This window comes from Corvus cornix, chromosome Z (assembly GCF_000738735.6).
Source record: "Corvus cornix cornix isolate S_Up_H32 chromosome Z, ASM73873v5, whole genome shotgun sequence".
In the NCBI taxonomy this organism is placed as follows: Eukaryota; Metazoa; Chordata; class Aves; order Passeriformes; family Corvidae; genus Corvus; species Corvus cornix.
Genome location: NC_046357.1, coordinates 59,866,932 through 60,011,110, shown reverse-complemented (window position 1 = coordinate 60,011,110; position 144,179 = coordinate 59,866,932). Strand labels below are relative to the sequence as shown.

General features: G+C 38.2%; 2 protein-coding genes and 1 long non-coding RNA gene across 4 annotated transcripts; 2 read left to right on the top strand and 1 right to left on the bottom strand.

Moving 5' to 3' along the window:
* Positions 1-36,732: 36,732 nt before the first annotated feature.
* Positions 36,733-47,350, top strand: TYRP1 (tyrosinase related protein 1). Its single transcript, XM_010392933.4, has 8 exons — positions 36,733-36,921; positions 37,382-37,849; positions 40,621-40,943; positions 42,227-42,431; positions 43,284-43,451; positions 44,833-45,012; positions 46,353-46,499; positions 47,041-47,350. Exons 2-8 carry the CDS (start codon positions 37,468-37,470, stop codon positions 47,244-47,246), a joined length of 1,611 nt encoding a protein of 536 aa, XP_010391235.1. The 5' UTR covers positions 36,733-36,921; positions 37,382-37,467; the 3' UTR covers positions 47,247-47,350.
* A 28,542-nt stretch (positions 47,351-75,892) lies between these two features.
* On the top strand, positions 75,893-96,811 carry LURAP1L (leucine rich adaptor protein 1 like). Its single transcript, XM_039567492.1, has 2 exons — positions 75,893-76,436; positions 95,883-96,811. The coding sequence occupies exons 1-2, from the start codon at positions 76,245-76,247 to the stop codon at positions 96,255-96,257; spliced, it is 567 nt and encodes a 188-aa protein (XP_039423426.1). The 5' UTR covers positions 75,893-76,244; the 3' UTR covers positions 96,258-96,811.
* On the bottom strand, positions 94,973-138,257 carry LOC109143676. 2 transcript variants are annotated; one of them, XR_005603916.1, is made up of 5 exons: positions 137,147-138,257; positions 136,416-136,511; positions 98,823-98,924; positions 98,180-98,261; positions 94,973-95,054 (listed from the first exon to the last, which is right to left on the bottom strand). It is a non-coding gene; the product is annotated as an uncharacterized LOC109143676 (long non-coding RNA). The 2 variants fall into 2 exon arrangements; XR_005603915.1 differs by having other exon boundaries at positions 136,416-136,489.
* Positions 138,258-144,179: the final 5,922 nt, after the last annotated feature.

Sequence of the window (144,179 nt, the reverse complement as noted above, 5' to 3'; positions counted from 1 at the left end):
AGAAAAGCATATATATGGAAGACATTCTGGTAGGTGCCAGAAAGTCGTTGGATAGAATAGATAAGTATAAAAAGTTCATAAAAGTAAAATCATGCAAATTTAAATCTTTTACTTGAAAAAAAATTTTGCATACCCTTTATTTTATTTCTTTCTCCACTATCTGTTAGTGGTTGCTTTAGAAGTAGTGTTCCATTGAAAACACAGTTTTTCTCTTTGAAATTATAACACATTCTTTGTGATCAGGAAAATGTGGTTAGTATTTGTCACCTCTTAAATTCTAACTCATTGTAAGTGAAACATATGCAATTCCTTGAACCTCCGCAAGGTGTATACTTATGTGACACTCCAGAAAACTCCATTTGACAAGAAGAAATGGACATTAACAGCTTTTTTAGTGTTTTTTTATCAAAAATCTTAAAACAAAGTTGAAGTTACATTAAACATTTATCCGTTTCATGTTCTGGCTCACCTTAAACTATTACAACAAATCTGTACTAAGTATTACATTTGCATTTTTTTGTACCCTTTGTGTTGGAGCAATTTTCTGGTACTCCTGCACAATTTTAATTTATTGATAAGTATTTTAACTCTAGGAAACAGTTGCAGCTCTACACTGATATATAATCAAAGATGCATTATTTTCTTATTGGTGATGTATTTCACTTGGTACTGAATATCATGATAGTGGAATCATTTCAATGAGAGTGTGTTCAACATACACTAGGCTGATTTACATACTGAAATTTCAAATGCTTCCTATACATGTGCTTCCTATTGCTATTTTTTCTTCTGTGGCATTTTTTATTGATGTTATTTACTTAAAATCCCATACCTTTAACAATAGCCTGAATTCTTATTTTAGATGAATTTGTTCTGAATTCAATGGTTCTATGCCTTTTGGTAATAATTGTACTTTAAGAGTGCACAAGGTAGCCCTTATAAATCATAAATCATATTAAAATCCCTTCATAAAGTGACTAGCAAGAGTCATATAAATAAATTTTTTTCTGTTCCAGACTCTACATCCTCAGTTCAAGAAAATGTTTAATTATAAGATTAGAGAAGAATAAAATGTTAGGGTACTTATATTTTCAGATACAAGGAAAGCATTTTGATACCTTGTAGATTCTGGTGATAGATGAATTCCATGTCTTAATTATCTCAAATCAGAATCTGAATCTGAAAATTATTGTGTCCCATCCCAATATTAACCAGAGTTAGCAAAGTTATGGCTACTTGTGAATTAGTCTGACTGCAATATAAATGCCAGCACAGCATGACTAAAACCTTTAACAAAATTCTTGCTCTGGACAGTAAAAATCGCAACTAAAAATAAAGACAAGAGGTCTGAGCAAGTTTTGGGTAGGTATTGAAACTCTTAGCCCATGCCCAATGTGGTGGATTGTAGAGTCCTGTTATGCTTATTTGCATATGGTCAGGCACTCATTCTTCTGCAGTCTTACTCTGAACAGTAAGGTGCTTTGGTTAATAACACGAACAGCAAAAGCAGCTCTTGCAGAAGCATAGTTTTCCTTCTGTGTAAATAGTAGGCAGATCACAGAGGTATGGTGGGCTGAGGAGAGGCCTGAGTCAAGAATCTCCCTCTCACACCTGGTCAGGAATCAAAATGCAGACTACTTCAGGAGCAAAAGCTATCCAAGACTACTATAAGCTATCCAATGCTACTCTTGCATTATTCTACTTATGCGGCTTACTGTAAAGCCACAGTTTACCTTTTATTTGGAAAGAATTGTTTTACTGCATATCTCACTCAAACAATAAAATCCCTCCTAGGACAGAATATTTTTATATCCTTTTTATCAAATGAGCGTGTGTTATGAATGGATGATTTAAATAATGGGTTTAAATAAGCCCGTGCCTTTTGCCCAGGCCTCTGGCAGCAGGCAGTCGTGTTATTGAGATGGCCAGCACCCCAAGACTAACTCTCATTCAAGTCTTTAATAAAGGCTGATTCAGTCTATTATATAATGAATTATTTATTTAATAGACACAAAACTAACAGACATAAGACTTAAAACAGACTATTTTACTATGTAGTAACAGACTACACAGGAATAAGACAAAAAAGAGGACAACTAGTATTATACACACAGGGTTAAAGGTACCTATTAATTTTACAGCTAGCAAAGAAATAATATAACTCAGGATCCAATGTTTCTTACCATCCAATTCCTGATGGAGCACACATTGAAATTCTTTCTCTCAATTCTCAGGAAAGTAACCACAGCATTGTGTCCAGGCTCCAGGTAGAAGTCTCACATGCTTTCAGGGTGTGTGGGTAGAAGGCTTCTCAGGGTGTGTGTAGGAGACTTCTGCCTCCATGATAATTGTGTGGGTTTGTATAGACGTAAGAACTGTGTCTTTTGGTCAATAATACTTATTTTTCTTTCATCTCTTCCCACATTTTTTCTCCAGACTAAGATGTTGATTCTTAGCTGGGGGCCTGAGCCCTTTGCCACCAGAGATGACCCCATGTGACCCAGTGACCCGCCTGGGTTATCTTTTGCATATGCACCAACCATCGGTGGTAGAGAGCAGGTACACACGTCCTGCCACAGTTTTATTTAGTAAAATACAGAATAAACTTTGGGAACGAGCAATCATTTTCTTAGAACTAGCAAGCTGTGGTTCAGTTAGCTGAATGTTATATTTCAAAATAAAAGTCCCGAGTATTATAAAATAATATAATGCTAAACTGCCCAATAAAAAATCTGCAGTAGAAGGACATCTTGATTCTTTTTTTTTTTCTGCTAGAGCTGTCTTCATTGAAAGCCAGAGAATCAAAGAAAATAATATAGTATGAAATTGAATGTAATTCAGTGTAACTCTGAATACAACATATGTTTATTTAATTATTGTGATGTAGATGGGCTTATCTATTGTAAAATACATTCTTGTTTCACAGCAATAAGAAATCATACAGATAATAAAAATTCTACAGGGTAAACTTCCATGGTACATAAAATTCTAACTAATTTTAAAATAGTAGTTTTTATTTCTGTGGCATCTTCTTGCTACAAGTCTTTAATAGAATTTATAGGCAGTAACTAATAAAACATTGTAACATCCCCATGAACAATATAAGGTATCTTAGATAACTATCAACCCACAGAGTGCTAAAATAATTCTAGATAACTTATTCTGTACTGCACAGCTTTCAAGATGGGCAATGTACCACAGTGTCAAGAGCTGAGGGGTTTTTTTGTGTAATTTTTAACATTCATTACATGTTTTTTTGAAGAGCAAATATGTTTCATTCTAAACTGCTATTCTAGGGCCTTCAATTATCTGACAGACATATTTTCTTGGTATCAATGACACTAATTTTCATACCCTATTGTGTTTACTCACATCACAAATGGATGTTTGTGGCATTTAGGTTCCTAACGAGAGTATTGTCATCATGTATTTGGCTTATTGCAATTCATGATCATATTAAGTCCTCTTCATTCCATTTATCTATCCATCTATTCTGTTATACTGGGTCTTTTAGATTATAGGTCTGGGACATAAATTCCACGTGTGCATTTAATTTTTTTTTTGTAATTAAGTGTAGTTGCTTCAACCTGTGACTTCATTTCTCCTGATCCTGCTGGGGAGAGGAGGAGTGGGTGAGCAGCTCTGTGGTGCTTAGTTGTTGGCCAGGTGTAAACTGCAGTTATTTTGGTGGCCAACATAGGGCATGAAGGGTTTGAGATAATAACAGATTTGACTAGAGTGAATGAGAAGGGATTTATATCTGTAAATGGTTGCTTGTATTCATTCATCTGTTCTTGATATTAGCTTATGTGATGCTCTTTCTTTTTTTTTTTGTCTATTATAAAGATTGGCTTTTGCAGTTCCTGTGCTCTGTGGAGCTTAGTGATGCTTTGCCTGGGAGATTTATTGCTAAAACTCTGGTTTTATCTGGTATTTTGGCTCTATACTGAAGTCACTATTGTACTTCAATGATCATCTGATGGATACAATTAGCAACTACATAATTATCATTCTTTCTTTGAGAGGTGGTTTTCATTTGGGTTTTTTAGGAAATACAGAATGGCACCTTAGCCACATTTTGTGATGTTTTCTCCCACATTACAATAAATTCTCAGCATCCTGGCAATCCTTGACTAGTCAAAATACTTCTATTGGTGTTTCTTAGGAATATTGGTTTGGATTTCTAAAGCTCAACACACTATTTAGGAATATGACCTAGGCCCCTTGGCAGTGTGGGTATGGGTGGGAGGACATGTCAGAGAATATGGGCATCTATCTGGAAAGCTCCTCCCCTTATTTGGATCTTCCTTCCTGAACAAGTGCAGAATGCTGACAATAATATGTTTGAAAAGAGATGCCCTGGCTATTTCAAAGAAGCACATTTTACTGCACTGTGCTGAGGCCTGACCAGTACCTACCAAACACTGATCAATACTGTAAACACCTCCAAGAATGAAGGTCTCTGAAGCTGAAAAATATCAACAGACACTATGGCTAAACCAGAGACTCAGCCCTCCGCTATATCAGTTGCCCCAATAATTAAAAAGAAACAATACAAATGAGGTCAGCTTGTTTAATAAGGAATGAAGAGGCTTCTTTGAAGACAGAGCAGGAGATATAAAGAGAAGACACAGTCTGTTCTGCAGCAAAGAAGTCACAAAAACAGGAGGAGGAAGAAACTGAAATATTAAGTGAGAAACCACTCAATCCCTGTTCTTAAGTGAGCTTTGAGACATGTGAAAATATTTCAGCTGTCAACTAGGCAAGAAATGCTGAGTTGACTAATCCAAAGCTGTGATATTGGTGTCAATAGTCAAGAATTAAAGGGTAAGAAAGCCTGGCAGCTGGGATTCCTTGCGAGGGATAAAGCCATTGATGAAGAGATTGGGAAAAGAGCATGAGTCCTCAGCTACTTTTCAAGTGTGAAGGACAGGTATCCCTTCAAGGAAGATCCTGCAAATTCCTAAACTAAATGAACTAATACTGAGGAAGGTATCCAGTACTTGAGGGAATTACTTGAGGTGGAGATGCTCTACAATAGTCTCGATAACCACCAGGTATCCAAAAGCCTGGATGAAGTCTGGGCCATGCAGTCCATGTGGCAAAAGTTTAAAAGAACTTCAGTGGTATCATATGCCAACAGACTGGTAATAATGAGCTGGATAGACACAGAATCTATGGGTAGATTGCCCAAACAACGCCAAGAATATGAGGATAATCTCACTGCCTTCTGATGACCTTGTACCTTGACTGTAGAGAAACTGAACCAAATATTGTCTGAGCAGTTCAAGGATAGGCCTTCTTCATGCACACCAGCCAAGGTCTCAACTATTAAGTCAGCCTTCCTCTGCCCAATGGAGAGGGTACTGATGACATACACTGTGTGTAACTGTGATTCCTCCTGTGTGACTGGAGCCAACATTAAGAAGTGGGATGGTCAACCTAGCTGGACACCAAAAGCTTGGATACAGGAACTGCATGCTGAAAGTACAGCTAAGAGGCATCCATCAAGGAAAATTGCTGCTCCAGTATTAGTTGACCAGGGTAGAAGGCATATTTGATGCTGATGAAGGTACTTCTGGTTTGAAGTTAAAAAATTCAGGTAATAAATACTCCAACCTGGAACAGAGGGGTCCTGCCTTTTGCCAGGAGGAGGAAAGGGAGAACTGGATTTGCTGAAAAATGCAAACATCATGTAAACACTTATCAAAGATAGGAAACACCTCATAAAAAACACATTGTACAGCATGATCTGTCTAGGTCAGACCCTGTTGCAAGCTTTTCATCCTCAGATTCTGTATGATAAAACCATACAAGCAGGGACTTGTAGAGCCTCATCAAGAGGCCCAATTATTTGTTACACATTTTAAAGTATGATATGCCCCCATCAACAAAGCAAGCCGTCCTCACTTTCTGTCTGATGACAAGGCAGATCCTTTAAGACAATGAAACAACGTAAGAGTAAGGCTAAGAACCTGGAATATAGTTAAACCATGATGATCACAGAACAAAAAAGGAGGAAAAAGAGCCTGCATTGCATGAAGGTCATGCACTAAAGGGACAGTCTACCAAGCTTCTCATATTCTCTTTATTGACAGATCCTCTTCCTTCTCCAGTGTATCTCTCTAAATCAGAGACATACATGTTTGGTGGGTGGACTGTTAGGTTCATGAGGGATTGGTTGGGCGGTTGCATCCAGAGCTCAATGGCTCAATGCATAGATGTGGATCAGTGACAAGTGATGTCCCTCACAGGTCTGTATTGAAACCAGTATTATTCAGTATCTTCATCAGTGACATAGACAAAGGGGTTGAGTGCACCCACAGCAAGCCTGTAGTGGATACCAAGCTGAGTGGTGCAGTTGAGAAGCCTCAAGGACAGGATGCCAGACAAAGGGACCTTGACAAGCTCCAGAAGCAGGCCCATGGGAATCTTATGAAGTTCCAAGCCAAGTCAAGTGCAAGGTACTGCACCTGGGTCAGGGCAATCCCCAGTATTAACACAGGCTGCAGGATGAATGGATTAAGAGCAGCCCTGCCCAGAAGGACTTGGGGGTGCTGGTGGGTGAGAGGCTGCACATGACCCAGCCATGGACACTCACAGCCCAGAAAGCCAAATGTGTCCTGGGCTGCATTCAAAGCAGCGTGGGTCAGGGAGGGGATTCTGCCCCTCTGCTCTGCCCTGGTGAGACCCCACCTGCAGTGGGGTCTCCCCAGAGACACCTCCATCTCTGGGGTCCCAGCATAAGAAGTACCTGTGTTGAAGCCCTATGAAGACAGGCTGAGAGAGATAGAGAGCTAGATCCTAGAGAAGAGAAGGCTCCAAGGAGATTGTGGATAACCCAGAAAGAAAGGGGATATCCTGTTCCTAAGTTATTATATGACAACTGGGAATTTTACAACTTTGGGAATTTTCAGGATTGTGTTAAATTCCTGCAACCTGACCATGAAAGACTATTTATATTATTGTTTTTCCTCAACACTGAGCCCTTTCTTTTGCATTGTCTCAAACATGTTTTCCAAGATGATCATGTTCTTGGTGAAAGAGATAATTTATTTTCAGGAACACCTCTCCTGGTTGATCTGTTGATCTGTTTTTCCACTAAATGAAAGAACTATTCAACACCTGGTATTTTTGTTTCCTGGGAAATTTCAGTCGTAATTAGATGCTACTGAAGTGGAGAAAGGTTGCCTGTTTTTCATTTAGATATGGTAAGTGAGTTAAACTCTTCAGTTTTTATCCTGTTAGGTTTTTTACTATTCCTGAAATAACTTTTATCTCTTGCAGAGCTGAATTGGAGTATGGCTCAACACATAAACTTCTTTTCCTGACAGAACTTCAGATGGAAATGAATTTTGTATCTGTAGTACCACATAGAGGCTAGTGACAGAATTCAAGTAGAAAAACACTAATTATGAGACAAAATTATCATGTGTGCATTCCAGTGTCAACATTGATTACATCCATATTTTTTCTCTGTTCAAGTATCATGAGACAAAAATATGTATTCCGCTTCTGAATAAATGTAAATAAAGGGGCATACTGAATACAGTGACAAAATAAAGCAGACCCTGAAATATTTAGACAATGTACAATCTGGTTTTAGTTGTCTTTAGTCTGTCTTTACTTGTCTTTACTTGTCAAGTGAAATTGTCATGAGGATGAAAAAACACTCTGTGGCACACGTATAAATTGCTGATTTGTTTCCAAAATTCTGCATATTCGACAGATAAAATCTGGTAATATCTAAAGGGAAAGTAACTAATTCTTTAACAGAAGGCAGAGATAAATATAAAAAAAAAAGGTTATGATATACAGATAGAAGAAGGGTTTTTGTATTTGTGAAAAGGTTAACAAGCCCCTTCTTTTTAGGTGGCTATGCAGTCCTTAAGAAAAAGCCTCTCTTCATATTCTCTATCACTTGGATCAGGAAGTTGTCATCAGTTCTCTCCAGGAGCCTTCCAGATTGCTTATGGTCTGTGCTGTCCATCCAGCAGATATTGAGCTGGTTCAATCCCCAAAGAGGATCAGGGCCTGTGAATGTGAGACTGCTTCCAGCTGTCTGAAGAAGGTCTCCTCTATTTTAGTTCCTAACCAAGCAGTCCATGGCAGACATCCACTATGATGTCCCCCATACTCTTCAACTCTATACCCTTACCCAAAAGCTCTCATTGACTCATCATCCATCCCCAGACAGTACTCCTTGCACTCCAGCTGCTCTCACACATAAAGGAAAATTGTCCATCCTTGTGTTTCTAGCAAGTTCTTTCTAAAAACCCTGTATCCATATATTGTAGTACTCCAGTAATTTGTGTAATCCCATCACATTTCTGTGATCCCAACAGAGTAACGCATAGCGCTGCAACTCCACACAGATCTCTAATTCCTCATGTTTATTCTAAATGTTTCAACCATGTAGAGGCACTTCAAAAAGGCATCTCAGCGTGATGATTTACAGAGAAGCTCTGTGGGTTTACCCGATAATGATGCCATGAGTCACTTGCTTACATGTAAATGTTTGAGATGACTCTGCTTAAGCCCTGCTTTGCTGATTATGTATTCCTTTTTTCACACAAGCCCAGGCCCTTTGCTTGCTTACCTTGTTCATCGCTCCCTCACATGGCTGCTGCTCCTTTCCTTCCACATGTTTTAATTCCTTTCTATCTAGACAGAAAATTTGACTATGTTCAGTAGCAGAGCAGCAGGATTCTGCCAGTGGTGACTTCTCCAGTAGATGTCACCCTCTTTCTGTACTGCCTGAAACTTGCTGTCACCAGCATCCTGTCCCTGCAGCTGGTGGAAACCAGGTGACACCCCCTCACCTAAGAGTTGCCAGTACTGAATAGAGCAAAGAGAGAGAAACAATCAACAGACACCAGGTTTTAGCACATACTCAGAATCTTCATGTCATCCTCCCTTTTTCACAAGAGGCAGGAGGTAGGGGGAATATTTGCTTTGCTTTTGTTTCCATGTTTGGTCATCTCACAGTGGAAGCAAAGAGGCCTGGCATTCCAAATACCACATACAGGAGATTTTGTGCTTTAGCTCGGTGCAATTCAAATACCCTTATGTAATGAAAAGGAAGATCTTTAAAGGTATGTATAGGGAAAAGAAGAATATGGGAAGATGGGCCAGTAATTTATGGTGTTTGCTGCATTATTTTCTGCTTCTGTTTCAAGAAGGCTCTAGAAGTCATGGCAGTCACTGCTGCTGTGTCCAGGGACAATCCATAACTTCCTGAGACCCTTTCCCATTTCAAAGCCACTGGACTAAGTCATCTATAAAAGGTTTTTCTGTGCAGTAGCCATTTTCTGAACGCCATGGTTTGCTATTAAGTAACCCATAGAGAGTCACTGCCTTGACTGTGCAAGTTTCAGTCGTGTTGGCACTGCATGGATGGCAAAATCTGGACACCTTATCATATGTGGCTCTCTGCTTCAGATATCTGCTGTGCATAAAACTCCTATGACGGGGTAAGACATAACATCTTCACTGCTCCTTTCATCCACTGAGTACTCCTTACTGAATGATGAATGACTAATCTATGCAACTTACCTTCAGTACGACTTGTAGAACTGGGACTTGCAAGTTTATTAACGGCTTGAAAGATTACTCCTATATGGAGGGACCTCAGCTCATAGTTTATTGTTACATGGATTCTTCCATTCTAATTCTACTCCAGAAGATGACTTGGACACAAATGCCTCACTCCTTTTAATTTCCAAGCATTGATTAACAAATGACCTGTGTTCAGAGCTAAGTCCCTAGTCTTTATTATTCTGTTCATGAAATGAAAAGGAACAACCAACAGAGAAAATTTCATGATCATATTTGAAGATTACTTCTTTTACATTCTTTCAATCTATAGATGCCAGAAAACAAAGTACCAATTCAAACTGCAAATCTCTTGTAAATTTGCAAAGCCATAAGGAGCTTAGTCTCCCTTGCAGACTTCTTTGCATACAATGCGTTCTCACTTAGAAGAGAATAGGAACATTGTTAGCTATTAAAAAAAAAAAAAAGAAGAAGAAAAAAGCAATACCCATACTAAAAATAATTCTAAAAAACACATGCAAAGACACCAAATATTAAGCACTGGTCAAGATACTGTGTAGTGGTTTGGTTCAAAATATCCATTACTTACTTTTTTCCTTCTGTGAGATAAGAATTAGGAGAAAGCAAAGCAGGCACAAAACTTAAAAGAATATAAAGAAGTTCATTAACAGACCTAAAAGAAAGGAAAAAAATGTCAAACTAAACCTTCAGAACACTTCTCCTCCCCCCACCTTTCTCCCTTCTCCCACTGACAATGTAAAAGGACAACCCTTGAGATTTTCCTTCAGTTTACCACCTCTATAGTAACCTTTTTCAGTTCACTTAGGGAGAGGAGTCTCTCTTGCTCATGCTATGGAGACATCTCCACAAGAAACAGTTCTCTCATGGCTTCAATGTCACAGCCAGACAGCCGCCTGGGTTGGTTCTCTGCTCACATGGGAAAGTCCCTTCCCCTGACTTACAGCTTTCCCCACAACTGCTTCCAAGGGTTCAATCTTTAATTGGTGTTTCTGCCCAATTATACGAACTGAACCCGCTACATACTGAAACCATATTTGTGGTATATGGTCCTAGAAATATATTTTAATTGCAATAAAGATCAGAAGAGCACTGGAAAAATAAATTAACCTCCTTCCTTCCTCCCTTCCTTTTTCCTTCCCTTCCCTTCCTTTTTCCTTCCCTTCCTTTTTCCTTCCCTTCCCTTCCCTTCCCTTCCCTTCCCTTCCCTTCCCTTCCCTTCCCTTCCCTTCCCTTCCCTTCCCTTCCCTTCCCTTCCTTTCCTCCTGTAGTATAACAGCTTCCACAGCCAACAAATCCTGTTGTTGGATTCCTGATTAGAATATCTAATTCTTGATTAGAATATCAATAATCAATAGATGATAAATTTCTCTAAATTAGCAGCACAGAAAAAAGAACTGAAAGAAGCAAACACAACTCAGTAGCACTAACCCATACATAAGAACCTTTCAAAAGGAAGCAAAACTTCAGAAAAAAGTGATGGAATAACATTTCACATCATTTCCCAATATCTATTGGCAACTATTTCACCTGTGCCCTTGCACTTAAGGACAATAGGTATACATATAATCCAAGATTTTGCTTAACTTTTAATTTAGTTGTCAATATTTGACTTTAAAAATCCAAATACTTTCGGGTTAGACTTTATTTCTTACAGCCTGTTTTTATGTACTAACAACCTACTGATTTTTCACTTCTTTTCTCATAAATTTCTATTAAAATAATAATTGAAATAAATTATATTTATATCAAGGTTTGAACTTAGCCAAAATATAAGATAAATTATTTTCATTATATAAAATTATATCTACATATAAATATTTAAAAATACTTTATGCATAAGCAACAGTCATAAAATGTTAATCTTTGTGATGCCATAGTAGACCTAGTAAAGAAGGCTATTTGGCTCTCCTTTTAATTTTCTCAAATAATTGCTTTTATTTTTCATTGCAGAATATCTTTATTGTGTGAAGTTTTATTCACTTACAGTTGTATAAAAGTAGAACTTTATTATCTTAAACTGATGATCTCCACATGACATGAAAAACACAGTATGCCCTTTATTCACATAGTAACTCATTATATAACTTCACAGTGTGGTTCTGAATTACTTTGTGTCACTTGATCAGTCACTCAGCAAACTGGTCTGCTAATGTCATCATCAGAGACCTTTCACAGCTGTTTACCAGCTTCAGCTTATGTATTTAATTCCATGGTTCATTATTGGTCTTTCTTTCTTTCTTTCTTTCTTTCTTTTTCTTTCTTTCTTTCTTTCTTTCTTTCTTTCTTTCTTTCTTTCTTTCTTTCTTTTTTTTTCTTTCTTTCTTTCTTTCTTTTTCTTTCTTTCTTTCTTTCTTTCTTTCTTTCTCTTTCTTCTTTCTTTCTTTCTTTCTCTCTTTCTTTCTTTTTTCTTTTATTTTTTTTCCTTTCTTTCTTTCTTTCTCTTTCTTTTTCTTTCTTCCTTTCTTTCTCTCACTTTTCTTTCCCTTTCTCCCTTTTTTCTCTTTTAATTTGTCCTTTAATTTCTCTTTTCCCTTCCCTTCCCTTCCCTTTCCCTTTCCCTTTCCCTTTCCCTTTCCCTTTCCCTTTCCCTTTCTCTTTCCCTTTCCATTTTATTGCAACTGAAAATTGAAACAGTTTCTCTAAGCTGGTGAGAATCATGTTTAAAGACAACAGATCTGCTTTCTATCGGACATTTTTTATTTGGCATGTGTCTGTTAAGATCAATCTCTTCTTTTTGTCTTTAACCCATGCTTCAGCACAGGATCTTTTGATCCTGTTATCCAAAGACGTGTGTCTATGACTACATCTACTTTGGAATACTTTTATAATAGATATTTTTACTGGAAAATTAGTGTCTTGTGGAGGTGGAAGCCCTTCACACAAGACACTTCAACTTTGAAGGAGTTTTTTGACTGGATGTTTTCCTGACCAATCAGAAAGAGACAAAGGGAAACCTGAATTGAGAAATTGACTGCTTTATCTGATAAGAGACTTTAAAATTTTTCAGCTTCTCAAAAGCAGCCAGTAATTCTGGTACCTCACAGAATCATACCTGTAACAATCTCAGAATGAGCTGTATATTTGAATCAGTGTCTTCCATCATCAGTTGCAGGCAAAGCAGTCTAGAGCTGGAGGATTTATTTTACTTACTGACAGCCAATGCAAACCTCCAGTCACTGACTCAGTAACTGTGGAAAGTAAACCATGATCATAAACATTTATATGAACACTTACATAAACACTTGTCCCTTCCCCATTTATAAAACTTTCTGCAATTTGTCTGCAGGTTATGCCTGCAGCTTAGGCAGCAGGCAGAGTAGGCAGTAAGGCTGTTTGTCTGAAGACTACTTTTACTCTCAGTCAGGCTCTCATGCTGCTTTGATCCATTAGGGATGTCCTTCCCCCAGCATGGATCATTCACAAGCCCACTGGGGATATCTTGCCCTGGCATGGGTCACACATGGACATGGTCCCTCAGAGGGGATGTATTGGAGGGTTAATGCTGATGCTGCCTGAGCTTTTTTTTCCTATTCAAACTTAATCTTCAAATTTTGGCCATAGGACCATGATATGTCTTCATGTTCTAAATTACAGAACCTTTGTAGCTAATTTTACATGGATTCACTTTCCAATTAAACAGTCCCATGAAAAAAAATTCCAATAAAATTTGTTTAATTTACAATTAAAAGACATTCTTGCTTTAACAGTGTATTCTAGGTTTTTCTGCTTCTTTTCTTCATAAAAACTGGCAATACTAAGGAAAATATGGTTAGAAAGGAAGAGGGCTTGTGTTTAGTTAAAAAACTGTTTTCAGCCCATATTATCTACTCCCTAAATTCCTCTCATTTCTTCTGTGATTCACCAACAGGACTTTTTCGCCCAAAGATGTACTCCCAGAAAATTACATAGTTAAGATATCCTTAATGCCACTTTCGTCCATGACATAATCTGGATTATAACAACTTCATTAAAATGCAATTTTTCCTAGCATCATAATTATGTATCAGTGATCTGCTTCTATTGAAGAGCTTTTCCTTGATCATTAGAACATCCATGTTGCCAGGGAGTCGTTTTCTTCCAGATATGTGGGTGTGGGTGATAAATACTTACATCAGCTTGGAAGATGTACTCAAATAACAGACTTGGAGGAGAAGAACAAAAGCTGGTGTATCTAATAATTTGGTCAATTTTAAGCCTAGGTATTTCGCCCTCAACTTTTATCCACAGATCTTATATTTTTAAATAAGACTGTGTGACATAAAGGTGTTTTCCTTCATATTAATGTTTCATATAGTCTATGTCATCATTTGGTAAGAATTGTCAAACTATTAGATTGCACTGTTATAAAATATATTTCTTCAATCAAATATAGTTTTCAATCTTGGTAGACAAGCTAGGTAGAATTTTTAGGAATATTTGTGTGACTTTGGTAACTTTCTGTCTGCTGAAACTATTGGAAATGCCTCTGCCAACACATAATGTGCAGCAGAACAGAAGGCTTACCTCCTTTCATTTACAGTAGTACTCTATTGCTAATTTAAACTGGTTTTGATTTCAGCTCATTTCAGTTTAGGGTTGAAAGCAGAATTTTCCAGGAGAACAATGGAGAACATTACGGGAAATACCATTTCAGGCAATTCAAAAATAATTGTCAGAATGCTGCATTAGTAGACCTTATTCTCATCTACAGGTATGTTCAACCCATTTTGAGATTCTGCTTCTTTTTAAAGAAAATACATATTAAAAATTAATGTCATTTTTCCATAGGAACAAAACCAGCCTGGAAAACCATCAACGGAATCACAAATATCCCAGATCCAAGTCCTCAGGAAGCAGTAAAACTCCCTAGTGAATAATTCAGATCAGAAGACCAGGTACTTTTTCCCCAGCTAAATGAGGACTCCCAGTACCATCACACATATTCCTCTTGGTGCTGTTGAAGGGTTTGTTCTCAGCTAGATCTGATGTGCCTCCAGGCTAAGCCTTCTGTCACTCAGCTCCTACTAGGTTCAGTGTCCTGACAGCAGCTGAAGGGAATACATAATTCTTATCAGTGTATGATTGTCATCCACCAGTGTTGTTATCAAAGCTGGTGTAAACATCAAGGTCTTGGCTTTTATGATCACACAACCTTTGAGAATCAAGGACTGTCACAGAGAGATGTAATAGCTCTGGCAAAGTGGGGAAAGAGCACTTTTTTCAAGAGGCAGGCCAGCCTGGTTGGAAGAGTTTTACACTAGGAAAATGGAGGAAGGACACTGCAGACCACAGCTAAGAGGTAAACAGTAGAAAGGGGTGGAAAACAGAGGGTGAAGAGCAATGGCAACAAGAAAGACCCAAAGAATGATAAAACAGGATAGAAAGGAACCAGCCTCAAATACATGCCCACAAATATATGAACCTGGGAAAAAAAGCAGACGTGACTAGAACTCCAGCCACAAAACTGGGATGTTTTTTGAAAAACCAAGGTATGGCAGAACAGCTAGCACAACTGCTCTGAGTTATGTACAGGCACAAGTTCTTCAAGAGAGACAGAATAAGGAAAGAAACTGTCTTACTGTTAAGAAGCGTCTTGAATGCATGGCACTCCTCTCTGACATACACAAAAGGCAGTGTGAGAGCTCATGTGGTCAGGTCAGTAAGGATGGCACCATCACAGGACTGTGTCCACCCAACCAGGGTATGGAGGGGGACAAGCTTCTTCAAACCATAGCAGGAAGTGACTGTGTCACAAATCTCAGTTCTCCCTGACATCTGCAGGCAATGTAGAGCAGTGAGATTCAAACATTCAAGATTTCCAGAAGCTGTTGAGGGTCACATCATTATGTGGAATGACATGCAGTTGACTCTACTGCTCAGTAAACAAAGAGACAAGGTGGTGGATGTGATAATCAGTAGCTGGTTTCTCTGTAGTGAGCATGACATAGCAGAATGGTTATGAAACCCGATCCAAACTAATTTAATCTTCCAGAAAACCATGATAGTGCCAGAACAAATAGCACAAAGGTATGTGTTAGTCTGTGAAGGCAGCTGACCTTTTTACCATGAAAAATTGCCAAGCGATCACATAATTAGAATGATGTGCTGAGATCATGGTTTCCAAGATGTCCTAGAAGTCATGTAGGATTTAAAAGAGTGAAATAATTAAGAAAATATGCAAATAAAATAAAATAAAATTTCATCTTGGAAGAAGGATTTCTTTCATGTACCAATCAAATGAAAATTCTGACATCCATTAGGTACTGAAATAGCAGGCGTCCTTTCTTTCTCTTTTTGTGCACACAGTGTGTGTTGTATTTTTAATAACTGTTATTTTGACAGCAAGGATTATTCCCTTGAGACCACATCAGAATCACATGATATGGTTAGTACATTTAAACCTTTTTCTAAGTGAAATGAACTCTGTTGACTGCTATGTATGAGATGTAAATCATCCATCTTACTTTTTGCAACAGAAATAGGACATTTGATTTTGAGACAAAGAGACTGTGGAAGTGGATAAGGTGCAACATAGAAAAAATGAAAAAAAACCCACAACTAAATATGTATATACCTCATACAATGTTAATTCATTGTCAGTAACCAAAATGTTTAGTAACTGCATCAAAACAAGTAAGCAAACTATTGATCCCTCACTCGACTCAGCAAGTTGCTTGCCAACAGAGAAAGTACTATCTACTGTTACTGAATAAGAAGGGCCACATATAATTACAGTGCCTTCGAAGGAAATATTAAAATACTAACTCATAAAACATATAAAATAGTAAAAAACCTGAAATGCAATTATTTATGCTTACATACCAACACATTATATCCCTATATGAAATGTTTAACTGTTTGTGGTAAAGTCTCAAAAGTGTTAAAAATCTAAAGAATTGTAGAATGCTTTGGTTTAGAAGGGATCTTTAATGATCATACAGTCCAAACACTCTGACATAGGCATTGACATCTTTCACCAAAACAGGTTTTTAAAAGCCCTATTACTCTGACTTTGAACACTTCCAATTGTGAGACATCCACTTCTGTGGGCAAGCTGTTCGAGTGTTTCAACACCTTCATCATAAAAAACTCTTCCTTTTATCCAGTCTAAATCTACTCACAGTTTAAAACCATTACTGCTTGTCTTGTCACTACAAGTTCTAGTAAAACTTCTCTCTCAATATTTCTTATAAGCCCCTCTTTAAATAATGAAATGTTAGAATGAGGTCTACCTAGAGCCCTTTCTTTTCCAGTCTGAACTCTCTTAGCCTTTTTTCACAGCAGAGGAGTTCCAGCCCTCTGATAATTTTTATGGCCCTTCTCTAGACCCTCTAAAAGGTCCATGTGATTATTATATTGAGCTGGATGCAGCACTCCAAGTGGGGTGTCACAAGAGCAAAGTAGAGGCAGAGAATCACCTCTTTCAATCTGCTGGCCATGCTGCTTTTGATGAAGCCCAGAATACAGATGGCTTTCTGAGCTGCAAGCAGACATTGCCATCTCATGTCCAATTTTTCATCTACCTGTACCTCCAAGTCCTCCTCAGCCAGTTGCTCTGAAGCAATACATCACTATGTCTGTACTGATAAAGGAAATTGACTCATTCAGGTGCAGGACCTTGCACCTTGCCTTGCTGAACTTCATGACATTCTTGTGGGCCCACTTCCCAAGCCTGTCAAAGTCCCTCTGCATGGCATCTCTTTCCCTAAGCATATCAATGGCACCACTCAGCTTGGTGTGGTGCAGTTGTTGAGGGTGCACTCAATTCCACTATCTCTGCCTTTAATGGAGATACTGAATAGTACTAGTCCTAATATGTACTTTTGAGGGACACAAATTGTCACTGGTTTCCACTTGGAGTTTGATATGTTTACTGTACTCTTTTGATGTAACCACAAAGCCAATTCCTTTTCCATGTAACTGTCCAATTATCAACTCCATATCTCTCCAGTTTAGGTGTAAGAATTGTGAGGACCATATCAAAGGTCCTGCAGAAGCCCATGTAGATTTCATGTGTTGCTCTCCCTTGCCCCTGTCGGATGAAGTCACTTCATTGTACATAGTCACAAGATTAGTCAGGCAGTATTTGCTTTTGTGAAGTAATGTTGGCTGTCTCTGATCACTGCCCTATCTTCCATATGCTTCAACATAAATTCCAGGAAGATCTGTTCCATGATCTCATTGGGAGCAGACGTGAAGCTGATTGGTTAGTAATTCCCACAGTCCTCCTTTCTTTCTTTTCAAAAAATGGGTGTGACGTTTCCCTTTTATTTCCAGTTGCTGGGGACTTAGCCTGACTACCATAACTTTTTCAAACACATTGGAGAGCAGCTTGGCAATTACAGCAGCCAGGTCCCTCAACATCCTGGGCTGCATCTTGTCAGGTCCCTTGGACTTGTGTATGAATATTCATGTTCCTCATCTGGTCTTGAACCCAATCTTCTCTTCCAATCTTCTTTCCCCCAGTCCCTGTCTTAAGGTTCAGGGCCTTGAAGAAGAGGTGATTACCAATGAAAACCAAGGAAAAGAAGTTGTTGAGTATCGCAGTCTTCTTCATGTCATTTTCACTTGTTTTCCTGTGAACAAGAAGACTAATTTCATTAGTAAAGTCTAAATATTTACTCGTGTTGACACCCAAACAGAACTCCATGATAGAATTTAAACTGTTGGACACAACGTTATTCTCCATATTCTCTAAGAGAATACATTTAGCTTCACTGGGTTGACACAGCTTCAGGTGCAGGGAAGGTTTGAGTAGGAAGCTGCTGCAACCTAAGTACAAAATAGGGTATGTTCATTGATAACTGCAGCTGTTTTGGCAAATTCCTTCCTCTACAATGAATTCAACTAAATGAGCTCAAGAATGAAAAAACGGTTTCTATTTTCTAAGCGTCCTTACTAGGAAAAGAATAAATTCCACACAGTATTTCACAATTCCTATAACTTTTAGATGCAGTTATATTATAATTTCTAAAAACTTATTTTCCATCTGATTTGGAAGATGTATTTCAGTTATGTTTCTCTCTGTCAACAATATACTCAGAGTCTTTTTGTTCTGACTCTCCATGTTCATAGTCAAGTAAGTATGATTTGTTGATACAAGAAATATATAGAGTTACTTATCATGCAAGAATTGTTGATTTGCATAAACATTTTAGTTTTGGTCTCTTCTGATGTCTTTTTTTTTCAGGCCATTATCAAACCCCTTTTGTCTTTCTTTTTCATAGTAAATCCCATAAGAAATTAAATGCACTTTTTCCTTTTGGTATTCTCAACAAGAAATCCATTTGCTGTTTTTTTTGTGAGATGATGTCCTTGAGTGGAATGAGCACAGTTCATCATTCTGCTCCCCATTGAACTCATGATCTTGAAGTATTCTTCGGCACAATGACAAATCCCACATGGTAAGATTAGAAGACAATATATTGATAGTAATCTGTTGTACATACTCAGTTTTGATGAAGACTAATCTAATTATACCTCCACTGAAAAGCAAAGTTTTTATTGTTGTTTTTCTTGTTGTATTATTATTAGAATTATTATAATATTCCAGGTATTTTTTCAATATGATTACTACACTGGAAACAACAATGGAATTATTATTGTCTTCATTTGTCTTACTTTTTTGGGCAGAGTGTGTTTGAAATATCTTTATACCATTCATATACTTGACATCTTCTAAGGCTAACATATGAGATCTGAATACATTATAAAAATAGGCCCAAGCACCTCCATTTCACAAAGAAGCAGAATCTGTTTTTACTTAATAGTTGGCTTAAGACATTACTTTGATTCTTGTCTAAAATATACTCAGCTCCTTTGTAATGTATTTTATTATACATTACATCTTTAATTAAATGCTGCTTTGGAATGATAGAGCAAAAAAAAAGCTGCTAATTGAAAAAAAGTTTGAGGTTTGAATGCTCAATATCTCTAAAAATCATACCTTCAGTGTTGTTCAGGGAAAAGGGTAAAACAACTTACTGATTGAAATTAAAGCAGTCTCAGATAAGAAGCAATCATAGTTTAGCCAGGCTCGGTTCTATCACTCAGAAAACAGTGCTCATCTTCCACCCTTGAGATGACCTCAGTGTGGATAATCATTACTGCAGAGACCTCTTCTGCAGAAAATAAGTCAGATATTAGGCATAAAACAAGGATCTTTGTTACAAATGCCCTTTCATAAAAATAATAAAAAAAAAATTCTTAACTTGCTTTCCAATGAAAAACTCTATTTCACATGTTTTTTTTCAATATTCTGCAATAAACCTTTTCCATGAGATAAACTCATGACTGGTGTCAATGCCTGCCCATATCTGTCTTAATACCTGCAAGAATTCCAATCTCCTACTCCAGCCATCACATGACCCCAAAAAAACTCTTAATGTTTAATTTCTACAGTGAACATGTATAATTTCTGCCAGTATTCAGGAGTTTAAGACCTAATGTGACATTTACACAAAATACTGTAATAAAAAAAAGTAGTAGGGCAATCAGCAGTTTTAATCAGCAGTTTTAATCAGTTCTAATTTTAAGACTCTTTCAAGTATTTCATGATGGAAAATGAGACATAGCTTAAACAAGCTCCAATATCTTTTCTCCAAATCAAATAGGTTCTAAAAGTTTTAAACCAAGATGATGTGTATTTACCAGAACTTTTATCTGGCATTGGATTCTGCCGCTCTTTAACTTTGCATGAATGAATTTATACAAAATCCCAAAATGCTAGAGAAAAAAACCCTCTATTTTCCTGCCTTAGTTTACATCAGGGAATATTCCTACTTAGTTTCAAACTTTATTCTTCACCATTGGTTTTATCCTCTATATTCTTATCATTTGCAGTTTAATAGTTGGGTATTTTAATGCTTATAAATTCTGGTGGTTTGCCTAAATAAGCTCCGTTTTTCAGGTCTCGTGTCTGGGAGATGGGAATGCCGAGGAGAAGATACCACACATATTGTGGATAGGAGAGCTGTTTGCAGGGAAGACTGTGCTGATGACAGGTGCTAAACTGACACCCTTGTAATAAATAACATACCTGAGTTTTTTGCTTACACCTGGATTTGAAAATAAATATGGCTTCACTGTCTTCTTTCTTTGTTTCCTGATCATTTGCATGAAAACCTGTTTGTGAAAGAGGGTTTGCATACATTAATTTGTTACTCAGATTAGGGCTCCTGCTACACAGGCCTTGAGCAACATGCCTGCTGGAGAACACAGAACATTATGGGGGGACTGAATAGAAACAGTTACTTTTCTCTTCTTGCTCATGTTTGGACCTGCAGAGGACCAGTTTGGTCTCTCACTCAAACTAGATTTGCCTCAAGGATCTCTGACCGCACCACCATTAACCTCTCAGTGTTGACTTTATTGTGATGGTTTGATAAAGAACCTATTACCCAATTACATTCTTTATGGTAATATGCTTGTAAGACTTTGCTATCTTAACAGCATTTTTTTTTTATTTGCACATATAGCTTGACATCAATCACTATTTCTATTTTTAAAGAATATATATATTCAGACTACTCCTTGACTTTATATTATTTTTCTTCATTTTAATCTTTCCACTACTACAACATGGTTTAGGTGCAAATCCGGTAGTTGTACGTATTTCATTCCCTTAAGATGTATAGCCATAATGCCTACACTTAATTTTAAAAAATTATAATGAATTACATTAAAGAAAATCCTTTCTGGAACTATTTTTTAACTTATGAATAATTTGATCAGAAACATGAACCTAATCTTAGTGGATCTAGAATAAAACAGAAATAACTTTCCTAAAATTTCACAGCTGTGTAACATATGAATTTGTAGTATCATTGCTGCCCAAAGGGACTCAGACATGCTGAAAGGAACAGTGTAAAGAATTCTTTAATGATTTAAGTCCAATGAATGACACTGCTTTTTTCCTAGTCATTGCTTTTGTATCATGAGCAGAATATGATAAAAGTGGTGTTTACATCAAAAGTGTGGGAAAAAGACGCAGTAGTCATTCTTTTTCCTTTATATTCAAACATTCCTCATTTTCAATATGTTTCATGTGACTTTAAATAAAACTGCTGAATGTTCAAAGGACTTCCTTCAGACTAGAACTATGCATATGATCTTTTTTTTTTGAGTAAAGCACCTCTATATTAACATTTCTAAGTCAATACAGAAATTCATTATAGAAAATTGTGTGTGTTCTCCAAAAGGAAGCCTCTTTCAGAGTGCCTATTCCCAGATAAAAGCTTGGCCCATTCACTGCTGAGAGACACACACAGACGAGAGCAGTCCTTGGTGTACTAGGTGAGCAACTGTAGCAGTGGGGACTCATCCTACAAACCTGACACTTGCCTGCTTTTCGAAAACTGTAGTACCACTTTCTCTGTGAGTAACATGTGGAGCTTGGGCCAACAAGTGATTGAGAAGACCCCTGCAGAGAAGAACTTGGGTTTGAGGGTTGACAAAATGCTCAACATGAGTTGGCAACGAGTAATCACAGCCCAGAAAGCCAATTGTATGCTGGGCTACATCCAAAGCAGCGTGGCCAGCAGGGTAAGGGAAGGGATTCTGCCCCTCTGCTCTGCTCTGGTGAGACCCCACCTGGAGTGCCACATACAGGCCTGGTGCTCCCAACATCAGAAAGACAAGGAACCATTGGACCAAGTTCAGAGGAGACCACGAGGCTAAGAAGGGGATGAAGAACCTCCCCTGTGAAGACAGGCTGAAAAATTTGGGCCTGTTCTGCCTGGAAAAGAGAAGGTTACGTGGAGACCTCACAACTAGCTTCCAGAATGTGACAGGAGCCTACAGGAATGCTGGAGAGGGACTGTGATAGGTTAGCAAGCATAGTCCCAGAAGGGATGTCCTTGCTAAGGGGTGCTTACAGCTTCCTCTGGGACCTGCTAGAACCTATCAGCTGGCCAGTTTGAATATGGACAATTCTTTAAGCCACTTAAAGTTGTGACCACCTCTGTGATCCACACTTAAGAATAGACAAACCCCCCACAGCTCACTCTCTCTTGTTTCCGATGCTGGCACAGGTGGCTGCGGGCCCCGTGTGGGGGCCAGTGGGCCCAGCCCAGGCCCTGCTCGGGCCAGGCCGGGCCGGGCCACGGCCACCCTGGAGCCGATGGACCTGTTCCACCCATGGAACCCCCCCCACAGTGCTGCTGTGGGCAGCCAGAGCAGCTCAGCTCTCCCCCCTCTCCACTGTGATAAGCCACATTCCAGCTGCAAGGCCTAGGTGAGATTAACCCTTTTATTGCTGTGAAGAGCTGAAAACCTGAGGGAAGAGAGAGAGGAGATGCTTAAAGCTGAAATTCTGTTGTGAAGCTATGATATATCAGAGTATCCCGTTGTAATTCCATGAAGATATGGGGGGTGGAGTGTTCAACTCGTGAGCAAAAGCACCTGTGCTGAGATAGGCAGATGCTGACGCAGCTGTAATGTCATGAGAAGTTTGGACAGGGAGAGATGGACCAGATGAGGACTTTTGCTCCAAATGGGAAAGGAGAAAACCTCAGTTCCTAGAGATGCTCCCAGAGATAGTCCTAACGATGAAGATGAGGAAGACCCTTTGCTCTCCTTCTCAGGGAAGGAGAAGGGCCTCTATTTTTTGTTTCTGAATGGCTCAACCTTAAAATTGTACCCCAAAAAACTTCAAGAGTGGACCCTCAAAAGCAGTTGTGGGAAAAGCTGCAAGTCGGGGGAAGGGACTCACATACGAGCAGAGAGACTCCTCTTCCTAAATGGACTGAACAAGGTTATTATGGAAGTGATAAACAGACTGAACATCTCAAGGGTTGTCTTTTTACATTGTCAGTGGGAGAAGGGAGGAAGGTGGGGGGAGGAGGAGAGTTCTGAAGGTGTGGTATGATTTTTTTTCCCCTCTTTTAGGTCTGTTAATAAACTTCTTTATATTCTTTCAAGTTTGGTGCCTGCTTTGCATTTCTCCTAATTCTTATCTCACAGAAGATAAATAGTAATGAGTATCTTGGACCAAACCACTACAGGGACTCTTCATCAGGAACTGTAGTGATCGGACAAGTTGGAATTGCTTCAAACTGAAAGGGAGTAGGTGTAGATTAGATATAAGGAAGAAATTATTTTCTATGAAGGTGGTGAGTAACTGGAACAGATTGTCCAGGGAAGTTGTGGATGCCCCATTCCTGGCAGTAGTTAAAGCCAGGTTGGATGGGGCCTTGAGTAACTTGGTTTAGTGAGAAGTGTCCCTGCCCTTGGCAGGGTGGGTTGATCTGGATGATCTTTAAGGTCCCTTCCAACGCAAACCATTTCAAATAAATAAATAAATAAATAAATAAAATAAAATAAAAGGACTGTCATCCTCAAGCACTCAAGACAAGAGAACCTTTCTGGGACCTACAACACATTGTTTTTGCTGTTCAGCAGCAGTTGGAAAAGCTTAGAAAAACCTCTAAAATTATTAACCTGTTTTGGAATTCATGAGTTGAAATATCAGTGTCTTTTCTGGCAGAAGACTGCTCCATGTGTTGAAAATAAGGCAGTTTTATGTATTATAACAGGAAAATAAGGCAGGATTATGTATTACTTATGATCACTTCCTTCTGTGTGTTTGATGTTTCAAAGCCTGTCTTTTCAATTTAAATTGTGGTATTACCAGGCATTATCATTGCAATAAATAAGAAAAAATAATAAAATTAAATTGTTCTCATCTATTTATATTATTAGTTGTTAAAAAATACTTTTTCAGGACCTTTTAAAATATATTTCAAAGAATCTCAGCAAGACTGAGATTGGAAGGGACTCTGCAGTTTTCTGATCCAACCCTCTGGTCATGCTGAGTCACCTGAAGCCAATTCCCCAAGACCATGTCCGGGTGGCTCTAATCTAGCACTCTGTCACTCTCACTGTGGCAAAGTGATATTCAGAGGGAACCTCCTGTGTTGATGCTTGTGCCCATTACCTCTTGTTCTGACACTGACCACACCGAAAACGGCCTGACTCTGTCTTTACTCATTCTCTTCTATTCCTAAACTACATATATACATTGATAAGACACCCACCACAGAGGCCTTCATTTCTTCAGGGTGAACTACCCCATCTCTCTTAGCCTTTTGTTTTAGGAGAGATGCTTCAGTCCCTTCAGCAGCTTAAGGCTTTTTGTTGGACTCTCTCCACTATGTTCATGCCTACTGTATATTGAGGAGCCCAAAACTGGACATAGGATTCGTGTGGCCTCCCCAGTGATGAATAAAAGGGTAGAATCACCTTTCTTAGTCAGTGTCAATACTGTGAGTAATGTATACCAGAATCCCACTTACCTTCCTTATGCCAAGGGCACATTGCTGACTTATATTCAACGTGGTGTCCATCAGGACAAGCTGCTTTCCAGCTGGATGTCACATTGTCTAGCAAACATTGTTTAATCATTGATTTGCCAATGAGAGCACAGACCATCACACTGTGGTTATGAAACAAACCTTGGATGTACCACAATACTGACTGTTAATAAAAGGGCCCATATATTTTGACTTTTGCAAACATGCTGAGAATACATCTAGGTTTACAATCTGCCAAAGTACATTATAACTGTGGTATGGCTTAACTAAGAGACTAATTGATTTCATTAATAATTGCTTTTGTTGAGGAGAAATTTACTATATCTAATGTTAAAGACATACATAATTTGATAGAAGAAAAACACTTTAAATGTCTTAAAGAATCACTTTTCATGATGATTTTAGGGTTTAATTGAAATTTTAAAAAATTTTACGCATGCAAATGGTTGTCAAATATACACTGGAAATAAATATCAGTAAGATTTTTTGAGTAAACTTTTTAGTCAGAAGCTCAAGGTTCAGTTCATGTCAGCTAACTTTGATCTTCTACACCTGTGCATGTGAATTAGCTGTGCATGCCTCTCATTGCAGGAAATGGTGGGAAAAAGGTGCTGTTAGAATACAAAATCATCCTCTGTGTTTAATATCTTTATTTTGGAATGAGACGCATCGCATTCTGAAAGTACATGTTTCTTTCTATAGACTGTAAAATGAGCCTGCCATGACTAGTTCACATGCTTATATCACAGGTAGACATTGTAAATCCTGGCCCTGATGCCTAACATAAATTGGCCATCATGTTGAGCCTTAACTGTTATTTCTGTTCTCATATGTATAGTGTATCATTTTCGCTCAATTCAACACTTAAAAGTCAAAAAGAGACTGAAGAAATAGATAACCTTTGAAAAGCACACAAAATCAAAAGACTTGGATGCTTTCAAACGGAAAATTTCCTTTCTGACTTATAATGCAGTGACTCAAAATTCAGGCATGCTAGTGACTCTCAATTTCCAGAGCTTTCTTGCAGAAATTGCTGATCACTGATACACAGCTACAGGCTATTGTTGAAATACAGCTATGAGAGCTCATTGCAATTTGAAGGGATCAGGGCAATGAGGGAGCGCTTCTCTGAATGAAATTTGCACCACTTCAACAATCCAATTTCCAGGACATTTCACTGAAAAGGCCGTCATGTAGTGGAAGAGTATGAATGCATTCATACATCTGACATCTTTCACTTCCCTCAAGCCCACTCCCTAGACACTCAATGCCATGGCTTTGGACAGGTGGGTAACAGGCCCTATTCTCTATCTCATTGTTTAAATTGTTTGCGACATCATCTCTAAATTCCTGTTCTTTCAATAAATATATTTTCTGAAAGATGATAAAAAATGTGGCTATCAATCCTTTTGCTGTCTCTCCAGTAACAGTAAAAAAGTACATATGTAACCTGTATTTACCCAGTTTCACCTTTTCTAACCATGTTTACTTATAAAAGCAGATGTCAATGTAATGCATTTGGGGAAATATTGTGAAAAAGCCTCACCGAAGTCTACCTGATCATCCAGTCCTTTCATTTGTAGAACTAACCACCTAGATTCATTACATTACTCCTGCAAGTGAGCAATCTATTGTACAGACTTTTGCTGCCAAAATGGCATCACTTCAATTAGAGCCCACACAAGTCCATGACAACTCCCTCTCTTGGAAATGTCCATTGAGCACAACAACAAAGCACATCACTTTTTACTTACAAAAAGTTCTACCTTCTTTTTTCCTCTGACATGTCTTGCTATAGCAAGTATTGCATATGTATACAAAATTAAATGTGCTATATTTACCCTTAAAACAAACAGATATTTTAAAAAACTTGGCATCAAGAATGATTTACAGTCTCTTCTACAGGCCTCTCTTTCCTAGTGAGCATAGACACTCTTGCATACATGAAACACACACACAGATATGGAGCAAGAGATGTTAGTTATTTTTAAATAATAAATTTTATTTCTCTTCATAGAAAAAGCAAACAGTGTTTAAATACTTGTCCCTGTATGGCTTTATACTGCTACTTTAAAAGCACTTTTTTTCATTTGCATATGTAGCTTGACATCAATCACCATTTCTATTTTGAAAGAATATATATATTCAGACTACTACTTGAATTTATATTCTTTTTCTTCATTTTAATCTTTCCACTAATATAACATGATTTAGGTGAAAATCAGGTAGTTGTACATATTTCATTCCCTTAAGATGCACAGTTATAATTCCTACACTTTATTATTGAGAATTAAGTAGATTTTTAAAAAAGATAACGAATTGTGTTTGGTATAGCAATAAATTTGTAGGACAGTACAATTTTTTCTGTAGGAGAAAAAAAAATCTGACTTTTGTCAAGCTCAACAAGCAATTTTCCTCCTGCAAATCATTTATATATTTAATATATCTGCAGTAGATGATAAGAGACAGGTTTGAGTCTTACTTAAACTCTACTTCAGGTTTTACATCACTGAAAAAATTTTAAAATACTTGAATATTAAGTCTGACATATATTCTCAAACATTTAGGTATTTTTAAGATGAATACTACCTTCTCTACATTTGGCATAATGTAGGGAAGTATTCCAGTGGTACACTTCCTTATAAATATTGAGTTTCTCTATGACTAGGACACAATGAAATATATTCATCTAAATTAACTCAGTAGTGAATACGACGTATTCTGGGGACATCAGTGAATAATACCTACAGCAGGCTGAGAACCATACCCCCCTGTACTGCACATAGACATTTTCTATATTGTTTCCAATACTTTACAATTAACCATTTCACAGGGTGATGGTTATAGAGATCTTTCTTTTTAATACGAACACATGAAGTCCTCAGATTGAAATGATATTCAAATGCTATGTGGTTTTTGCTATTAATAATTTTTCATCCTTTGCATTGACTTCTCTATCAAACAAAAGCTAATTTTGTTAGCTTGAAAGAGACTTCCATGCCTATTTCCCTCCCTACTGACCATGTTTCACTCAGTACTATGAATAACCATGTCACCTATTTTTATCTCCCACAGGATCAGACATAATTATTCCCTTTTTGAATGCATTCTGCTTCTTTTTAGGCCACCATTCAGACTTGGCAGGATCACCTATGTGCACATACAATACTTTTTCACAGATAATCCTTCAAATTTTCATAGCTGTAATGTCGACTAAAAGGACTAGTAATAGCTAGTCTGCTATTCTGCTGAAGCTACACCCTTTTAACACCACAAGCATTGTCCTGTGTGGGTTTTTTTCTGTTTCTGTACATCTGTAGTTTCTTATGTCAGGTTTAATTTTGTTCTGTGTTTTTTACCATATTTGACACCATTGATTCCTAGACAAGGGTTCTAAATGCAGTGACAATAACAATTAATTGATGACTTTATCTATGAACCCACTGCCACCCACACCCTGCTTTAAAAATATAATTTGACTTGTGATTGATGCACTTGCAGTCTTACGGGAGGAAGAAGCACAGGTTAAAAAAAGAGGAAACAAAAGAGGAATTTTTATCTGGAAAATGAAGGGCACTACCTTTGAAGAGCTACAATGCATTCAAAAAGCTTTGGAAAGTGCAAAGAAACTGCAACATTTGAAAGGGATTTCATTCTTTCATTTTTCAAGAAGAAATTTTTTTTTTGTTTACTATATAAATTTGTGCAAAAAGCTGTCTTACTTTTCTTAAATTTAACAGTATTTGTTAGAGATTAGGTCCTTGTTTTTCCTGCATTCAAGTCTATCCTTAGATGAAGAATAAATATTATTTACATACTCTGAAAAGTGTGTGGAATGCATGTAAACAGCTCAACTCTTTGAAACAAGATGTAGCTGGTGGTAAGAGCTTTGTAAGATTCAACAAAAAATTGTTATTGCTACTAAAAACAAGACTGAAAATTTTTTGAGGGATCATTTCTGTCTGAGATGCTAGCAGGCTGGAAGTGTGCTGATGGTAAAATACCGTACAAAACCAAATATGATGGTAACTAGTCTGGTCAACCTAACATCAATCCCCCCCTTTAAAAAATATGGAAAACTTAATGGACTATCTATTTAAAAAAAGGTGTGATAGAATTAATAGGAGTCTCCATCAACAGAGTAGTCTTTAAAAGAGTGATTTTTTTCTTCCAAAAGCTATCACAAGCATATCAACAAGTTCATTCAAAAAATGCAGAAAGATATAAGCAACCATGGCTAAATGTTCTGTCACTTATATCTGACAAAAAACAGTGAAAGAAATATTATTACCTAAAAAGATCCTCTTACACTGAAAAAGCTTCATTTAGAGTAATCACCCATTTCATGAGTACTTCATTCACCAAATAGCTCAACATTTACTATAGTTATATATGTCTGCCATCATTAGACATATTTCTCTTACATGCTTGTTTGATCCTCTTGAGTTCTTTGTTCAGTAATTTTCTTGAGAAGTTATCGCAGGGATATCTAGTCAATGGAAAATATTATGAAGTCTTAAAGGATATCTATGATATACCTGTAAATCTTTCTGCACATTGGAGCCATTAGTTCTCATGGCATTTAGAAGTAGCCCATGATCCTTGCCTGAAATGCACACCTGCAGTTTTAACTTCCATTACTTCAAGAATACTTGGATCAGATTTCATAGCTGATCTTTTTTATTGTGATATGAGATCACCTAGGGCTTAGCATTAGTGTATCTACTCTCACTGTTAAATTTTCATTCAATTAAGGATTTCTGAGCAGGTGATGGTAGTTTCATCATCAAAAAGATTTCATCATTTTGCCTTTTATTAACTGCTCACAGAAGGGAAGGTTAGACAGAATTTCTTTTTTGGTTTGTTCAGGGAGATTTTCCTCTGAAATATAACCAAAGGAGAACCCTAAATCCATCTAGACAACACTGAAAAATTGGTGTGTACAGGAGATGTGACTGTATTCCTTGCTTGTTAGATTTCAATGTACAGATTTCCTACTATGTTGCAGGGTCTAATAGGGTTGGTTTTTCTTGAAGACAAAATTTTTTTGCAGGCTAATGAGCTAGCTCATAATACACAGTAAGGGATAATGTAAATATCATTTACACATTATCAGGTACATCAAGGATTTTGATTTGATCTGTGACATTGAAGATCAAGTATTAATGAGATTTACCAGGACTACTCAAAAATGAAATTCCCAAGGGTTATGTTCTACTTACAGGACTTAGTACTCCTTAACATCAATTCTTATACATATATCAACTTCAGTTAAAACTGGAATAAAACATTGTTCCTTTTTCAGAATAAATGGCTCAGTAACCACGTGATACAACACTCTGCATCATGGAATGAATGGAACTATCCTATTTGACTTAAAATACTGTGACATATTAAATGGCTTTAATGCAGTTGTTTAGACTAATGCTGATAAAGGACTCCATAATTTTGTTGCAAAAGAAGTGTCATGAGAACTTTCATATTAATAAATAATAAATATGAACTTCAGTTTCAAAATGGATCTGCAGATATTCATTCCGGTAAGTAAAAGGACAGCACTGTGTTTTGGCAAAGGATAGCTTTTAAAGGACAGATTGCCACTGTTGTGATATTAACATCATCACTCACGGCAGCCTCCCTTGTTTTTCCTCATAGCTTTTGACAATTGTGAGACCTTATCTAAAGTGGTGGAAAAAATGCAAAATAGAGCTTTGTATCATGATATCTAGATTATAAAAATAATAAAAAGCACCTCTTTTTTCTCTAATCAGAAGCATTTCAGTTGTGTCCTTTAGTCTTGGTTTCCAATGCACCAGCATCAGGTTCTACTGCAGCAAATGAAAACATTTCCCAAGCTATTGACATGATAAAAATGTCACAAATTTTCCATAAGACCAAAAAATCTTCATCCATTTAACCCATAAATGTTACCTAATTTTCATGAAAGTTTTTAAGCTAAAAATAAAAGCTTTGAGAAAGCTTGTGAGGGGGATTTAACATTCTCTTTCTTAGAGCAAGCCATTTGTGGTTGCATATTAGAAATCTGTTGTGATGGACATGGTCTACAGTCCAGTAAGGTCAAAAGAAAGAATACTATTAATTTCAGTGGGCTCTGAGAAAAACATTGACACTGGAGACAGTAGCTATTATTATGTCAATAAATAGCTAAGAGGCTTTCCTTGCACAGAACTATTTGCTATTTACTTTGCAAATACATCAGTGACTACTCTTTAAAGATAACTTACAAAACAATCATATATTAGCTTGGTAGGATAATTCCCTATGAAGTATTTTCATCTGTGAAACACAAGGTATTAATCTATATTACCCAGTGCACAATTTATTGACTTCAGTCAAAAGGTTTTGTGTCTATCAATGGAACAACATGAATTTAAGAAAAAAAATAATCTTGTGCCAGTATTTTTTTCATTTTCCAGGCCTGGAACAAAATGCCATATGATAGCATGTATAATCCAGCGGGTCTTTCAATTCATAACACTGGAAGATAATTTTTCAAGGAAAACACTTCAGCAAAGAGAAAAATACAGATTCAGTTTCTTAAAACACAGAGGACTTGACTCTTACTAAATGTAAATTACTGTAACTTCTTGGACATCAATGGGCACTTCCTGAACAGTATAATTTATTGGAGCTATGACAGTTTACTCCAAACAATAACCTGACCTCTCATGCCTTCAATTTCATGGTGTTTTATAATGGATAAAATGTGTTAGACAAACACCATCTTCACCCTTGAAGATGATTTGATCTGAAAAGGCAGGAGAGTAGATAATACAAATTGACAGAATCATCTACCTTGATTTGGGGTTTGTTTTACTTCAGGTTTGTTTGGGCAATGACTTTTACATTGCTAACTTTTAAATCAGTAAGAAGTAAATTTCCATTTACTTCAGTAGCTTGTAGTCTTGCCCAAAATGCATCTACAATAAGAACAAAACATATAATACTACTTGATTAGCAGCTTCCCAGAGTGGAATCAGATGAGGATAAATTTCCCAAACATTACACTGGCAGGTGGATAGATGGGAGCATGGGCAGGTGGATAGACAAGAGCATGGGGTAGCATGGCAGGTGCACAGCACTGCCAGTGATGAACACCTTAATTTCTGTAAACTCTGCCTGTGTGCATAGACACCCCCTGCCTCCAGGCCTCACTGACAGCCATTCTGGGTTCAATGACCATGTGACACTACGTTAGACAATCTCCTGTTCTGTAGTTCAGAGTTTTCAGCGGCCCAGCTGCAACTGCATTGTGGCATTCAAAGCAGTGTTCACAGTATTTGCTCACAACACAAAGCTAAGTTTATACCATGGTTGTTCCTAGGATTAGAGCATGCCATAGTTCCTTCACCTTTGGCTGCTAAGAAACTCAGATTTCACCAAGAGTCACTCATATGTAAAACTCATGATTCCAGGCTCAACAACATGTTTTCCACTTTCTGGAAGCTCTACCCGGTCTTGTACCTTTGTCAGTCAACTGTTTCTCTGAAATACTGCTTTCAAACCTTACATACATTTTCAAGAGGCAAAAGTGATGTGTGCAATTTTGCAGCTATTTCAAACTCTTAGAAAAGTGCTACTTATTTTCATTTTATGCCTATCTGCAACACTCTTTTAGGTCTCACTCATTTTTCTGTAGGCAGTCATTTGTCATCTCTATTGCATCATTTTGCAACTGCAGATCTCTCTCTAGGCACTAGACTGTGTTTGGTGAAAGCAATAAAGACTCCAATTACCTATATGTTTCCCTGCTGAAGGTGAACTTTTGAACTACAAAGATAGACTAAATTTTCTGCACTTTACTTTGCAGAAGCAACTGCAGGCCAATTTCATTTCTCAGACATACTGTAGCTCATTGATATCATTCCATAATAACAAAAACATAGAGGAAACGTTCAGAAATTTTTAGCATTATTATAACACACATTCAAGTACATGGCTAAAACTTTAGATGAATAGAACATATTATGGAGTAGGTATGACCGAAATTATTTTTTATGCTTAAACTGTTTATAGCATGTGTAAGATTTACTGTGAAAATTTGATACTTTAAAGAAAAGCAGTATCAATTAGTCTAAAATATTATTTGACTTAATATTTTTTTCTTTAATCAGGTTATCAAAACTTCAGATAAAAATCTTGTCCTTTTCTTCACTTATCTTTCTTATACATGGATTTATAGTTGGTCCAGCTTTCAAGAAAAGTAATACATATTTTCTCAAGATAAAAGTAGAATTTACCTTATTTACCAGAAAAAATAAGTACTTAATAAAAATCTGAGAGTAAAACTCTCAGAGAGTACTTTAAGTACTTAGTAAGAATCACGCAGTCTGCTGGATGAAGATGAGAAAGTTGTTGCCAGTAAGAAAGGTTAGTAATTATTACTCCTTTAATTAAAATTAATCCAGAATTCAATCTTACAGTAGAGTACAGTGCACGATGTGCATGATTTCCTAGAAAAATGAATAATATTGCTTCATGTATGAGATATGTCTTAGCTGCTGTGGGACTTCCCATATCTGACACAACATAAGACACAAGGAGGAGACTAAACAATTTAATGAATGTGTAAAAGCCTTATGCTCACTCCAAACAATGGAAAAAAGAAATCTTTTTATTTCTATTATTTGGAATGGTATTTCTGATTTTGTAAGGTTTCACTAAGTGAAGTTTCATATTCACCACTGGTTTGGTTTTCAATTGTCTAACAAAAAGGGAGATAATATAGACTAGGACAATACATTGTAGAATTAACTGGCAAGTACTTAACAGTCAGCATTATTTTTGTATTGTTCTTGTTTGCAAAGAAGCCTGCTGAAGGTTAACCTACACAAACGAGCGAAACTCCCTCCGGCTGACCGTAATTCTATGTGTTACTAAAACCAATGGGTCTGTGTTGATTTCCATTATCTGAGGCTGGTCCACGGTCTTTCTACTACAGCAAATTAGTTATTTAATAAAGCACTGAGGTTTAGATGTCCGTAGCTGCACTCATTAACTCTAGCTCGAAGTAATTTGCTGAGACCTAAGGTTTGTGGGAAAAATGAAATTATGTGCTCCCTGTGATTATGTGCTTCTAAAGTTTGCATCATAAATATCAATAAGACCACCTTGTCTCAATTTCACTGCAAGAGTTAAACTAAATAAAAGATTTTCAGCAATAAGTTTCTCATTGTTTGTTTTTCCGATTAGAAACAGAAAATTAAATGCTGCAGATCAATTAACATCACTTTTGTTGCAGTCACTTCACAATTTATTTATAAATTAATACTTTTTTGGATCCACATGTTCTGTTCATGAAACCCCAGTACTATTTCCTGAAATCTGGATGATTGATGTAAAGTCTGCAGCTGTGTACTGATGCCTTGAGACAGTAGTTTTAACTGATTATTGCTTATTGTATGCTAGAAAAACATTAAAATGGTTGGCTCTTTTTTTTTTTCCACTCTTCAGGAAACAAAAAAAAAGTAGGTAAATTTTGCTCTCTTTTACGTTCATCTTCGTTAGTACTGCTAGAACATACCAGCTAAAATAGAAGAAATAGATCAAAACTCAAAATGTAAAGTACTTATTCAAATGTGTAGAACTGAAGAAGCCTATGACAACTGAAGAACTACAAAGAGACAGTTTACCTGAATAGGCAATCTTGTTCTGCTGTATATGCTCCATGAGTGCCAGTGTTTCCTGGCACTGACCTTTAATGTTTCTTAAAGGTACTGTTTCACAGGAATAAAAATGCACGTAGCAGTATCACTGCAATCATGTGTCTTTTCACGTGTTAAAGAATGGAGCTTCTGAATGAATACTGTGCTCTTATACTTCAAACAAACAGATGCCTGTATTCCAGCTCTTAGTAAAGACCATAGGGTATCTTGCAGAGAGCTGATGTTTGACTGGATGGCTGATGGCATGGAGTAGGTCAGAATTGGTACCTTGGCTTCCATCAAGCACAAATTGAACTGGCTAGGTTTTTATAACCTTCTCCAGTAGTTTAGGGCATTGACCACAGCTAAACCTTGTGTGTCTGCATAGAGATCTGTTCCCAGCATCAGGAACTATTGTTAAAAAAAAAGGAGAATAGTGCAAGGTATATGCAAATATATAGCATATTAACTAACTCTCTTTTCAGGTCTTTCAGTCCACACAGGCAATTAGTGAGCTAGGAGTTCACACACTGACTTCTTCCTCATTGCCTTGCTTTTGTAGACAAGCCCTTTCTGAACTGAGCCACAGAAACACAAATGTGCATTTGGATAATCTCCAAGATCAAATCATTCCAGGCACAATAGGGGAGCAGGAGTTTCTAAAGGTAAGAATATCTCTAAAGGCAAGAATATCAAAATAAAGACTATAAAAAGAATTGCATTCCACCAAATGGTTCAGCAAGATTTCTAACAGGAAACCCATGGGAACATCTGGGGGCAAAGAAGGGACATGATCCTCAGCAGTGCATCTCTGTTGTAAAACGTTCATAGGTGTTTTTTATGCAGGAGGTTTACAAAAGGTCTAAATCATGCACACCAATATATGGGGAAGTTTTATGATGCCAGGAAACCCCAGTCAGTACATCTGTTTGCTCTGTTTTACTGGGGCTTTTTCTAAGGTAGCGGGATTTATTCCTTTTAAGCTTATTACGAATTTGCTGTATTTGCAAAATATTCATAGCTAAAACCTGTATGCTTCTTCTGTGAACTTCAAGAGGTCTTTTACCAGCTCTGGTTTACCTTCTGATGTGAAAACAGCGCATTTGTGTCATATGTGTCCCAAAAGAGATGTTCAAAGAGAAAAGGTTTAAGCTGGGAAAGAAGCAGGATAAGCTAGTAAAGAAGAGAATGTAGGCTAAAATGGAGAATGAAGTGGAAGTAAGAATAGAAAAGAGGTCCATTTGAGGATTAGCAAATATTCCTGTCTGTGAATGGAGAATGAATTAAAGAGACAGAGAAGTGTACTAAAAATCTAGGTCCTACCCTGAAGCAAGCATGTTGGGTTATACAAGGCACAGAGGGCAAGGTTCACTGCTCTGGTGCTTGGCTGGTTGGCAAGAATAAACGCACAAAAAACCTGTTTCTTTGTTCTGCCAGAATTGGGTGCACTCTCGCATTATGACTTGCATATAGGGAAGCAGAAAGAGTAGGTAATCCATTTTCTGCTTGATGTCAGCTACAGTGAGATTGAACCTTTTCCCAGAAAACTTGTTAATGTTTTGTCTTGATGCCAGTTAAGATGTTTCTTGACATATCTTCACCTCACTTGACATATCTCCACCTCACTGAAATCCATCCTTATTGAAAGCTAAGAGAGACAGTAATAGCTCAAATAAGGCTATTTTTGCACAGCAGAAATCATCCTTGCAAAGATTAAAGAAGCATTTTTTTCATTCAAGAGAGGGTTTCGTCAATTTCTTTGTTTCATTACCCTTCATAGCACCTGCTCCGAACTTAGTATTTAAGGAAATTCCAATATGATGATTGTCTTTTTTTTTTTTTTTTGGTATCAAATGAATTGTTAAACTGAAAAATGTAAGTTTAAGGTCGGAGTTTTTCATTTTATAAGTAACGTATCTTAGTCACTTACTTCAGCCTGATCTTGAAAATGCCATCTTAAGAATTTTTCCCAAGTGTCTGTTAAATGTGATTTTCCCCAGTGTTCTTTGTCTGTTTTCAAGTGAGCCTTTCTTTGCAAGTAATTAAAAAAAAAACCAAAACAAAAACCCGACTTCACATTTGATCTGTTTTGAATTCAAGTATTTGTCTCTGACCTTTGCTAAAACTTCTAAAATCACAAGGAGATAAGCATGAAAGAAATCATGTGCTGTTCAAGTACTTAAAGTCTAGAGAAATGCACTGAAGTAGAAAGGGGATTAAGAGAGGAAGGAGGGTGAGGCCAAGCCATACTGTGTTGGTACAAGAAGGATTAGCAAGCAGACTGAACCAGGAGAGAAATTAGCTGTGCTTATTTCAGGTTAGACAGTCATAGGACGTGCAGAGATAGAACCAGATCTCAGCAGTGGAGAGGTACCAGGAAGAGAAAACAGGTACAATGCATGAAGTATTGCTTCACTTTATGTTGGAGCTGGCATTGGAGAACAGCAAGAAAACAGCGGGGAGAACAAGACACACTAGTTAAATGCAGAAAAAGCATGAACTGGGGGAGGGAAGGAGGGGTGGAAAAAAAAGTTTCAGAAAACTGGTGCCTTAGACAGGTTTTAGAATTTTGTGGTAGTGAAGTAAATGTGTCTAGCAAGCATAAAATGTGAATGAATATTTTGGAAGAATTTATAAGTTAATGAGCAAATATAGGTCTACTTACTTACTATCTTTTGTGCAGATAATGAGAAGAATATTAGTGTCTGTGATCAGAGTTGTTTGCCTTCTCAGAGTATTGAAATGTAGAGTTAGAAGGAATTTTCTAGGGTGAAAGGGGTAGCCCAGAGATTTGTATCACTTGTTTTTATTTTGCTTTCTCTCTTTCTCTCTTTCTCTGTCTCTCCACAGGGGGAGCTAGGTGTCCCATCACAGGAAAGTCAGCGTGTGTGGACAGCCAGCTCTGGGAACAAGCCGGCTCTGCTTGACCCGCTGTCATGCGGATCCCCACGCTGCTCTACCTTTCCCTGCTCCTGCTGCTTAGCACATTGGGTCGAGCTGGAGCTCAGTTCCCTCGGCAGTGCGCAACTGTTGAGTCCCTGAGGAGCGGCATGTGTTGCCCAGACTATTTCCCTGTGTTTGGGCCAGGTACTGACCGGTGTGGTGTGTCCACGGGAAGGGGCCGGTGCGTACAGGTGACGGTCGACTCGCGACCCCACGGCCCACAGTACATCCACGACGGGCGGGATGACCGTGAGCAGTGGCCCATCCGCTTCTTCAACCAAACCTGCCGCTGCAACGGGAACTTCTCTGGCTACAACTGCGGCTCTTGCCGACCCGGCTGGACTGGACCTACCTGTAGCCAACAGATCAGTATAGGTAAGAGCATCAGAAATATGACATGAAAGTTGCTCGTTGTCAGTGCTTGTTTCTAAATGTACCTAGTCTATTTCTTCTCTTTAAGACACAAAATGTCCATTATATTTATTTAGCAAAGGTATGCTGTTAGAGGTTATTAAGGCAAGTGCTAGGTGAGCTGTTCAGCACATGCATCAATTACTTGTATTTACTCGCCAGTAAAAGGAAGAAAAGAAACCTGTAGTCAATTTAGGAAAGTCCATTAAAGGACAGAATGTATAAATTAAAAAAAAAAAAAAAGTATTATTTGGAATTATTTAAGAGTAAAACAATATATATAGACATGTATATGTGTTTGTGAGTGTGTCTGGGAATAATATGTACCTCAACATATTTAACACCTCGTGACTATTTTGTGAGGCAGTGGTTCTTTTCATTCAAAACCCCTTATTATAATTCTAAACTATGTACCTGTTCCACTAAATATTTACTCTCCTTGTCGCTATCAATATCTTTAAAAACGTTAAGTCATGACCATGGACTGTTCAAATGAATCAGTCCAGGGCATAGTAAGTCTTTCTGAGAGTTCTCCAGCTTCAGTTTAGTCTAGCATACCACTAAACAGATCTTTAAATTTTTTTAAAAATGTATATTAAATCTTTGCAGGACTAGAAAAATGTTGAATATTATAGGTAAATTTAAAAAGACAAACAATCTTGGGGACAGATCCTTGTTCTCATCTGAAAACCATCTGAATGAACAAGATTTCAATCTTTATTTTTAACCTTAAACACTTCTAACTTTAAAGATGTCATTGAAATCCTGTAAAATCCATAATTCCCCCCAAATGAACAATGGGTTCTGCTGATATGTGAAACAAGAGGTTTCTAGCACAAATGTACAGTGCCTCTTGCAGAAACAGAAATCAGCACGGACGTTTTCACCACATAAGGGAATATTCCATGAATGTAAGAGCATGTTCCAACAAGGGTTAACAAAGCACCACTTACCAAATCAAAATTTTAACAATTCCTTAATAATAATTTATTGATGGCTATGAAAAATATATTTGAATTGGTTATTTTCAGCCTTCGAGCTCCAAGAACTAAACTAGAAAGCAGAAAGTATTACATCTGAATTGGGTCTGCTAAGCCAGATTGCACTCTCTGGTGTTCAGGCCTATTCTATTTTATAATGATAATACCTCTGAAGAATAACCAAGAGATAAATATTAACACACACAAATTTAACAAGGTAAAACTAGAGATAGGCAAACAGCAGTTTTAGCTAATTTTCTAGAATGTACAAGAGCACTTCTTACTCTTCTCTCATTAAATCTTTTACAATGCATTAAAATGCCAAGTAAATCAGATATATTATACATGATAACATGAGTTTAAAAAGAGTAAATTAGTTTCTTATTATGCTTTAAGTTTCCACATTGAGCTCATCTTTTTTGCCCATTTATAGACCTGGCCCCATCTGCTCAGATTTTAGAAATAATTACTGGATTACTGTTGGCATATCCATACTAAATTGCTGTAAAATGCAGTTTGGTGTCTTCATATCTTCTCAGTTCATGACTAACTCCATTAATAGTCACAATTTTTTGCTGTGGCTCAGGCATATACTTTGAAAATGAAAATGTTAAGATGCCTATGTAAATAGTTCTCTACTTGAAACACTACAAAAAACACCACAAACCAACCAACCAACTAACCAAACAAAAAAACAAAAACAAAAAATGCAACACTTCAGTGATGAGGGCTAGCCTGTCAGTTCAGTTCTGCAAAACAGAAAAGCATGTTTCAGGATACGCAGTCCTTGGATGACATTCCTGTTTCATGAAAGCATTTCTTCAAACTTCCCAAAAGCTAAAATATCCCTCACTGAATCAACGTTTTTTAGTGAAATGTAATTCACTTTTCTTCTTCATATAGATTCATGTTGAATATCTGTTGCTACTTGTATCAACATAATCTATCCCTTGGACAATTACAGATTTTAACTGTATTTTTTATAATGACAATAAGTAAATATTGACTAACAACTGTGAGGATTTCTATCCTCATCTTAGTCTAAACTTAGCCTGAAATCTTCTCAGACCAGGTGAAAGAAGGACTGGGGTGATCTGAACTCTGTACTTCTTGCTGAAATACTGGTATTTCAACAGGCCAGTTTTCTTCCTTGTTTCACTCTCTATATGTGGACAATGGTTTTTTTATTATTTTGAGATATACCTCTAAAAAGGATTAATATATGGCAATTGTTAATGATGTCAGGTAATGACATTAAAGAGATCTGTACTATGTGAAATTCACAATAATTCACTGGTGAATCTGCCCTTTTTCCTACAAAGGTTCAAGAATAAAAAAATTAATTCTTCATTAAATTGCCAAACAGACAGTTTCTGATTATTATAAATTGGTTTATAGTATTCATTTCTTGTACATTATTACCACCGGAAACCTTAAGTATATTGGATGAAGTTCTGAAATATTTGTATGACCAAGAACTTTTCTCTGGCAGGATGGAAAGATGATCTGTAACAGTACTTCTAAAAGCACTAAAATTGCAAGGACTGGGGCTTTATTTTAATTTACCTCAGCTTTTCTCAAAATAAATAACATCTTCTATTTATTCTCAGTGAGATTCCCCAATTAAAAAAAAGGGTGAATTCTTCAAGAAAAAGGGACTTACCCAGAATTATTAGGAATGCAATAAGTAAGTTCTGTGAGATCAGACTTGAGTGTTTATTACTTTGGTAACTTGCTTCTTCTGTATTACCACAGTCAGAAGGAATCTTTTGGATCTAAGTGCAGAAGAAAGGAATCGCTTTGTGAATGCCTTACACCAGGCCAAGATGACAGTCCATCCTGACATCGTTATTGCCACACGAAGACGTGAAGAAATTTTTGGACCTGATGGCAACACACCTCAGTTCGAGAATATCTCCATTTATAACTACTTTGTGTGGTCTCATTATTATTCTGTCAGGAAGACTTTCCTTGGTGCGGGGCAGCAGAGTTTTGGAGGAGTTGATTTCTCTCATGAGGGACCAGCTTTTGTCACATGGCATAGGTACCATCTATTGCAGCTTGAAAGAGACATGCAGGTGAAGTTCGTGTTAATGTTGGCTGGTATTCATGCTATGTTTTGTACAGTTAAAGAACTTCTCTCCATATACAGAGGCAAAAAATGATAGCACCATTTCCTACGTGTTGAAATAATTCTGCTTCAACTTCAGTAACTAATTTAGTACACTAAATTTAATAGAGTGCATTTATGCTTCAGACTGTCATTTTTATAGAGATGTTAAAAATAGTATTTTAATTAGAGCAATAGAAAATGTAAAATTTCCATAAAAATCTCTTGGAAAAAAATATAACATATTCTAGATATAAGACATTTTATTGGACCAACAATATTATTTCCAGTGGTGTTTTTAATCTCAAGGCCATGATTCTTGAATGACATTAATCAAAGCAGAAGAAATTCTGAAGTGATAACAGGGATGGCTTAGGGATTCAGAATCACATTTTATTTGTGTAACTGGTTAGAGAAATCAGTGTTTTGTTATAAGCTGCTCCATAAATTAGTGCTTCTCTTTTTTCTCTTCTCTCATTCCGACCTATTCATAAAAAGGGTATAGAATTTTATGGACAATCACCCTTCTTAAAAAAGCAAGAATTAAGTTTTCAAGGTCAGGACTAAATAGTGTCTGAAATCACTTCAGTGTTTTCACTAGCTTTAATTGCTTTACATCAAGCTGAGGCACAAAGTCCTTTCCAAGACACACATTTGTCATCAGTGGCACTTCTCCATGTGGAAGCCTTGAGAAGTTCTATTTCTCTGTGATTTAATATATATTCCTATTTATGTCAGTTGACTTGATCATTAGTCAAAGTAATTTTGCCTCACTAACTCCAGAACTGTTCAACTCCAACCCACACCTGAACCAAACAATTGCAATTGGAAAAGCTGGTATCCCTATTCTTTACATTTCCTTCAGTTGTTCCACAGTCCACCTAGTTATTATGTGCACTACAAACACTGCTCTTGCTGACAGGCCGTTAAAAATATTTGGAAAATGGGGGCTTAGTGTTAATTTATGTTTCTTACAACTCACAGTATGGTTTCACGGAAAAGGTACTGTCTTATTAGTGAAGGAGACCATGACTCATTTCAGTAGTCCAGCTCTCTGTTCTGAACAAAGGTATCAATGTGAAAAACTACCAAAAGCTTCCACATGAATTTTCCATAGAGTTCTTCTCCTCTATGAGGCAGGATTCTGACTTTTACTAAGATGTATTTAGCTGGTTTTTAGCATTTTTCTAGCAGTAAATATTATAGCTGTCTGTGTCACACACATAGTAACACCATATTTATGTGGTTTAGAACATGCTACAGGACCCCACTTTTGGACTGCCCTACTGGAACTTTGCAACAGGACAAAATACATGTGATATCTGCTCAGATGACTTGATGGGAGCTAGAAGCAATTTTGATGTCTCTCTTATAAGCCAGAACTCAATCTTCTCTCAGTGGCGAGTGCTATGTGAAAATGTAGAAGATTATGAAACTTTGGGAACCATCTGTAACAGTAAGTATGAATGATGGAAGATATCAGGAGAGAAAATTCTCTTAATAATAAATAAATATAATACTTTACATTGCAGTGTTTTTTCCCAGACAAAAAGTCTTAAAGTGGTTTTTGAATATTCTTGATCCATGTTTCATCAGTCTGTTAAAACAATACATACTATCGGGAGCTTGTAGCACAAGAAAATGTAAATGCTTTGCTCTCCCGTCTTATGCAGTACCTATCATCTCCTGCACCATAAATCATTAAGTTTGGCAGTGTTATTTCTTAACTGAAGCTTAAGTTTTCTTCTGACTACTCCACTTATCACCTTTATGCCATTCTGCTCCTAAAATGAGAACATCTAACAACTCCCTATATTATGTGGACCATGATTTGAATGTAATACCAGATTCTAACACACCCAACCAAATTACAGGAGTTTGAAAAATTCCAGTAAGTTTCTTATATAAGCATTGTCATGGAAATAGGGGAAAAAATAGGAACCCCCCAATATTGGGTTAGTCATTTACATAATCTTTTCCCCAGATACCCTATCAGGACATCCTCATAAATCTTGGCCTAGGTCTCATCAGGAAATCACATTGAAAATCTGTAGAAAATTTTCCTAAATCACTTAGAGAACAACAAACCTCAGTAAGAAGCTTGTAGATGACTTGTTACATCCTGGAGCAGAGAATCCAGAACACAGGACCCCAGGGAAATTCTTTGCCTGACATAAGGAACTGACTGGTTCATTCAGTTGTGTGTCACTTGTGAGGGACTTTTTTTCTCCATGGTTCAGTCCTGAGAAGTATTCATTCTGTGGCCTACTGTTCTGCACCTTGTTTTCTCTCTTCTCTCCATTTCCAGGCACTGAGGGTGGTCCCATACGACGAAATCCTGCTGGAAATGTAGCACGACCTATGGTACAGCGTCTCCCAGAGCCTGAGGATGTTGCCCAGTGTTTGGAAGTTGGTGTATTTGACACTCCTCCTTTCTATTCCAATTCAACAGACAGTTTCCGTAACACAGTAGAAGGTAAACATGGCAAATAAATAGACCTGGAACAACTCCAAATAGGTCAAGGAGCAGACTTGCCATTTTTCCTGTTGGAAGTATGAGTTTGGAGACAGGCTGTTGGACAATAAGAACACATTGTTCTCAGCATTAAGTATTAGCTCAGTATTAAGTGGAAATGAGGTCTGGATAAACTACATTATAGCTATAGCTTATGTCTCCTAAAATGCACTAAAGTCTCAAGATTCTGTTGCTGGTATACTAAGTAGAAACCAATTTAGGTTCCTGAAACATAGTTAATAAATTGCTTTTGTCGAAAACAGACAGTCCTTGCTTTTGGCTTGATGCCACTGCATCCCTAAATGCAGCAAACAAGTGCATCTAGCAGTTACTCTTGTATCTGAATTAAAACGAACAAAAGAAAGCAAAATAAATTGAAAGCTTTGGTAGTACTTAGTGCAACAGTATTTGAAATAGTAATTGAGGTCTGGGTACAGGATTTACTGCTAAACATGCTAGCCCTGCTCTCTGGGTCATAAAACTGTTCTTCTATAAGCTCTGTGCATTTAAAATTAAACTCTCTGTCACTGGCACCAGAACACACACCCCCCCAACAGAGAAAACAGCCTAAAGGTTTGATTTGTACTGTTCAGACAGTATCCTGACAACTTCTTCTATACCTTAATAATCCAGAGCTTTTAACAGGAAAAGGTAACAAAGTGACAGTTCAGATCCCTGCCTACCAATACCTAGGTGTCTAAACATGGCTTTAGACAATTAGTTGTATGTATCCCTCTCTGGAACAACTGGCCAAAGCTCAAACACAGGAGGAGTTTTCATGATGCTTCAGATCCTAACACCTGACATGAAGGTTGTGGAGTTTTGGGCACTAGCAAAGCTACAGTCTGTCTTCTCTGAAAAAATAAACAATATCAGAACATGTGAATTTTTCTGATACGTGTTCCTAGTATGCATGGAAACAATGTATGGAAACATAACAGCTAGCTCATTAGAATAAATGGCAAATACACCTGCTTTAGCAACCAGTTACAAAACTCATGCAACTATTTTAGTATGGTGAAATATATGTAGGGTCTAAATATACACCTCTGTTTTCATGCTAGGATGTTATTTATTTTGGCCATTTTTGCTGTAGAACCCAGCAGCTTTGAAGTCCACATTCTCAGCATTCTTTTATAAAGGCTATTTTATATGAAAATTATGCATTCCAGGAACATTTCTCAAATGTCAGTAGGTAGAGAGTTAGCTACCCATTTGTTTTAAGCAAAGCAACACAACAGCATGAAAGCCTTTCAGAGAAAAAAAAAAGTATTCATCTTGAACTGCAGCTTCCAAACAAAATCTTCACTGGAATTCTCGTGTTCTTTGTTTGCATATTCAGGGTACAGTGATCCTTCAGGAAAATACGACCCAGCAGTTCGAAGTCTTCACAACTTGGCTCATCTGTTTTTGAACGGGACAGGAGGGCAAACTCATTTATCACCCAATGATCCCATTTTTGTCCTCCTGCACACATTTACAGATGCTCTTTTTGACGAGTGGTTGAGACGGCATTCTGCAGGTAAGACATTCTCATGGACAGAGGCAGGATGGGTGGCTGTCTGTCTCTGTAGTCACAGGAGCTCAACTCCTTCTTGTGGGACAGCAAGATGCCCCTAACTTTAGGAGAGAGGATTGGAATTTTAACAGTTAGTAGAGTTAACAACGACAAAGTTAAAATGAGCAAGCACTCTTCCTCACCCCACTGACATTCATTTGCAGATCACTCTCTGTGGAGGGACCTGGTCAGAGAGACCAGGCACAATTCAAGAAAACATTATGTGGGACTATACTGTCTCCATAGAGCAAAGACAATGTAACCCTGGAAGGACATTCCATTGTTGTGTGGACTAAATAACTATTTTCTTCTTGTCATTTTTACCACCTTTGTAATATACTACCAACATTCAGTAACCATCTCCATATACTTCTAAAGGATGGTTACTGTTCCTGCCCTTGCTTTTTTAACTCCAAAAAGAACAGAGGAAGTGAAAAACAGGGAGAAAGGAAGAATAGAAGGAAGGATTTGAAAGGAATGAAGGAAAAAAAAATAAAGAGGGAAGGAGACTGACATCAGTGAACTAGGGGGAGAATTCAGTCTAACCCTTATGTCTATGTATCATGCAGCAAATATAATCATCTGCACAATGCAACAACTGGATTCCTCTTAGGATAATCCATACGCCTCTTCCTTCTTCTACAGAAGAACAACTGTTGCTGCACAAATGAGACTTCTTTGTGCAGCTTCCACAACCTGCCTCACTTAATTTTCCCACATCAGCTTTCAGAGAGCAATTTTATCTCCTTGTGGTTCTTACATGATCTATCACACGGTTTGGCATCATCTAACCAAGAAGGACTTTCTTTTTCTTATGTTCTGAGCTTTGTTGTTGCTGTTGTTGATGGTTTGATTTTGTTTGGTTTGCGGTTTTTCTGTTTTCATTCAGCTGACTTCCTTCTGATTTAACACAGTGTTGCCAAAACTTCCACTGGAATTTACATCAACTGTCCTCCTGACGGGAGAGCTGTTCATCACTGTTACAATCAGGCAAAGCTAGAATGTAGAAAAAAGTCTTTTCCATATTTCTCCTTTTCCAAGTGAGAAGAAATGAAAAGTCCAACACAGGCAGAATTTTTAAAAATTTATTGGTGGTTGCTATTCAAAAACAAAGATAACACTAGTGGCCTTGGTTTTCAACAGTGCAGAGTGTCTGTTTTGTATCTGTCACACTAGAAAACCAATCCATCTGGAACAACTGAAAAAGAATACTGGGGTACTCAAAATCCTGAGTTTGAAAAAAAAAAGTAGTCCAAGTTATTTTGAACTTATTTACAGAAATGTGATTTGACTTTCAAATTTAGATATCTCAACATACCCACTGGAGAATGCCCCTATTGGACATAACCGACAGTACAACATGGTGCCTTTCTGGCCTCCAGTAACCAATAATGAAATGTTTGTTACTGCACCAGAAAACCTGGGATACACCTATGAAGTCGAGTGGCCAGGTAAACTGTGCAACCTAGATACTTCCTCTCCTTTTTTGTTTTTTTTTTATAGTATCTTTGTCATTTGACATTTATTCAAATTTCACCAACAATATCTGCTGTCTTTGTAAAGGCCTTTTTCTCCTTTCCTGCCTTACTTTCTGATATTTGTTTGGGATGTGGTATAGCTACTGGTCAGAGATTGTTCCAGCACGAGGTTCTCAATTTTAGGAGAAGTTCATATTTGGATCTTAACCTTGCAGAACGTCCTTATTCCTATGTCAAATAGCTTCATTAACTCATAGAGAGAATGCAAGTCCTCACAAACCAGGCGGCATGAGAAAGGTCCAGGACAGATTTTAGAGAGGAGCAAGATAGACTAAAACTTCTCACTAAATCTTCTAATTTCTGAACAAAAATTATCAAACAAGATTTGAATTAGTTCTACTCCCCAGCTCAGTGAATAATGACAAATGCTGAGTTTCAGTCTGAACCTCTGATACTTATCCATATACTTGACATTTGCTTTTAATATCTTTGCCTTTTGTTTTCCTTCTTGTAGGTCGGGCTCTGCATGTCACAGAGATGATAACTATTGCAATAGTGACTGCACTGGTTCTTGTTGCAATTATCTTTGCTGCTGCCGCATGTATCGTACGTGTCAAGAAAAATAAGGATGAGTTGCATCAGCCTCTTCTTACTGACCAGTATCAGCACTACTCAGATGATTATGATGGCATACCAACACCAAGCCAGTCTGTTGTTTGAAGAGATGGCACTTTTTTGCATCTGTCTGAAACTGGGGATCTTTTTGCTTTATTTCATAAATGGTGGTCATCCACCTGCTTTAAAATAAAGAGCATAAACTGTCAGGCGTCTCAATATGTTTGCTTCAGATTTCACTTCCACTTTCATCACACCTAGGTATCAGTAAGTCATATTTGAAATGCTAATTCTATGTTGATTATAACAGAATCTCTCAAGAGTCACCTGCATGCCTTTTCCATGCATATTTCTGAAAAATCTGGCAAACAGTAGTTAACTTGCCAATAGCCAATGTCATCTGACTTCATCCAGTCTTTATACCCAGAATTCTTTTATGAAGTACCTTTGTGAAAAGGTCAAATCTAGAACAGGACAGAAGGAGAATATGAAATACAAGTAAACACCTTGGCTAGATGAGTAGAATGTCTTTCAAAACAGCCAGCATGCCAGACAGGGAGTGACAACAGAATTCTGAGGAGAAGAGTGTATTTGAAATCCAACTTTATTCACAAAATATAGTTATGAACTTATTGCTGCATTTAAGTGGATCTATGAAAGAGGTTCATTGTCAAAGCCACTCCAGTATTTGGACACTTAAAACTGGTGTTCAAACACAGCTGCCTGAAAGGGCATCCAGTTCAAAGGACAGCTGGCAGCAACCTTTGCTTAATTTTTATTTCTATTTTTGACTCTCTCTCTCCCTTCCTCTCTCACACTATCCCCAAGGCAGGGCATTTCCCCCAGCAATGAGAGACTTTGCTTCAGTTGTCTCATGCTGAAATTTAAACCCACTCTTGTAGAACAGACTCAGAAAAATAGCCTTAAGCAGCGGCTCTTGAATAAATTCAACAAAGCCAACAGGAGAGCAACAAACTTAACACCTGCCTTTACAGCCTGAGGTAGGCTTGAGGAATCTGGCTTGAAGCCTCACCTCCTCTCTCTCATCCTGAGTACCAATAAATCATCAGATTGTCCTCCTATAATGTGTTATTGAATTTAATTTAGCAGTCATTATCTGACAACAGAGATGTTCCTGGTTTCAGGCCATCAAATCCCACACCATGCACTGAGCTTTAACTGATTGTAACATCAAAATGTCCTTTGTCTCTCTTTCTGTCTGAGCCCAACTTCACAGAAACGGCAAATGACTTCGACTGAGCTCCTTCAGACTGAGGCAGCCCTCCCAGAGACCAAGTTACTAGGCAGAAGTAAAGGTCACATGCCTTGCTAACCTCAGGGGTTGCAGTGAGGACCAGGTGTGCTCAGGGCACACGCACTCAGTTGCAAGAAGATACATCGAGAATGATTCAAACAGGAAGCCAAGTACTCTTGGCTAGGCAAGTGGAAGATGAGTTATCATCTCAACCCATTTTACAAAGCATGAGTTCTGGAGAGCAACAAAAATGTACACATGTAACTGATACTGAGAAAGAAAAAATTCACCTATAGCACCCACAGCACAATTACCTAGAAATTTTTGTTGTGCTCTTGTTTTAACTTACAGGCTAGCCAACAAGTATATCACATATACAAGCAGCAGCTTGTGCTCCAACTTAAATGCCTTTTCCTGTCATTCTTGTGTGTACCAACTAGCAACTTAACAAGTCATCCATTTTACTGATTTCAGTGCATTAAAGTAGGGTGATCCAACATACGTTGGAGTCAAGAGACCTGGATTTTATTCTTAGCTGTTACTGACCTGGTGAATGTTCTTAGCTAGCACATTTTTACCTCTGTGACTCATTTGGCTTATTTATAAACTGAAAAACATTTCTAAAGTGTATTTACTTCAATGGATGAAAAAAAACATACAGAAGCTTGACAGGAAAAGGAAAATGTCAAGGCAAAATCAGATTTTGAGAAGAGGATGTTGATCATTAAAGCTGTTCAATCCTTAAAGTAAATGCATACACTCATGTTGTTCTGAGGAGGGCACAAGTCTTGAGGGTCGGAGATTGAAGACAAATGCCTGCTAGTTACAGCTGCCACACATAATGAAGGAAACAAAGCAGGTTTTCACAACGGAGGTAAAATAAAAGCGACAGCAAACACAGGAATTAGAGACAGAAGGAAAGTGGAGAACGGTGTGCTTGACCCATTCTCGATAATAGTCTCACAAGTCCTTCTTCCTTTGGTCACTATTTGCAGTAGTTGAACTATGTCTGGGTGTGGAGAAGTTCCTGCCATTCATTGAAGCTGCCTGGTGCTTGTTCCTGAGCTAATACGATGGGGGACTAACTAACTTGGATTTGAAATCTGAGATGACCAGCATATGAAAAAAATTGAAAAAAAAAACCAAACCAACAGAAAATTGGTTGTATCATAATTAAAGACGTTAACTTTTTACATGGAGGCAAAAACAGGTAGGAAAGGTCCCAAGAAGAGAGGAAGGGAAACTGTGGAAAAAAAAGGATTGACTGAGAAGTCCTAGGTGCAGCAATTAAGAAGCACAAGGTGTCATTTCTCCCATGTCTTTTCCTCCCTGTTCTTCTCCTGAAGGTTTATTCATATAAGAGTTTTACATGAATAAAAGCAACTATAAAGTATATCTGGAAATTGTATACCTGGAAATGACGGTAAAATAGAGCTAAGTTCATGGTGAACTGGTGACCATGCCAAAAAGAACTGTGACATAAATAGCCAAAAGTTGGCACCATTAAGGAAAAACTGAAAGGAGTCTCAGATTCGGATACATGTAGAGTTCCTCAAAGATCTGTCAGGCAGGAACTCACACAAATTAGAATTGTGAAATTTATGTAACATTTGGAGGTTACTATATAGTATTGATAATGATGCTAAGGGGAACAAAACCCAGGAATTTAACTGCTGATAGATCATCTTTCCACAAATAATTATAGGCCTAATTATATACCATTATTCTTTTGACTTATATTGCAGTGACTGTATCACAAAACAAAACCACAAAAAACAACCAAACACACAAACAATTTAGGCCTCTTAGGCCTAAATTAGGCACCCTATAAAACTGGAGATATTAATGAGTTGCTTTCTTAGCTCCCTAATTTTGGCTTTTGAAATTTATTTCTCTTATAGAAAACCAAATTAGTAGACAGAAACTAGTGAACTCAAATAGTGAAACAGTAATTCAGGTTCTCTCCAGACAGCATTAAATTAATAGAGGTTTTGAGAATATTCAAGAGAGAAGAGGAACTAAAGTAATGAACTTTAGAAACAAACAGAAGGCTGACAAAACAGCATTTGACTTTGGAAAGGAAATATTGAAAAAGTTCTTTAACCATGTAAATGAAAACGCAATAAATGCAGAGTCAAGATTAGCATGATACAGATAAATTTTCCTGTGTCAATGATACTCGACCTCTGTTTTCATTAAGATGAACTACGTTTCTTGCACAGAAAGAGGTAAAAGCTAATGGAATGATAGACAGTAACCACCTAACAGGAACTAAACAATACATCTGCACCAAGACATGGGGTAATTTTCATCAGAGATCCTAAAAATTACTTAAGAAACTGTAAGTCTGTCTATAAGGTGACTGAATAACTTCACCAGGTCACCTGGGACATTGTTCAATTGGGAGTAGAAATATTTTGTGAGGGAGGGAAAGTAAAAATGTTCTCTGCAACTACAAACTTATTAATTTAGACTCAATAGCATGACAGTCTTCAAAACAAACCATGGAAATACAATTTGGATTAAATACGACAGATTTATCAAAGTTTGACCATGCTAGTTAGCTTAATATCTTTCTTTGATAAGATAAACCAAAGATTTTATTTAGGAATTATGTTGATTCTGAGGGCTTTGTAAAATGACATGTGCTTAAGCCTGAAAGTTAAGAATTGAAAGAGGAAGTGTGTGGACTGGGAAGAGCATTAGCGAGAGGTAGCGATGCATTACTGAAAGATGTAGCAGGGGTACAGGGCTGGTTCCTGTAGCAGAATAATGAAGATTGAATCAGCCTTATTTAGTTCTTTCAAGAGAGATTTGATGCACAAAAATGCACTAAGTGGATAATTGCTGACTTCGGCGGGGAGAAGACATGCAGACAATCAATGTGATTGATAAAGCAAGCTTCGTTTATTGGCAATACAGAGGCACTTATATAGCGTGAGAGTATATGCTTATCAGTTCTTTTAATTGGTTTAAACTTACGAAAGTGCATCCTTACTTCTACGTAATTGGGTTAGATAAAAGACTACATTTGGCAAGCTTCTGTTATTTATGTTTAGACTTGAGAAATCAAAGTTGTCCTCCCTTCTCATGGTCAGTACATCTTACCAGCACAGCACTGTACCTCCTTAAAACTCCCTTTTGGTTCTCAGGCCTGTTTCTCACACCGGCATTTTCTCATGCAGGCCTTTGCTTATACAGCTCTTTTATTGATCTGTCTTTATCAATGATCCGTGTCCCTGATCCTCTAACCATTCTCCAACAGTGGATGGTCACCCCCTTAGGACAGTAATGGAATAGAACATACAATGATAACCTGCAAAATACCTTGTGAACCTGAAATTTGAAGAAAGGTTGAGAGGGAGCAAAACAGCACAGCAATGATATCTCCTCTCTTTCCCTAGATTCCAGTAAGAGGAATTTCTATTCCCACATCCAAACTTTTCCAGTAAGGAAAAAAAGTATTGCCAACAAGTTTGCAACAGCAAACCTTATGCCACCAAAGTGATACTCAAGTGAAAACAGCAAAGGCAGTTGGCCCTAAGATACAGCATAGTTCATTCAATAAATATACTGTATACCCTGGAAGTTTTAAAGATTCTGTGAGTTGGCTGCCCACAATAAAGGCAGCATCTGGGGAAAACATTTCCTTACACATTGATATTTCTACATTAAAGAAAAGATTTTCAAAGGCACATTAAAGAATTTAGTGGAAGCTGCTAGGTGATTAGGCTGTCCAGTTAACTTCCTCTTAACGATTGGTAGTAAAACCACAACTCTTCTAAGCATTTGCTTTGGGCACAAAGCTGAACAATTTTCTAACTCCAGAAGTCTCACTTCGTCTATGTGTGGGAGGGTTTAACAACCCTTATTACTAAAAGCTTTATGTTGACAGTGAATTAGAATGGCTCCCAAAACAAGATTTATTGCCAAAGCATATTCTGATTGCCACCTTAAATTTTTAGTGTTCAAAACATGCCTACCAGCTAAATATTTGACTATCAAAAAAATAATTCAGCAAGGAAGCATGAATAAAACTGAGATGTTTAGATTCAAAATGTTAATTTGAAGCAAAATGTATTGATCTCCTCTATAAAAACTAAATTTTAACTTGATATCTCATTTAACCTCCAGTTCAGAATTAAATTGCTGGCTTTAGCAGATGCAATGGTACCTTCCCAAGCTAGCATGTTGTCCTGGTACCACGCAAACTGCTGCCTGCCCCAAGCAAGGACAGATGGAGTCTGATCGTGGCGCACAGGGGAACAGGCGAATCTCCAGCTTGGGTTTGCCCCACTCCCAATGGCTGGCATGCAAAGGAGGTAGAATAAAGCAGAGAGCCTCTCGGGGGGTAGAAGAGCTTACTCCAGGCTGAAGAACCCACGAAGAGAGACCAAGCCACGTACCTGGCAGGTTGCTTTTGTACCCTGACAAGGAGGCGTGGAAAACTCACAGTAACCAATGATACATCAGCCAGGGGGTGTTACTGGGGTGGGGAGAAGGGGTTACAGCCAATGGAGGAAGGGGTAGGCAGGGAGGAGTAACACAGGCCAATTAGCTGCTGAATAACTTACAGCTGGCTCTGGGTCACTCTGGGAAAGCAGCTGGATATGGGGAAGGGAGATATGCAGCTACAAGGTAAGGCATGGATTTATGTATTTTTCCCAGCCTTATGAATGCTCAGGGCTTTTTGGGCTGGCCCTGGGGTTGGTCATGGTTCACTGCAACAAGCAGATGCTCTGTCCAGGTAAAGTGAAAGGGAAATCACATTCATAATACTTGCTTCTTGGTGTTCACTGGAGAGAATTAGCACAATTTCAACAAAAATAAACCTTGGATTGATTTCTGTGTAGATTTTTAAACATAGAGCATAGTGTGCATTGTTTTGTGTCATCCTCCCAACCCCCCCCCTCCCCAATACCCAGAGTATGCTTAGGTAAGGCATTTCCAATTCCAGTTACGTGCACCTCTGTTCCCTCTTCACCCCTCAACTGCTGGGGGCAAAGGACAGGATCTAAACAGTAATTTTACAGTATGTTGAGTTTTCATGCATAGAAACTGACTTCAAGACCTTTGGCAATCAGCCAAGAATGGATTTAGGTTTTATAATTCATAACAACTCTTTGAGGAATAAGGCTAGTATCTTGCTAAATCCATGCCCCTGTTCAGTACAGGAGGGACCCATGGTTCTTGCTTGAAGCTAAAAAATCTGCACAGGAAGACAGAAGCAATGCTGTAGAATCTACCAACCTTAATTTGAGGCTGAACTGGGGACAGGATGACTGCCTAAGAGGATTTTTAAGTTGACCATTCAACCTGTCTGCTTACCACTGGTGTTAAGTTTTATTTTGCTTCAGTTCAGAAAGTTTCAGAGAAAACTAATGGTATAGATAAAAGGTCTTATGCTGAAGAGAATTTCTCCAAATAAAAAAAATCTTAAGGGAGAAGAGAGAAGACTGATAAAGTGTTTGATAGAAACTGAAAGTTGTGTTGTAGCTGAAATGGACTCAGGCTATTGAGCGTGAAGTTTGCAGGAAGAACAATATTTCTCTCTAGACTGACAGATAATATACTACCAAAAAAACCCCCAAAAACCCCAAACCAAAAAAACCCTCCAAACAATATCATTGCATCTAAGGCCTCCAAGTGGAATTTTATCTTCTTGTAACACATACGAATCAATATATAGGAACACTTCTCAGTATGAGCAGCAGAGTTACAAAGAATGAAATAAAATTAAATAGCATTGACTGATTGAACAGTTATGTCTGGCATTAATCAAAAGCAAAGATGCTGGTTTCAGCTGGACTTTGAATGACAGGAATCATCCGTACTTCTTATTTTTCAATTTATGTGGCGGAAAAACATCACCCTTGCTAACAGATACTAAGATATTGCATTTAATATGACCATAAAGCATAAGTCTTGTTCAAAATAAGGCGAATTACACCATGGCTCCAAGTGTGCAGGCAGTGTAACCCCACCAGGCTGCTGCTGGCCCCAGTGGGGAGCGCACAGTGTGGGGTGCGCTGCTGGATACATGGGAGTCCTCTGCCCAACAAGCCGGGTCGTCCTCTACAGAAGAATAGAAAACCACTGAACTAAAAAGGCACTTCAAGTTCTAAACACAGTTTTCTGAAGAAGTAGTTTAATTTGTGCCCTTCATCTTCCTATTCCAAGAGAAGTCTAACTTCTTTTTCATTGGGACACTACTTAAATTGTTGCAGAGTCACTATTTTACAAACGTATGCTTAACAGAATCAACTCATGCCTAAATGTCTCATATCGGTAACTGCATTACTGGTTCACAACAGCAACTAAATGTTGCCCACTCAGGAAGGCAATGATTATTGTTGTTGTTGTTATTATTAATAATAAATTGGTCTTTGACGGGCAGAGATGTGATGATCAAAGTGTCTTTTTTTTACCCCTGGACCTCAAGTGATAAGAAAATGGTGGCCTACCAAATACTGACATAATTTGATATTGGCAATTTATTATCTTAACTTGTTATTTTCATACTTCTAATGTTTTTTTTCTGGCAGTCTTGGAAGACAAATCAGCAGCTGAAGCAGAGGGCCCTCAAAAAGAGCATCACTTCTTCAAGTAAATAAGAAGCATCCCCATCTGAGTAACTTCTTCAGATGTTCTCTCATTAGTCTCAGGCTTATTATAATTATCCTTAGGGATTCTTTAAAATGTCTCTTCTAGTAGTGAAGATTTGGGGTCAGAGAGAAGAGTACTTCATACTTCAGCTTCCCACACACAGAAAATGCGTATTCTGTTCAAAATTACCCCAAAACTATTTCTGACTCAGAGGAAAATATCATAAATGTTAATTATGGCTCTTACCCTTCAGGTGTTAGTGAAGTGACAGGAAAAATAAGTCTATTCTCTTAGCTATGGAAGATAAGATAAGGAAAAATGACAGATAATGAAGGATAATGACATCAACCAATAGTCGATATCTGGAAGGAATTCTGTGAATCTTAACATCTCAGGGTCATGTCCTGTATCATCCTCAGGGGTTGCATGTTCTATGATTCTATAATTTTACACCTTGGAGAAGGAGCATTAGCTTTGACATTTGCTTGAGCCATATTAAGGCTAGAGGTGCTTCCTAGGCCTGACTGTTTTGTGACCAGTGATTCACCTGGTTTGTTTGTTTGTTTTGGTACTGCTTTACTCTTTTTACTGAAAAGACCCCTCTTGTTCTGCCTCATCTCTCAGCCTTTATTCAGGTTCAGCTCAGCAGCACTGAGGCTAATGGGTCGGACCACAAAACAGAGAGGGTTTGCTTTTCAAACCTGTCACCAAGCCTGCAGGTTGGAAATCTGCAAAATGTTACTGGTCATGTCAGTAGCAGAGAGATGGACAGGTGAGGAGAACTCCATAAACAGAGGAGAGAGGAAGACAGTATTTACTTCTGGGGGAAAATTTATCTTTGTGCATGATGTCTGTTCGCGATCTGTATCTTCAAATGACTTTGGATAGCTGGCTATCCAAAGTCCTTTGGATAGTTACTGAAAGCAGGCCCTCTGCATGTGGATGAATTTCACCTATTTGAGAGGAAACTTTGTCTTCTGAAAAAACATTTTTATCCAAAGTTTTGACTTGAAAATTTCCATCCAAAATACGATAATAAATGTTTTGCCGACCAATGAAAAAAATATGGAAAACGAAAAAAAGATGAAAAAGGGAAAAAAAAGAAAAGACTATTAAGAAAACTTGAAGGATGGGAAGCCAGAAAAAGAAATGAGCACTAAAACATTTTAAATGAGTATTGCTTGTTTTAATCAAGTTTTCAGATTATGTTTAAAAAAGGAGGAATAAGTATTCCGTTGTGGAAATACTTGCCTGTGTTTAAACAGCTGTAGGTTTTTTCCCTCTCGCAAGGTCCTTTCTGTTTAAGTAGCCCTTGCGGTATCATTCTAGCACAGCCCTCTTTCCAGGATAGGAAATAATCCTGTTTAGTGTTTCATATCCATGTGTTTTATGCAAAAACAATGTGCTTTGCCTTCCACTAAATTTCTCAAAAGACCTAAATCCAAACTGACTTGGACAAACACCCCTTTCTGCAGGCAGTAGCCTCTCCTACAACCCCAGGAGAAGGCAGACACGCAGCACAGCACTGGATGTTCATGGGTCCTCCCCAGGCACTGGATGTAGCAGCCTGCACAGCTATTTTGTCCAAGGATGCTTTCAGGGACACAGCCTGGGACTCTCCAGGCCCTCTGAATCCTTTTGTACGACCTACCACTAACAAGCAGATCAACTTCAGCCCCTGTGGTCAGGCACTTCCAGGCACAGTTTCTGGTTTCTCAATCAGCTTGTGTTGCTTTTCCAGACAGAGAAGAAAATGGAGCCCAGTAATTCTCAAATAACATTGTGTTGATGTACTAGGTATGCAGTGTGAAAGAGGGAAATTTTTATCATCTACAACCAGATATTGGTGACATTGGAATTTCACTTGTAACTACCTGTGGGATGCACTGGTGATAGTCCCTGAGAGATGAGCACACCATAGGTGGTATGGGTAGGCATGGCTGCTCCAGCATGTGGGGATGCAAGACCAAGATACCGGTGTGGGATCATGACTGCAGCTTAGCTTCTTCCATAGGAACAAGGGTCTGGAAGGACATCTGTGACACCGTAAAAGTAGTCAATGAGGTTATCACATTTCATTCTGGATTTGCACTTAATTCAGTGAGAAAGGTCTATAGACCAAAGACTGTATTTTAGAAATAAAACAGAATGTTAGAGTAACACTTAGGGGCCTCAAAAACCAAATGCTTTCTTGACTATTTGCTTGACATCACCAAGTATTAAGTGAAAGATACTTCCCTAAAGATTTAGTTTTTAAAAATTGCTTTATCATTGTATAAGGAATATGCCATTAGTGTCTGAGACAAAAGACTGTCCTTATGTCTAAACAGCACATAGAGCCAGCCTGTGTAACCTTCACATTTCTCTGCCCCAGGCATTTTGTTGGCATCAACCATGTGCCTGGACCTCTCTTCAGGAAGCACTGAGGGCAACTTCCATAAAAAGGAGAAAAACAATTTAAATTCCTAGCAGGTTAGAATTTGGGCTGACACATTCTTCACCTATGGCTAAGCATTGTGTCCTTCCGTCTACAATTAGTACCCTCAGACACCATCTTCCTAGATACAGGTTATCAGAGAAACAAACATATGATGGAGAAGATCAGCTGTGGGAAAGGATGGTGTCAGAAGATCCTTCAATAAGTGCATTTAGGGCTATCTCAAGGACAACAAAAGTAGGCTTGAAATATTTCACTTTATTTAAGACCCTGAGCCACCTGGAAAAAATGATATCTGTTGTGGTATCATCTGGCTGCAATTTACCTGAGCCTGAATTCAAACCTGATCTTTAGGCTTAGTCACCTCCTGAGGCTGCAATTTTCTTCTTCTCCTGAGGCAGGTAAAGTTTAGTTAGGATCAGGAAATAGCAGGATAGGTGATTCAGGCTACAGTCTCTGTGAGGTAACTGCTATCATCAGACGCTGTTAACATTTTTACTTGCTTAACTAAAGCAAGCTATTGTTGCAGTACAATAAGTGGCAGTGGCCACTTCAACAGAACAATTGGAGGATTGGTGGACAGGCCTCCAGGACACAGAAGTTTAATTCTTACCTCACAGTTACGGTGAGTTCCCATGGTCCCAGTGGGAATTAGTTTGCATATTTCAATGTTACTGGTTTAGGAGTTCTCCACCCAGTTTTATGTAAGTTTATGTTTAGGCATTTTCCCTAATTGCTTATGCATTAGTTCTAGAAAGTTCTCTTTTCTTCGATGCCCCATTGCTTGGTTCATGTAACTCCCTCCCCTAAGTTATCCCCATTAGTTATTCTCCTGTTGTCTCCCGCCTCCTCAGTCAATCCCCATTGGCTGTTTCCCTTTCTTCCACCTCCACATAAAATACTGTGTTCTCCCTTATCCCTGGTCTTTGTCTCTGGACCCTCCACCTATAATAAACCAGCTGGAACCTATACAAAGAGCCCTCTCTCATCCTTTGCCTCCACCGACGCCTTGCCAACACCTTTGTTTGGGGCTTGCTCCTTGTGAAGGAGCCAGCCTTCTCTGTGTGCTGCAGCTAAAGCCAAGGACGTCTGCAGTTGGACGCTGTGCGGCCTCGGGCAGCCCCACTGGCATCAAGCTATGGATTAACCATGTCAATACAGTAGAACAGTATCAATGGGAGTTAGAAAGTTGGGCTTTGTAGGGGCTGCCTAGGAATTTAATGCTCACAGTGCCTTCTGTTAACTACATAATTTTAGGTCTAGGCCATGTAAGTACCACCAGCTAAGGCAAAGCAGGCATGATATCACGGTGCCTGATCTCATTGCAGATTACTGCTGATGGTCTAAATCTAGCTGGATCTAAATCTAGCTTTATCTGCTCAGCATGGACACTGGTAGGGGACTCCAGGAAATGAGGATTACTTGCTTGAGCTGTACTAGAGGCTTAAGGCAGACTTCAGTAACTGTGCATAGTATTATAACTGGTTTGGAAGTCTTCATCCATGTTTTACCTCATGTTATAGAAACTCAGTGGGTTAATTTAATTATAGCATTGGGATTAATACTTGTTCTGACAAGCAGCAATAATTACTTTTTTGAAGAGAGAAGTTTTCAAGACTACATGTGTGCTTTGTAGAGAGGTATGTGCTAGGGTATAGATTATGTGAGGAATTGATTTGCTAATCTGGATTAAGGTTGATTGTCCAAAGAGAAAATATTAAATCAATATGAAAATAAATAAATCAAACTATAAAAGCCATCATTTACTATGAAATTAGGTTTCAAACCATCAAGGACTGATCTGCTGTTTTGGCAGTCAGAATCTTGTTCAGCAGCTGAAAACATCCCAGAAGCTAAATTTACATTTTGTGTGTCTTTGGCTTCAGAGTAAATAAAACTGCTAGACCTATATACTAAATGACATACAGAATGGCTGAGAGTGGTTTATGGCTGCCCATTGGGACTAGGGATCAGTCAAGGACCAAGGTTCAGATGAACATGCAAAACTGGGTTTATGGGGCTACTGGAACAGATCCACAGACTATCCTGATTGAACTTACTGATTGGATGGGGCACAGAGCCACTGGGAGGGACACAGCTGATGAGGCGGGGGGTGTGCTGCATGCTTACTTATACTTGGAATAGATCTCCACTTCCTGCAAAACCAAAGAGCATCACTGACAGAGAATGCAAAAGCTTGACTTTAATGGACACTGGTGATTGCCATTCATTTGTTTATGCTTAATAAGGGAAAACTGAAAATATTCAGATGAAAATTGTATGTATGTAACCAAGTTGGGAATGGGCTAGATTTTTGGTGTGCTTTACCAATCTAGGCAGGAATTAAATCAGCCTAGGAATTTTAGGGTTTTTTACCCCTTGTTCCCTACCCATAAGTTTTAGTGAAGTTATTGTTAAAAGCTCACAACAAAGAGACTATTGGTGTCACTGTGTTTATTCCATGTTAAATATTTTCCCAGCAGAACTGGGAGGGATGGAAAGCACTTCAAGACACTTAAAATAATGAGCTATTTCCTCTCCTTATAGCACTTAAAATAATTGTCTTAGCGAGGGTGAAGAGTCATTCCTGGCAATAATTTAATGTGTTCTCTTCATATTATTCCTTTCAGCGATATCAAGGTTGTCTGTAATAAATGACTCTTCTACAGCTGACAGCTTTGATAACACTGTTCACTTCCCATAATAAATAAGATCAGCCTTCAGTGCCACTTTCACTGACATTTATCTTGTGACTCTTCAGGTTTTTTAATCAGTGCAAGGCCAAACACAGACCTTACTGTGTTTGTGACAGGTCCTGAGCCTGACTGTATAGCTGCTATTGTAGTGAATAAACATCTGTCCCCTTTACCTAATAAGCAAAGACTAGCTGACATCAGGTGGTGTGCAAATGAAAAAGACGGGAGAGGTTGCATGAGCAACGCCTTTAAGATGTCAAAAGTGAATCTTTCAACAGCAAGATAAAAAGTAGGACAGCAATCATGACCTGCTTTGCATGCACTTCCTGACCTCCCATGGTTTTCCACTGCCTGCCTGGGGACAACGAGAACGTCTGTGCTTCGAATAATGAGTGTGGTATCTTGCTAGGAGAACCCAGAAGATTCATGCCAGGTCTGATTTGAGTCACTGTCATTTCCCTTGGAGACACTATTTGCAAAACTCAGAACTGGTTGAAGAGCCGTTAATAAGCTACAAACAAGAGGACTGCTGTTCAGAAGACAGAACCCTTCTGCTGCTTGAAGAAACAGGTTTTTGAATAAGGTTTCTCTTAGCAGCAAGCCAATATACTTAAGTTAATACACTGTATGAAATCCGGAAACCCAAGCAATTATTTTAGCTTACATACAGAAAGAAATCTACTTCAAGGCCAGGTTGGATGGGGGCTTTGAGCAACCTGTTCTAGTGGAAAGCATCCCTGCCTATGCAAGGGGATTCTGGTCATTTTCAATCCTAACCATTCTAGGAGTCTATGAATTCATGAAGTAAACATAAAAAGACTAGAATCCAGAGGAATTAACAAATAAAAGAATACAGTATCTTGTCTCAAAAATTAACCTGCTTCATTCACTTACAATTTTAATGTAAAAATTAAGGTCCATTATACTTGAATTAAAAGTAACTTTTCTTCAACAGAAATTTTTTGAGACTGGAAAGTCACAACAACCTTAGAAGCTGTACAAATTGACTGGTGGTGTCAAAAGCCTTTTGACCCCTTCGAGTCTTCCTTCTACCACCTATTCTTCAACCCTCCCACAGTGGATGGACACAGGAATACTTTAGTTGGAAACTAAACTGTGCCAGTTTGGACAAATTTGGAGGAAGAGATATCATCTGATAGAAGGCGGGTTACAACCAGCCCTCCCCCACCAGGGGTGGGAAAAAAGAAATTTTCCTCAGAGGAAAGTGAAGGAGATAAAAACTATTAAACAAACACACAGGAAAAGCATAATAATGCTAAATAATAAAACCTCTCACTGTGGAGAGAAACCTGGAAAAATTGCAGAGTCCTTCCGTAGGTGTAATCTCTCTCCTCCTCCTTGGAGCTGGGTCATGGGCCCACCTCCAGGGCCTCGGTCGAAAATTCTCCCAATGTGTTCTGGTGTTGAAACAGTCCAGAAGAGAAGGGAAAAAATGAAGTCCCAGGAAAACAAAGTTCAACTCTCCATCTCCCTCCAGAGAAAAGGAGCCAAAAGCTGACCAGAAAGCAAGCAGGGTGCTTCCTCTGCTCTTGTTACCGCAGCAGCAGAGGAGTGTGTATCTGTGTCCTTGAACAACTGCTTTGAAAAGTTTGCTCAGTTTTTTCCCTCTCTCCCCTCTCAGGCTCAGTTTAAAGGTACAGAAAGGCACAAAGTTAATTCCTGGGCATAGAGCAGCAATAGGGGATACACATCATAAAGTCACCCCAAGACAATAGCTAACCTGATTTTTTTTATATTGAAGTCTAGAAAGAAGCAGAATGCTGATGATAAAAATACAATTAAGAACAATCCTATCTTCCACTCCTTAACATGACAGATGTGTAGAACACTTTATATCTATGCTGCTGGAACAATAAAAATAGGAATCAGTGGTTTGTTCCCTTACATTTTGCTGAAAATTAAAATAGGCACCTTCACATTACTCAGTTTCATGTGATAGAAAAATTTCAGGGTCCTGAATGTCTTCACAGCTCCAGAGATTAGTAATGCATTACAACTGGCTTACAAAGCCAGAAAGTTTAAACTGGCCATCCAATCTGAACAAAAAGAAATTTGAATGGCTTTGCAAGTCATGTGTTCTTTATGAATCAATCTAATAAAAAGGATCTTACACTACTCTTTGTTTATTGGTTAGAATGTCACAATTGTATGTGCTATTATTGTAGCTCTCCTTCACATTAATTCTGTCACCTCATAGGCTTTCCTCTTTTAATTTCTATGATTTAATTTTATTTAATTGCTGCTATTTTACAAACCAACAGACTTAATTTCATTTCAATATAATATGAAAAGATGCTTCCACTGTAAATGCTCAAGGGGAAGGCAGGGTGTGGTATCTATAGCTTACTCAGTAAACTGGACCTAACTGGCCTCTGCTTGAACCTAGTGCTATTTAGATGCTTTGGCATTTCTCACACTTGTAGAATGGCTATGTTCCCAGGAATAGTAACTGAGCATGTGAGTTCCTTTTAGCAACTCTCCAAGCCCTGAATAGAGTTGCATTTTCTGCAGTCCAATTCTATGCAGCAGTGATAGCCCTTTCTTAAAATACAGCCTTCCTTCTCCTTAGTCCATCTTGGACAAATATCTGAAAATTAATATGCGAGCTTACAAACTTACATAGGGTAAAAATGGCTAATTCTTAGGAAAATTAGTTTTTTAAACTTCTCAGCAACCTACTATATCCCAGAAGTCTAACTTCAGCCATTTAGTCTTCATTCTCTCCAGGGTTAAACCATGAATCCTGAAGCCACAAAATTGTTTTTATTTCTATAAATCTATTAGAAACTCTAAACTGTGAAGCAATGAGAGCACCAGATGTCTGTCCATTTCCATTAGCAAGACTGAAACCTCAAACAATACTGGCATCACTAAAGGAGGAAGCTAGATACAAGGGGTATCTGCGGTGGCACAGGGGAATCAGTCATGGCACTGACATAATTTTGGCCTATTGAGCACAGTTCACCTGCAGCAACCTTGGGCAAGTGTATGCAGCCTGACATGTAGTAAAATACTATATTTTCATGGCAACTACTTAAATAAGGGAAGTTTTAATGGTTTGGGGTTTTTTCCTCTCTTTTTTTTACAGAGATGTAGAAGAGATGTGGAAAATCAAGAGAAACACTTTCTTACCATGAGGTGAAAATGGGGGAGATAACTAGCAAAAAACACTACTAACAAACTACAAATCCTTTTTTGTTTGTTTGTTTGGATATATACAGTAATTTTTTTAATAAAGTGTTGCTTCTCTTCTAGCATCCCTTGGCTTTCCAAGTAAAATACGTGTGTCATGGGTTAGCAAGCATAGTCCTGGAAGTGATGTTCTTGCAAAGGGGTGCTTACAGCTCCTCTATGACCTGATAGAACCTATCAACTGGCTAGTTTGAATATGGACAATTTTTTAAGCCTCTTAGAATTTTGACCACCTCTGTGGTCCACATTTAAGAATGGACAAACCCCGGGAAAGCTCTCTCTTGCTTCCAGCCAGAGGACTGGTAACTGGGCTGGGCCCGTGTGGGGCCCAGCGGCCCTGCCGGGCCCTACTCAGGTCGGGCCACGCCGGGCCCCAGCCATCCTGGAGCCGTGCAGCCCTGTTCCACCTGTGGCCCCCCCACAGCCCTGTTACGTGCAGAGCAGCCCGGTTTCTCTCCCCCTCTCCAGTGTGGCCAAGATTCAGCTGAAGCTGCTCTGCTGCCCGGCAAAGATCATGTGACCAACAGTGATAAGCGAAATTCCAGCTGCAAGGCCTGGGTGAGATTAACTCTTTTAGTGCTATGAAGAGCTGAAAACCTGAGGGAGGAGAAAGAGGAGATGCTTAAAGCTGAAATTCTGTTGTAAAGCTGTGGTGGTGATGGACTATGATATATCAGAGTACCCGTTGTAATTTCAGGAAAGCATGGAGGGTGGAGCATTCAAACTGTACTTGTGAGCAAAAGCACCTGTGCTGAAACAAGCAAATGCTGAAGCAGCTGTAATTTGATGAGAAGTTTGAACAGGGAGAGATGGAAGCGATGAGGACTCTTGCTCCAGCTGGAAGGAGAAGACCTCTGTTCCTAGAGATGCTCCCAGAGATAGTCCTAGAGATGAAGATGATGAGGACCCTTTTCTTCCCAGGGAAGAGGAGGGCCTTTATTCTTAGAGATAAAATGCTCCCAGAGATGGGTGAAGAGAACTTTTGTTTCTGAATGGCTCAACCTTAAAATGGTACCCCAGTAGCTCAAGATTGGACCCTCGAAGTCAGTTGTGGGAAAAGCTGTAAGTCGTGGGAGGGGACTCTCACATGCAAGCAGAGAACCAACCTGGGTGGCTGTCTCATTGTGGTAATGTCTCCATAGTATGAGCAAGAGAGACTCCTCTTCCTAAAGGAACTGAACAAGGATATTATGGAAGTGGTAAACAGACTGAACATCTCAAGGGTTGTCTTTTACATTGTCAGTGGGAGAAGGGAGAAAGGTGGGGGAAGGAGACGTGTTCTGATGGTGTGGTATGGGTTTTTTTCCCCCTTCTTTTAGGTCTATTAGTAAACTTCTTTATATTCTTCCAAGTTTTGTGCCTGCTTTGCTCTTCTCCTAATTCTTATCTCACAGAAGATAAACAGTAATTAGTATTTTGGACCAAACCACTACACTAAATTGGTGTTTCTGCCCAGTTAAAACTGAACCCACTACAATGTGTAATATACCTAAAAAGCTTACAGATATGGTTGTTGTTGAAAATCCTACCTTACCTGTGCTCAACTGTCTTTCTCCACCCTGAACTCCTAAACCCTCAGTGCCTTCTATTCCCTCATGCAACATCCTCCTTCAATGATCAGAGAGTCTTTGTTATATCCCCTTACAACCAAGTGCAGTGAAAAGGTACATGTACCTATTAATTCTGTCACTAACTGCTAGGACAGAGCCTGATGTTTGCTTTTGACAAGTCCAAATGTGGAATCAGGTGCCAGAACCAAGAGCAGAAAACTACTCTCTTCATTTTTACTGAGCCCTCCAAGCAAAACAAAACAACAACAGACAATAAGAAAGCACCACTTCAGTCACCCCCGCCTCCCCTCATAAAACCTAAACCAAACAGAACACAAAACAAAACCCTAGAAGTCAGGTGTAGATGAAGAAGACTGGAAAAGACTGAGTGGAAGGGAAACAGGCAGACAGAAGAGGAATGGAAAAAGTGTTATCAGATGAAAAGTGAAGGACATTCTGAAGAACTCAGCTGGTAGAGAGTGAGCTAGAAAGGCTCTACCTTCAAGCAAAGAGAGATGGAAAATTAATGGCTTCTTGGTCTTACATGATGGTTCATAATGGCTTGGAGCAATAATGAGGAATTTAACAGCTGACTGGGCTGTAAGTGAAAGAGGCAAAAGAAGAAGAAATGAATTCTTAAATTTTTTTTGGCAACCTATTCAGTGGAACCTATTCAGAGGAAGGTATCCCTTCCCATTACAGGAGGAGTGAACTAGGTGTTCTTTAAGGTCTCTTCCAAACCAAACCATTCTGTGAGTCTGACATTATTGGACTTCGGCTGGCAGTTCACTGACAGAATGGAAATTAGACAGTCATTAGCAAGCTCAGGACTAACAGAGTAAGAAAAGTAAGACTGAAACAACAAAGCTTAAAAGAGGGCAGGAACTGAAAGACATAGGTGAGAGAAATTATGTTGAGTCAGGAAGCAACTGCATGTGAGAAAGAAAGCAATTGAATGTGAAAAAGATGTGGTTGAAACTAAAGCCTGTGATCACACAATTAAATGTAATACTGAAAATACGGAGCAAGACAGTTTGTGCTACAAAGAGTTGCATTTCTTCTTGCAACACTGTCCAAACTTGTGAGTGCTTAATTTCTGGGTCTGGTATTAGAGTGGATACACACCATTTGCAGGAAAAGGTAATTTTGCTAACAAGGAAAGAGGTAGCAGGCCTAAATCTTAACTGAATACTCCTGCTGCCTTGTGTCTGCCCTTTAATTGCAGTTATTATAGCAGGAAATTCACATTTTCTCCAAAGACTTGAACCAAAGCCACTAGTTATAAGCCATGGTTATAAGCCATGTGGTTAAGAATGTTTTCATCATATGCTACAAGGGTTTAGCATTTTGTCATGTATGTTAGTCTTGGAAATGGTAAGAAAAATTTGAAGGATTTGCGAAAGTATGTCTATCCCATGACTTACCTTCCCAAATCTTTTTACAGAGAAATACTGCTTATATTTCTTCATAGTAGGAAGAAATGAAGTTGCACTGACAACCATGATAACTTAGATAATCAGTAATTTAAAAAGAAAAGTTCAATCAAAGGAACTGTTTTTCACAGGACAAAATTGTAGAATTGACTTTTTTAGGTTGGAAAAGACCTTCAGGATCATCAAGTCCAACAACTCAGAGCAGGGACAAAAAGATGCTGAATTGTTGAGCCAGGTGCAAGGAATCTGTTCAACCAAAATCATAAAATCATTGTGGAATAGCTGTTTTCCCCCACCAGTGCTATCCACGTGGGGTGCACTGATGCTGGCAGAGACCCTACTGAGAAAGCAAGATAGGGCTGTACAACTGATCAGCATCCTCAGGCTGTACCAGGTAAAGCTGAAGATACAACAGGCACAGATGTACTTTGGCAAATCACCAGGAAGTTTAAAGCACATAACAGAACACATTAAAAACATAAAACTCTCTAGAAATCTCTGTCCTTGGCACCCACAAAGCTTCATTGCATTCCTGAGCCAATACAAATTGCTACAGCATTTTTTACCCAACCATGACCCATTCACTAAACTGAGCCAGGACATAGCACAGGACTGCTCATGGCCAAGACTCAACTGAGTTAAGGCTGCATTTGAGTATGTAATGTTGCTGACACACTCTGAAAAGAAAAGGAACTGTACAAAGACACATAAGGTGTAAGTTTAGCATGTTCCTATGTGCTCAGGGCAAGTTCTCCAAAATAATTTCTGTTTTGTGAACAGAACAGTATATGGTTTCTGAGACCACCCTCCTGTAGTGACAGCCAATTCAGTTGTTCCTTTTCTTTACAAGTTGCTAAGGAAAGAGAAAAATGCTTATTTTACTGTTTGAGTTTATCTTGCCAGAAGGACTGAAAGTTGTACTCATAAAAACTAAACAAAAACTGTTACTGTGCCAAATAATATTTTTGGTACTTGGGTGGCATACTTTTGATCCTTTCATGAGGATACGAGGCTTATGTGAAGAAAGACCCTGGTGTTATGGATCACAAAGGTGGTTGTTCTTCCAGTAGCAAGGAAAATCCTTCCCTGTGAACAGATGTAAACAAATTATATTTTGGAAGCAAAGTACCAGAAACTGAAGTAGTGATAACCTTTCAGAATAACAAAATATTTCATAATTCTACATTCAGATAAGCAAAAATAAGGTTTGAAAAGTTTCTAACTGAGAGACCAAGCTGAATTCACTCTACAGATAGAACATGATACAGAAGGGCCTGAAGAGATTTTTCTGAGAGCCTCAGAATACCTGGAAAGAGAACTAAGGTCTTTTGAACACAAATTCAGTATTGACTGTGTTATGCTGATGCATCCTGCTTTTTCCCCTGAGGTTTCTTCCCCTCTTCAGGACAAGAAACTATCCTTACATAAGTTCTACATCAACATGTCACAGACTAAAAATTGTACCCACAAATTTTCTCTAACTAATGTGTAAAATATCTTTCACCTGATCTTTCCACTATGGATGCTATTTTCTCACTCAGGCTGAGACTTTTAACAGAATAAAACTACCAGTGCTTGTGTGTAGTGCAACTCTGTCAGCAGTAAATACGAAAACAGCTCCAGCAAAGTAGTGACATCTGGAAGTGACGTCACAATAAAATAATACTCAATTTCACAGCAAAACCTGTCCCCATATTCAAGCTTTATGTTATGATATATCTGTGATATACGAAGGGCAGACAGTCAAAAGATTTAGAAATATGACTAGGCAACTCTCACACTTCCTCCTTGTTGGGGAGGATGAAAGTTTGGTAAGAAAGTTTCATAGATATGTAGGCTTGGCAGAAAGATCTCTGAATGTAGAAAATGAGGATGAGATAGAAATGAAAGCAAGTTTTGATACAGAGTAAAAGATGTTTTGCTGAAACACTGATCACTGAATAACTGAGAAGGCAAAGGGTGGAGATGAGTTGGAAGAAGATTTTTATGAATAGGACAAAGGTATGTGACTACAAACAAAGACATGTTTTTCACCAAGTAAATAAGTCTCAAGAAGAGCATAAGTAAATAGAAAATGTGTTTACCAAAAAGAGAGATATGGCAGGCAAACAAGAAATGTCGATGTAGGAAGAAAAAGAGAGGTCTGAGAATTTTCCATTGTAAGCTTAAATTGTAACTTATTCTTGTGATTGGATAATAATGACTATAACATGGTGAGGGTAGTAGCTATGATAGGCAAATATAAAGGTATTGTGTATGGTGCTTATTGGTTGTTATGTGTTAAGATACTCTGCAAAGAAAAGTCTCTAATGCTTTGTAACGTGAACAGAAAGTGGCTTCAGGTATGCTTACAGCTGGAGCTGACAGCTGCAGGGCTGGCTCTGGATACCCACTCCCTGAAATGCTGTAACTTCCCTATGCAATAAACAGCTTTCAAGAGAGCCGCCTGAAGTGCAGACATCCTTTGTGAAACTTTCTCCTATACCTCCTGTAATGTGTCATAACTGCAAAGGATGAGCATGATTCACAGGATGTTGTTACTCTTCTCCTTCCTTATGTGTCAGACCTGACTGATTCCAGAAGTTTGTTTTTTTTGATGTAGATGTGATGTAACCCAATGCTTGGGCCTCATGTGAGGGTTTTGGTCCAAAAACACTGGATGGTTGAAAATTTTTTGTCCCAAGAAAAAAAATCTTTTAAATTTAGATTGTTGCATTGACTAGCATTCTCTTCTTCACTTCATCTATGAAACTGACATGCGTTATTAATTTCACAACAAATAAAGGACACTCTTCTGTTTGTGCATTGGGAGCACAGCTCAATTAAACTTTTTTCAATCAGTGGCTCGAAATCCTTGGGAGATCTGTGGCCTGTTTCTCAGGCTTCCTTTACCAGCTAGTCTTCCTTTACCAACTGGTCTGAAATCTACTGTCAGTAGATTTCAAACTATTGTGCAGTGAGGGATCTGTCTGCAGGAAAATATGATGAAGTTCACAATTGGGAAAAAAGATTAAACCACTGGACTTGGAAGTTGTTGAGGTGGATGCATGCTCTTGAGTGTTGCACAGAATTCTACACACAGTCTCCAGTGTTGCTTACAGTCTTATAAAAATCAATACCACTCTGAGATGAATGCCTTCCACAGCCTTTAAGGTCCTTATACTAAGCTTGACCCATAGGTGCTGTACATTGTTCCATGTATTTTTAAAGTCTGGATTGCATAAATGGTATTTACAATCTCTGCTCAGTGGCAGTAATGGCTAAGGAAATCATGTATGTACATGGGTAAAGTAACAGGGAAAGAATAACAATGCTTTAGATACACTTCTGTGTTCTCTGTGTGCAATGATTAATGCCTCTGGAGTCAGCACATAAGTACCAGTTGCTCTGAGCACATTGAAAAAGTGAACATGTCTTCAGTTCTGATTCATCTGGGTTCTTGTACAAGCCTGTGAAACAGCAAGTGTAGCAGTCTCATCTCCTCCCTTTAAACGAGGCCAAGAAAATAATAATCAGTGTTTCTGAATGTTGTTCCTGCATTTCTTTTTCTATTATCTTCTCCCACATCACAGAGAGGAGTTCCAGAATGGCTTTAATAGCTTTTAGGTGTCATTAAGACAGTGTGTAAAAACTGATGGAAGTAAAATGTCCTGCTACTTTCTCACCACCATGTTCATGTTCTACTGCTCACTGGATTTTGGACACAGGACAACGCATGGCAGTGGTATTCTTCCTGAGGCTGCTGGGGAGGTAACAGTCTGTCAGTGCAACATACCTTTGATAGCTCTTTCAGACTTTCACAGTTCTTTTCCTTACAGCTGCATACAGTCTTAAATTTGGGGAAAGCCTGCTTTGGGGTGAATTGCCTACACACTGCTCCACCTGGAGGTTCTGACTTTGGTTGTTATGAACCAAACTTTTACAAGTCTATAAACATGCACCAGGCTTCATCGTGTTAGTGGATTTGAGGAATAGTCACTTTGATGATGGTTATTAATACCTCCTGTTAGTCTACCTGACCGCACTCACTTGCAGTGCTTCTTTAGTTCTAGATTATCTTCCTTCCTCCTAAGGGAACTACTTAAGAAGCTCAGCTTTACTCTCCCCAAGCAGGAGTCATGCAATGTGACGCCAGAGCATGACCAATGAACATCCCTCTCAAAACACCTCACCCTCCTCTGGGTGTTGGTTTGAATAAACAAATAATGATTGCTTCCTAGAATCGTCTGACAAAGAATACTGGCACTGTGAGGTAACTGGTTGAAAGCAGGAAAGGCAGGACTCCTGTCTACCACACCCTATGTTGTCATGTACCTGGAACTCTCTTAATGCTCATGCAGCCTTTGAAGACAAGTCGAAGATCCCATTTCTGTAGCCCAAACTCCACAGGTAGGTTATTATGAGAAGTACATTATCACAAAGTGAGAAATAACTCCCAAAAAACTCTCCTCCAAGAAATTATTTTTTTTAACCCTTAAATATTCACAGTGTGATATGACATAACTCCTGGTTAATTATCAATCAAACTTACTGCTGTACTATTGGAATCTGCCTGACATTGTGAACAGATTAAGGAAGTAGAAAATTTCTGCAGGTCTAAGGTACCCGCTGTCTGCCTTTCAACATATTCTACCAGCATTATTTTTATAAAGCGGAGCTAGAAATGACAATATCTGAGCATTCAGCTCAGTATGGTGAAGTATTTTATGTTGGCCAAAAGTTGAGGTCTGTGTGATTGCCCAATCAGTCAACTGCAAACCTTGTGTAATCTCTGGATTGAGCTAATATTTCAAACATCATTGAGTCAAATTCATCTTGGATGAATTCTAGCTGAGAGAGGGCCTGACTATAGGTGCCTACCTTTGTATCTGGGTCCAGGAAAATTCCAACATTGCAGAATCCTATTACAACTTTTTTGGTCCTCTAAAGTATCCTAAGGACTGTATTTAATAAATTTTAAAGAAATGTCTATAAAGAGATACATTATTATTAAATTCAATTATATAAATAATCTGAGCTGCTCTGCCTCATCCCTTAAATATAACATCGCTGTAAATAAATTTGCATTTGTTTTGTTGTTTCTTTCCATTTTGAAGTCTAGCACTCCTCAATAAGCATCATCTTTTATGGAAAGCAAAAAAAAGGAATAAACTGAGAACAAGTCTCTAAGCCTCTTCCTTCTCAAGCTGCCCAGTGTTGTCCTGTTTCATGACTTGTCCCCTAATTTCCCATGTGATTAGCTTCAGCAATCATTCAAGAGCTAAATCTGTGAAGAACTACCATTAAAATAAAGATCTCACCTTACAGGCTTGAAAGTAGTTGCCTGATTAAACTGCATGTCTGAAGTTCATAAAATCAAGTTGACAATGTGATCTTTGGAAATACAGGTGTGTTGCATGATGGTACTATTGGGTATTTTCACTTCCTGGACAGACAGTATTGTGTTCCAGACCTCATATGTTTAAGGCATCAAAAAAAACCAAAACGGTGGAATGATTTCAGTTTACTTTCAAAATGTTTATCATAACATCCACTCTCCAATTTCTTATGTAAAATAATTGTTTCACCTAAGGCAAGTCTACGGCTGTGCTCAGTAGAGTAACAGGAAGAAGCTTTTATTCCTTTGCTCTTAAAACTTGTGAGAGATGCAGATTGTGTGACAATAGAGAGCCTATCCAACAAGAGGCTGAACAGTTTGGTCTCTGTTCTATACACACAAGCATTCACACTTTGTTGGACTAAAATATCAAGACTTTCGGCTGCAGAAAGAATTAAATGGTTGGTAGGAGTATTTAACAAGGCATTAAAGTCAGTGAATATGCCTATCTGGACTTAGACAAACTACCTAGCAAACACTGATCTAAATGACCTTACTTAGAGATTCAAAGTAAGACATTCAAAATGCTCTGAATCTCACACAAATAGTGGGCATCTCAGAGATGAAGAATATAGAGTAATGAAGGAGGACTACAGAGATGCTATTCACCACTACAGGGAGTAAATTCATATGGCCAAAGCTCAGCTAAAGTCCAAACTAAGCAGCACTTTGAAGGACAATAAAAAGCCTTCTTTTTTAAATACATTAACTGCAAAAGAAGTGCCAGAGATAATATTGGTCCATTACTGGATTAGGTCAGTCACCTCAAAATCAGGATGCAGACAAAGCGGAGGCATTTTTGCCTTTTTGCCTCTAACATCAGCAACTCCTAAGCTCTCTTTTGGAAGGCTGTGATTATGGAAATTATAAACTCCCAGCTAACTCTGAGCTTGAGACTTGCTGCTTTAGCTGAATGCATATAAATTTATGCAGCCTAATGGGACCTGTGCCAGTGTACTGAAAAACCTGGCTTACGTCCTTGCAGAATCTCTCCCCATTATTTTTTCCACAGTGTTTGGAGTCTGGAGAGGTCCCAGTCAACTGGAAGCATAGCAAATGTTCTCCCAGTTTTCAAGAAGTGTAGGAAGGAAGACTCTGGTAATTGCAGGCCTGTAAGTCTCACTTCAGTGACTGGTAAAATTATGAATAAATTTATTCTGGGAGTTAGTGAAAAGTACCTGAGACACAATGCAGTCATTGGTCATAACCAGCACTGGTTCATAAGGGGCAAGTCCTGCTCCACTAAATTAATTTCCTTTTATGACAAGGTCACCCATCTAGTTGTCCAAGGAAAGGCAGTAGATATGGGTTCTTCGATATTAACAAAGCTTTTGATACTGTCTCTCACATCATCCTTCTGGATGAAATGTACAGCACGCAGCTACTCAAGTTCATTGTATGTTGGGTGAGCAATTGGCTGACTCAAAGAATTAAAGTAAATGGGGTCATATCAGGCTGGCAGCCAATCACCAGTGGGGTTCCCCAGGGCTCAGTATTCGGCCAGTGCTCTTTAGTGTTTTATAAATTATCCGGATGTGGGAATTAAATGAATATTAAGGAAGTTTGCCAGTTATACTAAAATAGGAGGAACTGTTAACTCCCTCAAGGGTAGAGAGAACTTACAGAGACATGTGGATAAACTAGAGAGGTGGCAATCACCAACTGCATGAAATTTAACAAGAGCAAGTGCCAGATTCTCAACCTGGGACAGAGTAATCCTGGTTATATATAATTGGTGGATGAGAGACTGAAGAGAAGCACCAAAAAGAAAGAGATCTGATGGTTTAGGCAGAGGCAAGTTGGATATGAGTCAACTTCATGCCCTGGCGGCCAAAAGAGCCAGATATGTCCTGGGGTGCATCAAGCACAGCACCCAGGAAGGTGCCTCGGTACAAGGGTATCAAACTATTAAGAGTGTGTCCAGAGAAGGGTGACCAAGGTGGTGAAAGACCCTGAGGATAAGGCATTCAAGAGCAGCTGAGGTCACTTTGTTCACCTTGAAGAAGGGACGGTTGAGGGTTGTCCTTTTCAGAGACTACAGCTTCCTCACAGCAGGCAGTGGAAGAGGGTCTCCCCTCTCTGGTGACCAGCAACAGGACATGAGGAAATGGAATGAAGATTCATCAGGGGAAATTCATACTGGACATTAGGAAAGTGTTCTTTATCAAGATGGTTACTGGAACAGGTTTCACAGGGAACTGGTCACAGCACCAAGCCTGTCAGAGTCCAATGAGTGTCTGGATGATGCTCTTAATCATCTGGTTTAGGTTTAGGTAGTCCTGCAAGGAGCAGGGCATTGGATTAGATGATCCTTATGGACCCCTTACACCTTAAGACACTTGATGAGTCTAAAAGGAAGACAAAGGATCTGTCCCACGAGACGAAAATGGAATTTACATACTGTTTACTGGTTTTGTTTACTTAAAGAGAAACCTGTTTCCTTGAAACACGTATAAGTTTAGCAAATCTTGTAATCCTGAAGATTTAACAAGGTGACTGTAACATAGGTGTATCTTTTAATCTTTGTAATTCAAAAGTGTAGCCATTGACTTGCTGGGTGCTATACTAATGCAAGGCCAGTGGGAAGTAAGAATCAGGCCACCAGATGGTAAAGCATAAATTCATGAATGCATTATGCAGTTTACTTTCTGAGTGTTGCTTATCCAGAAAGAAAGAAACAACTTATTTTCATTCTTTTTAGATTATTTAGAGTAGGATTTGGGGAATTTTTTTATCACTAAAACACCTTTTTTCAAACTAGCGTAAATTGTTTCATTTCTTCCTAAATTTTTATTTTTAAAAGCTTGATAATTCAGGTCATCAAAAATATTTAAAGAAAAAATAACATTTCAGAATTTTCTTTAGTTTCTTCAAATATAAGGTCTGAATACAGACCTTTTTTATAGGATGCTGCTTGTAGAACAAAGTAGTTTTATAGTTCAATGGTATAACAACAGTCATGTAAATTTAAACTTTTACTTACCAAGGTGTTCATAGCTCACAGAGGAGGAATTTCAGTGTGATCCCTACTAATTTACGGAATGGCATAAATCAATATTAACATGAGATTATACAGAAACTAGTCTGTAAATATCAATATACTAAAATAGAACTTCAGAAAATATTTAGGGGTGGTAGCAGTAAGAAGGAAGATTCTTATTTGGTGTGAGTTGCTGGTTTTGGCTTTCTTTTCTGAGAAGAATATCGATAGAGTTTTTGTCATATGAACTAAACGTTTATGACAAATATGAGATAAATAAATGTCTTTTCACGTGTCTTACACACAGGATTTCCAGACTGTTACAGTGATAAAATAAGAGTCCTGGTCTAAAATCAATGCACCTTTAAGATATCAGATACATCTGCAGATTTTTTGCTTGACTGTACTAAACCCTTGCAGAGGTGTCTGATAATAAATCTTACATTTTAAGGTACTGATGAAATTATTCCCCAGAAAGCATCCAGTTTGCTGTAAAAACATTTTGTTTCCCTGAGTTCACCACACCACACTTTGTGATTCTAGTTGTTATAGAGGACCTGACACTCAGAGTGGCTAGACTCACTTTCTCAACCCCCTTGACACGTGTCAGCTGTGGCTCCACAGATGCGGCTATTCATACTTTTGTGCCTAAAATGTTCTTCGGTGCAGTGGGACCAGGTGCATCATGGGACAACGAGCAACAGGACACTTCCAGCACTGCTATCTGCACAGCCAACGTGTGCCTTGCTATCACTTAGAGCAACTGACTCAGCTTGCAAGCTTTGCTTCTTAAAGAGGAGGGGGATAAAAAAACCCAGAAATATTAACGGGGGGTGGGAGGAATGCACTTGCCTGCAATAAAACCTGTCTGATGAGTGGGAATACCATTCACACTGTACTTACGCTCCTATTCCTGTTAGAAGGGGTGACTTTTTCTCTTTTCTTTTTTCACCTTCTTCCCTTTTTCTTTTCCTATTTATTTTCCTAGTCCTTCCTGTCATTCTTTTTCTTCTCCCTTGTCCTTTTTTTTTCCCCTTTTTTCCCCTCTTTTTTCACCCCTCCTCTGGCCCTCCTCCCCACGTTCCCGAGGGACACGGTGTTCCCAGGCCCCTGCCGGTCGGGTGGCGCAGTCCCCGCCGTGCGGGGGCGCCCCGCGGCCGCGGGCATGCCGCGCCTCTCCCGCACAGGCACCGCGGTGGGAGGGCTGCGCCGCGCCTCTTCCACCTGCCCGCGGCTTTAAAGTTGCGGCCGGGCGGGACACGCGATGACTCGGGGTGCGCTGTGCCGGCCGCAGCTGCCGGGGCGCGTCGCGGTCTCGCACACGAAGCGGGGCCGTTTTTTTCCATCGGCCCTGCTCGCCTGCTGCTGCCTTTCCCGGGCGGTCGGGGAGGGGGCGGGAGGGGCTGCTGCCCCCGGGAGATGCCCATGCCCGCTGCGGGTGCCCCGCGCGGCGCGTCCGCCGTCCCCGGCGCTGCCGCGGCTCTCCGCGCCTCTGCGCCCCGGCAGCGGCCGGGCGGGCGCGGCTAGTGCCGCCGTCGGCCCCTGCGGGGCGAGCTATGGAGCCCGGCGCCCCGCCGGACCTCCGCGACGTCGAGCAGAAGCTGGGGCGCAAAGTGCCCGAGAGCCTGGCGCGGCCCCTGCGCGGGGAGGAGCTCCCGGCCCGCCCCGCCGCGGCGGCCCCCGGTCCCCGCCGCGCTGCCGCCCTGGCCCGTCTGGAGACGAAACTTCAGCTCCTGAGGCAGGAGATGGTGAGTAGCCGGGCTCCGGCCGCAGCTCTTCCGCACCGCCGCCTCCCGCTCGGCAGCACCGGCCCCTCCGCGGCAGCGCTCCCGGCGGCGGCGGCCCGAGCCGGGACTGCGCTCCTGCTCCTGCCGGCCGGCCCGCCCGCCACAGGAAGGAGGTGCTGCCTGCCCCCGGGAGCAGCCGGCACCGCGCATCCATCCCCCGTGGGGCCGGGCGGCGGCGAGGGCTCTGCTGCCGGCCGGGAGAGCAAGAGGCTGCTCGTCGGTGCGGCGTAGAGCGAGGGACTTGGCGGCTCTTTTCCTCGCAGCGGGGCAGTTCGCCACGGACTCGCTGGTGGCTTCTGTTCCTTTGTCAGCTCATTAGAAGTACTGAATGCTGGAGTACCAATAAACGAAATAATGCACTACTCTCCCGTTGTTGTAACTGCATTTTCTGCATTGCACCTGTTTCCTGCTCTTGAGTAATACCTAAAGACACACAGGATATTTTCGGGCTGGAAATTTGGTCTGGAATTCAGGGACTTGATTGCTGGACTTTAGTCTTCAGAGACCTAATCAGTTCCAAACAGGCTGCAGATGATGCAGAGCAATTCTTGAAAAAACAGCTATTTATAGTTTGGTTGAATGGTATATTTTCTTTTGCCAGTGGCCTGTGATGGGCCTATGCTGTATGTAGTTCAGATCTTCTAACTTGTTTACTGTCTTTGTGCAGGTGCTTGTCCTACTTTGTATGTCACCATCTCAATAAATTTATTTTACCATAAAATGATGCCATAAAACTGGCTTAATTTTTTCTAAGACAAACCAAAAGGAAACTCTTTGCAAGCAAGTGACTGAATGATTAGTGAACACTCACAGCAGATGTGATCTTGACAATGCAGGGTACCTCAGATATGTGAGCATAGATATCTTCCATTTTTTGGGGGGGTGTAATTGTTATGTTAGGTCCCAAAAGACACTTTTTAGTAGCAGTTCTTTCCATAGTTGCTGCCACTAAGCTTATTTGAAAATGGGATGAAATTTTAGCAGGTTGGGATGGGGATTTTTCTGGCCGTTCTTTCCATAGTTCCTGCCACTAAGCTTATTTGAAAATGGGATGAAATTTTAGCAGGTTGGGATGGGGATTTTTCTGGCAATGTGTTGAGATAACTTTATGCAACAATCTTGGAACTCAGACATTTACAGCAAATAAATCAATATCATTTTATGTGAATGAGTGCAATGCCATACCACAAGTCCCTCTACAATGCTACATATAGGTACATATATATTTAAGTAAAAGGTGTATGGGTTTGTAATGTTTTTTAAAGAACAAGTGGGCTGGGCAAAAAGGGAAAGAGAATGGATATTTTGAGAGTTAATAGCCAAGATGGTAATGTTAATCTTCAGGTGTAACTTATAAATTACACTTGCTGTTGTATGGCTTCATATGATGTAAGAGATCTTCACAAATCAAACTATCAGTGTACTCTGTGGAGATCTTTTAGCTCCCTTTCAGTACCTAAACCGGGCCAAACAAGAAACTGGAGAGGGGGACTTTTGACAACAGCATGGAGGGACAGGATGAGGGGGAACAGCTTTAAAGTGGAAGAGGGTAGAGTCAGAGATGTTAGGAAGGAGTTGTTTACTCAGAGGGTAGTGGGGCACTGGAACAGGTTGCCCAGAAAAATTTTGGGTGCCTTTGAACTTGTCTTTTGGAAGATGTCCCTGCCTATGGCAGGGAGGTTGGAACTAGATGATCTTTAATGTCCCTTCCAACCAAAGCCATTCTGTGATTCTATGATTTTAGGGTAATGATCATGGGGAATTTCAGTTTTAATATTGAGTAACACACTGTCAGCATAGCTCATGCTTATTTTTTAATTTTAAGCTTGCACAATGGTTGTAGAATGACCTGCAGGTGGCTTATAATGTATGGGATGTCGGACTGCAAAGGAAGCAAATAAGGCAGCCAGAGTTCTTGGCGTGACTGTTTAGACATGTCAAGATAACTAGGCCTAGTAAGGGAGGGGGACCCAAGTGAATTTCCCCTATCACCTTTTCCTTTCAAGTTGGTCTCAGACCTTCACCTGCTTCACACTCACAAATTCCGTGTCACACTCTTCTTTTGCCTCTTCTTCCTCCTGCCATCCAGTTTCTCTTTTCCCTCCCTGCCCTAAGCACAAACACGTTTGAGTCCCAAAAGCCTTTATGTCTCCTGTTTGTCACTTCAATGACTGACTGTCTTTTCATATCTGAACTAATTTTTCATGCTAAGTAAGAGGAGCTAAGTTACAATCCTCTTCCCATTTGACTTCTGGTCTGTATGTGCCCATTAAACTACTGATACAATGACTAATTGTGGAGTATTGGTACCCTGTCTATACTTTTTTCCTGCTCTCAGCTGTCTTCTGTAATGCAGAATGTGAAAATGAACTACCTTCCTGAGGTTTTTCTCTAGTCTCTAACACCTTCAGGATTTTCCTCAACCGTAAGGGTTTCTTCAGCTCCTTAACTTGTCACTTTCCCCTCTGCAGAACTTTGTGACACTGAACATACTTTATAAATTTAAGAACAATATCAGGTAAAAATTGTGGTTCCTTTCTCTGCTTTTTTCTTCTTTTTTACTGAATATAATTTCTAAAATGGAGCCAAAACCTCTATTTTCTTATTTCACACCTCTTTCTGGTGCATTATTCTTTGGCTTTGCTGCAAGGCATAGGAGGTCTTGGACATGTAGAAAAGTAGTCTATAGCTACTGCAGTACTAAACAGATGCAAAAAATGGAAAAGACTAGAAGCTTAGAAAATCAAGTGTTATCCATTAAACTTTTTTTTTCTGGTTGTAGTATGGTGGAAACTTCTACAGCCCACTCAATTGAATTTTGGCTAGACCTATCTATGATTTTTTTGCTTGCTTGTTTCAGATTTGAGACAAACTTTTTGTAGACATATAAAAAACAAGGTTATTCAGGCCCTTCTTTTCTAGTCATGTATAAAAAAGGACAGTATTTGACTTGGAAATGCTGCATTTGACTGTGAGTTACAGTACCTGATAGATGGTGGGGTGTATGTGGCGACTGTCCATCTGCTCTGTAGAGGACCTGAGGCTTTGCCCTTGCTCCTTCAGATCCTTTCACTCTTCACAGTAGTTCTTTTTACCTCAAGCCTGATTTTGCTAATGGTCACTGGACTCACACACAAAGCACACAGAGTATTGTTCTTGAAATATGGACCTGCTTGGCCAGATCTACTTCCCTTTTCTTATCTTGCATTTTCCCCTGAAGGCCATGGTGGAGACTGCATTGGATCCTGAAAACCTTTGAATTACAAGGCCATAAAGTAAGAGGAGAAGCAAGATGTAATTTTCAGTGTGGGTCAAAACACTGTGCTCTGGTCAAACTCGGGTGGAATGAATACCTCCCACTATCTGATCCTTAATTCAGTATGAAATTTGTCAGTGTTACTGTTAAGATCTTTCTTCCCATGGTCTTTTGGGTGGAATGTTCCATTGGAGAGTTGATAATAATCCTTTCTAGCAGCAGCCTTTTCTCTAGTATACCATGCTTCTGAGGTCACATTCAACACATACACCTTCACTGCAGAAAATAATCTCTGAGGCTCATTCTGCAGCCTGAAATGATACTGTTTCTAAAGCCTCATTTCTCCTTCACAAGGTCTGGGCTTACTCTAAAGGAGATTTTCTTTAACACCTGAAGGAAGAGAGTGGGTGTTTTTTTCCTTTTAACTAAAAATTTTTACAAAATCAACTCTTTGATGCCTATTTGCAGGCTAGAAATTTAGACACAGTATAGTCTGCATTACATACAGTAATTAAAAAAAAATGTTTTGCTTAAAAATATTTAAGGCAGAAAAGATAAACTGTGTCTTGGAAGTGAGGGGTGGATAGCAGTGCTGGGACTTTTAATGAGATTCCTTCCAGTGAACACTGTTGAGGATTAAATTTTGTTAGTGAATACCCAACTGGGTGTACTGAGTGCAGCAGTTTTTAGAGTGAAGGATAAAGTAATTGAAACAATCCTATTTCCAAGTAGCTGAGCATGTCAGATTTAGGCTATAGCTATTTGAGATAGAGGCATATTCCTATGCTAACTCACTAGATGAGTTTTCTTCTCCTTTGTTCTAGTTCTCTTTTAGTATAACTATTTTTTAAAGGCAATTAGCATTGATCCCTGACAAAATGAAATTGGAATTAAAGCAAATGTGACCATTACAATGGCAGTCCTTCTTGGTGTTTTTGATCGTTTGTTCTATTTTCTTTATGCTTTTTTTATTGGTTTTAGGTTGTTTGTTTTTTAACCATCCCTAGCACATTAATGAAGGTGCAGGTTGGAGGGCAGAGCTGTTGTAACCCTATTCTACCAGCTCTTAAGAGTCTGACCAACTTCATATTTGCTTACATTTATTAGATTCATGGTTGCGGGGGGTCTACATTTATTAGTTTCTTTGAAGGACTGATTTTAAAATGTCTAGAACTGTGACTTGAAATATCTCTTTAACACATGCTGTAGGTGCAGGCTGCTACATTCACTATTTTGTATGATAACATCAGTTGTCTTAACTGAAGCCAAGATTTGGTTAGTGTGCCTAGTCAGCAATGCAAAGCTGTGTATCAGATGCTGGTTTTCGATTAGATTAATTGTAATTTTTGCTTAAAAGCTTGACTGAAGATAAAATCTTAAATATAAAATTACTAGTGCCTAAGCCTCAAGCCTATGCAGGAGAGTTTGATTAACCTTTGTTTCTTCATGAGCCGTTATTCAGTGAATCCCTGAAGTGAGACAAGTAGAAGTACAAAGAAGGCATACAGAAATAGAAATTAACTTGTTTCCCAAAGTCCTCCTGAAATTCACTGAAAAAGGTGTTAATCTTGGATCTTGCTAGCGAGTTGCCTCCATACACTCCAGTTTGCATGATGGAGTGGAGGAGTTTGTACTTTTTGCATATAATGCAGATTGGGCAGTGATAATAGGATACTCACGTTAAAAGGGAATTGTAGATTGATCCTTAGGGAAAATAATCAAATCTAATAAGGAAAAATTGCAACCTAATTATAGTACCAGCACTTTGCCAAGTTTTCCATCTTTTAAGATCATCTCTGGAAGGATGAGATGACCAAGGTTATTTAAATTAATGCATATTTAAACATATGTTTTGACTGGCAAATCTCACTCAGTGCCTGGCGGAAGGATTTGAATTGTGAAACAGCTCCATGTTGTACTCAAGCAGTGCTTATGTCTGTTCTTATTCAGCCATAGCAGTTGCTGAAGGGTTTAAGTCCACAGGAAGTACAGATGAATATGTGCTTACGTTATTAGCTGCTGCATGGCCAAGAGCCCGTGAAGCATTGCTGATACCTTACCGAGAAGCATCAGTGTGAGATACTTCAGTACACGTGCATCTGTCTCGTGTGAGTCATCACAGCGGCGTCAGGGATACTACAGTCAAGACTTCCAGTTAGACTGCCCACGTACTGTGAGACTTCTGCCAGACTTTATTTCAGAGAATATGTATTATAATTTCATTCCTTCCTGATTACTTTTTCAAGAGTAGAAGAATCATTGAGGCTCCTTTTTGAAATCTGATTCCTGACAATTTGTAATGAAAAGGCGTGAATACTAAACCACTTCTGCACAGAGTTGTACAGTTTATGATAAGCTTTAGCAAATAGATTATAACCTTTCTGATTAAATCAGCATGGCTTTCATAGAATAGCCTGGGGTAGAAGGGCTGTTCTGTAAAGGGACCTCAGAAGACCATCTGGTTTCACCTTTCAGAGGAAAGGGAGTCTGGGTGAGATTATCAAGCACCCTGTCCAATTGCATCTTGAAATTGCCATCAATTGCATCAGCCATGTAACTGGGGAGGTTGTTCTTATGATTGTCTTCACTGAAAAAAAATTAACTTGTATTAAGATGAAACCTCTCCTGGTCCTGTTTGTATCAGCCCAAATTATTGGAGTGCTGTGATGAGATACCCCTATCCCCAAGACTTCTCTAGGGAGAAAAGACCTAACTCCTTCAGTCTTTCCTCATATGGCAGATTTTACAGCCCTTTGATCATCATAATTTTGTGTGGATGCTTTCTTTTTTATGGTTACTTATGAGAACAATAATTTGAAAGTACCTTTTGTGTATGAGCAGGAAAAACTTGAAATGCGCAATACCAAATACATTCATTAAGCAGAGGTGATGGCAAGCAAGTGCATTTCTACTCTTCAATACTTTCTTTCTCCTAATAGTAAATGGTTAGAGAAAAAGATTGTGTTTTCAATTCATGTTTTAAAGGTTACAAGATTATTTGTCTGTTCTCTACCCTCAAGGTCAAAACGTATCAAACTTTCCACAGTGGACATGTTTATTTTCTGTGTTTCATTTCTGTCCATGTCCTGGAAGAGAGGCTGGTTACTGGAATCTGAAGCAAATGAGGATGAAGTTACAGGAGTAAAAAGACAGAGAATCTGAGCTGTTTAAAAGCAATTGGAATTCAATTAAATCAAGTGCAATTTCTCTCATGGATTTAACTTGTATTTATGAGCATCAAAGTTATATTTCCTATATGTAAGCAGTTCCAGGAGGTGGTTCTCAGTTTACTGTTTGTAAAGATGAGGAACTCTGGTCATAAAATTATGGACAGCTTCATAATAGAAGGGAGACTTTTTTGTTGTGGTGACAGACTCATAGCCTTTGTTATCCAGTCCTTACTCTCATACATGTGGCTTCTAATTATAAGGTTTTTCCCATGGTGGAAGTTTGTGATAAGCAATTGGAGGCAACACTAATCTGGAGGGTGCCCAAAACAAGTGACCAAAATACATCTAGAAGGTCTGTAAGCCATCTTGTATTAAATCTTTGAAAGGTATAAACAACATAGTTCAATCTTTCAAGCTTTTTCAAGTCTAGAAGGATATTGGGATGGTCATTTATATCAGAGGCCACTTTTTCTGTATTCAAGTGCTGAGTCCCTCTGGTGCCTGCCTGCACATCAGTGTATGGAATAAAATGTGCCTGAGGATCCCCCTCTTTGAAGTAGCTCTTAATGAGGTTTCTCTCTTTCCATAGAAGAAGATAAGAAAGGACACTAGAGAGTATATATATGTCAGGTATATAAGTGTATAAAGTCAGCCACTCTGTTTTTTCAGGATATGCAACCTGGCCTAGAGCTTCCATAAACAAGGAGAATAGCATACTGGCACACCAATGCAACCCTGACCTCAGCAATCCAAACCTTATCTTTCCCCACCAACCTAGCCTTTCATACTTACGGTTTGTCAAGAGAATGGTATGGCACATTTCTTAATTAACAGTAAACACAAACTAGCTAAGCTGCCAGAGAAGTTATCCGAATGTTTCATTTGCTGTGCTGTACAATAAAGTCTCAATGCTGTATGGCTCTGCTGGGTGCAGTGCCAGATGAAGTGAAAGCATTTGTGACTTTAAAGCAATGGCTAATTGCTATTTAGCTACTGGGGGTCTCAGATTTTATAAACACTTTACTGGCATAATTTGTAATTTTGTTCACTTTTGTTAGATATCAGCTGCATTCATGACTAAAGTACTTCCAGAAGGAGAGCGATTTTACTGCATTCTGCTTTGGATATGAAACCTACCTCTCTCTAGATACAGAAGGAAACACATCCAAGAACTATAATGCAACAAATGCATTGAGTGTTTCCAAGCTCACATATTTTTACCCCAAGGTAGAAACAAATATAGAACAGCTTGGTTGCTTTGTATTTTTCTTTCTTTTTTTTTTTTGTCTTCCTACAGAAGTTCCATTGGTTTAAAGAAATGTTATATTTGAGATAGTTGCACTGCTTTTGTTAACTCAGATGTTTATGAGATACAGCAAATGTTGGATTTCTTAATATTGAGTGTTTGCTGAAAGGATTTTTTTTAATTTAAAAACTTCAGACTCAGACCTTGATCCTTCCAATAATTATAAATGACTAGAAAAAACCAGTCCTGACACCAAGGAGGAAACTATGAAGCATTTCTGTGTAGAGAGGAGTAGGATCTGTATTGTTTAGCCTACTCTTTAGAAAACTAGTGAAAATTGCTTGCACACCCTGCCTCTACTGAGCCCTGGTACGGCCATATCTGGAGTGCTGTTTGGGGATCCATTTTGGGCTGTCCAGTTTAAGACAAGGAACTGCTGGAGAGTTGGTCCAGCGGAGGGGTATAAAGATGATTAGGGGTCTGGAGCATCGTCTACCTTATGAGGAAAGGCTGAGGAAACTGGACCAGTTTAGCCTGGAGAAGAGATGACAGCTGAACAGGGATCTTATCAATGTGTACAAATATCTTAAGGACAGTGTCAAGAAGATGGGACCAGACTGTATTCAGTGGTGCCCAGTGACAGGAGAAGGGACAAAGGACAAACTGAAATACAGGAAGTTCCATCCAAATACAAGGAAAAGCTTTTTCACATTGAGGTAACTGAGCGCTGGAACAGGCTGCCCAGAGAAGTTGTGGAGTCTACCTCTTCGGAAATTTTTAAAACCTGCCTAGACTCCATCCTGTTCAACTTGCCATAGCAGTGATGGGGGGATTAGATGATCTTCAGAGCCCCTTTCCAACCCCAGCTGTTTTGTGATTCTCTGATTCTGAATATCTAGTGTTCTTCCTGGAGTGAGATTAATATGTACCTTTTTAAGAGTGCCTGGAGAAGGCCTGTTCCAGCCACATTGAAAGGGTGGAGTTGTTCTCTAATTTGGCTGCTAATACATACCATTTTCTTTGGTAGACAAAGGCAGATGGTGCATGTTTAGAACAAACTACTTAATAATAAAACACTGTCAGTGTAGGGGGTTTATGTTGGTTTTGGTGTTGGAAGAATCCTTTCCATGGGCAGGCAGGTTTTCTGACTAATGGGATTTAGATGGGTCTGCACAAAAACATGACAACTTGGAGAAGTCATTCAAGGAGTCATTGCAAACTTCAGACTATTTTTCTAGTCTTCTCAAAACTATACAGCTATGAGAGGAGCAAATATGAAGCCTGAATGATAATTTTTACAGGACATTTCCTTTTCTATGACTTCAAGTACATTTTGCCTTCACAGGGCTATTTCAACCGCTGTGACTGTTAATGGCTTGTCCACATGTCTTGGCAGAATTGTGTGGTACTCTGAAATATTTTTGTTTCAAGTGGTGTTCTGTGGCAGGGTTCTAGTGTTACAGGGTTTGTAGGAGAAAACTGTAAATCCTGTCACAGCAGAGGAGAAAGCCTCCTTCCAAGAGAAGAGCATAACTACTAGCATGCCAAAGCAAGAGTGATTTTCTTCAAATGCCTGTGGAATTTACATCCTCCTTTGTTAGCACTTAACACTGATTGCTGTGTCTGGGGCAGGGGAGTGAAGGCATGATTGCTGTTTTTCCCAGAGCCAGATGAGGTAGCCATCTGTGACAGTAACTTCATAAAGCTATTTATGCATTGACCAGTGCAGAGCATCAGTCCACCCATTTCAGACAAGAAACAAAACTCAACCAAAGCAACACTATGATCTTTAATCTTCTGTAATTTCTCTCCTTCATTTTTATTAATTTGTACTCTGGTGAAGTTTAATAACAAAATTACTTAAGAAGAACTGTAACCAGCCCTTTTCAGATACAACCAAACTCTAGTCCAAATCTGCTGTGTTTTCCTTGACTAGTTCTCTCATTTCCCAATAATAACCCTTGGTTATTCACAAAGGCCATATTTATCTTTTCCTAGCCATGTTTTGCAAGTCTTATACTATATTTCTGCTCCCCAGCTAGCTTAGTAGCTCGTACTTCCTCAGTAGAAGAAGAAATGGGAAATGTAAGCAATGACCTTGATTCCTTCCCAAGTTACTTATACCTCTGATAACTGCATTGATAACTATGATTAATATTCTTTGCTGAACTAGAATCATGCCAGAATGCCCCAGTACTCTTCTATGTAGAAATCTTTGCTAAGAACAGGTTTAAGTATAAAAAGAGCAATATGACATGAGCTAGAGTAGGAGAAGCTGAGGACTGGACTATATGGTGTGGATAATAGTTATTGATCAGAGAAGGGATCAAATAATACGGAAAGTAAATATTACCTAGAGTGCCTGGTTTTGCCTTGAAGTTTATAGTTCATTACTGACTACTCTTGCTACCTTCTCTCATCCATTGCCTAGAAATAGGATGTGTCTTTGTTTAATTGTTAGTATACATTGATAATCATGCCTTGTGACCACCAGAATGAATTGCTGTGGTGTGTTCTGTAGGAAACAAAGGGCTTCATGGGTTTTTGAGCCAAAAGGGCTCAAAAGCCATAGATGGTGTAGTTCTTAACAGGGTGCTTGGCTTGTTGCGCTGGCCAGTTTCAGTATTTCAGCTTGCTAGAAATGGTTGTAGCCTCTTGTTTGCTTCTAGATTTTTAATCTATAGATCCCAGATTCAGGTTAGCTGCTAGCTGTTTGATACCTTCTTACTGGATGAGAAAGAAATAAATTACTAAATTACTTAATTTTTAAATTTTTTATAGGTACCTGGAAGTTTGAAAGGCTGTTTTTGTTCGAAAGACTCAAAATAGGCAACTTCATTTTTGTCTGAAAGACCTCAAACTGGCTAGTACTTTTAAGAGAGATGTAAAGACTGTGTAGGGACCATATTTTAGGAGAATGATGATTACACCACTGAGGAGATTTGGATGAAGTTTTGCATTAAAAAGAAAAATTAAGCTGAATTTGAAAGACATGGAACTTCAAATAGGTCACAAAGTAAGCATAAAAATAACAAAACAAAATCCCGTTATTTTTTAAGATACTGAGTCATTTTTATTCAAAAATTTTCAAAATGTTTAGCATCGAAACATAATGCTCATAATGTTTTAACAGGGAAAAAATCCCAACGATCAGCAAATCACTTTCTAGCACTATTAAAGCATTTTTAAACGCACATATGATCACTTGTAATAACAAAGCTGTCTTGAAGTTCTTTTTTATTCTTATCCAGGTAAACCTTCAGTAAATAGGATGGCAGGTTGTCTTTACTAAAGATTTGGTTGTTAGATTAAAAATATGCTTTCTGTAGGATATATCCCATCTCCAGGAACACAGAATTGTTTCAAACAGAATTCCATTTTGAATTCTAGGGAGATTCAGACAAAGATTTAATTTTTTTGTAATCTTATGTGTCTCTCCAGTGGCATTGTGAAAGCAGACTTGAATTTCAAGAGAGTTCAGATCTCTCGCCAGTGTTAGTATTGTTGTGTCTCATTTCTGATTTAATAAGTTGGGTGGTTTGATGTTTTTAGTAGGGTTTGGGGTTTTTTTTTACATTTTATAATGTTTTCAAACTTTGGTGTTACCACCATAAAAGCAGTATTTTCAAACTTTGGATACACCTGTAAGCAAACCCTATTATCTTCTCTTATTTTAGTTTTATGCTTTTGTGTATACTTACACAGTGCCAGTATTAAAAGTAATTAATTTAAAAGGGATGAGTGCTATTATATTTTTTCATTTTTTTGCATAGTGTTTCTAAGACTATATTTTGGTCAAGACAAACATATATAAGGCAGAGAGTGAAATCCAGTGAAAAAAAAGAAATCAATTATGTTCTTGAGCCGCAGTGCTGTCTCATGTTGGTCAGAAGACACACGCAGTCCTGCATTGTGTCTGGTGTCCAGAACACTTCACAGTGATGCTGTGATCATCCATCTGCTGTAACACTTTTTGACACTCACAGCTGAATGTTACGGCTTCATATTGACCTGAATGTTTGCAGTGGAGTTAACTTGTCCGTCAACAAATGTGAGTCCATATTATGGATTGTTCTGGACATGTTCACCTTTGTCACAGTAGATACATTTCTAAGGTCTGATGATGCTTTTATGACAGCAGTGTGAGATATTTCGAAACATTCAGTAAAACCTTCCAGCAGCATTAGAAGTTTTTCCTCTTCTCAAATCCCTACATTTTCTCACTTTTCCCTTTCATGTTAATTCAACTAAACTTTAAAAGAGTCAGGATTTTCCTTTTATAGTTTTTCATCCTTCTGAGACTAGATGTTTCTCTCTCCTAATTCTGTGGTACTTCTATATTTAAAGAGCTTATCTAACATTTGTTTTATTTGGACAGGAGGTGAGGAAATAAGAACTAAACTAATTAACTTTTTTTTCCCTTCTACTTGCTCTCAGTTGTACATCATGTTTCTTTTTAACGATCATTGTCAAAAAGACCATACTTGGGAGATATTTAAATAGTCTCTTTTTCACCATAAAATAAAAAGATGGCCAAAAAACTTAAACAAACAAATAAAAGTATACTTTTCCCCCGGGAACTTTTTACTACATTTAAGCATACAAGATACCTCAAACAGTATGATGTTAAAAGAAAAAAATGTACTCTACTAAGCAAATGATTCATCCTAATCACTGATATTTTATTATCAAAGGTATTCATGCACTTGGCAGGCTGCCTACACATACTCCCCAGAAAAGGACCATGCATGTTTTAAGGAAGTGAAAAAAGGCCTTGAGATTCACCTCTTTTTTTTTTTTTTTTTTTTTTTTTTTTTTTTAAAGAGATAATATGACTAAATAATTGCACAACTTGGTGGTATGTATTTTCCTGTCAAGTATAAGGGAAATCAATTAGTATGCATAAAATTAAAATATTAAAACAGGCTGTTGTAAGAGAAATGTAAATCACCAATACTGTAATTTCCTGTATCAGATGATAACCATATTAGCATAATATTTTCTTCATATATTTGCAAGAAATATCCTTGGGACCTGCTCACTGAGTTACTTACTCTCATTGCCTACTGAACTAACTTGCTGTGTCATGAAGTTGCTCTGCCTCCTCATTACTCTGGTGTATTCTCCTACATTATTCTGGTGGTGGCTCAGACCTGACCTGCCCGCTTCCTTGCTTTAGGTAATGGGTTGGTAAGCTCTCCTTACAGGAGAATACTTTTATCCTTTTATCACTGTTGTGGAATCACAAGGTCTCTCCTTCTCCTTCCTAGTTAAATGTTACTGTGCTCAAAGCTGTGTTATGTAACTGCCAAATTTTACAGATGGACCTGTGGAAATACTTATTGCATGGACTTGGTGAAGGATTGCAGTGGAAATGCAGCAGCTTGAAACAGGACAATGACTAGGCTGGAGCCTCTTTTTAAAGTAGCAAAGGGTGCAGACAGAAACCGAAAACTTAATGACTATGCACTTTATGATCTGCTGGGAGTTCAGTGATTGTAATGAATGCTATGTAAAATGTGATATGAAGGTTTTAACAATTTTGGAGTCTTCAAGAGATGCAAGAGTATAAGAAACCTCTTGCAAAAGAAGTCAAAAATTGATTACAACTTCTGTAGTCTGCCACAATATTCAGGTCAGTGTAACTTGCTCACTTTGCAGAAAGAAAGTAGATCAGAAAACTGTAACTACAAAGCAACAATGGATCACATAAATTTAGCTTTTGTATATATATATGTTGCTTTTGTATGTGCTCCCTCATTCTCTGAAGCTTACTACAAGCTTAAAAACCAGGAGAGAACAAATGGGAAAATGATACAGCAATATACTATAACACAAGTCCATGCTGAAAGAAACCAGATACAGAAAAAGCTGTCAATCTACATTTATCACTGTTAAATGAAATATAATTTAGCTAAATCAGTGTGAGGTAAATCACAGTCAGAGGCACAAGGCATAATGACGAACATTGCAGCACCTACCTTGACTCTGACAGTCTCATCCTCTGCCAGGCTTTGGTCCACATCTCCATTATTTTGAGAGAGCTCGTGTACAGTTTCAGTCAGGTTGGTTGCGTTAGTTTGATTATTGTGGTGTCTGAATTGACCAAAGTTAGTTGGCTTTGCTGTGGAGTGCATGTGGCACATTCCCACAAGCAGTTACTCTTCCACGGGTGCATAGATGATCCCTTCCAGTTAATGACAGTACACTTGTGTTCTTACTCTCTGTCACATAAAACTCCCTGCATTTTTAACAAGAGATGCTGAAGATTATGTTCAAATTCAGAAGTCCGCCTAGGCATTCTAATTTTTTCATCTTGATCCTGAAATACCATTTCCTAAAGCGGCATAATTATCTGAAGAAACCAATGCAAACACCTTGAATCAGTGGGACAATTTAGGAGCAGACAAGAAGTTTAAAGACATGCACATCCATATGTTTTAATTTAAGTAGGATGTAGCTCCTGCACAACCTGTTAATCATCCTGTGTGTTAAAGGAGCAGACATTATCTGTTATTTGTGGTTTTATTTTATTTTAGAAATGTTAGATGGAAAAAAAGAGGGCATCTCTTTTACTCACTAGTGTTGAGAAGCTGTTGTAATATCACTTTGAGCTTGCTCGCCTTCAAATGGCATGCTTCATGCTTTGTGATGGTGGCTTAATAAACAAATCCTGTGCGTGTCACCAGACTTACCCCTGTTGTAACCATGTCAGCTTGATGACTCCAGTTAAATAACACTTGAATTCCCATATTCTGAATTTTGGATTTTGAACTTTGATAAGTTGCTTATAGTATTTTTAGCTTGTTATGTATATGGTCTCACAGAATTAGTCGATGAGGTTTTATTGACCAGTTTTTATCCTTATATATCTTCTTACTATATTTGTATCTTGATAATACTTGAGTAATTCAATATTGCCAGCCAGTGTTTTATTTTATTTTCATCACTTTCATATTTTGCCTGATAAATTAATTTCTGTAGTTCCTTTAAAAGTTGTTATTCAGTGTTTGTATTAGCAGAGGTAACACCAGGAGAAAGTGGAATAAGGTTAGCTTTTTTGAAGAAAGAGACGTCTCAGAATGCAAAACAAATTATTATTTAGACATTGATTTTTAGATTTTTTTTTTAATTGCATCTCAAATTAATTAATGGAATGTGCTATTCTATGGAAAGCTGAGGTAATCTCCCTTTTAAAAACAAAAGGGGAGGTAGGCATAGCTGGCAAGCTCTTTATCCTGTATGATACAGGAAATAGAAGACCTTGAATAAGAAAGCAGAAAGGTGTCTCTGACACATCCTAAAATATGGAAACAACAGTCGCATTAATACTTCTGAACCACAGTGGTCATGCACACCTCTTTGGTATGGAAAAGTTCTCCTGGTTTGAAATTCTTTTTGTAAAAAGTGTGATAGAGATGGGTGTGGTAGTGTTTAGCAACAGGTGGAATTGGCTGTAGTTAGTTTCATCTAACTTCTCCACGTTTGTTATCTTCTGCAAGACTTCCCAGGCCTGAGCCTCTGTGGGCCTTTCCCGGGAGTATTGTACTTTGCTACCGTTTCCTTCCACTTATCGTGGAATTTGTGTCCAAACTCAAGATGTTTTAGACCACAGATTCCAGAGCAGCCAACCCGAGATCTGTCTTGAGATCCTGAGCAGAGCTTCTGATCTGAGTGACTTAAATAGCTCCCTGAATCCATTAAGTTGTAAGTATAAGATTTTGTCTCTTGTAAGTACTTACTTCACCTCCTGAAAGAAATACCTTATTACTTAGGTTCATTCACTTTTTTTCCTTTTACTAGTGGACTCTTTACAACACGGAGCATAAAAGTGTTGAGAAAAAAATGAAACTGAAATAATTTGAATAAACTTAGGGATACCTTTTCCTCAGATCACTTTTTATGGTTGCCATTAATATCCCTGCAGAATTCCTGTAGTTAGAAGAAGCAGCATGTGAATCCAGGAATTTAAAAGAAAGTAATCCACAGGAAGAAGCTAGAGTTTCAAACAGCTTTCATAGATTAGTAGGGTATATTTAACAGAAATTTTAGCTTTGCCATTTCTGAAGGAGAAGGTGACCCACTGTGTTTGAAACTGATTGGAAGCTATGTCTGCAGAACATGCAGCAGCAAAACACAAGGCCATTTTGCCCAGTTGTGAGTACATGTGTGACTTTGATCCAAAAGCTAAGTGACCAGGCTAGGGACAGCTAATGCACTACTTTGGGTGACTGCCAGGAAGCGATAATTGTCTTTGTTAGCAGCCCTGGCCACTAAGTTTTATTCTAAAAGCAATAACCTAGTCAAGTCCTTTCTCAAGACCACTGAATTATATATAAAAATAGCATGCTATCTCTTTGCATATATATGTACACAAAAGCCCTTATGTTTGTATATACATAAATTCCCTTGAATAAATTATGACAGTATTGTACATATTATTACAGAAGACCAAAAGAAAGGAAGATATACCTTGTTAGAACAACAAATATGAGAGGGAGGCACAGGCAGGTGTTCAGTCTAGTTATTCCTTCCAGATTGAAGATCTGGTTCTGTCTGAATGCTAATCTGTGCACTTATGCTACCAGACTGTGTTACTTGAAAGATGCTGTCACTTTAATTTCATTATTTTCTCTTCCTGTGACTAGCTCTTAATGTTAAACATTTAGTATCCTTCCTGTGATCATCACTATTACAAATATACAAAGCAAAACTAAGCAAAAATACATAAAAGTTAACCTGTAACAAGAAATTAGTTTTTTCTCTCTTGTCACAAATAATTTCCTTTATACACCGTAAGTTTTTGTGAGGGCTGATCCATAATAACACACACCTTCCTTATGGTGGCCTTGTGCTCTAGCTTTAACTCAAAGGCAGCTATAAAAACTGTTCTGAAATACCTCTATTAGCTATGATACACTATATAGATTGTGCCTGAAATGCACCTGTTACTGTGCATAGCAAATGGGGCTGTCAAGCATGGTGAGATTTTATTGTATTTAGTCCTGTTAGCTGAACCATCTTGGACTGACTTGTTTACTCCAACGATGCTCCAATTTGTTTACTTTAACAACTTCCAGGATAAATGAGTTGCAGCTACATAAGTGAGTAAAAGCTAATGTTTGTGTTTGTGCTAAAGCAGATAAGGGGCAGAAAATGTCATTTTGACATTTTTGTGTTATCAAGCAGATGATGAAGTAAACCATATTAAAGAAAGATGACATTTGTTAAACTACTATTTAGTATTTACTTTAGGAAAAGCACACTCTTGATATGGGAGACTTGGAATGACATGGTAGCTAGGAGGAGGACAACTCTAGTACGCAGGAATGCAGAGAATTGGTTCCAGTAAGGCTATTCCACAAAAATGCTGAAGCTAATGGTGTATTCAGAGAATAAAATTATTTCCTGTGAACTGAGTATGAATATATGAGATGTCTACTTTATCTAAAAGGGACTGTTTTGTTTGAGTCATATTGGTGCTAGTTCTGTTAAACATTTCCTTAATCAGTCTTTTGGGAAACTTGTCTCCAAGCATGTTTATATTCAGCAAGTTGCTGAAGTCTGTAGTTGCAGTTGAGAAGTTGGGTAATTTACTGCTTTCATGACAGCCTAGTTGCCGAGCAAATGGTTTATAGTGATTTATTGGTAAGAGTAGAGAAATTGGCTTGAGCAGGAGAACTACAAAATGGTCAATCTGTTTTCATAACCTCACTCCTGAAACAATGACAGATGGGCAGTGTTAAAATTGTGAAATGTGGGTAGAACTATTTTGCACAGTACCATGTTAGCTGTGTTAAATCTTGTGATACTGGATTGAGAATAATTCAGAAGTCATTCTGGGGACTGGGGAAGGAAGCTGGGAATACACATGACAAATACACAGGCATTCTGTTACTGGCAAAGCTTGAAATGTCTTTGCATTGGGTTGTCCCTGACCAGTAAGTAAGCACCCACCAGCTGCTCGCTCACTCCCCTCTTCTCTTCCAGTGGGATCAGGGGAGAGAATTAAAAGAAAAAAAGTCAGAAAAACTTGGATTTTAATAAAGACAGTTTAAAAAATGAAGAAAATAAATTAACAAGTGATGCAGTCAGTAACACACCGTCTCCCACCAGTAGACCAAGCCAGCCCCCAAGCAACAGCTTTATAGGAAAGATCAAAAACACAGGTTTTATTCCTGGGCACAGCATTGTATGGCAAGAAATATCCCTTTGGTGAATGCTGGTCAACTGTCCCATCTCTGTCCATTCCAAACATCTTTCTCAGTCCCAGTCTACTTGCTGAGGGTGCAGAGTGAAAAACAGAAAAGGCCTTGATTGCACTCACTGCTCAGCAAGAGCTGAAACACTGGAGTGCTACCAACATGGTTTAGTCACAGATACAGAGGACAACACCGCACCAGCTGCTAGGAAGCATCCCAGCTGGATCCACTACAGTCTTCTGCAGTATCTAAGAGAATAAAGATACATTGAAATAACTTTTGAACAACTGTACGAGGTCAGTGTAATTTGGGATCCTGAGAAGATGACATTTGAGTATGGAAAGAATCATGTTCAGATTATATTCTTAGAAAAACAAGATATAGTCTCTGCTTCCTGAGAATACTGATTCTGTTCCAGTCCATTGTGTATGAACAATACAGGTGCTATTTTTCTGTACAACAATTGTAGACTTGGAGAACTGCATAAAACATCTATTGTCCATAGATCTTACTTGTTTCTTTCTTTATTTCTCAGTTGACTGAAGACTTTCAAATTCTCAATATGGCACAAAAGACAGTGGCACAGATTTTTTTTCCAGTACTTAAAATGTTTCAGATGAGGAGAAGGAAGCACTAAATATAAACCTTAGGTCTCCGCTTTATTTGTCAGCTGAAGTGACTTTAAAACTGGCTTGTATAGTTTGCCTGTTAAGGAAAACATGAAGATGTTTAACTCAAATATATCTGTGAAATCCAACGCTGTAATATTCCTCTGTCCATTACAATTAACGTGTATGTGTCAACCATCACAACTGAGAAAGTAGGAGTTTGTTCTTAATGTCCACTTTTGTTTAGTTAGTTACAGCAAATGCTTGCTCCATATCTATAATAAGTGGTTGACTCTGAACTTCATCACCTTCATCTAATATGGGTTTAAAGAACTGATATTTACAATTTCAGTAAGTTCTGTATTTTAACTCTCAGAAATTTACATGGCAGATTTTAATGTGCACTCAGGAGTAGTGTGAGTAAAAGTTGAATATCCACAAGCTTTTTTCCAAATTGTGCACATTTGAAAATTTTAGCCAGCCCAAGTAGCCATAGTAAGGATAACTTGGGGTGAATGCCTAGCTGTCTGTAACTGTAAGTAGCTTAGGGTAATTGTAAATAGAAATGGCTTTGTGTTTCTCTGATTAGTGAAAAGCTATCCCCTAGGAGTTGTCATAGCAGCTGTGTTTCTCATCTAAACAGCATTGTGTGTACAAGTCTTGTCACTGACTAGCATTCCTGTTAATGGACTGCTTAGGTGGGCTGATCAGGTTCCCACCTGACCTTCACTGAAAGTGTAGATATACTTTGGGGTTTTTTTGTTTGTTTGCTTGTGGGCTTTTTTACTAGTTATTGAAATAGATTTGTCCCAGATATGAAAGCTGGATTTCTTTTGTGTTTTCTTTTAACCCATTCATTGCCTCCATCATGCTCTTTGGCTTGATTATGAAAAGACTAATTTTTTTAATTACTTCTGCCTTGTAGGTTAATCTTCGAGCCACTGATGTGAAGCTTATGCGCCAGCTCCTCCTCATCAATGAAAGTATTGAATCAATCAAGTGGATGATAGAAGAGAAAGCCATTGCCAGCCGAGGCAGCAGTTTGAGTGGAAGCCTGTGCAGCTTGCTGGAAAGTCAGGAGACATCTCTCCATGGCAGCTGTAACAGTTTACAAGACTGTAGTGATGGACTGGATGGAATATCAGTGGGGAGTTATTTGGACACCTTAGTGGATGATGTCCCTGGTCACCAAACCCCTTCGGATATGGACAAGTTCAGTGATTCTTCTGTCATGGAGGACTCACAGTCTCTGCATAAGCATCCCAAAATTGATTCTGATGAGTACTACTGTTTTGGTTAATAAGATCAAGTTCCAGTGGGACACAAATGCACTTGTACTTATCCTTTTTCTTTGCTGCTATTTTATTTCATGTGCAAAACCCCCAAAGTTCTCTTGGAAGGAGTACATAATATCATACTTCAATTCTATTGCTTAACTTTTCTATTGCTTCTAATGCATTTTCTCATTGATGGGTTGGGCTTTTCTCCTCCTCCTCCCATTTTTTTTTTCTTAATTTATTGTCACCTTTTTTTTTTTTTTTGGTTTTGGTTTTTTACAATGCTATATTTACAAGTCTGTAAGAGTGGGGAAGGAAAAGCTGTATCTTTAAAATTAAACATCAGGGAATGAGAGCAACAGTTTTGTATTTGTTGTCAATAAAATAGCTTCTGATAAATATATGTTGTCATAAATTTTCTTCACTACAATGTTTGGCCTTTCCAAAGACACTGTTCTTATTGAGCCTTAAATCTGAATCTTGAAAATACCTCTGCAAAATAATTTTCCTTTTGTAAGAAATTAAATTTGGTTCTGTTAAGCTGTCTTCATTTGAAATACAAAGTATCCTAAACTTTTCTGTGTGGAGTTTCTTTTCTTTTGCAATGTTCTCATGTCTCTTGCCTAATTTTGATGTTAAATTCCAATTCTAAATTGTTTTTTCTTTAAATTCATCAGTGTTGCCCTGCTGTCTTTTTCTTTCCTGTTTTACAAGAGTTTGCCTTAACCTTTTTGTGCCTACTGGTGCAGTTGAGAGCTGCAGCTAATCAGTTATATTGGAAGCGGCTGAAAAGTAAAGCAGTAACTGTTGTATATAGAGTCTCTGACTTTGAGGCTGCTTTTGTGCAGAAGATTAGGAGGTAGACTTTTCTTTTAAGTATTTCAGAGTCATAAGAAACTCCCCAAGATTTTATCCTTTCTACAGTAAGAAAAAAATTAGAATAAAAGAACTAAAATTGACCTAGACACTCCAACAGGTGATGAGTATTTTGAGCATACAGACAGTGAAAGAGGTGTTGATACTTAAACATCATCTAAAACTGTTTTGTTTTGCCAAGTCTGACAGTATTCCTATTGCCAGTGAAGGCATGAAATTCTCTCCCTAAAGCAATGTTTACTAAATAGAAGTCAAGCTCCCATTTAAAAACTATTTTACACTTTCCGAAGGGATACGAGTACATGCAGCAGTTGATGTATGTGGGCTTGGTTCATTCTGAGATAGTCCTATAAGGTTCTGCTCATCCAAGCCACATTTCCAGGGATCCATCTTGTCCAATCTTGAGCAATATCAAGTGTGAAGAAAAGGTAAAAAATCAAGAAATTGATTTGTGCTTTGTGACTAGTTCCATTGCTTCTCAATATAGAATATTTCTGTGTCTCTCAGAATTAAAATCCAAGATGTATATTTTGCTTTGGTCATCATGATTTATCAGATAGAGAGATGTGTATTTTTAAAAATGAGCCTTTTCAGTTTTGCTTCTGAGATCAACCTGGGTAATACAGGTAGCTGGAAGAAAAATGAGGCAAGCCCTCAAATATCAATGCCATGCTGGTTTAACTTTTCTAGGGTTTTTTTAATTCCTTCCCCAGCTTATGACTACTTAAAAAAAAAAAGCTTGAAGAAAAAATCTTGGCAAAAATTTCTTCTCAGGGTGACGTTAAGTAGGATATTGACTGGAGATTCAAAACAGGTTTTATTATTTTCAATTATTTTAATCTAGGGAAAAGAACTAACTTCCTGATATAAAACTGTGACTCTCTTGAATGTTTTTTTACCTTTATTGCTTGGCGTGGAAGTTAAACACTAGGATGTATACTCTCTCTGAATCTAATGTGAATGTGCAATATGCAGTCTTTCCTTCTCCAGCTAAGGTTTTGGGAAGTAGGCCAACAATTACATGAAATTTTTTCACTATGAAGAAAATTAAAGAATATTCTTAACATACCTTCTCAAATATCCCCTCACGTTATGCTGAAATTACTTCAAGGAAAATACAGGCTGTAGCTGTCACCCACTCACAACTGTAACTGGATAAAGAGTAATTTAATCAGGGATATATTTATCACATGATTTAAAATTCCATTTAAATAGGAATCAAAGCTGGGGGGAAAAAAGCCTTCTACTAGAAGTGCTAAAGTAAAAGCTGTATGTGGTTAGAACTTTTATTCCTCTGTATCTCTTGACTGTTAAGTGGAGAAAAACTACAAGGGCCAAAACAAAGATTTCAGGAGACTGCTAGAAGGAAACAAGTGTTTCCAGGTGTTGTGTTTCTGATATCCAAGAACGTGAACACCTTGGTTTTTATTTTTGAAACATAAAAGCTTCAAAGATTTAGGTGTGACTTGGATTCCTTAATTGGAATTAACAGGATTTCATAGTCAGAAGATAATTATTTACTCTGATTTGCCACTTAAAGACAGACCATGAAATTTGATCTTCTCCTAAAATTAGTCAAATAACTTAAAACTGAACTACAAATTGACTGTTTAGACAATGGAAAATTCAATGCTCATTTAAAAAGTATTCCCGTTGGCTCTTTAACTTTGCTTTTAAACAGTTTACATATATTTTTCTAGCTTCCTCTTTACCTGGTTGACCTTGGTCTTGCAAAATCCTTGTGTGGCATAAAGGAATCTGCATGCCTTCTTCCAGCATGGACTTCCTTGTAACTTTTTATCTGATTTACAGAACTGAAAAAAAAAAAAAAAGATTCAGTATTATAGAGCAAAGTATCTGAAAGCACTTTGCAAAGCTATGCCTGTTTCAAATGGATAAAAGCAACAGAATTTAAAAAAACCCATGGATAAATAGTAAATATAATTAATTTCTTTTCTGTCATTTTGTATCACCTTAGCTCTTTTGAGACTTAGTTTGCTTTCGGGAAGGACAAACAATTTCAAAACACTTGGTAAAATAACAGGTGATGAGCAACACCCAGGCCATTCCTATTTCTATACCACTGAAATTTTGTCTTTGAAAGACATTCCACTGTGTAAGGTATGTAGTTCAGAGACAATAGGGAACGCCCAAGAATAAGGTAAATTCAGTACATTTTCTGTTTTAGGATGATTGTTTCCTGCTAGTGGGAACCAGCTAGTAAATGAATTTCGCTCTGGTTCACAAAAAAACTGTTAAAGGAGGGGGAAAAATACGGCTAACATTTTCACATCTGAAAACTGGGACTTTAAAGATTCTGCCAAGACAGTCTGGTTATGACATTTTGAGGCCAAAAAAACTGCTTTCAAAAGAGCAGTTAACATTCTTTGAAGTCTCCCTGCCGGCTGCCAGGTCTAGTATTGATCTCAAGGTTACATTGACTCATGAAGAACCAAGCAGGAGCTCTTGAATCATCCATCAGAAGGCCAGAAACATTGCACTGGGAGAGCAAAGACAGACCAGCATCTCTGCCTTTGGAAGGTGAACTACCATTACCCTACAAACAAGGTGATGAGAAAAGACGGAAATCTGGTGCATCTTCTTAAAAGTGAGCCCTCACTTTTGAAGGGAGTGGTAAAATATTGGAAGTGCTGTAGAATCGTGTGAAGTTAAAAAAATCTTTCTCTGCATTTCTCTTTGAAAAAGAGAACTGGTTAGTCAAGATGGGTGAAGTTCAGTGTGAAATAATGTCTGGTAGCTGCATCTCATATAACGCTATATAATCAACTGAGAGACTGGAGATTTTGTTTAATAATCTTAAGGAGTAACTAAGCTGTCAAAAAAGCTTGTGCTAGTATTTTTCATCTTGCCAACACTCCTGAACCAAGTCTAAAAGATGTGTCTTTGATATAAAGAATTAGCATATACCAAATAAACGTGAGATCAGTAGAAAGCATCAATCACCTTACAGCAAATGAGGCTTTGTTTCACTTTAAATGTGCTCTCTTACAGCAAGTTTGTCTTTCTCAGAATACCTATGAATTTACTATAGAAACAGTTTAAGAGCATCCTGCCCTGAAACAAACAGAACATTTTTCCTTACATAAATTAAAAAGAGATTAATGCTGCCTACACTTGACCTTCCCATTGGCCGGAGACTAAATTTCCCTACTAAGTATGTCTAGAGTGAAAATAAAACAATTTCTTTCCCTCCACCACAGAATTTTCTATGCTTTAACATACCACCAATTGGGTAAGCAATCTTTATGAAGTCCTTTTAAAAGCCTACTTTTCCAGCAAACATGTCTGGTCTCCAGAACTGACATTTTCTTATAATTTTGCTTGGTTTTGTTGGCTTGGTCTCAAAAGAAGGATGTTTGATATGTCTTTTAGTTGCTGGTAGGGGACCACATGATACAAATACCTGATAAATAAATAAATACCAGTAACAGAATTTCTGTTTAGGCCAGAGAGGGAAGTGTTGTTCTTGGTTTGTTGTTGGGATCTTTTCTTGTTCAATTTTTTTTTCTTTTTTTTCATTTTCAAAAGCGGGCTGCAAAAACCAAGTGAGTATTCCTGAGCAGTTTTGAAAATTTTTTCTCCCATTTTTGTCTGAAATTCATATGGAGAGCAAGCAGCCCAAAAGGCTGAAATCATGCTTTTACCTGTAAACAGTTATCCTCAGTGCAAATTTGTCAGCATTGCTGGGTCCAAAAATTTTACAGTTGCCAGATGTAACATTATAATACTTTTAAACCCTTTCACACAATGACTGCATCGCTCACCTTCTGGAAACCTATGAGACCACGGAAACCTTTAAAATTTAGAAAGGATGCTGCTTTGATTTTGTGAAGGAAGCTGTTATTGTTAGAATGCAGTAAATTTTGGCTTATGAATTATGAACTTGAAGAACAAAATACCCAACAAAATTAAAAATGTTTTTGTGTTAGGTCTGTCTTTTAGTACAGTGTTTCTCTTCAATGTGGTTGGAGACAGTTTATCTTCAGTGCATGTTATATCCCTACGAAATAGAAGACAGTTTACTTTTTCAGATGGCATTATGTGAGGCTTTTTCAGAACCATTAAAGTTGTAAAAGCATTAAAACAGTGCATGAAATACTGAATTAAAAATAGGTTTTAAGATTTAGAAACTATAATTTTAACTATTGTTGGTAATATGGCTATTGCTACTAGTTTCATTTTGAAGAAAGAAAATCTCCTTTTGACTCTAAAATACTATTTTATTTGTATTCCAAGTAAATTTCCAAGAACCAATACTACAGAGAGAGAACAATAAATGCTATCTGTGAGATAAGTTGTAGAAAATCGCTTGGTTAATTCTTTGTCCATGTTTTACTGTCAGAAGTGTTCCCATCATCTTACCGGATGAATGTCTAAACAATACCATGCGTCTTATCAGGCAAATCAGAATTAAGCAATAGAGCATAAAGCACTATTTGTAATAAAGTGATTGTGCTGCCTTTTTAGGGAAAAAAAAATACAAAGCAAACTGCCAAAAAAAGAGCAAACCAAAGACATTTCTTTAGGAAAGGAAGGAAGAGAGACAATAACAGAGTGGTTATCAATGCCCCCCAGTCCTGAGTGCATCGAAATGATAGGAGATCTCAGTATGTTACAGTCAGATCTGACCCTATGGCTAGGCTTGCAGGAGGCAGCCTAAATGTTTTATACATAGAAAACAAATCTGAATACTTCCTCTGCATTTTCAATTTACTGAATTCTACCTAAAAGCATTTGTTGTACCAAGGAAAAGAAATTATGAACTTGGCATTTGGTAGTCTGGCTTTCTAGATTGCTTATTCTATCCTTAAGTTATACTGATTTCCAGGCAACTGTTCAAATGTTTGAAGAAAAGTGCTACAGTTATATTAAAGCAGTACATGAGTATAGAAGGCGATTAACAGTAGTTCATATTTGCTTTCCTCCTACTCATTTTCTGAGAATCAGTTTTTTCTAAACGGCAGGCTTTTCCAGTGAACATGAGAGGAATTTCACAATATGTATATATTTTACAATCCAATTATTTAGGCAAAGTTATTAACTGCCCAGTTGATAACACAAGTGATCAAATCGGGGAGAACTTTTTCACCTTTTGTGCATCTCAGAGAATTTTGATTACTCAGACCATTTCTTTTTCTCAGAAATACAATGTCCTTTGTTCCTGACAACTGGCTATCACACAGTTTGCACAGTCAAGTAATCCTAAAAATATTTTGGTGAGGGGGGAGGAGAAGGGTAATTAAAATGCTCCTTGTTTTTTGCACAGAGAAGCTGTGTTTGGAACAGTGACATAACTCTTAGGACAAATATGGCTTTCATTGTGCCACCCCACCTCCCCGTTGTTTGAATAAATGTAAATATTTGCTTCAGTCCATGAAGCTACCCAGAGTCACTGCTGGGTCGCTTTCTTTCTGGTATTCAACATGCTGATATCAGCGCAGAGATTTTCAGAATGAGTCACAGGGCTGTATGGGAAGCTACCAACTTGTTTAATCTTCACATAGAACTGATTGCTCCTCAAACACTATCATCAAGAAAGGTAGAACTGAGAAAGGCTTTCAGATAAAAATTATGTTTTTAAAAAAAATTAATTTAAACCTAGGGTTTTCAGTCTTATCATTCCACTTGTCATACTGTAGGTTAAATTACTCTGGCCGCTGATGAAAGCTGAAGGGTGAGTTTCAGTTTTTAAGAGAAAATATTATGAAAATATTATCATGATACTTTTTGCTCTGAAATGAATTAAAATTCAGAATGTTCCCCTGGATTTGCTGAAGGAATTTTTTTTTTCTTTCTATCTCAGAGAGAGAATACAAGCTATCCAGGGAGTGTAGTTTCTTGGCGAACTGGAACACACAGATGAGGGAGTGACTGAATATAGATACAGTATTTGGATAACCAGAATATGCTGTTGATCCCAGTGAAGCATGCAGTAGCAGTGGTCCTGGAAGACAGTTACAGTCTGATTGGTTTCCAGAGGTGAATCTTACAAACAGCAGGGAATTTGATACAGTATTTGTGGAGGCTTCCTTATGGGCAGAGGTTTGGTGGCTGAGGATTTTGGGGTTTTGGTTGCGGGGTGGGGTTTGGTTGGTTGGGTGCTTTTTCCCACCCTATACAATGGTAAGATCTTATATTTGTACTAATCTATGATTTCAAATACCTTCCCTTTTTCTGTCTGTGCTTTCAAGTGTTTGGCAATTAGAACCACCAAGACATTCACTGAATAATGGTAATACCATGCCTGGAATTGGACTTTCTGTTAAAATGCTGGCATTTCTATACCTTTAAATAAGCATGCATGAAATATTTTAGCATGCATGTGGATTTCCGTGGTAGAAAATCATCTTGAAGCAGTTTACTAAGAGAATCATTCCTGGACCAAGGTTTCCCTATGTTTCTGCACAATATGAATTCTTTGATTTTTGCAGTTCTCTTTTCCATTATGTAATAAATCTGGGATACAGTAAATTATTGGGGGGGGAGGGGATTTCCCTTATCTTTTGGACTTGGGCCAACAAAATTCTAGCAAGGGTTTTAAGAATTTGTTGTTTTTTCTTAAAGATGTAAGAATCAGTTAGAAAGACAGATTTACTACGTGTTTTTTCAAAGGGCTAAAAAGTAGTTTAGGACTTAACTAGGCACTATCCATGATTTCAGGTTCTTTACCATGGCAGTTAGGGCAATAAAACAAACGAGTTTGGTTTACTCCACATTTCTAAGTGGATGTTAATCTTGACATTATGACATGAATATTGAAAGCCTAAATTGCCAGTTTTGCCATCATATCAAGCTGATAAACCACTGACAAGGTAAACATGATAGATTGACATGTTTTAAGACTAGGTGTCATATGATCTAGCCTGGGAAATTCTTTCAGTGAGGCATCCTTGGAATGGCTGATTTGTGCTACAAATCCCAAATTGAGTCATATGCTTTTATACTGATGAATATTAATCAGTAGGACCTGAGATGGTATCTGGAATGTACAGTACACAGAAGACTGTACCATTAGAGACTGTCATGAACAGTGTACAATTCATTCAATTTATTAATGCTCTGTTTCCCCTTCAGGCAAATCATTTCACCACTGTGTGATAATAAAGGACTTCAGTCAGACAATTTTGACAAACTTGACATGTTATTGAACAGATGCCATGTTCTCAGATAAAAACCCACAGCTTGCTTTGCTGGGTTTTCTCATAACCAGGCCTGGAAAAGGAATGCATATTTCCATCAGCGCCAGGTTATTTTATGCAAAACTTAGACATTGGCATTTGTATGATATTGAAGAGAGTGAGAAAGATTAGGAGCTGGAGAGAGAGGAGAGAAGGAATTATAACACGGCTGATGTCAAAAGATGCTGGTGTCGTATAGGTTCCAAGTGCTGGTTAGGAACCAAAATCACAAAGCAGGATCAGTCATGAAAGACAGGAACTGGCAAAACAATTGCTTCTCAACTCTATCTCCACTGCAGATCTCATGGACGTGTACACTCACAAGACATCATTCCTTTTCACAGGCTGTTTCTAGACATGTAGGGGATAATTTCATGAACCCCTTAAAATGCTACATCCTGCTTGTCTCTTCTACCTATTGTCCCAAGCTACTTTCCTTTTTCACCTTGGAAAGAGCCTGGAAAAAAAGCCTAATCTCTACCTTTTATCACTCAGGCAAGGAATCCTGGCAGAGAAAGAACTGGCCACTACTCAACCTACCTCGTCCTCCCAGAAGTGCACTCCAGGCTTTACTAGCTTCTGATCTGTGTTAACCAGTACAGTAAACAGAACTTTATTATCCAAAAAGTGGTGGGGAAGGACACGGTTTAAAGGTTTATAATTCCTTAATTCAGCAACAGTCTGTATTCTGCTTTTGTTTCAGCAGCTTGTATACAAAATGGGGCTTTATTGCATCAAAACATCGAAAGAGCAGGTCAGGTCTAGCCTTTTCCACAAAGAAATAAAAAATAAATTTAATAACAAAAAAAAAAAAAATTCCCCTGTACCTTTTATATGGAGAAATAAGGTACAAAAATTTGTCACTTTTCCTTGATAGTGAGGGAAGTTCAAAGTACAATTTGGAATACAGCCCAGAGTACCTAAGTCACATAAGTTTATCAAGGACTACCTTTTTATTTTGACAAAATACTGTTCTCTGCTATAGGTATCTCATGTTCAAACATGGCCTATGGCTTTCGGCCTGTAAGGAAAAATATTTATACTATATATCTTCATGTTTTTTCTATGTATTTTATGCTTTATATGTAGAATTCTTGGACAGTTAGCCTCATTTTAGAAATTAGGAGGACTGTTGTTCTGTATACAGGTTCATTGTTTAGTGATATTAAGCAGTTACTGTTTACAGTTTTTAATTGTTTAAAATTAGTTTAAATGAATGATTCATCTAATTTTTTGAGTTTCTAATCTTCATAACCCTAAAGCATGGACAATGGTTTCTCCCTTTCATTGAACTAATTGAATTTAGATAAGACTAACAGTATAATCTTCCCCTTTCACTTCAATTTCTTTTCAGCTGAGAACACTCATTTTTCACAGTGATGGGAGATCGCCTTTCAAACTTTTGGAACAATGCTGTTGGGGTATTTGTGACTTTTTGAAAAAAAACAACACATGAATAATATTTTGCAAATCTTGCAAACCAATCAGCCCTTTAATTTTGTTTTAGAAGTGCTTCCCAGGAGGAGCATTTGCTACAGTAATAAGCTCACTCGTTAAGATACAAATATGAGAAAATCCTAGTCTGGAAAACAATTGGCTTTCTTGACACACTAGGCAAAGTGGGAAGAGCTGACTCTATGCCCCAGCATAATCTTCTTAAAAAAGAAGGCAAAGGACTATTTTATCTGTTTTACCTACTTGCCCCTAGCTATCCTAGCAGTTCAGTGGGGTAGAAAAATGTACCTATTCATGGGAAAGTTCTGACAGACTTTCCAAACAAACATTACAAAGCTGATTTGTAGCCAGTCTCTGGCAAACCAGTTTCCTACAACCCTTCTGCAAGTGTAGGCATTCATTAGGCATTCACTTCAGAAAGATACTTAAGTATGTGGTTAACTTCAAGTGAGTGAGTAATCTCATTGATTTCAATAGGACTATTCATGTCCTTAAATGCCTGGCTGAATCAGGAACTAAATCCTCCTGGTTATCCTTTCAGCCTGCTCAGAGACAACTCTGTGCAGACACTGAATCTCTCCAGATGAAAATTTGCCAAACGGTCTTCACTTAGTATCCAGAGTCCGTTGTTTTCACTGCCTCTAAAATGCCTCTGTTATCACCACATTACTGGAAGACAATTCAACTTTCAGTTGTTTTCTTCTTAATCTTTACAGAGATCATCATGTAGCAATATTCTCTGATAATGGTATAATTGAAACTGTGACCATATTAGGGTTCAGTCAAAGTGTAGGGAGTTTATTAATCAGAATATGAGTTTGTTTTCTTTTTTTTTAATGTCGGTACTTGTTTTAAGGTGTTTTGTAATCTAAGCCAATTTGTCAGTCAGTCTTTCAAAAGGAAGGGAAAATATGCATTGCGACAGCAGTAGAGAAAAATATTAATCATTCAGTCATAGTTCATTCAGTACTACTGTATGTCATGGCACCTGCTTAAGGTGTTTAAAATTTCTGATTTCTTTGTCAACTTGCCAGGTATCTTCAAATTATGCTCTGGTGGAGAGGGTGGGGGGGTACAACAACAACAAAAGACAACCTACAAATGGCTTTCTTTTTCCTTTTTTTGTTAAGGATTAGGGAAGCTGTTTCATCCTACCTGGTAAAGACAGCACTTCTCAGTTCTTTCCCTGAGGATCAGTCCTGCACATTGCTAGCATGTACTTCCACTAGCTGTGTGCTAACATACTGTAGTGCTCTCCCTGAAGACAAAAAATGTGTTATTCAAATATGGAAGAGTGAGTTCAGGAGAACAAAGGGTAAATCTGTTTGTAATTCTCTATCTATTCTATATGAATACTCTTCCTAAGTCCCAATAGCATCTTTACTGATACCCTCATTTCATGTATTGTGAGCCAGTAGTGACTAAGCTCAGACTATAGACAAAGGTTGCATTTTCTTTTTGCTAATGCTTCTCTCATGTTGGAGTTACGCTGTTGCCTGTCAATAAACAACAAGCAACAAAAGCCTCTTCTTTTTTATTATCTCTTAGGGAACCATTAGACTGTCACAGAAAAAGGGAGGTAATTCACCAGAAAGTATCCTTCTAATTGGGGATATATAATTGTACGTGGTATCACTGTGGAGGACAGTACGTGTCTTCTGATCAAGAAGTTCAGACACAGTACTGGACTTTTCACACAGTGTCTCTGGAGTTGGGTATGGATTAACTTAAAGAGATTCCTTTTATTCTCTTAAAATTAGTAGAAAAAGTTAAATGTGGCCTGACTATCTTCATGCTTTCTCACAGACCCCATAAGCAGAAAATACATAGACTTTGTAGTTCTAGGGATGAGAAAGTGGAAATGTATAGAAATAGCTCACATTCAAAATGAAAATGTGTCAATAAGATCTTAGCATGAACAGAGTCCATTAAAAATACTTGAAGACTAACCCTCTTTCTGTCAAAAGCTGCATCCTTGCTCAGGTTTATTTATCTAAATTTTGCCAGGAATTACTTGTGTGACAATAAAGGGCACACAGTATACTAAATATTAGTGCCATAGAGTGTGACCAGTGTAATTTACTGTTTTCTATCTATTATACTGCCTTCTCCTCACATGTGTGTACTGTGACCTCTAAATAACCTAGACCTGGTAGGGAGAATCAAACTCTAGTGTGAGACCATGAATAGCATAAATCCAGAAGGTTGGTAGGCTTGGAACAAGCAGTCTTGTAAAATAGGAGACCCAAACCCTCATTTTACAGATTGAATCCATTTCTGTTGTACTGTGATGAGGGTTTTTCTTATTTTAAATGCAAAATTGTCTTGCAAGAAAATTTCCAGCTATTTATTCCTTATTTCTTTGATATAATTCACACTTTAATTATAGAAGTAGCTCATGCTTGCCAGAATCTGCACCCACTTTTTTTTGTTGGAAATGCAGGATTGTTTAGGAAATGATAATTTGATTCACTGTGAAGCTCAAGGACGTTCAGACAAATGGTTGGCTGGATCACATTTAATGGATTATACCAAATAGAATGCAAGAACCAATAAATCTGTATAATAGGCTGTGGAATTAAGTAAGTATTGACCAGTGCAGAAGGAATCAATGGCTGTTGAAAAAAGAATGATTACAGTATATTGCATCCTCAGGGTATAAGCATATAAATACATGCAAGTGTTTGAACTTTGAAAGCTTTGTTCTGTTTAGGCAATGGAAAAAACCCTTGGAACCATTACCTAGTCTAAATGTTACTTTCACTTAGAGGGAGAAGCGGTACGGGGACGGTTATTCTTGTCAAAATATGATAATATTCTTGTGGGAAAAAATACAGGTGAAATAAATACTTTCAGAATTGTCTAAATGTTTAGAAGGGCCCGATCTAGTCTGACAAGAGCTGGAATGTCTGTAATTACATTGGGAGAAAACCATCAATTTATACTCTCTTCACTCTCTAAAGCTATGTAGTAAAATAGCTGCAGGGCGTTCCATGCTGATTGCATGGGAAAAGCTTCCAGATTGTTGTGAAAGAACACAAATACTTTGGGCCAGCATCTCACAGAAGTGCTAAACTGAATCATGAACAGTATCAGTGTACATAGACAAAACACAATTTTCTTGCACAAAAAGGTGAAAACAGAAATATCAAACCCTGAAAAAAAGTCTGGCCTAGAAGTGTCCTTGAAATTTTTGTGTTGCCTTTTGGAGATACTGCCATGCGTGAGGCTCATATTTATGTTTTCCCTACAGAAGTATGTAGCCTGGTGCTTTCAAAAGATCATGTAACTACAGTCAGTTATTTTTCAATGTCAATCTCTTATATGGTGGGTTGACTTCCTCTGTCAACAGAAACAGATGAATATCGATGTTCTTGCCAATATTATAATACAGTTTAACTGCTTTTAGTAGTAACTACTTTTGAATTCAGTGAGAGTTTGATAGTTGGACTTGAATAAGCTGTTCTGAAATAAAAGTCAACAGCTTCAAAGTGTATTGTCTGAGACTCAGCAAATAGATCCATATTTAGGTGAACATGGATTTGGTCCAGCATCCCAAAGTAGTGAGCAGCACCATGAAACTCCATGTTCATCACATTTAGGCTTTCTGCTTGGCAGAAGGTACTGACAATATCTTAGTGGAAAGACATTGACATCTTAATTTCTATATTTGTATCTTAAATTGTGTCTGGAAATGTGTAGTAAGTGCACAAATGAGATGCACATCACGAAGTCCTTGAATTCAAGAGAGCAGGCCAAAATCCTTGCTCTTCCCAGTAAGCTTGAAGATTTTGGCTCAATTGTGTTCAATAGGAGTCCTACCAATATGACTCTGGCTATTGATTTAATTTTGGCTTGTTGCTTGACTCATACCCAGATCGAACACCTTTCCACTAAGAAAGAGTAATTTTACCACCTCCAAGTCCCCCATGGTGAAGCTAAGTTCAGAATGCCCATTAACTTCATATTAATCAATTAAATGTGCACATGAGTTAACACTTCCATTAATTATTTAACTCCATCAAATTCAAAATTGACTTGGACTTTATGAGCATCAGTTAAGCTGTGGATATCAGTTGGATAAACAGATCTGCACAGGAAGTATTTACAGCCTAAATGAGTTCTAACATAGAGAACTATTTTTGTTTCATGTTTCTTTTAATAGCTGTCTTGGCTGGAAAATGCCAGCTTTGCCCCATTAAAACTATGTATAAATCTAGCCCTTATTCAGTTAGTGGTATAAGTTGAGCTGAAAGGAGAATTATTTTTGAGATAGCAAGAAAGTTCATTTCGACTTTTTGTGAACGTACTATTTCAAGTTTCCCCTTCAGCCTTAGAAAGGGGAACAAACCCCATCTCCCAAATTATTTAAAAGGACTTTCTTTTTCTTCTCGAAGCCTATTATTCAGCCTACCATTAAGATAGGAAAATCCTGATTCAGATCCATTCTACCCCTAATTTCCATTTCTTTCCCTCTAGACACTTCCCCGTTGAGTCATATGGTTTATAGTTTAAACCAATCCCCTAGGAACTGACACATCTGAGTTTCAGTCCTCCTGTCAATAAGGTTTTATATGTATTTTGTACAAAATAGGACCACATCATCAGGAAAATTTGAAGGGCTCATCTTCTATAAAAGAGCTAACCTTTGTCCTAATGTCTTCTATAAAGCAAGCTAAAAGGGAAGTAAAATTAAAACAATATTTTAAGTTTGATAAACTTTTTAATTTGATATAAACCAATTTTTTTCAGTTTGACCTCCATACTGTAGCATACATTTTTGAGAGAAATTTGATGTGAGAAGAAAGAGTTCATCTGGAAGACAGAAGATGTTTTCAAGCATATGAACATTTTGAAAGTAGATGTAGAGCCAGATCTTCTATGCATCCTATTTGTCTTCTTCCTTGATGATAACAGTCCTGAAGTGTTTGAAGAATGTAATCATATTCCTTCCTAGTAACTATTTAGCCAGATCAAGGTATTTATTTCACTTGGGCTTTTCTCATAAAATAATCCCTACAACCACATGTTTATTTCTGTTTCTTTCTCTGAACTCCCTCCAGCATGCTGAAATTCCTTGGCACAGAGGTGCTCGTTCCCATAAGCTGTATCTGTGGTGTGGTCTCTTTCATGCTACACTGACTAGAGCACTCTTCTCCCTGGGCCACAGCATTGTGCCTCTACACGTACAGCCTAAATTTACACTGGCATTTTGTTGTTGCTGTGTTCCTTTGCAAGATTCCTTATAACTGGTATCTGGAATCACCCTGAGGAACTTTGGCTGAATCCCTCTTCTGATAAATATATTTGTTTCAGGTTATTCTTCCCCTAGAGTAGCCTGCATTTTTTCCAAATTAGACACAATTTTCTTCTTCTCTGACCAATTTCTAACTTTTCTCTTTTCTTGTCTAGTCTTTTTTTACCAGATTAAACCTTATAATATGTAAGCATCACTCACATTCTGTTTCTTATTGCTTTGTCAATGAGCAAAATACATGAGACAAAAGTTAAGGTGGTTTTCTTTGCCATCCACTGCTCTCTGTTACCAATTATTTTGCCACTTAAAGCATTATTTTTTATTAACATTTTTACTATAACTCCTAGTGAAACCTGTATATGTGCTATCTGATATCTTTCTCTTGCCCAATTTCATTCCTGGAGTAGTTGGTAAAACAAGAGTTCAGGTTAGTAAAATTACTTTGGAATTTAAGAGGCATACCCATGCCAATGACTTTGCCTTAGGAATTTATATGTACTTATTATTCTCATATATAAAACCCTCAGAATTTCAAATGTAATTAACTTGTCATTATTACTGTTCTAATGTAAATGTAGGACTGTTGTACAAAAGACTGAAGTTATGACTAACAGGATATTTAGGTTTGTTATGCCTGGACCCTAAGCATTACATCATATTAAGTCCTGGTCCTAAGTAACCCTTGCAGAAATTTAAAATATTGGAAATAAAGGAAAATATTATTTCATAAAAACTAAATAATGAAGCAATTAAAAAAGATGTTCTATAAAATGCAAGAATGAAGCTTAAACTCAATTATAGAGAATTGTTCCAATGATGTAAAATCTATGTGTTCAAATGCAGAATGAAAAGTAGTGTTAGATTTAACTTGCCCATAGGAAGACTAACTCCAAGGCTGTTTCAAAGTATTTGCTCTTTAATCACAATGTTGTTGAAAAAGGAGGCTGGGGCAATGCAAAATTACCACTCTCTGAGTTGTTCTGAGCAAGTATCAAAAGGAATTTAATAACAGTGCTTGGAAAGAGTTTGTAGATTAATAATAACCTTGAAAAGACTTGTTTCTTAAGGAATGAGAAAATGTATAAGACAGCTTTATATGGAAAGTAGGAAGGCATCAGTTTTATCAAGCACAGGTCTGGATTTCACTTTCTTGTTAATGAAGGACCACTGATGACATGGTGTTTATGAGCTGAAGAGAAAATAATGTTTTACTTGACACTGTATTACAAATAGGATGTAGAAATATTCCCATAAAGGTTTTAGATGCTTAGAACATACTAAATGGTTTTCATAACAAAAGAAAAAACAGGGCGATGCTTTAAAGTTTCAAAGTTTGGATTTATTGAATTAGGGGGGTTTGTTTAGGATTTTTTTTTTTATTTTTTAAGAAAAAAACCCAAACCAAACAAAACAAAAAACCCACAACAACCAAAAAAAGCCAATAAAAAACCCAAAACAGAGAAAGCCTTGGAAGGTTAAAATGGTACCTCTGAAAACTGTTCCTCTGAAACCTTTTGTAGCCTCCTATCATGGAGTTTGATCCAAGGTGTCATGGATATTGACAAAGACCTGTCCTGCATCAAAAGGGACTTCAGGAAAGTGAAGACTTTTCTTGAAAGACATTACTCAGGCAGTTAGATGTCAGTATGGAGTTATGGTTTGGTTTTATGAAGTTTGGTACATGCACTGTACATACTGGTATTGTTGAAGGCATTCCACACCTTCATGTTTAGTGGAAAAGGCTGGATTCTTCCTTGTGGAGCAGCAAACTTCTGTATACTTTTTATCCAATAATCTCATGTCCTCTTTTTTCAAGAGCTATATGGAGAATCCCATTCCTAAGACAGTCTGGAAGCAGGGTGTGTCAAAATTCACCAATCCTGCAAAACCTTGTGGAGAAGAAAAAACATCCTGACAGGTGCCTGGAATCCTTTCTGGCTGCTTTGGGCTGCAAGTCTGGCACATCGCTGGGAACAAGGTGACTTTGTACCCTACTTTAGAAAACAGGTAAATTAAGCCCTGCTGTTACTGCAGCAAGAATTCACAGAATGAAAACATTTCCATTTAAAAAAAAAATGTTTTCCATCAGAACCAATCAAATGAAAATGTTTGAGCATACCTAATAATAAATAACATTGAAACATACTTTGGTAGGTTTGCTTCTGTAATAAGACGCAGTAAGGTAAGTTCAATCACCATACATAAAATCTCGAGAGTTGTAGAGATTGGTTCAGGAATTCTGCGATGAAAGATTCAGACCTGTTTTTCTGTAATTTCACTGAGTTATTCACTGTTCTTGAGAAATGATTTGCATGTTGTACTATCATGGATTTTTAGGTGTTCACTATAGAAGCCAAACATAACGATTATTTTGTCAAAATGTGTTAGGTGCTTTTTCAAATATCCCAGAGCAATGGTCTTATCCCAAGGGTTTAAATCTGGATAATTTACAATCTCACTTATAGCTCCCAAATGAAGGTACAGAAGCTTGAATGCTTGTGAGACCAGCTCTGTCTTAAACTTTTTCAAACCTTGGACAAGTAATTCCATCTCCAGAGCATCAGTTTGGTGATAGAAGAGTCCTCATCTATAAACCACTTTGAGGTAAAATTCAAAAAGCACTTTTTTTATGTTTCCATATAGATTGCCTCAGTGTTTTTTTCATCATGGCCTCAAAAAAGCAGCTGTGTTTTGGTTCAATGTTTTTATAGGTGTGCAATGGGGCACTACCTCTTGCACTATGCAGTATATACAGCAAGAAGCTTTTGTCCAACAGGCAGATACAACCACTGTCACATTCTTTTTCCTCTGCCCTTCCCACCCATATGGCAAGATGGGGTCGGTTTTCTTCTCCTTTCATTTTCGAAGGAAAGGGAAGTGCTATCTGTTTTCCACACTGTTTCAACTAAGTGCAGCGTGTAAAATTTCAGTCCCCATGTTTTGTGCTCAAAGCCATGTGTTTCTCTTAGCATTCAGAGAGAAAAGATGTTTGAGGGAAAGATTGCACCAGGTGTGCTTAATCATATGTAGCATTTTGTTTTTCACATTTGTTTGAACAGCTGTATGAGGTTGAAGAAATATTTATAACTTGTTTGAGAGGAAAGTGCTGCAGAGTAACGCTGTGGTCCTCCATTGACTGAGGACCATATTTTTTAATGCATAAAACAGTGCTGCAGAGTAGGATGATATCTTCACTGTTCAGGGAATCAGGCTAAGAACATTTTTGGCTCAGTTCACATATTCTGATTTTAAAAACACACCATACAATTAGTATAGCCTCTATTGAATGGACAAACTCAGTTGAAAAGGTAAGTGGAAAAATTTCACCAAGAATGTCCTGCTTTCTTGAAATTTCCACCTTTTTTTAAAAAGGTGACCTTTGAGTTAAGAAGAATCTAGAGAAACGTCTCAAATACCGCCTGAGAATAGAGCAGCCGAAGAATATTAGGAGAAGGAGGAAAATGCTCTTACACTTTATAGCATCAGTGAGGCTATTACTGTGTCTGACAGACATATTTAAAAGCAATATATAAAATTAGAAAAGTCTACTGAGATGGTCTGAAATCTGAATAATGGACTATGAAGGGTAAGATTTAAGATCCTTCTACTGTGGAAGATTTAAGGTATCAATCCATCAAATAATCCAACAGGAGGTTAGCCTGTGACTTGATCTCATTTTCAAAGTATCTACATAGGAAAGATTTATGGATTTTAGCAGAAAAGAAAGCGTAAAGAGATCAAGAGAAGTAAGCTGGTGGAGGTGAATGCCAACTAAATAAAGCACTGTAATAACAGTGGAATGATTTCCATGCCATCTGAAACTCCTAAATCAATACAAGCTGTCTTTTTAAAAGATACACTGTAATTCAAACAGAAATGATGGGTTTAGTGCAAAAATACCTGTGTTGTACTGTTGCTCAGAACTTAATTTCTGCTTGTGGACTGGGAAAGTTTCAGATCATGCTTCAGAGCTCAGCCTATTGTAGTGCTTGTGGCTGAGATTTCTTTATTTTTGGTGTGAGCTAATTCAGGAGGCAAAAAGCCACAGTACTACACATTTTTGCCATGAACAGTGCAGGTTCTGAGGTCTACAAGCTGACAGTATGACACAGACACTGGGTACTTCACTTCTCGCATGTTACCTATTAGGCATATTTTCATTCCAGAAGAAGAGACTGGTCAAACTATATGAAATTACTATAAGTATTAAGATATCTCATGGGCTTTGCTCTCCTGAACTTGAGAGAAATTTAAGAATTAGCTATCTAGTCATTCAAGGTTTTATTTCTGTATTCTGCAAAGCTGGGATAATGTAGGTGGAAAATGTAGTTGAAATGTGGAATAGCCGTTCTGAATTTTGGAAAACATGATTGACGTAGGAGCAGCAGCATTGTATCCCAGGGATTTTCCCATTCCCAAACTGCTATTCATTTCCCCAGCAACGGATAGTTTCTTTTTATGCCTTAACCTTTTAAACAGCCTGAGGCTAAAGCCTGAGTGGCTTCCTCCAGGCTTCCTGGAGGCTCCCAGGCTTCCAGGATCAGTCCTTCCTTCACAATTAAAACATTTCTGATGTTAAACAACCCTTCATTGTTGTTTCAAGAATAGCTGCTGTATCACCTGTTAGAGGTTTCCTGTTTATCAGTAGAGAGCCTAGAGATCACAAAGTATCTCTCTTGAGTATTAGGAAGATTAAAATGCTACTTTCTGATGGCTTTCTTTAGCTACTGCTGCCATGGACATTTTGCGCAAGTACAAACCATTTGGATAACTAATCTCAATAAATCAATTTTACATAGCACTTTTTTTTGAAATCTGTTTCCAGATGGTCTTTCTAAACTACTCAATTGAAAGAGACATAAAAATGTTCCAGAAGACAATATTCCATAACTAAAGCATATATTTAAAAAAAATAATTTTCTCTTTTCCTTTATAAAGTGTTTATTATCTAAAAGTTTGTGTTCCTAATCCCTTTCTTTTATTTTTTGTATTATAAGCCTTTTCTCTTTTAGGAGTTTGGACTAGAAGACAGTAAAGTTTTCCAAACATGTAAGAATTATTGAATTTCTGTTAAAATGTGTTGGTCTTAAGTCCACAGATAATTTTAATTATATGGTGGAAAGTGAAGGAATGAATAACATATATAGGGAATTAATACTGTATTTCTATTTGTCAATGGCTTGGTGTTGGTTTAGTACTCCAAATCAGTAATAAGGATGTTAAAAAATGATAAACTAAAATAGTTAATCCCCTACTCTTTTGTTCTTATTAATGAATGCTTGTTTGTAAATTGCTCTGATACATGCAATTGAAGGCACAATTATTCAAGTCAGTAGACCAAATCTTTGCATACAAACAAGAATATAGCAGAAAGGAAGGACTGACTGGTAAGTGGTCTCATGAGGCTGCTATCACAGCTGTTAATCAGGGAGCATTAGAGAGGCCTTTCCTCCAGTTAACAAAGTATAATTATCAAAACTTGGCATCCTGATTGCTGGTGAAGGAGCTAAACAAACCAGATGCGTTGACTTCTGTGGTCCCAGCCAGGGGGTTTCAATCTTATGAAAGTCATGATTTTAAGTGAGGTTAGTTTAGATTGTAGTGCACACATGAAGGTACTTAATGCAGTTCTGTTTCCCATTTCATCTTTTCTCTGTTTCTTTCAACTGGTTTTGTGTAATTATTATTTTGTCTTTCTGTCCACTAAAAAAACAGTCTTATGCAAAGCAAGATGATAAACAGTATAAAAATAATACTTCATTTTATAATTTCGTGTGGCTGTCATACAGACAAATGTTTTTGTTTCCTGACAAGACATTAGCAAGGAACAACAAAAACTTTGCTGCCAATTTGTTCCAAGTTTAATCCACATACCTAGGACCAGATAAGAACATTTTTAGAGGACATCTATAAAGATGTTCATCTTAACTCAGTGGAGAATCAAAAGTTGTTTACTGCTTTGAACGCTTTCCCTTGATAGCCATTTAATAAATGAGCAAAGGCAACTCCATTTCTTGTACCATTTATGTGTACAATACTTTCTCAAACAATAGGTTTTAGAAGAGAAGAAAGAAAGCAGCTACACTGTCATAAACAGTATTTTCCCCATCTATATTCTGCTGGCAGCAACAGGAATATTTTGTAGATGATCTTTACAAATATGCATGGTGGTTTAATTTTATGATGGTTCAAAACTAAGAGCAAAGCTTCATCTTAATAAATGATCTTGTTATCATTAAATAGTATGTGTTTACGTCTTTCTTCCTTTCATTTCTAGGTTGAAATTATTTGTGCAGGTTTACCTGTCTCTGTAACCATGAGAATCCCTGATGATATCAACATGACAGTCTTTTCTGTGGTTCAATTTCCTTTATGCTCCCCACAGGATACACCTAGGAGACATGAGGATTTTAAAGTCCAGTGATAACTGAACGCATTTCAGTTTATATCTATGTGGTAAATACAGATGTTTTACTTGCTGAATCAGCAAGAAGCAGAGCAAATCTGAAATGATTATCATTCAAAAATTCATTAAATATACCATGAGAGTGGTCCTTGTTTGTGACCTGCCTCAATGCAGCATACAGCAGCCCTGAACAGAACTATTTATACTTCGAGGAAGAATGCTTGGGAATATTTAATGGGGAGAGCACAACAGTCAAAACATACTGCTAAGTGAGCGTCCTTCTCTCCTTTGCATCCTTTCCCTCCTATCCTCCTTTCATTCTCCCACTGCCTCTCACACCCCCTCACTCCCTTGCATTGGTTTGCTGTAGCTATTCAGATGCAGACCAGAGAGAAACTGTGGACATTCATGCTTTGAGGTTACTTGGAACCAAAATCTTAAATGCCCACCTGTGCATTAATCCTCACTTTTGAAACTCATGCATGATAACCTGAAAGAGCTCAGATCTCCATGAGTAGCTATCAGTAACTATTTTCTCTCTTCTTGTTTACATATCTGTTTGTGTCTATAATTCTCAGGGATTAGTGTAAACCTAGGGTAGCAAGTAGTTTTAATTAAAAATAGATTGAGTAGACCAATGAACTGTAACAGAAAATTCTTGTGAACTAAGAGTGATAGTAAACCTGAATAAGTTTTTTCCTGTTTTAAGCAGGAGTGGATTTGCTCTTATCACTAATCTTTGCTTTTAGAGCACATGGAATGCTTCTTTATTATACTTTACTTTCTATAATTCATTCCAAAACTCAGAATGTTTTGATCACTCTCTGGAAGGCTGAATATTCGAAGCCACTTATGTCACCTCTGTCATCTGTAAAATTGTGTCTTTGTTCAGCCCTGTGAAAAGACAAGTAAGATATGGGTTTCTAAGGCTACGCATGGCTAGGTCTATTGTGCAAGCATAACAATTAAAGCATAATATATTGCTACTTATTCAAAGAATTTTACAAGGTTAGAAATTCCAGTCACAGTATATCCTTGAGTTAAAATCTAGAAATATAAAAAACATACAAGATTAACAAGATTCTCTACGTGATGGCAACAGCCACAGGTCTCTTCTCCTTTCTGTGTGTATCTGTATGCATCACATTACACAAGACAATTATGTAATAACATGATGAAAGCCTTTCAAAGTAAGTAAGAGTTATTCAACCATCTCAAGGAAAGCCGGGGTTGTTTTTCTATTCACAAAGCTTTTATATAACCTATTTTCTTATCAGTTTCTGCTGTCTGCAGTTTCTTAAATCATGAGTTATGGATGACTAAACTCAGAAATTAAATGAGTCAATGGCAGTATGAAGATGTGGTCCCACAATTCTCCCTTACAGAATGCATAGGAACACCTTGTCCTATACTTCAGCAATGCAGTTGGGTCAAATGGTAGGTGTTTTAAAAAGAAATCACAAAATTTGTTTCATCTGTGACAAATAATCCTATTTTAGCTTAGGGATCCTTCTTGTAAACGTAATTTCAGTCTCCAGGAAACAGTACTCAGCTGTTTTTTCCTGCAAAAGGTGTCTGTTTTCTTTTATAACAATATAGATTTTATGAATTCAAGTTTGTAAGCAGCAAGTTGTATCCCTTTCTGATTTTCACTTTTGTAACCAGGGAAGTTTGGTATTTGTCAAATGTCACTTCCATTTTTCTCATACTAAAATAGGTGTCTGCCTTTAGCATAGGAGACCCTGTTACCAATTAGCTGCATTTTCGGCAGGGTGTCAAGTAATATAAATTAGTTCAGCTCTTAGGTAGCAGAACTTGGTACAGGACTTTACAAGTTTTCTATTATCTCAACAGGCACTAGTTATTAGGGAGTATCAGACTGGGTAAGGTTTTTAAATCATGGATCAACAGCGTATTTATTTTAAAATGTTACACCTTGAACTTAATAACATAGTCCTCACATGCTGGTTTAGATACTATAAAACTTACTCTGCTGATTTAGGATTGTAACCATGCTTCTGGAGGGAACTGGTAGGAGAAACAAATTGACCAAATCTACTGGAAATTAATGACTGCCCTTCCTACTAATGCTATCAGGAAATATCTGTGTTTCAGACACAGTTTTACTGCTTTCTGCTCCTCCTAAGAATCCTTACCTTATATGCATAGCATCTTTTATCTCTTTTAATAAATACACTACTTGTGGAATGCAGACTACCCTTTATCTTTTAACCCCAGAAAAACATCTAGCTTTAAAATATTCCAGAATTCCATTTGTTTCCTCAGTAATCTGTGAATTTCTGTGTTCTTGTTCTTGAAAATGCTAGCATCTTGTACCAGCCTGCTCAGGAAACCTCTAGACAAGGATAACTGAAATATTTCCTTTGGAATCAAATACATAATCAGGAAAAAAATCATATGGAGTCCTATTAAAATAGTTATTTCTTTCAGAACTCATTGTACATATAAGTCTGAACATAAAAATGGCAAGCTTTTAGTTTCTCTTCTACAATTCAAACTAAGGCTTTATCTTTCATTAAAATATTTACTATTAACAGTAAAATTTTTCAAACTTTTCTCTCTCTCTGGATTTGTTCAGATTGGGTCATGCTAATTTCAAAAGCCAATGACAAAGACTATGGGACATTTCTATTATAGGTTCTCTTAGAAGATGCACAGGGAATCCAGATGGATTACTGCTGGCCCATTAGTACACCAACACATTGTTGAGACCTTTACTAATATGAAAGAAAGAGAAAAAAATTTTAGACAAATACATTTGTTTATACATTTAAAATGGATTTAGGTTTTTGAAGATTTTTATTGGCCCCCAGTCAGAGTTTGAGAGCCATATTGATATGCACTTCTAAGATATTTCAGTGAAATTAAGGAATACATCAAGACCTAGTTAATATCGAGCACCTTCGTAAAGTTAGACTGCACATTTTTTAAGAAGTTACTCTCCATTGAGGTACATCTTTAAGTACTTAAGCACCTGTTAGGCATAAACTTTATTCATTCAGTAATATTTGGACTCAAAGATTAGTAGAGAATCCAAAGTTACCTTTTGTTTTGAAACTTCTTTTCAATATATACATAAAAAAGCCCTCATTCCAGATATACTTTTGCACCATGCCTGAGAAGCTTCCTTTTGCAGCCCCAAAAAGCCCATCTACCGATCACTGCACCATGAAGAGTTCCAAAAGCAGTGACTTTAAGGAGCTCTCACATGCACTTCTTCCAAATATATTTCTCCCTGTTTCTTTGTCAGTAGCCCCACTGACACACACCATTCCACAAAACACGTGGCAATGGAAATGATATTCAAAAGGACTAAGCAAGTGCTAAGAAGGTAAACCTTCACCAAATGTCTCTTTAAGGATTCTTCAACACGGTGCTGTATTTAGCTGTTTGGTGGTGCGCCAGCCTCATAGCTTAACAATGTAACAGGAAAAAAACCCCTTGTGTCACTAGGATAAATGTGTTGTTTCTTCTTTATGATTTGCTTTTGGATAACTAACACAGCTCACGGTGGGAAACTGAAAGCCTGAAAGGCATACAGCCTCATTACTCTTTTCCACTGAATCACATGGACTGAAACTCCACTCTATATAAACACTAAAATACCAGAAATGCCACTGCTGAAGAAGCTTATCCATCCTGAGTTTTACAGTGTCTGTCTGACTGGTTTGTCAAAAAGATTTGCAGATAAGAGGAAAACAGAACAGTTTTGATGCCAGATTTCTCAAAACAGAAGTCAAACAGTAGGGATGTGTGTGAAATAAATCAATCCTAACTTTTCCCTTTCCACTTTGGCACATTCATGTCTCTTGAGCAGATTAAGTTACGGGTTCCTCAGTTTACATGAGAGGAAAATCTAAACTTTTCCATACAGAAAGGAGTTTTTGCAGTCTGCAAATGAAGTGTATGTGACATAGTTGGTTTCTCCATCACTGTGACTTTAGAGAAGCCTGAATTTTAAGAGTACTTTTTATACTGTAGCATTCACCAGAGGTTTCCAGTTTCCCTAATTATCGAAAACCTGGAAAAGAGAGGGAAACTTTCAAGATGGCTCAGAAGCTAGTCTCAGTCTGTGAGGGGAATGTCTCCACTGTCTGAGAAAGGGGAAAGCGTTAGAAAGAAATAAAGGAGTAAGTTGAGGAAACTTTTGTTTTTTTCACTTGAGATTGTCTGTCTAAAAACATCAGTGTAGTCTGTGCTTGCACACAGCGGGGTATTTTGTAATTGCACTAACCTGAAAACGGAGCTCAAAGAGTTGTCTGGAGCTCATGAAACAATAAAGTAGCCTTTGATTTGTAAAGCAAGGTAGAGGAGCTGAAATGCTATGGCTTCAGAGAACTTACAACTAACCATGAGGTTGTGGAAAACCATAGGATAGTTTATTCAGACTTGAAGAGTGTGGAGCAGAAAAGGCAACAGCAGCATAAGTCAGGCAGCTGTTCTGGAAGGCGTGGTTCTCTGTGCTGCAGCAAAGGGCACAACAATCATCATCTTCCTGACAGCTGGTGAGTGAAAGGCTTTAGGGTGAACTCAGGTAAAGACATGTGGGAAACATCTAATCCTCTAATAAACAGACTTATTGAAAAAGTCCCGTGCATAGTGACCTCGTACTCAGTAGAGCAGTTTGAAGGTACAGAATTTTTGTGTGAATCTTTCTAATTTCCAAAAGAAATATCCATTAACAAACACTCTCTTCTTAATAGTCACATGCAGAAATGTTTTCTACAACTCTTTTCCTATGCACCATTAAGTGAAATATTAATAACTATAGTTAAAATTATGGTTACATATAAAGTTCATTTTCATAATGTTCACTGCTCTGGCACAAAACTAATCACTGAGATCGGGATAAAAGTGACATTAAAGGGATAAAAATTATGATGTGCCCAACTTTGGGCTGATTAGAATATTCAGCTGTCACAGCTGGAAAACTAAGGGCAAAAATTGAAGTTTTACATTTGTTATGAAAGAGCTTTTCTTCTAAGAATCTTACAAAAAAAAAAAAAAAATGGGGCATTCATTGAAAGTAGCAGAACCAGAATCTAGGACGCAGTAATTATTGTGCTGCAAGAGCGCTGATGTGGATGAAATGCTTTGCCTTCATGTGAGCCAGTGGTGGAAGTACAGGCATAGAAACAAATGTCTGGGTAGCACTGAAACCTGAATAAACTCCAAAATCTCACCATGATAAATAACTTTGGAGAAATTTTGATTTTTTGCTGATGAAAGGAATTAAATTTATGCAGTTTAACATAGATGTTTCTCTCCATTTTATCTTATGTATTTTCCTTGTAGAAAGAAACATTAATGTTGGCTAAAAATTCGTGTGAATTTTTAAAAAAAAAATGAAAAAATTTCCATTCATCTGGAGTCCTTTCTCATCCACAGAAGCATGCAATCCAAGCCCACTAACTAACTCAGTACTAGCACTCTAGGCTGTTATAGTCTAATACTAGGATTTTTAGCACTGAACTTACCCCCTGCCCCAGTCTTAATACATGATCCTTTGAAGATACCTCTGATTTTATTATTAATAATGAAGATAGATTATGATATAGAAATATTTACAGGGTAAAACCACCATCTATGAAATCAGACGCCAGTTAGCAAATGCTAGAGAGATACTGGTTTAATGTTTTTCAGGATACAACAAACTATTGTGTCAACTCCTTCAACTCCAGTGATTTCTGCACATGCTTAAAATTTTTTTAAACTGTTTTTCTAAACTTTTGATTACTTGTTCTTTTTTTATGGAACAATTTAGAGATTTATTTGTCAGCAAGTTCATCACAGATTAGCTCATCTTAACATTTTGTCTCATTAAAAGTTTTCTATGTTAATAAGTCTGCAGACACTGATGACCTCCAACAATATGCTTGACCTCTTACGTGTTCTGTATTTTTGTTTTTGATGCTTTCCAGTTCAGCATGCATCACTGAAGTTACAAACGGAGCAGAAAGGATGTACAGCAGGGCAGATAGCTAAGTGGAATATGTAATCAAAGCAAGAGATGTGCTTTGATAGTATCTTTTGTTAGGTACTTGTGCTGGTTTTTACTGGGGTAGAGTTAACTTTCTTCACAGTGGCTGGTGTGGGGCTGTGTTTTGGATTTGTGCTGAACACAAGGTTGATAATTTAGAGACGTTTTTGTTATTGCTGAGCAGGGCTTGCACAGAGTCAAGGCCTTTTCTGCTTTTTGTACTCCCAGAAGTTGAGGATGCTTGGGAGCTTGGGAGGAGAGACAGCTGGGACAGGTGATCTGAGCTGACCACAGGGATATTCCAGACCATGCAACATCGTGCTCAGTGTATAAAATGGGGAAAGAAACACAAAAGGGGGGGGGAACATTTGGAGTGATAGTGTTTGTCTTCCCAATTAACCATTATGCATGATGGAACCCTGCTCTCCTGGAGATGGCTGAACACCTGCCTGCCCATGGGAAGCAGTGAATTAATTCCTTGTTTTACTTTGTTTCTGTGCACAACTTTTGCTGTGCACAACTGATTGTCTTTATCTCAGTTCATGATTTTTCTACCTTTTGCCCTTCTGATTCTCTCTCCAATCCCACTGGTGGGGGATTGAGCAAGCAGCTGCATAGGGCTGTGGTTAAATATGCCACTACTGTAGGGGCACCAGAACTGGACAGGCTTAATGTTTTACTTCAATTTCATAAATACAGGAACTAAAATGATGCTGCGCATGCATATTTACAATACATAGGTGAAGCACAAACTTATGCCAACACACTGTGAAACTTTCAGAATTGTGTTTTATTACCCTGGCATTCTTTTAGCCAGTGAACAGCATAGTGTACAGGAGCCTTACAGTCTGACAGAATGTATTTCGTTTTTCTTCAGAGATTTTCATCTTTTGTAGATGACTAGACCATATTGTATGAAATTGGCATATCTTACTGCAGTGCAGCTATGGAGTGCCTGCAGTTTTTCTCAGTTGACCACAGTCCCCAAGGTGAAATGACACTGAGGAAATGACAGGCAGTATCAAACCTGGAAAAACTACTTGCTCCATTTAAAGAAATTTCAATAACTTCCAAGAGGTGGGTACTGCCTTATTAACTTGCCCCACTAGTGACAGGTTCCCAGTCTGATGTCACCCCATTCATTGTAACCCCTGGTGCCCGACCTGTGAGCCAGTTGCTCGCCCATCACATGATGTGTTTATCCAGCTGTGGGCTGGACATTTTGTCCAGAAGAATCCTGGGGTTCCACAGGCCTGCATCCTTGGCCCTGTGCTCTTCAACATCTTCATTTATAACCTGAATGCAGCACTTGGAGGAATACTAAGTAAGGTTGCCAACACTAAATTGGGTGGAGTTGTTGACTCCCTGGAAGGCAGAGAGACCCTGCAGAGAGACCTTGACAAATTGGAAGGCTGGGCAATCACCAACCATATGGAATTTAACAAGGGAATGTGCTGGATTCTGCACTAGGGATGTGGCAACCCTGGATGTATGGACAGACTGGGAAATAAGGTGCTGGAGAGCAGTGCCATGGAAAGGGACCAGTGGGTCCTGGTCAGAGGCAAGTTGAACATGAGTCAGCAGTGCCCTGGCAGCCAGGAGGGCCAGCCCTGTCCTGGGGTGCATCAGGCACAGCATTGCCAGCCTGGCAAGGGAGGGGATTGTCCCACTCTGCTCTGCACTGGGGCAGCCTCACCTCGAGTGCTGGGGCAGTTTGGGGCACTGCAATATGAGAAAGACATTAAACTGTTAGAGAGTGTCCAAAGGAGGCCAATGAGGATGGTGAAAGGCTTTGAGGGGAAGCCGTAGGAGGAGTGGCTGAGGTTCCTTGGTTTGTTCAGCCTGGAGGAGACTGGGGGGAAACTCACTGCAATCTTCAACATCTTCATTAGGGGAAGTGGAGGGACAGGGACCAATCTCTTTACTCTTGTGACCAGTGACAGGTCTTGAGGAAACTGCATGAAACAGTCAGGGGAGATTTAGGCTGGGTGTCAGAGAAAGGCTTTTCATCCATATGGTGGCTGGGCTCCCCAGGACAGTGGCCACAGCACCAGCCTGACAGAGTTCAAGAAGCATTTGGACAATAATCTCGGGCACATGGTGTGACTCTTGGGGTGTCCTACAGTAAGGAGGTGGACTTGATGGACCTGATGGGTCCTTTCCAACCCAGCATATTCTATGATTCTGTGATTCTATGCAATTACCAATCCCTTGAAAAATACAACAGAAGATGAAGCTAGATAGGCATCTAGTGGACATATTTATTATATAAGTTGCTCTATATTAGAACTAGAAGATATCTGGGGCAATAAGACGACATAAATAATTGCTCTTTCTAACTTTTCATACTGATATTTACAGCTGTCATGCTTATGTGTACCAAAGTTCTTTGGTTTTGGGGTTTTTTTCCAGGGAGTCTATCAAAAAGAGTTTTATTTTTCTTTCCCAGTAATTTACATTTAGCAAATATGGCTGATGAAATAGTTTTTGTTCCTCATAGCAGAAACACATTTTCTCTGATCAGCTGTAATTCATCTGAATTACCAGTTTCATTGTTTCTGTTTGTTTTTACCTAGGCCATGATTTAGTTGAAGAATGGTTTCAAATACATTTTAGAAGTTCTGCTAGTAGCGTTTACAGCCAAATTCATAATGACCTTCAAAAATTTTCTGACATCCAAGAAGGAAAAAATAAGTAAATATTACATGAAAGCTAGTAAAATCTTACTACTTTTAATATGAGGGCATTTCATTTTCAAACACAGAAGAAATATCCCTTTCTAATACCATTTCTTATGACCATAACTTGAAACAAACCTGAAGGTATTTGAATCTGGCTATATCATTATTTAAGCAGTTTTACCCTTTGGGTAACACACATACCACTTTGTATTTCTCTCTGCTCTTGTCTCTCTGCAGTAAGACTGAAGAAATTAACCCTGCAAAATAAATGAGGTTTTGTTCTGACCACACAAATGCAAGATCCCAGTGAGCACAATTTTGAGGAATGCTGTTGTCTAATTTCTATTTATCACTGTCACATACACTTATACAGAGCCAGGGCATAGCATTAGCAGGTCATATGAAAACTTGTCCATGACAAGCATTCTTGATAGCAGAAACCAAGCAAAATCTAAGGGAAGAGTCTAAAAAACATGTAAGGTGCATTTTGGCCAGCGAAAAGATTATTTTGAATATTCATTTTTATTTCCTTTTGGGTAAGAAAATACTTTAAATTCAAACCTTTCATATTTTCCTTCCTTTTTTATTCAGAGCTGCATAGAATGTAATTGTCTTTAGGGAACAGATTTTACCAGGAAGATGTGCAGATGGAAGGAACAAAGGTTCCATGAGGGAAAAAAGTTTATCTACATTTTCTGGCAATTAAAGAGTAGTCTTAGCTGTAAATTTTGATCTATAACTACTTTTACATTATTTCTATTCTTCACTTGAAACAAACCTGATCACCTTTGCTTTCAAATGAGTTTTTCCAGTGCTCCTCTTCACTCCATTGCCATTTAGTTTGCTAACATCTCTTGGACAATAAAATATCTGGAACCAAAATTAACATTGCTGTTCACTAAGATATTCATGACCACATTTAACTGTCCATAATAGACATGATGACTCTGTTGGAGAAAGAGATAAAAAAGAAATCCAGTCCTTTGATTTAACTTAGTTTAAATATGTGTATCACAAGTGTAAACTACTTATTCTGGTCTGCTAGGTATAGTAAGAAAGTGTGGTGGATGTTTGCTCTGCAGCCTTGCAGTTTCATCACAGAACCCTTTATAAGGAATTCTGGTTTTAGGATCCTCAGGGTCACAGATGTTATCTTGCTTAGAGTTTTCAATTCATTACCAAAGTATGCAAAGTTTGTAGAAATGCATGTAAGAGTAATAGTTGGACTCAATGGTCTTGAGGTCTTTTCCAGCTTTAATGATTCTATGTTTCTAGGAACAGTTATTCTATTCCTCATATTTCTGTATTTCTGTCTTCTGCAATGTTATTTATGCTAGAACCCTAGGCAATAGTGACATATCCTTGCTTTCTGGTTTGGACCCATTTATATAGATTTCAGTTTGGTGAAATAGGAGAGCTAATGTTAACATTAATCACTGTTTTTCAGCTGTCTTGGAGCTCTATTTACTGGATATTTTCTAGGCAAAGTGGAAAGTTTCTGCATGATCAATAAACATTTAAGCAATGGTAGTTTATATTCCTTTCTTTTGTTTTTCTCCCAACAGTTCATTTAACATCTGAAGGTGATCTGTTGTAGGATATCCTGATTAATAGTATTTCTGTTCTGTTGGAAATCTGGAGCTCAGCATGAAATGAATTGCTTACAAAATTAAGACAATGAGATATAACTTCCTTCAGAGTTGATTTTATTTGGAGCAGCCAAACTCCTCTTTGCCTGTTTTTTTTTTTTTAAAGGACATAGTAGATAGATAGGTAGGTAGGTAGGTAGGTAGGTAGGTAGATAGATAGATAGATAGATAGATAGATAGATAGACAAATAGACCAGAGTACATAATATATTTCTTACACACAGTTGTATATATATGATTATATGCATACAATGGGACTGTACCCCTATGCCCCCTGATGCCTTGGCTGCCAATTAGATTCCTCAGGAAAACTGCCAGTATGAAACAGTACAGAAGGAACACATTATGATAAATTTCCTCCAAAGCCAGTGCTGAAAGAAGCTGAAAGGGATTTAGCACAGATACTGATGCTGTCAATTTGTTAAAGGTTTGAATTTCTGGTTCATTTGAAAATTGAACTCTGAGCACTAGGGATTTTTAAGGTATCTTTCCAGTGATACAAGGTTCAGTGGTCCACATCTGTAGGCACAAACAGTTGTATTTTCCTTTACATTCCTTTTTTCCTTTCTGCCATTTACCTTATCTCTATGAATTTCAACATTATGGTTGAGATGGCAGCTAATCCAAAATTACTTTGCTCATGGAAGTGGAAGAAGTCTTTGCTTCTCTATTCATACTTGCCCAGAAGCCTATCTTTGTTTGACTTCAGCACATGTCAATGTTTTTGATCTGACTGGGAGATGGGACTCCACAGATCAAACTATGGGACACTGTATGGTGATGTTGTCTAATCTTCCATTCTTTTTCTGTTACTCTCTGGGGAATCTGTTGCCTTGTAAATTATGGCCAAGAGTGAGTATTTCCTAAATGGATCCCTCATGAATTATTTAATTTTTCTAAATATGATCTAAGTTTTAAAATGTAATGATATTAAAGTGGGGTTTTTCCTAGTCCAGTAGGATTAGTTCTTTTCACATGAAACGACGTGTGGCAATCTCCACCAGCTATTAGATGTATAGTGCTTTATATGTCATCTTTGCAGAAAAACGGTCCTATAATTGTGCAATATGCCTTCACAGATCAGCAACAATTCTTTACTCAAAAATTATGGCATTTCAGCTTGGGGCCAAAAATTCCCAAGTCCTTTGTCTATGAAACCACAAATATCATTTTTGGAACCATTGAAAATGCTACTTCACTAGTTATTAAAAAATGTCATCTTAATTTATGATATTACAATAAACTTAAAGAAACCAAGTTTAAGTGTGAAGGGAAGACTTGCTGCACACAGTACTTCAATTCTGGTAAGAAAATATCTGTAAATGCACATAAGAAAATCTTATAGATCTAGCAGGAGAAAAGTACAGACTGTGTGACCTAGCAGTTTATCTGCATCTGTCATAATTTAGCTAGTGTCTTGATAATGTTGTTTAGCATACCCTGAAGTGTTATATTTAAATATCTCATTAAAAAAAGACATGTCTTTCACCCCCCTTTAAATGGACTTTCTGAGTCCTCAATTTTGAAAAAAATACCTTCCAAAAATTTTTTGTGCCCAACCCTGAAATTAAGTTTAGTTCCAGTGTCCTAAAATGCAATGAAATCAGATTTCCTTATATGAACAGGGTATATATAAGATGTCAAGATTGTGCTTTTTCAAATGCATGTGTATGTTTAGTCCATGATTATGCATCTAGAGATTCCTATTGACTCTACTAAGAAGTTTTTTTATGTATTTGGATATGCATATGAACATATATATATATATATATATACATGTACATATATATAGCAAGTTATACACTTAATTATTTCCTTTTATTTATGTTTTTGTTTTCATAGAAGATATATAATGAGTAAAGGAGAATTTCTCCTGAAAAGGAGAAAACTTAATTCATATTACCGCCTGAACACATGCTGTTATGTTACTTTCTCGTGCACCTGTCAGTTACTGTTATGCTGGGTTGGTCCTTGTGCACAAACAAGCCCATCAGCTTTTTTAGCTAGAGCATGAAAAGTTCAATGTGAAACTGAGCAACATTCTGAATCTCCCTGATATATAGTTGTGCTGATGTATTCCTGCTGGGAAATGTGCCTTTCAGTGTAGAAACTCCTGTAGTAACTTCAACGGGTATCAATAGCTTTGTTAAAGCAATGTGGCACTGCTGCTGGTTGCACGGAAAGACCCTTGAGACATCCTCTCTTGGACATATCCTAAAACTCCCTGGGAAATTTACACTTAATAGCTCACAAGTTACAAGCAACTATCTTACTTACTAGTTCTCTTTTGGTATGTCTCTCTGATATTTACACCCCTCTACCTAGCTAGTGGCAAGGGCTGATATGTTTTGATTACAAACAAGAGTAAGCCTAAGTCTAGTCAGTGAAAGCAAGCAGCACTGCTTTACTTGTAGCAGGTTGCTCTGTCTAAGCAAGGATACAGCAGCTCAAACTTTGTCTGGCTTACAAGTTATCAGTGATAGATGAGCAAGGAGGTTCTTCTTATCAGTGATAGGATCAAGCAAGAAGGATCTGCTGGTTTTAGTACTGAAGAATGCTGAGACCTACTTGACCATACTATCAAACCAGTTGTGAGGACATGCAAGAAAGATGCTCCCTGATTGAGCCTGGGTGCAGCAAGGATGTGCAGGCCCTGCTATGGAAATGAGACTCAAAATTTTCAAGCAGCAAAAACAAAAGAGCTGATAACAGCTTTTTCAGCAGCAAAGAATATTTTGCTGAGTAAACATGACAACACACATTCTAAAAATGTATAAAATAATAAAAATGACAATCACTTTATGCTATAAAAGGCCCGTCCCATTTTTACACAGCAAGCACTTCTGGCACACCTTCCAAAGGTGAAAGGATTTAAAGAAATCATTTAATATATTTAAATAAATATATATTGGGGTTGTCATCCTTAATTCTGTGGATAAAATCATATAAAAGTTCAATTAGACCTGTTTAAACTTTAGACATAAACTGTTGAGCCACTTAGCCATAACTCTGTGGCTAGGACTGGATCTGAGGAGTTGGGAGAGCAAAGGGGTTCTTTCTGAACTGTGTGGCTCAATGAAAAGGCTTTGCTGATAAGCTTTGTTTGAAGGTCCCACTCTGCCCACAACAGCCCCGTAACCCCTGACTGGCAGCTATTGGCAGTGTGGGAGCAGTGCCCAGCCCTGTGCAAAGGGTGGGGACCTTTCCAGCATCAGGCACAGCTAGCATGAGTGACGCCACACGTGTGCCCCCAGGCCAGCCCCCAGCCACACAGGGGGCACTACATGCGGTCCAGCTGAGGCTGACCTTCCTGAGTAAGTCAGAGGCTGACTGATGTCAACAACTCTAACAATAACAAGATTCAGATCACCTTTGCAAAGGGAAAACCTGGGGTCAACAGATTCCCCAAAGTAAATGCTGCAACTTAAAACTTTCTTCTAGCAGCATTAAGAAGCTCTTGAATTTTCTATCAGACACTATTGAAGCTTTATGACAAGCAGTCCCAAGACACAGTGAATGTCCAGAATTATCTCAGCATTTTTTTAACACCATGCTTATCTAGAAGACTGAATGAAGAATAGTTTTTCATTTGGATGCCCACAATGAGTTCTTCATTAGAACTTAATTTGTTACTGAAAGTAATGGAAATTTTGAATCTGCACATCTACAGTGGAACAAACCCCTGTGTTGACCCAAATACCAAGACCTGCATCCATTTGGTTCTAAATCCCATAATTTTTGAAGTTAAATTTTCAACAGATAAAGCCTCAGACTCATGTAAGGTCATGATCAGTCTTTTAGAGCTGTTAAACCTAGTTTTCTGTCAAGTTACAAAAAAGAGTTTCTTTTTCTCAGTGCTGAATGCAGGCTGATCTATGATGCCTTTGGTGATGTCACTCTCTCTTCCAGATCCGGTTTGCATGGAATAGTGACATGGAGAAGGCACTGAGGTACTTAGGGGGACTGTTAGATGTTCTTTGTTTTAGTGTTTGCTTTTTGTTGTCCAGTCTGTCTTTCCTGAGAATTAATACCATATTGTTTTTGCCTTACCACTGGCTATATGGCAACATAACCACACATTAATATAGGGCTTAAGAGCAGTAATAATTTACAACTTACAACCCAGGGATTAGTGCTGAGTCCTCCTCAATGACATTCCATTTACCTGAGGGTCAGCTTTACTGTGCCTGAGCATTAGCAGGACAGATTTCTTAAATCCAACACTTTTCATTAGGGGTGGAGTTGATCTCACTCAGCTTTAGCCGTATAAAAGGACATTGACTACCTGGATAGATTCCCAGTTTAGTCATCAGCAAACGTCGTATTCGGTATCCTAGTCATCCCAGCCTGAGGTAGATCAGTCACAGGAAGGGCCAATCTCAGTGATTATCTCCAAAAAGCAACAAGATCTCAATGTTTGGTATCTCTGAGAGTATCTTGTCATCCTGGAAATGCTCCAGAGCAAAAACCACTGGTCTACAGTGTTTTTGTAGATAAGCTTTGAGAACAAAGGTCCCATGAACAGAAATTGGTCCCTCAGAAGGCCTGTCTGACAGTTCCTTTTCCTATTGAGCCTGTCCTTAAAGTAACTCATGATAGCTTAAGTAACATTCAAATTCCTGTATTTCTGCAGTTAAAATCACCTAAATACATGGGCTGTAATTTTTTTCCACTGGATTTGGGATGAGTGTGAAATAAATTTTGCCCAGATCTGATTTCATTTCCATAACAAGACTGCTTGTCTGGTGTAAAGGAATAAAATAAATTGATGAAGATTCAAGGAAAGGCAAAGATTTAATATCCTATTCACAGCATAAGGCAGAACAGCACCAGCTGATTTATAAAATTCTCTTTACAGGCTGAGTGAGAGATCTGCTTTTCTATCAGTGTACAGAAGACCTGTATTAACATAAAAGTATAAAAATATTCAGCATGATGTAATAGAATTTTAAAATAATATTCCATTTTTATAAAATTTTATGTAAATTATTACATTATATATTTTATATAATATATAAATATATTTTACAGAAAAGCAAAAGGAAAAGTAAACAAATACCCTGATGAGTTTTCAGCTGCAGACAAAGAAAAAATTTTGACAATTAAAATCTTGCACATGGACTTTTGAATACAAGATGCAAAGCAATAGGTTAAAGTTGTAAGCAGCTGCTAGTCTTAGTATATGCAGAGAGAAGGCCTTTTGAATGACTCAGTAGAAAGATCAATGATTTGCTTATCTAGGCTTATGCTCTCAAAATATTGGCTATGGACATATATAATCCAGACAAACTTCACTACTGAACTCCTTGAGCTATGGAAAAATTCAGTATTTTAAGTCAGTGTCTTCTAATACCAAAACACATGAAAAAAATTATGGAAAATAACTAGAAAAACAGTTACTCATAGATCAAGACTTGAATGTGTTTGTTTACACTTAAGTGCTTGAATAGTTGAATTTACTACACATGAGTATGTTTTCATCACTGTCTTATAAAAACATACACTAGAAACAATGGGAAGCCATAATCATGGCGGAATTTATGATGCTGGTGTTTTCAGATGAGGTTTGTTGAGAACTGAGATGCCTTGCCAACAGCATCAGAAGCAAACACACAAAAAAAGTGCTAATAACACCTATCAATGTTTCCCAACATTCAGATTTACTTAGGAAGTTTTAGTGAGCTAACTGCTTCTTAGTATTTAGTGTTGAAGGCTTTTGCTATTGGAACTGCTTTAGAAAATAAATGCTGGCTATGAGATCAGCAAACAGGAGATCGTTGCATCTTTTGCTTTGGTTGTGACAACCAGCATTGTATAGACCAAGCTATTGGAAAAGCAGATCCATGGGATGTGCCATAAACCTGTAATATCCATCATTTCTGATAAAAACTAATTTTCTCCTAATCAGCCCAATTTTTAATCTAACTGGAATGTCCTCTCTTCTGTCCTACCAACCCCTTTGCAAACCATTCTCTGTTAAAACTGATCCATTGTCTGCTGTCATTTGTATGTGTTTTTCTTTACATATTATCAGGATTTACTTAAAAAATTTAAACCTATAATTTTTTTGAAAGGAATATAAATTTTTTATTCAGAAGTATTCCCTCCTATTAACCATGTTTCTACAACAAATTTAGTTTTATTTACTGGTGTCTGGAATAATGTCAATGACTCATAAATTGTTATCTAGGATACTATCTGAGTAATTATCTTTCAGGAAAATCTGGTTGTCTTCTTTTCATATTTGTGTATTTTTGTACTTACAATATGTATGAGGATGCCAAACTGAAAGGCGCAGTGGGGAGGTAATAAAATTCACCCTGACAGCCCTGTCAGACAGAGGGACATTCCAGTAACTCCTTAATCTCCACTGTCATACATCAGAAAACATTTTTAGGAATCAAGACCTGAAAATTCATAATATGTAACTCTAAGGTGGTGAGAAACTGAATGATGGTACTCTTCAACAATGATCTCATAACTCTTACTATAATCCATTGACTAGGTGGAAGAGAAGTTGTAGCAACAGAATAGTCAAACTCCACAGAAGTAATGGTCAAGCTCGGTTTTCTTCCCTGTACTTTTTTGAGGTATGTCATTTGAGAACTAGGTCACTTTCCAGGCCATGTTTTTGAAAGAGTTCACCAACAGTCTCTAGAATTAGATCTGCAGGTTTTTTGGCCTTAAAATAAAACTGTCCTGAGACATTCTTTGTATCTAAAGCAAACTCTAGGCTGATGAAGTGGGATGGTCATTTTACTGGCTAAGAGAGTATTCAGCTTGCTTTGTCAGTGAGTGAGGAAGTCATGAAACAAGTTTTTCTTGAGGGTATCGCCCACATATTTTCTTAGCACCAGTACCCAGGTTCTCATTACTTCAACCTTCTGAATTAATTATAGCATTATCAGGGTGTAATCAATCTTTTCCCTCCAGAACTGCCTGCTGAATGTCTTCCCTCCCTTCAGAGCATTAATGTGCCAGCACTGTAGTACTGAGAATGAGGAATGTGCACCGAAGAGAAGTTATCACACAGAAAGGCTCACAAGAGCAAACAGAGAACCAGACGCTTCATTTTGCTTCTTAAAATGCACTGTATAAAAATTATAAAAGCCACTGGAGGATAGTTCTTGATAGTTCTCCAGACCTTCAAAATGTAAAGATTTTTTTAAGCCTTCAAAGTGACTGAAAGATTCTGCACTAAAATATACACTAGATCTAATTCAAACTCCCTTTTTCTTTCAAGGTTGTATGTCAAGAAGCCTTGAAATCCAGCAATGCGCATCTATATAGGTCAAACATAGTTAGCTTTTTAGAGCACAGGAGGCTTTGCAGTGCATATTGATGCTCTAATCTGAAACTACATAAAGCACTTCTTCATTGCAGAGCACACATTTTCATTCAGACTAAAATAAGTCACTGTCCGTATTTGCCAGGACATGTGGCTACACTCTTGGCTAATTGTCTCACTTTAAGGCTCCTCTATGGCTAGACTGCTAACACTGATCGTACCTGATTCTCACAGTATAACCTCTGAGTTGGTAAAGCAACCCAAGGGCAAAGCATATGCTGTACTTCCAAGGCAGCATCACTCTTGACATCATAGGCTCGTTTTGGCAAAACAGGAAGATTAAAACATTCCATGCTTCCCTAACAGTTTGGATGAATATGTTAAAGTCTACATTACTGAAAAGGTTTCTTCTATTTCAGAGCTTATGAGGAAAAATGAGCTAGCTGACATGATTTATGTTTTGGCCCCATATATTTATGTTATCCCCTCTATTTGCAGGTAGAATTCAATTTAGCATTTAGAGACAGAAGACTTCTAGGCTCACAGTTCTCTAAAAAGAAGGAAGAAAAGTAATTGACTGGGCTCAAGAGAAGATAAAACAGTCAGAGCTCTGTTCAGCTTACTGAAGATAAGAGAAGAATCACACAGTAATATGCAGTTGAGGACTGCCACGCTCTCAATAAGGCCACTAACAATAAATGGATTTCTGACTCTTTTTTAACACATTTTTATACGTAATATTCTTGTTTTATAGAGAAGTAAACCGCAGTGAGATACCTGCTCACAAACCTAAGGTTCAGTAATGTCCAAAGTGTGGGTGGGTGTACCTGTGGTTCTGCCTATGTCCCCATCGGCATAAACAGACTCACCAACACTATTACTGATGCATTCCTGATGTCATCATGACATTAATTAAGCCTCTAGAATGGAAATGGAATTAAAACTCTACACTTTTTCTTCTAGGCCTCAGACAGGTCTCAAAAAAGTTCAGAACTTTCTCAAACTCTAAGATTTTCTCGTGTCCTCATCTGCAGCAACAGACTTAGAAGTCACCTCTGCAGTAGGATGTAGAGTCAATGGAACTTCTGTGGAAGATGCACATATTGAAATAGTTGTACTAACTCCTATGCTTGCAATAAACAACTGAAAAGGAGAAAGCTATTAACATATAGCAGTATAATATTCACTGGTTGTCCACAGTAAACACGGGGCAAAGCCTTCACCTTTAAAAGGCAATCGCTTTGTTTATTCACACTGGGGACTTGGACCCAAGTTCTGCAATGAGTTATACTAGTGTAAATTTAAAGTAAGCTCCATATGAGTGCAGTTAATAAAAATTCACAAAAATGAAACTGGAGGTGAAACTTACCTGGCCAAACAGCTTTGTTTAGCCTCTTTAGAGTTCTGGCTGTCTCCCCAGATCTTTCACTAGATGTGATCTGACTGGAAAAATCACATGAAAATGCTGTGAAGGATATAAATAAAGAATGTGAAAGAGATGATTTCTTAAATGGTTTTACTTGCCAATACCTTGGAGTTTCATCCAATTTGGAATAAAGCCTAATATCTTGAAGTTTGGCTTCCAATGTCAAAATATGTTCTTCCGCAAATGTCAAAATATGTTCTTCTGCAAATACTTCAATTCATCATAGTGACTTCCATGTAAAACCATAAACTGTACTTTTTTGTGTTGTTGTAAGATCAACTCTACTGAAGCAATAGACTTTTTAACCTAGAAATTTGATTTCAGCTCACGAAAAAGAATTGCTAGGGAAAGCACCTCGTCTGCCTAGAGAGTATGGCAAGTAAAGAAAGTAAATTCAGGGCTTACTGTACCTTCTCCTCCCCCCTCCCCATGTTTCTTCAAGAAGGAAACACACAAAGGAATTCTGTATAAAATATAACCATATTATTTCCTCAAAAATGGTCTTAGCTAAGGCTAGTGGCCTTAGCTGCCACTAGAACACTTAGAAAAAATCCTTAGAGTAGTTCTATCTCTCTTTTTGTTGTTTTAAACCAAGATTTTCTCCACTGTATCTTTAAATCCATCAATTCATATCACCAAATACCTTTAGTGACATTAATAGTACAAAGAATTACCTTGAACAAGAGAATGCATCTGTAAAAGCTGACAGCCTCCTTCATGATTGCGCTATCTTCCTTTACAGCAGTGCTCTTCTCCCCCCACCAAACATGGCATCATACTGAGCTGGATCTTGGTTTAGTCTGCTGCCATCCTGCCAGAATACAATAAACATAGTGCTGAAATATCTTACATGTCACTTGTGACTTTTTGTTTTCATTTTTGTTTCTACTTTAGGGCAGTGTCCAAGAGCAGCAAGATGCTTTTGAAAGAGGAATTTCTTACATCATAGCGATGTAAGAAATAAAAGCTATCAAGTATGTAATCGGAATTTTATTGCTGCATTGAGGTAAAGAAAATACTGAATGAGTTGACGTAATTTTGTAAAAGCTGGTTAGTATTTAAATATCGTTTGCTACTTTACCACCTGAAGTACACTGGATAGTTTAAAGACAGCATGTTCTCCAGCCTTAAGCTGTTTGAAATTCAGGGTATTTTTTTCTCATCACAGTTTACCATAGGGTGTCCAGAGTTCATCTGTTTTCCTGTAGGAAACAGGAATTAAATTTAAGAACACTCTGGCTACTTTGGAGAATAGAAGTGTAGTTACTCCATGTACAACTCTCTTTACTTGAGATAGGTTATGAACCCTCCCCTACAGATGGTTCTTTAACCTACTTTCCACAATTAACTTGCAGAATCCAGAGACAGAATCACAAAATCATCAAAGTTCAAAAAGATTTTCAAATTTTCTAGTCCAGCTGTCAACCTAGCATCACCATAATCACTCCTAAACCATATCCTCAAGATCTATGCCTCTTGAACATTTTGACAGGTTGTGACTCACCACCTCCTTGGGCAACTTATTCCAATGCCTAACCATTCTTTCAGTAAAAAAAATTTCTACTATCTAACCCAGCACCACTTGAGGCTGTTTTCTATTGTCCTTTCACTGGAAACGTGGCAGAAGAGACTGATCCCCACCTGTTTACAACCTCCTTTCAGGAAGCTGTGGAGAGCAATGTCATTCTATTGTAGTGAGGGGCCCAGAACCGAACACAGGATTTGAGGTGTGGCCTCACCACTGCCAAGTGCAGCAGGACAATCCCTGCTCTGGTCCTGCTGGCCACACTGTTGCTGACACAGGCCAGGATGCCACTGGCCTTCTTGGCCACCTGGGCACACCCTGGCTCATGTTCAGCTGCTGGCACCAGCACCCCCAGGTCCTTTTCCTGTGGGCAGCTTTGCAGCCCCTCTGCCCCAGCCTGTGGCACTGCCTGGGGTTGTTGTGGCCCAAGGGCAGGACCCGGCACATGGTCTAGTGTAAGTTCATATCGTTGTCCTCAGCCCACCAATCCAGCCTGTCCAGATCCCTCTGCAGAACCTTCCTGCCCTCCAGCAGATTAACATTTCTGCCCAGCTTTGTGTCTGTGAGTTTACTGAGGGTGCTCTCAATCCCCTCATCAAGATCATCAATAAAGATATTCAACTGAACTGGCCGCAGTAGTGAGGAGTGGAACACCACTAGTGACTGGCTGACAGCTGGATGTTGCTAGATTCCCCACTACCCCTTGGAGTAGTGGGGAATCTAGCCAGTTCTTCAGGACTTCTGTCTTCCATAACTAAAAACATGATGTCTGAGATCTCTGGTTAGTTTCATTCACATTCTTGCGATTTTCTCAGAAACATTTACTTCAAAAAGTCATTTAAAACTCATGTTCTAATATCTGCAAAAGAAAATTAAGATGAAATAAGATTGTGACTTGGATTTAACTGACTGTTAGGTTTAAAGAAATTAAATACCTCTCTTCAGAAAATTTCCAGTATCACAACATTGTTGTGATAAGGTTGCGCCCAAGATTAGTGGCAGAAGTCTAAATTCAGTGTTAGCCTGATTTACTAGAGGAATTATTGAATAATAGAGCAAAAAAAATTGGAATGCGAAAATATTCCTTCCCTTTTTTTTCTCCATTTTGGTCTTCAGCCTGGAGTGGTCCACACAATATCCCTTTTTTATCCTTTTTTTTCAAAGACTAAACATATGCAGTAAAAAATATTGAAGAATACTGCTTTCTTCATTGACCCATATGCTGACTAGTACAATCTCATTTATCTCATGTGCTTAGGGAGAAAAGAATTACAATCTCTATTGCATAAACTAGGATGATTAAGGGATTTGGAAGAAATTGGAACAGCCCATACACTTTGGTTTGTTGAATTAGTCGCTGTTTGTAGTTTAGTGCAAACTTTTCCATTCTCATCAGAGTAACTGAAACATAGATGTTCACACTTAGAAATGAATAGAGAAAAAGGAAATACAAAAGAAAAAAATATAAATCACTATTAAACTTAGCTCTCTCTTCGTTCATATCCTTTATCCCATCCCAGTTATGTTAGAAATGTTCCCCTTAATCGTGAACATGCAAAATGAAAACTGTCAGCCTGAAAATACTCATTCTGCATTTCCTGCAGTCTCAGGTTTGTGCTAACAGTAGCCATAGGTCAGTAATATATTCACATCAGCTTCTCTCTTTAGGCACTAACTAATCCCACTGAAACAAGTACAGCTACTTGCATATTTAATGCCTTGTTTGTCAGATTACCTCCAGTGTATGGCAATCATCTTTTATCATGTGCTAACTAAAGGAATATGCACACCACCTTAACTCTACCTAGATTATAAGGTTAGTTTGATGAACTTCAAAAAAAAAATGTATTCTGCTGTGAGCAGAATAAAAAATGCATAGGACCATTAGCAGAGACAATGTATGAAAAGTCTAAATTTAAAAATCTGACTCTTAGTTTGATCTCTGGGTCTAATTATCCCGCCCACCACAAACCCAGGAGAAACATCTGGCTTTGTTGTTTAATAAGTCTCCTGACATCTTAGCATTCTAGACATGGAAAAAATGCATTAAAAACATATACAGGTTATTTGAAGTCAGTTCAAGCTAAATTGTGTCTCAATGAGTCGTGTTTGTTTCAGTTTTTAAATACATACATATTCAAATTAAATAGCTACAGGATACATGTACAGCACTTGCCTTGTCTAACTAACTCCAAGCCCGTGGGCTTCCAAAGTTGGCTCTTTTGAGCAAAACTCGCATACATCTGCCCTTTGGAGTTTTGTTTTGGACTCTGGACTTGTCTGAGCTTTGCCTAGTCCTAGAAGTGAGCCTGGAATTTCTTACTTCCTAGATGAAGCAGAGAACATCTTAAAGGTTCTTTGAATGAGGAACTGAAAATTTCACAATTGGCTGAGTCAGTTGGCAAAGGGATTCTGCCCAAACCTGTGAGAGTCCATGCATGCACAGATAACCTGGAACTGTTCAGGTGAGTGCTTACTACTCTGTAAGCTGGTCTCCACTGCAGTGCTCTTCAACCTGCCAGAAGCTCCTGCTTTGAGGAACTGAGATACAGTAATGAGCAAGTTGCAATGTGTTTTGAGTGAAGCTGTACCAACTTGTTCACAGACTGCAGAAGAACAGCTTTTTAGGATTCACATGTCTACTGAACCAGTTCAAGCATGAATTCTTAGTGTGTTTTTAAAATAGTGTGTTTTTCATAGAATAGCATGCTATGATACTATCACATAATGTGTTGGAAACAAGTTTTTTCTATGAGGAAGGCTCTTGCTTATTCACCCCAAAATATGTTACAAAGATAAAATAAAAAATCTCTGTCTAAAAATGACATATCTGGAACACAGGTTTGGGTTAGAATTGCAGTAGTAACCTAGAGGGATAATTCTGAAGACAGGGTTTTTACAACATCGTTTCAGCATGACTCAAAAGGTAAAATAGAAGCCAGTCATACAGCAGCAGTTCGTTGGAGTCCATTAGCCTGAATTAAGACAGCAGAGAACACAGACATCTGGGAAGCCCTGGGCCAGGACATCCCAGAAGCTAACCATATACTGTATTCTGAGCTCTAACTGCATGCTGTATTTATATTCTAAAGAATAATGACAGTATATCAATCATAGCCTAGGAATCCCCTCATAGAAACATGGTGCTCTGTAGAGGAAAGGAACTTTCCATTGCCACCTGCATTAAGAAAACACTATGAGAAGCAGTTTCTGAATCACATGATGTTCAGAATCTATTACATGTAGAAACTGCACATGTTGTTTTTTTGTAACTCTGTTTATACGTAGGAAAATAATTTACTGGAATTTTGAATTAGCAGAACAGGATTACATTTCCAGAAAAGTATTAGTCTTTTCCTTAACTCCTTGCTTGTTAATAAGTCTCATCACTAAGCAATCACCTATAACTAGGATTGAGAAGAGCCTGCAGTAAGTATCAAAGACCTCAAGGATCAACTGGTCCAACTTTTCTTGGCAAAAAACACAGTCCGGATAAGATGGCCCAGCACTTTGTCTGGATGAATCTTAAAAGTGTTCAGTGTTGAGGAATCCACAATTTCCCTAGGGAGATTATTCCAATGGTTGATTGTTCTCACTGTGAAAAAATTTTCTCGTGTGTCTAATGGGAATCACCCTAGAAGTAACTTGTACCCATTGCTCCTCATCTTTTCTATGTGACTCCTTGTAAAAAGGGAATCTCCATCTCCTTTGTGGCCATTCTTTAAATATGGGAACATGGTGATAAGGGCTCCCCTAAACTTTCTTTTCTCAAGGTTTCCTTTCTCAAGCTTGAAAGGCTAGATATAGTGTATATCAACACCAGAGCTTAGGTAGCCGTTCATGCTCCTCAGGGCACTCAAAAGCCATGTTGTCCCTTTCCTCCCTCCCTGCCTGCCTCTGCAGTCAGCGGGCTTGTCCACAATCAAAGACACATCAAGCAGGATGCTCTGCAGAATCCGCAGAAGGGAAACAGACACTTATGTGCTCCTCAGGCAGCCAGCCAAGGTTCAAGGTTACTTGGGAAGGGACAGTCATTTGTGGGCTGAGAGGCAGAATTTGCTGAAAATGGTTCATCTCGGGTCAGTTAAAGTTTTAGCCTGGTGTAGAACTAAAGATCCCAGGGAAGCAGAGAAGCAGAGTTGTGAGCCAAGCCTCAGTTCACTGTGCAGAAAGTCAAACAGTGAGCTAGTTGGAATTAGATGATGTGAACCCCTTTTAATGACCTGCCCATATGTTGCTGCATAGATCATCTATTATTAAGTAAATATTCTCTCTGGGATTTGAGCTCCAAAACAACACCAGGTAGCTATGAAGGGAAGTCATACAGTCAAAATTTACCAAAGTCAGGTCATATAAGGTAAAACTCATGAACAATTTGCAGTTTAGATAATAGTGGAGTGAAACTCTGTTACTTTTACTATATGTGGAAGAGACATGCTCAAGGAATAAATTTAGAATTAGAAATAACAGGACATAGCTGCTACAGGGTAAGAGTAGTAGAAGAAAAGCACCATCCACGTCTGAAAAGCATGCTCTAGCTCTTTTGGTCTTCACCAGCACTGTAGGGAGGAATCTAAGCACTAACACAGTTCTAGCTGTGTTGTCCAAGGATCTATTTTGCCAGATGCAGGCACAGGATTTTAAAAAGTGTGACCAAAATCATAAGTCCTTTCAAAGGGACCATCTGCAAAGTATAGCTCAATCCACAACTCTGGGACACTTTAAGACAACTGAAAACTCAGGGTAATGTGAAGGGGTAGCTGAAAGTAATCACTTGAAGGCAACTTGGACTTTTAAACCGTGTATCAGATGACACGAATTAAACGTAATTTACTACCAGCTGACCAAAAAGTGAACTGAGGTTAAACACAAGCCTTCATTTTCATTAAAATTCTTATGAACTCAACAGCACTGCTCTTTCAGTGAGACTCTTCCAATTGAACCTGTACCAGAAGCTGCTGAAGAGATGTGAGCAGTGTATTGTTGTTGTGGCTGCATTTGAATTTGGAAGCCATCATCCTGTGTATTAGAGCTGAGTGCTCATATCTGAGCCTTGTGGAAAGTCCTGGTTCCTTGCAACATTTCTTCATCTTTCTTGGAAAGCTACATACACCAAATACAGACCCAGCATTCCAGGTCAGACACAAATCCCAGTATCTTCTCTGGGATTCACTGTCAGCAGAGCAGGTGCCCCTGAGCACATTGCATACTGGCCTCCTTTGGCTGGCCACAGAACTGTATCTGAAGTCAAACATCCCCCTACATCCTGGCTGTTGCACAGTAGACATCTAGAAAAATGCTCGAAGGCTGCTCAGGAATGGCTGCAACTTTTTGAAAAAGCTGGATAATTAATCTTGGTAACAAATTGGCGAGAGAAGTTATCTGCCATTTGCCCTGCTATCAGCTGTCATGGAACAGAAACAGGCTCCGAGACAGAGAAAGAAAGCCACAATTTGTTAAACCCCACCTGCCCAAAGTTGATCTTACCCTCCCCAACCCAGCCTGCCTGTCTGCCATGGAAGCTGGCGGAAGGTTGGAAGAAGAGGGACTTTTCCTGTGACGCTGGCAGGAGCAGCAAGTCTAGAGGGTGGTGCAGGTCTTCTGCAGCTTGATGATCCTGCCTGAGCTTGGTTTCTTCTTCTGACAATCTGTCAGAAAAATTTCTGCCAGAAAATTTCTGCCAGTCCTGTCCTGTTCAGACAACTCCTGTCAGCAGGAGTGGGCTCCCACTGAGGTCGAAGGAACATCAGAGACATGTGATGAACTGAGCACAGCCCCCACATCCTCCTGCTCCACTAGGAAGAAGGAGTTAAACAATTTAGGAGTAAAACTGGGGAAGAAGGGAGAGGTGGAGGAAAAGGAATTTTAAGATTTAGTTTTTATTTCCCATTATCCTGCTCTGATTTGATTGGTAATGAATTCAGCTAATTTCCCCCAGTCAAGTCTGTTTTGCCTGTGACAGTAAGTGGTAGTGATCTCTCCTTATTCTTATCTTGACCCATAAACCTTTTGTTGTGTCTTCTTTCCCCCACTCATCTGATAAGAGCGACTTTGATGGGCACGTGGCATCTAGTCAAGGTCAACCGCCCGTACATCTATTTTCCTGTCCCAGGAGACCTCCTAAACCCTTCCCACCCCATAACACACAAAGTTATCACTGACCCTTCCCCATCCTAAGCAAC

Excerpts from the sequence above, each read along its gene's own strand:
- TYRP1 (XM_010392933.4), top strand. The coding sequence starts at position 37,468 with ATGCGGATCCCCACGCTGCTCTACCTTTCCCTGCTCCTGCTGCTTAGC. Across the intron at positions 42,432-43,283 it reads TTTGGGAACCATCTGTAACA|GCACTGAGGGTGGTCCCATA; the intron begins GTAAGTATGAAT and ends CTCCATTTCCAG. Across the intron at positions 45,013-46,352 it reads GTTGAGACGGCATTCTGCAG|ATATCTCAACATACCCACTG; the intron begins GTAAGACATTCT and ends TTTCAAATTTAG.
- LURAP1L (XM_039567492.1), top strand. The coding sequence starts at position 76,245 with ATGGAGCCCGGCGCCCCGCCGGACCTCCGCGACGTCGAGCAGAAGCTG. Across the intron at positions 76,437-95,882 it reads AGCTCCTGAGGCAGGAGATG|GTTAATCTTCGAGCCACTGA; the intron begins GTGAGTAGCCGG and ends TCTGCCTTGTAG.